Raw genomic sequence first — 144,179 nt, 5'->3', positions numbered from 1 at the left:
AAGTATGAAGAAGGAAAACTATTGTATTCATTTCATGACTTTACGCCTCTTACCTTCAGATATCATTACTAGATGACCAATGGTGGCCAGAGGAAAGTTGCTACCTCCCATTATCTCTGCACAAATAGCTTTTCATCTAACTAAAATTTGAGGCGTTTATGTAAAAGTTCGATTACAGAAACTAATCTGTTCTGGGTCGCCTGACTCAAATGCTTTAACATTGTCATCGTCCATGTCAACAGAAGGTGCAGTGTAGGTGATGTCTCCAGTTACAATTCCTTGGACGTCGCTTTGAAGAGCTACAAAAACCCCTATGTTTTAAAAGCAATAAAATAAACGATTGCGTATAAGAATTACAGTAATAGAATAGTAAACATACCGTGCAAATTTCTTTCATCAGCGTGATATCAGTTCTTTCATTTCGGGCTATTTCTCCCTTCTCAGAGAGCTTCTCGCAAAAAGACATTCTAACATTATCAGCTGCTTATTCCAGCGACTATCGTTAAACTGGCTCATTTATCTGACAAGATCATTCCGAATAACACTTTTCTTTACGTAAGTGCCGCGTGCTTTCGCCGCAATCAAAAGACCAGAAACTTATGGACAATTGACGCATATATACCCTGCATTACAATTATTTCCTAGCTCTGTATTTGACGTATGGCAGGAACAATTCAATCGTTAATATATCGCGCAGTGCAACGACAATCTTGGTACCTTTATCAGTCATGTGCTGCATGTCTTTCAAAGTACTGTGGTGGATACCAAGAGACATGAATCGTACAAACAGTTCTCTTAGAATGTTACCGCCCGTTTATGGTTCATCTGAAAACTGAGTTGTAAACAAAATGCGAGATCAGAGAGTGCAGTCAATAAAACAGGTGACAGTACATGTCAGATAATTGTTTCTTCTCTCGCTGGATGTCCACATTTCTGTAGTTGCTGAGTATTCACCTTCTGTTATATCAGCAATTACCTCAGAGATAATTATATGTCCTAGTGTTTTAGCACTTCTTGCCATGTGCCTCAACACAGTTGTGGGGTGATATACAATGGCCTTTGCAGTGTCAACTAACGTCTGAACGAGATCCATAAGACCTTCATCTCTCATAGTTCCATACGACCTTACATCTCGTGCACACATAGCCATGCATATATCGACAGTTATCTCCTGGGCAGGTTTAGGAAGTCGTTTCTCCTCCACATAAGACCCTTGTTTATTATACACAAAGGGAATGGGAGAAATGTGCGAAGTGCCATTTGGCCCTTCAGCATGAGAGTAAATTCCATCGAACTGCGAAATGAACGCTTTTCCTAACGCAATCCACAATAGGCTTTAACACGGTCCAAACTGAACTTTTAAGATTGGCTTCAGGCTGTGTGGTTCTCTGCTCACCACTTGTTAGTTTTTCTTTTACATCCCTTTTTCTTGATGTGCTCCTTCTTCTGGAAACCATAATAGTTTCGCTCATTTTGTGCGTTACGACAAAAATGAAGAAATCCCTCCACTCCACTAAACACTGCTCTACTCAGCGCTCGTAGTCCGTAGCTTTCAACTGTGGTCAGTACTACCAACAGCCCGTAGGCCACATCACGCCAGTGCTTGCTCACGTCACTGGTGCAGTGACGTCACGGGTTCGTTCATTGTGGAGCAGTGAGGCCGCGGCGCGTGGGCTGCGTCTCCATGCACAAGTCTGCTGAGCCCATGGCATACAGGTGCTTTCGCAACAGCACTGCTCGACGTCAGAGACTCGCTTGGCCGAGACTTCTGCAGTCCAGTGCAGCTCGCGGACCAGGCCTCTGTGCACGACTCTACATCGTGCGGTCCGTCGGACTTCGATAGGGCTCCCCCGGTTGAACCGCCAGCGCGAGGCAAAGCACGCACAGCTGACATGGCTGCGCTCCTGGACGGGCCACGCCTCGATGCCCACCTCTGGTGCAACTTGCATAACCAGAGCTCGCTCTCAGTCCGTTGTCAACGACCGACTGACACCATACAAGCCAACTGCGATGTCACTCCAGCAATGGCTGCATCAATTCCCACGGACAGACCCGTCCCTTAACTGACTTACCCTCTTATCCACAGAAAAATGATACCTCTCAATTTTTAAGTTACTGTATCTTGTACAAATATCTCCCGTGCCAATGAAAATGATTTGTCAAACTGTTCATTTAAAACATGTCAAATTGTGTATTGTTTTTTCTTGTGTGCACTAATCTTTTTAGTTTTGTTGTACTTACGATTTTAATGACTACTTCTGTTACGGCCAGTGTCATAATCAATTGTATCGTAGGCAAGTGTAAGACAACATGAAAATTTTTCTTTCTTTATGTTTATGAAATGTGTGTGTAGTAGAGAGTCCACAAATGTTAATCAGTATATGTAATACTTTCTATAATAATAAAGAACAGAGTAGCTTTCACATTTTTTCTGCAATTAGCACGGAGATGCCTTCCTGTTTTGTGTCGTCCTTTCTTCTTCAGCTTTTGCTATGTAAGCATCTATCTTGTTATCTCGTAAGATCCATGGATATATTTAGGTCTATTTAAATTAATACCTTTCAGATGTATTAATTTAAAAACTAACCATATCTCTTTGTATTAATGTCTTTATCAGCTTTGTGTACACCTATTCGTGAAAGAAATGCAAAACTGCTGACGTGGAGTCAGTCTGCCATTGATGTGATCCAAATACTGATTAACAATTTATCAGATCTTTTATGGTGCACCTACGAACCTGCAGTTTTTCAGAAACGATGTTGGATACTCGATTAACTATATAGCATAATGCGAAGGACCAATCGCGTTATGCAATTGCCTTATGAAAATTACATTGGAACCACATCTGTAACTTTGTGTTTCTCTCTTACACCAACCTGGAGTAATAAGAAATCACAACATGAATAAAAAAGCACTGCTCGGTTAATTTCAATTGACATTACTGAGCTGAATACCTGCTGGTAAGTGGTAGGTGATCACGACTATTTTCTTTACATTCTCTATCTTCCTTTCAGTTTCTCAAGCAGGCAAGTTAACAGTTACAGCTCACAACTTCCACTCGCTCATCCACCTTCCAGAGGTTGCTGCTATTGTAGCTTATACAGTGGTCACTCCACGTGTGGTTACAGTTTAACGTCATACCAGAGACATTTCTGTTTACAACAACAAAAGAATACAAGATCTGCTACCTCAGTTCGTTGCATTGGCTAATAGTGTGAGATACATGGCTTTTCTCATAGGAGAATGAGCAGCGCCGTTAGTTTAGAGCAATATAGAAACGTCTTGTGCAATGTCAACAGCCGAGGGTGCTGAATCACACGAGACCTACCTTTCTCAAGAGTTTTCACAGTAAAGAACTAGAAAATTGTGGACAAGAAGCCTACTTCTCCCACCCGCCCCCTTCCCCAGTGTTGCTGTTGTGGTGTTCAGTCTGAAGACTGATGCAGCTGCCCAAGCTAGTCTATTCTGTAAAAGCCTTTTAAGCGCTGCACAGCTAATGCAATGTGCATCAGTTTGAACTTGCTACCTGTATTCGAGACTTTGTCTCCCTCTACAATTTTAACACCCCCCTCCCTCTCCAACATCTACATATTCACATTTCTCTCCATTAGCAAATTGACAATTCCTTGGTGCCTCAGGATATGCCCTATGAAACGAAGTGTGCCATACGTTTCTTGTTTTCCCCAGTTCGACTCAATATCTTCATATCAGTTATTCGATCTGCAGCGCCACCACTAATTTTCGGCGCTACTGATTAATACTGTGATTGTGGTATCGATAGCTACGATGCTACGGAGTAGGTGGAAGTTCCTAAGTGGGCACTACGACAGACAACGATGACAGCACCCTCTAGCCGGTGCTGTGGAGGTCTACTAGCTCCATGACAGATTCTGCCTATTTTGTTCAAGAACAGATGGCCAGGAAGCTTCGCTTGCTATTGAGATATGTACTTCTTATGATGGGTCTAAGGCTTCCCACCTCTGTGCAAAGTTATGTATTGTAGTGTTGCGGAATAGTAACGAGTTTGAAACGTGGAATATGGTCAAAGTTTCGTTGCCTATGCCAAGTGCCAGAGGCAGTAAGTTAGCCAAGAGGTAAGAGGATTGCACATATATCGGAATGTGTCGTCACTCAGGGCCAGTGGCCAGTTACACACAACAGGCGAGAGAGAATTGCTTAGCATGCGGGTTTGTGTTAGACGGAGATTTTTGTAGAGTGCAAGACAGAGGCATAGCGTCAGGTGTACTGTATTTAACAACTTTGCGTAAGTCTGCCGTAACAACACATAACGCTGGCCAGAGTGACCGAGCAGTTCTAGGCGCTACAGTCTGGAACTGCGCGACTGCTATGGTCACAGTTTCGAATCCTGCCTCGGGCATGGATGTGTGTGGTGTCCTTAGGTTAGTTAGATTTAAGTAGTTCTAAGTTCTAGGGGACTGATGACCACAGCAGCTAAGTCCCATAGTGCTCAGAGCCATTTGAGCTACAACAGGTAACTCCATCGCAAGAACACCTACGGGGCGAGTACGACAGATGAATCAGCAGTACAAGTGGAACGAATGCATTCATTACAAACGAGCATGACGTCAGGACGTCGCTCGTGCTTCCTTTAAATACACCAGCTTTGATAGCAACAAGGCACTCGCAGTTAGACTTGCAGTTAGATGTTACTGGGTCATTGCTTAGTGCTCAGCTCAGTGATCGACGTGTTAATCTTTATTACGGAGATGTTGCAGTAAGGGCGGCCCATCCAGCAGCAGACGTGAGGGGACAGTACCAGCTCTGGTCCTCTCTGCTGCCAGTGTCAATCATTTACCCTGGATTAGCAGACATCGCAGTAGACTTGCTCGCCGCCAATGCTGACCACATCAGTGAGCCATCATCGAAATCATGTGGGGTCTAGGCCCTGTGCATCTGCTGTCACAACTGGGTGAGCCGACGATGCTGGGAGACTGCAGCCTGTTCTGCCCGTCCACCGTGGACGAGCCACCAGGTGGAGCAGGGAAGAAGACGGGGTGGGAGAGAGTACACTCTGCACTACGAGGACGCCTCTCGTGCCGACAGCGCCAGGACTCCAACCCGAAGCCCCCTACGTGCAGCAGCTTGCTGTCCGCAGCCGAGCCGGCCGGCCAGCTGGGCGCCACCAGCCTCGCGCGGCCGAAGTACGAAGTAGGGACATTCCTTCGCAACGTCACAGCATGCGGCGCTGTGCTAGCAAGACTGTGTGGCCCGGAGCTGGTGACATTGCTATGAGTCAAAAATGGTTCAAATGGCTCTGAGCAATATGGGACTTAACATCTATGGTCATCAATCCCCTAGAACTTAGAACTACTTAAACCTAACTAACCTAAGGACATTACACAACACCCAGTCATCACGAGGCAGAGAAAATCCCTGACCCAGCCGGGAATCGAACCCGGGAACCCGGGTGCGGGAAGCGAGAACGCTACCGCACGTGCTATGAGTCAGCGAGGACTCGGGAAGGTCGTTGGTATCACCAAGCCACATTGTACTCGGCAGAATTAAAGGTGTTATGAATTAATAATGTTTCTTTGGCGTTTCTGACGCGTCCACAGTCATTTCCTAGTATCCCGACAACTGGAGGGGTCACCGCTCGGCCATACAGTCCAACGTAGACGACCGGGACCGCCTACAGATTTGGTGTCAGGAGGGGTGTCAGAGGTCCTCGCATCTACTGCCTACAGATTTGGTGTTAAAAGTCCTTGCACCCACCGCCTACGGATTTGGTGTAGTGGTAAGTGCTCAAGGCGATTTTTGTTAATAACTATGGATGCACGTTCTTTGTTGGGAGTGCACTTTGTGAGACCTACTGAAACCCCAGATGAATCTAAGTTTAAGGGCAACAGTTGGGAAACGTACTTGGTACCAGTCAGATATACTGTGTGTAATTTAACGGGGCATGGGGAGCCATGCACGAAGTTTGTACCAGTAGAATGTTCAATTTGTAAACGGTTTGGTCACACAGCGAACAATTGTGGACAGTGTTGCTGGGCAATAACAAGGCGGAAGGATTGATTTTGTTTAGTTGTGCATTTTGAGTCTTGTTTGTCTTCGTGTGTGTAGTGCTCAACTGTGACAAAGGAGTTGAGTAGCTGGTGTTGTTATTGTTCTGAGGAGTAAATTCATTATAGAGTAAGTTGTTGGCAATTTGCAGAAATCATGTCAGAAACAAGATCCGTTAGTACTGATGTGAGTATAGCTGCTCTGACGGAGCAAGTCTCAAAATTCTTAGAAGAGAATGCGCAGCATAAGTTACGTCATGTAGAATTAATGACGCAAATGGAGACCTTGCGTTCGGCGCAAGAGTCGCAAACGGGTTCAAGTGAGTGCAAGTGAGCAGCAGTGTCCAACCTTGCAATATATCCTTCAGTAGCTAACCTGATCACGCCTTTCTCGGGTAAAACAGCAGAGGTTGTCACAGCGTTCGTTAATGATGTTTTGGCAACAGCTGCAATGAGCAATTGGTCGGACGCAACTATGTTACGTATATCAAATTTTCGACTTGCATGGGAAGCCAAGACGTTCGTGATGTACCATGAGACGCAGACGCTTAGTAAGGCGAGCACGTTTGAAGAATTGGCAGATGGGTTACGACAAAGATATCGTAAGCAGAATAGTGCAAGATTTTTTAGGGCGAAGTTAGGTAATTTGACACAGAAGGTCAATGAGACAGTGGAGTCTTTTTCAGATAGGATACGGAAAATTAATTCGCAGACCAATGAATTATCGGGTAATCCTGATGCGGATCATGTATTACTATGAGAGGCAGAAAACAGGGCCCTCGATGTATTCCTCAGGGGAATTCCTGCCGGATTTTCTTGTAGGGTTAGGATGGAGAATCCTGGGGATATAGCTGCAGCACTGCGTATGGCAACGCACCTGCAGGAGATAGACATTGCAACAAGGGTTCGCAATGATAAACGCATCTTTGCGTCGGAGAGGAATTGTTACCGTTGTGGGATGAAAGGTCACATGAGGACTCAATGCAGACAGCCGCAGTGCTATGTTTGTAAACGCTACTGTGACAAGGCGAATGAGTGTCGTAGTAAGCAGAATGGTAACGGAATAAACAGGAAAAAGAGTTAAACGGGAACGGGAGTGTTTCGTCCGTCGGAAGACATTCCCGGTAAGCAGAAGTACCGTGAAAACTAGTACAGAGACGGATTGTTGCTTGATGGTTGTTGTAAGGAATAACAGATGTAAGTTTTTGATCGATACAGGGGCACATGTATCTGTTGCTAGTCTAGACCTCGTGGGTAGGAGAAGACTAGATACTCCTAGGTATAGATTACGTGGAGTAGGGAATAATGAGTTGCAATCATTGGGTACAACACAGCTGGTTTTTAAGATTGGAACTGTAGAGTTCGGAAAGCATATGGAAGTGTTGCCAACTGTGGGATAAGGGTATTCTGTGATTCTCGGACTGGACTTCCTCGATAAACACCATGCCAAAATTAATCTTTCACAGCGTACAGTTGAACTTAGTGGAAACTTGTTTTGAATGGGTATAACAGCTGTAAATGTTTCTACGTCGCGAGGTGCATCCGTTGCTAAGATATGACCTATTGAGCCGCGTACAAGGGCAAAAAGATGATTACGCATGTCAAAGTGCCTTCGGGTACAGGGAAGTTAGTTTGGTTGTCAGTATGTACCGAAGTACCACAGCAGAGACTATGTGTGGTGGAGCCACTGCAGAGCAATGAAGCATTGGATAAAATGCATTGTTTTATTAGGAGGAGCGGTGCGCACGTAACGGATATAAATGAGGAACTGATGATTCCGGTCAGTGTAGATAATTTTGGGGCAGATGAAGTGGATCTCTCAAAGGGTTTAGTAGTAGCAAGTTTGGAAATACTCGACGATGAGGATACAGGTGAATCCCAAGGTGATTATAACATCAAGCAAACCGTCAAGGCATCTGTACTACGTGATAAGATTCGTCATTTGGAGAATGGTAATCGGAGAGCTATGGAAGCTTTGTTATTAGAGTATTTAGATTTGTTTAATTTGGAAGGTCCATCACCAGCAACTCCTATTACACAGCACCATACACCGACTGGCGATAGTCCGCCGGTCTATAGAAAACCATACAGGATAGCGAAACACCTACAACCACTAGTGGAAGAATTTATTAATCAACTGCTAAGGGACGGTATTATAGAGAACAGTGAAAGCCCGTGGTCTGCCAACATAGTGGTAGTTCCTAAGAAGTCATTGGACGGTACTAAGAAGTATAGGTTTTGTTGTGACTATCGTTTTTTGAACACACGAACTGTAACAGATGCGTATCCAATACCGAACATCACGGAAACATTGGACAACCTAGGTCGGTGTAACTATTTTTCGACGCTAGATCTAAAGAGTGGGTACCCTCAGATAGAAGTAAGTCCCAAGGATAGACCGAAGACGACCTTTACAACAAGCCTTGGTTACTTTCAGTGTAACATAATGCCATTTGGGTTGAAAAACACTCCTGCTACTTTCCAGCGTCTGTTAGATGGTGTGCTTCGGGGACTGAAACCGAAGATTGTTATGGTATTCCTCGATGATATTGTTACTTTTTCGCGTAATATAGAAGAGCATGTGGAACGACTGAACGAAGTATTTAGTAGGCTAAGAGAGGCAAATCTTACGCTTAATGTAAAGAAATGTCAGTTTTTCCCAGACGCAAGTGAGTTATCTTGGGCATATTATCAGTCAGGATGGGGTAAGAACGGATCCTCGTCTAACGTCGGCTGTGCGTGGTTTCCCAGTACCACAGACCATTAGACAAGTTCAGCAATATGTCGGTTTATGTAATTACTACAGACGATATGTAAAGGGGTTCGCGAAAATTGCACATCCATTAACGAGATTGTTAAAGAAAGGTGTTAAGTTTAAATGGAGAGCACAGTGTCAGGAGGCATTCGAGAAACTCAGATACTAATGGCAGACCCGTGCTGATACTTCCTGATTACGAACAAGAGTTCATACTATCTTGTGATGCCAGTAATATTCCTGCAGGTGTTATTCTTTCTCAGAAGGTTAATGGACAGGATCATCCAGTGGCTTATGCTTCCAGGCAACTGAATAAGGCAGAGAAGAATTATTCAACTACAGAGAAAGAAATGTTAGCAGTGATTTACGTTATCTCGTATTTTCGCTGTTATTTATATGGGCGTAAGTTCAAGGCGATTACAGATCACGCAGCATTGAAGTGGTTGTTGGGGTTGAAAGGTTCTTCAAGTCGTTTAACTAGATGGGCATTGAAACTAAGTGAATTTGACTACGAGGTAATTCACAAACCAGGGGTAAAACTTACGAATGCAGATGCACTTAGTAGAAAAACAGCAGCTGTACAAGTTGTGGGCAAAAGTGAGAAGGAGTGGATAAAGGCGCAAGCTACTGACAGAGAGTGTCAATTGTCCGAACGCAACCGCAGTTTGAAATGCAGGATGGGTTGCTTTGCAGGAAGACAAAGTGCGGACTACGCGTCGTAGTACCGGAGTCGCTGAGGAAAGAAGTGTTGAAACAAGGGTACGACCATGTATTGTCGGGTCATGGTGGTAAAAGAACGACTGATAGACGGGTAGCTGAAAGGTTTTGGTGGAAGACACGTCGCAATGATGTAGAACAGTATGTGCAGAGAGCAGATTTAAGTCATCAGAAAATTCAGTCACAGAGACTACCTGAAGCGGATCGTCCGTTCGCATTCATTGGATTAGACGTAATCGGAACATTTAACAAGACCCAAGCGGGTAATCGATACGTATTAAGAATATTAGATCATTTTTACCGATACCTGGTAATGGTAGCTATTCCAGATCGGAAGGCAAGCACTGTTCGGAAGCCTTAATATATAACTGGTTGCTGAAGTATGGTGTGCCTGATACTGTAATTACAGATCAGGGTAGTAACTTTATGTCGGAGCTGATGAAGCAGTTATGCCGTTTATTGAAAGTTAAGAAATTGCTGTCAAGCCCATTTCATCCTCAGTCGAATGGACAAACAGAATGGGTTCATAGGACGTTAGTTAAGATGATTAGTTATTACGTAAATTCAGAACACGTGGATTGGGACGTGTATTTAAATCTGTTGACAGGCGCATATAACGCGAAAGTTCATACAGGAACGGGGCTCTCTCCGTATGAGGTAAGTTATGGTCGGAAAATGCCATCACCATTTGATGTGCTCAAACCTCAGGTAGGTTCACAGGATGAGTCAGTGAAGAATTTCGCCAAGAAATTGAGAAAGTTTTGGCAAAGAGTACGGCGTGCTAACACTAAAGCTTTGGAGAAACAAGAGAGTATTGGGCAAAGAACAGGTAAACTGCCGCAATACAGAATTGGTCAATGGGTATTGTTGGCTAATCCTTATGTTCCGAAGGGTAAAACGAAGAAGTTTTTGACTAGATATTCTGGACCGTATCAGGTAAATGAAATAGTGTCTCCCGTGAACGTAAATTTGCAGTTACCAACCAAGTCGTCAGTAGTTAATGTGAGTAGGATTAAACCGTTAAAGGGCGCAGTGGATGCGTTACCGCAGATTCCTCCAGCAGTAACAAAGGGTGTGAGGGTACCGAAGCTAAAAAAACAGCAGAGGAACGTTCCTGCCGCACGTAGGTCTAGTGATAAGTAGATTAAATGTCCTCCAGGAGGAACATGTCGTATATATTGTTATTAGGTAATAGGGTATGTGTAGTTTTTACTTGTCATTTGTGTGTTTTAGACGTGGCAAAGAAGGGAGCGATTGACATGGCTTCCTTTTCCTTCAGGTGCCATGCCAGGATGTGGCCCGGGAAATTTTCGTCAGTCTGGTACTGCTACACTGTTGCAGAGGAGAGGTGGTGCAGGTGCAACCACTGGATAAGGTAATTTTGTTTGCAAGACAATTAGATGTGGTATTGTCAAGCCGCAGGTAGACAATTGTGTTCACGTATAATATATGGGGAGTGAGGAATGACGTATGGACACTACAGGATAGGTTTACGGCACTACAGGTGGCCACGGAGAAAGAGGGGTTGTTTCAAGACGTACGGAACGAGTATCAGGAATTGAAGCTCTTATACGAAAAGCTGAGAAGGCAGTTGCAACAAGTAACAGAAGTGGGCCCGCAAACGCTCGTTCGCAGGAAACGAGCGTGGTTGGATGCAGGGGGAAAATTGCTGAAAACATTGTTTGGAACCACGGACGAGGAAGATATAAGGAGCTTAAATAGTATGGTGGGGAGGTGCAGGAGTTGGCGGAGGAGACAAAATCGAAAGTGGATTGGCACACGACACGTATAGGTAACATGCAGCAGGGGATATTGAATGTCACTAGAACAGTACGGGAGTTGACGTCAGACCTGGAACGGTATGCAGCAAAGACCAGGAAAGTGTTGAATGGGTATATAGTGCGGTAGCGTTCTCGCTTCCCACGCTCGGGTTCCCGGGTTCGATTCCCGGCGGGGTCAGGGATTTTCTCTGCCTCGTGATGGCTGGGTGCTGTGTGATGTCCTTAGGTTAGTTAGGTTTAAGTAGTTCTAAGTTCTAGGGGACTGATGACCATAGATGGTAAGTCCCATAGTGCTCAGAGCCATTTGAACCAATGGGGATATAGAGGCTATACAGACGAGATTGATCCGAATAGACGGGAAAATACAAGTAGCACCTTTATTGAGGGCATTGGCAGACAGGGTGGATGATGCACGTGTCGAATTGGAAGCGTTATATGAAACTATGTATCACGCAGTGCATGGGCAATTGAGTGCCACTTTGTTAGGTCCAGATCACGTGCTGAAGGCGTTGCTGAAAGTGCAGAAAGAATTCTCGGAAGGAGTGCGTCATGTCGTGCCTCCGGCGAAGCGGAATTTACCGTTACTCTATCGCATGTCTAAACTGAGAGTAATTACAGATCAGACGAGTATACACGTAGAAGTGCAAATACCAGTGATGGGTATCAATTCGCAGTACCAGTGTTATACAGTACACCCGTATCCAATTAGATGGGGTGCACTTGGGAAGTGGGTGCAAGTGCAAACTCGGGAAGTATTGTTAGTGTCAAGACGGAGGAGTGCTCATGTGGTAATGTCTACGGAAGATTTGACAGACTGTTTCAGGGGAAGTGTTTTTATTTGTGCAGCAAAGGAGGTGGCAACCCACAATCATTCGTGTCAGATGCAGTTGTTCTTGGGGAATATGAGAACCTTAGAATGCGAAAAGAAGGTCTTACTTCCGAGACCGAAATTTCAGAAAGTTGGGGAATATTGGATTTACTCTGTGTTCGAACTAGAGATCGTAGTTGTCACTTGTTACAGAAATGGTAGATTTACAGATATATCAAAGCTTGACTTGCAGGGCAATGGGTTTTTGATTAATGGCACTGGATGTAAAATAGTGGGGAAGCATTTTCACCTACCAGCTACTTTCATGGGTACAACAATGATTAACGTGACACAGCCTATCTTGAAATATCCAGAGGAACTGCCACACTTATTGCCTCGCCAGAATCTAACGTTTATAAAGAGTCCTTGGATCCTACTTTACCACAATCTTTAGATAGCCTGATTATCTCAGAAAAAGAGCAGATCTCAGTTAATCAACTACTGCAGCACGTGCAGCAATATCGGGAGAAACGTAAGCAAAACACAATCATATTTCGTGTCTCAATGACGCGCATAATATTAGATCTAGCGCTTTTTTGCGCAACTTACTTTTGTATACGGAAAAAGATGTCTCGTTCTGAAATAACAACCGTACATCAAATACCGATGGGATGGATTGGGAATAGTGGAACGTAATATAAATTGATAAGCAATGATAACATTGGAATCAGTATTGAGTGTAAATAGATTATTAGCGGGTAAGAAAAGTTTGACAGTGTTGAAGGAGTAGTTGTAAGATACCTGTAGAGTATAAGGAAGTATGGCGTGCACAATCAGTAAGTCCACAATTATAAAATTCGGGACGAATTTTGTTAAAGGAAGGGGATGTGTAGTTTCACGGAATAGTAAAGAGTTGGAAACGTGGAATATTGTCAAAGTTTCGTTGCCTATGCCGAGAGCCAGAGGCAGTAAGTTAGCCAAGAGGTAAGGGGATTGCACATTTATTGGAATGTGTCGTCACTCAGGGCCAGTGGCCGGTTACACACAAGAGGTGAGAGAGAATGCGGGTTTCTGTAAGACGGAGACTTTGTAGAGCGCCTGACAGAGGTATAGCGTCAGCTGTACTGCATTTCACAACTTCGTGTAAGTCTACCGCAACAACATGTAACTCTGTCGCAAGAAAACCTAAGGGGCGAGTACGACAGATGAATCAGCAATATAAGTGGAAAGAATGTGTTCATTACAAACGAGCATGACGTCAGGACGTCGCTCGTGCTTTCTTTAAATACGTCAGCTTTGATAACAACAAGGCACTCGCAGTTAGACTTGCAGTTAGATGTGTAATGGGTTGCTGCGTAGCGCTCAGCTCGGTGATCGACATGTATTAAGTAGATTTTGCAGTAAGGGTGGCCCAACCAGCAGCAGACGTGAGGGGACAGTACCGGCTCTGGTCCTCTCTGCTGCCACTGTCAACCATCAACCCAGGATTAGCAGACATCACGGCAGACTGGCTCGCAGCCAATGCTGACCACGTCAGTGAGCCGTCGTCGAGATCGTGCGGGGCCTAGACCCTGTGCATCCACCTTCACAACCAGGTGAGCGATGACGCTGGGGGACTGCAGCCCATTCCGCCTGTCCACCGTGGACGAGCCACCAGGAGGAGCAGGGAAGAAGACGGGGTGGGATAGAGTACACTCTGCACTACGAGAACGCCTCTCGTGTGAACAGTGCCGGGACTCCAACCCAGAGCTTCCTATGCGCAGCAGCTTGATGTCCGCAGCCGATCCGGCCGGCCAGCCGAGTGCCACCATCCACGCGTGGCCAAAGTACGAAATAAGGACATTCCTTCGCAACATCACAGCACGCGGCGCTGCGCTATCAAGACTGTGCGGCCCAGAGCTGGTGTCATTGCTATGAATCAGTGAGGACTCGGGAAGGTCGTTGATATCACCAAGCCACATTGTACTTGGCAGGAATAAAGGTGTTATGAATTAATAATGTTTCTTTGGCGTTTCTGACGCGTCCACAGTCATTTCCCAGCATCGTGACTGTGGTGTCACCGCCAGACACCACACTTGCTAGGTGGTAGCCTTTAAATCGGCCGCGGTCCGTTAGTATACGTCGGACCCGCGTGTCGCCACTATCAATGATTGCAGACTGAGCGCCGCCACACGGCAGGTCTAGAGAGACTTCGTAGCACTCGCCCCAGTTGTACAATCGACTTTGCTATCGATGGTTCACTGACAAAATACCCTCTCATATGCCGAGACGATAGTTCAGCAAAGCCTTCAGCTACGTCATTTGCTACGACCTAGCAAGGCGCCTTATCAGTTACTGTTGATATTGTGAATCATGTACCGTCCACACCTACGTTCACCATTAATGGATTAAAGTTAAGTATTCCAACAGCTACGTCCTTTTTTCTAAATTCTAATTTACTTGTCCTGTTCCAGACCGCACGCCAGCCTGCGTGAGCTAAAACGCGTGCCTTTCGGTCTCCTCTAGTAACCCGGTGATGGCTCTCCTGCCAACCAAAACACTTACAACTGGAGGGGTCACCGCTCGGCCATCCAGTGCACCATAGGGGACTTGGACCACCGGGGCGCCTACAGTATTCAGTTAATATTGTGATATAGTAAAACCATTTCGAAGAGCAGTACTGAGAGATTTTCACCTTTTCCTGCTCCTACTCACTTCCTTCATTCGGCCAACCTTTCACTCTACAGGAGCAGACCCACCTGCCGCCTTCAGGGCGGGATACAAAACTTCTCGACGAACTGCGATTAAAATTTTTTTTCCCCTCTCCTCTCATTTCGTTTTTTCCTCGGTACTGCTTTAGCCTTTTTGTGATATCCCCGTCTGGCAGAGTGACTGTATGTTAGTGTTCCCACCATTCGCTATAAGAATTTCATTTGTGTAAACCACGGCTTCGCCACAGGAACAGGCTTCACTGTCCCATCTTGTACGTTTTCAGGCTCAGCAAATGGCGCAGCTGCTTGCTGCCTTAAATGGACTGCTCACACTACAAACTGCAGCTACTTCTGTACCGACGCCGTGGCCAACGGCGCCGCTATTTCGTGCCTTCAACCCTGACGTTGAAAGTTGGCCAGAATACATCACACAACTAGAGGCACACTTCGCAGCTTACAACATACCAGGTACAGAGCTGCTTACTTTTTTCAATGTCAACGCGGGTTTTGTGTTGTACTGTGTGCCCGTGAAATTGTTTCCCACCACCCCCCACTTTCGTGATAGTGTAAATGTGGTAGCTGCACGCTACAAATTCTTTCGCCTCCAGCGGCTCTACTCGGTCGAATAAAGCTTGGATAGCGGGCCTTCAGAGACTAACTTCTGATTGTGACTTCCATGGCTCATGTGGACGCCCATGTGCGGATGAAATCATTAGAGGCGCTATTGCGCAGAATGTAGCGGATCACATTGCAGGAAGTAGACTTGCTGGACAGACAAGATACATTAGACATGGCTACTTCCACGTTCCCCCGGGTGTGTGTACTGCTAGCGCGGCACAACACGTGCCCTCCCACCCGCCAGCACGGCCAGCCACGCCGCGCCACTCGCGCGCAAGTATACAAATTTCAAACCAGGTACCCACAAAGAAACTGAAATCATGTCCGACTGCTTTCGTGCCCGCCCACGGGACAGTTGCCAATCCCGCCAAGCTCTGTGTTATTTTTGTAATAAGAAAGGACTTGTGCAAGCTGTGTGTAGTAAGACAAACTCTAATTCACCAATTGTCTCCCGTTCGTGTGACTCACGTGGGCGTCACCGCAACGGCAACCGCCATAATCATGATTCACATCAGCCTATGGATGTTAATGCCATTTAATCAAAGCCTTCTGCTTCAAATGCTTCGACAGATCGTCGTATGAATCTAGTTTTGCCAGACACTTCCTCTCGCATTGAGCGCGATGCGAGGAAACTTTTTGTGACGGCTCATTAGTGTTCGTTCTGTTCGCATGCAGCTGGACACTGGTGCATCAGTTTCTTTACTGAACAAATCGACGTATGACTTACATTACTCACTCCCGCTTTATCGTTCACATTCCACGCTGGTTGCACTTACTGGACAGGAAATCTCAGTGCTTGGCGTGTGTAGTTTGCTAGCCACATATGGTGCCACGACCCCTACAGTGCCTTTCCGTGTGCTCTGCTCTAGTGATTCTACGAACATTTTCGGCATGCGCGCATTTGAACTTTTAGGCCTCGCTATTCAGGAAAATGTACTTTGCATCAAGGCTATTGACCATGCAGACAATGTTGCCGCACTAAGCGATGATTTTGCTGAACTCTTTTCTGATGGTCTACGATTTGCCACAGATTTTTCGGCCCATGTTGCAGTTAAAGGAACTGAAATGCCTATTTTCCGGGATGGACGCCCGGTACTGCACGCCCTGCGCGACGCCGTAGCTTCTGAACTTAAGCATTTGCAAGACATTGGTGTCATTGAACCTGTTTCTGCTTCACCATGGGCTACTCCTATAGTGTGTCTGAAGAAACCAAACGGTTCTCTTCGTATTTGTCCTGACCTTAAGTCTACAGTAAACCCCCAGACAGTGGTAGCTACATTTCCCTTACTGCGTGCTGAAGACATTTTTGATAGCTTGATGCGGGAAAATTCTTTCCCACGATTGACTTGCGGGACACATACTTTCAGATTCCGCTCGACGAACAGTCGCAGCGCCATTTTGTGATCAACACCCACAGTGGATTGTTCAAGTTTCACAGCCTTCCGTTCGGTTGTGCTTCAGCTTCCAGCTATTTTTCGGTCTTATTTGCAGCAGTTGTGGACCACTGTCCCTGGTTGCTCAAATTATCTGGACGATATAGTGGTATGAGGTCGCATCCCTGACGAACATTTGCCGAATTTGCGTGCCTTATTTATTGTACTTTTGCAGGCAGGACAAAAGTGTAACAGAGGTAAGTGCAATTTTTTTGAAACTGATATTCAGTATTTAGAACATATGATTAACGAACAGGGTATCCACCCATTGCCCTCACATCTCAGTGCAACTAGAGACTTGCCACCACCCAGGAACTTGAAAGAACTTCAGTCTGTGCTGGGCAAAATTTCATATTATATTCGGTTTATACCAAATGCAGCGGAGATTGCAGCGCCTTTGCATCGCCTTCGGCGTAAGAACGTTCCTTTTGTTTGGTCTTCGGAATGTGACGCTGTTTTCTACAATCTCAAATATGCTTTGTTGAGTAACCGCTATTTGATTCCTTTCGATCCCTCCAAACCAGTTGTTTTGGCTGTGGATGCATCTTCTCACAGCATCAGAGCAGTTTTCTCACAACGCATTAAATTTGTCGATCGCCCGATAGCTTTTGCGTCTAAGTTGCTCAATTGTGCCCAGCAAAACTATTCTCAAATCGGGAAAGAAGCTTTAGCTATTATCTATGGTGTGAGAAAGTTTCATGATTTCTTTGTACGGTCCCAAGTTCTATTTGGTCACCGACCATAAGCCTTTGACGTTGTTGCTCCACCCGTCAAAGCCAGTTCTGGCCCGTACTGCACAAAAGTTGCTAGGTTGGTCTTTGTTTTTCTCTAGCTACAATTACGAAATTTTGTTTCAGCCCACAGCCCAGTATGGCAATGCTGATGCTTTGTCTCGTCTGCCTATCGGTCCTGACGAAGTGTTTGATTCTTCCGAATTGTCATGCATGTTTATTGATTCACAAGATAAGGAATTAGCTGATGGTTTTGCAGTGAATTTTCGTCGCATTGCTTCCACGCCAGCCACTTATGCTTCTCTGCAGATTCTTTTGCAGTATATCCATACTCAATGACCTCCATCTGCCATGCAGGTTCGTGATCGACTTGTTCGACGTTACTTTGCGCAAAGTCCCAAACTGTCTATACACCACAGCGTTATCTTGTTACGAACTGACAATGATCAGTCTTGTGTGGTTGTACCTCATTCGTTGCAGTCGGAAATTCTCCACTTGCTGCACGCTGATCATTGGGGTATAGTGCGGATGAAGCAATTAGCGCGTCGTCACTGCACTTGGGTTGTGATTGATAAACATATTGAGAATTTGCTTGCTAACTGTCGCTCTTGCGTGGAGCATCAATCTGCTCACCGCCAGCGCTTCTTTGTGTGGCCGACTCCTACTGCGCCTGGGCAGGGCGTTCATATTTGATTTGCGGGTCATTTCAGGGACACCCGCTGGTTGATAGTCATTGATGCGTACAGCAACTTTCCTTTTGTTGTACCTGTGTCTTCTACTACATCTGCCAGTACTATTTGGCGTTTGGCGTCTATTTTGTGCACTGAGGGCTTTCCTGAAGTTATTGTCTCCATCAATGGCCCCAAATTCGTATCGTCAGATTTTGAAGCGTCCTGGGCTGCTAATGGCATTCGCCATCTGACCTCAGCCCTGTTCCACCGCTAGTCAAATGGCAAGGCTGATCGCTTAGTGCGCACGTTTAAGTCGCAGATAAGCAAATTGCGCGCCACACACTGTCACAAGCACACGCTCTGGACTTTCCTTGCTTCATATTGCTCGCAGCCGCTCGGCACCCGTTCCGCAGCGGAATTGCTACACGGCCGCGCCCATCAGTAGCTCCAGCAGCTATTGCACCCGCTGCCGCGCGCTTCGCTGCTTCGCCTCGTTGTGGCTTGGCGCCGCATGGTTTAGTGTTCTATCGCGTTTTCTATGGCAGGCAGCGCTGGGAGCAGGGACCCATCCTTCGACCACTTGGCGGCGCCTTATTTGTCATTTCTGGTCCCTACAGCACTGACAAGCGACACCGCAATCAGATCCGTTTGTGCCATCCTCGGTTTTCTGCTGTTGGTTGTTTTCTGGCAGAATTGGAGGCTTCACGGATTCCGCCGCCTCAGCCCACTACCCCACCGACGGCGCCTCCGCTGCTCGCGCCCCCGCCGCGTTCGCGCATGCCGTTGTCTCCGTCGCCGCTGCCGGTCCAGTCACCTGCACCGGACGGACGCCTCTGGCCGTCGCCACACCCCTGGCCGTCGCCGTCGCCGCGTACCTCCACGGTGCCGGAACCGATGGACGCTGAGGCTGCTGTCACGCCACCGCCGTCGTCGCCCATAGAGGTCGATGCTCTGCCTCCTCATCCGAGCATACCTAGAGGCGGTGCGCGGCCTGGGCAGGTTTTCCACGGGGCGTTTTCCTCGCCAACTCGCGAGCAATTCGGGACCACGGGTGGACAGCACACCCCGGCAGTACCGCTGTCTGCTGCGCTCCCCTGGGTCCCTCCAACCGTCGTCGGAAGCCCTACTCAACGACGGTATGTCGTTACAGGGGGGAGGGATGTGCTATCGATAGCTACGATACCACTTCGTAGGTGAAAGTTCTGAAGTTTTTATTACAACAGACACCGACGACAGCGCCCTCTAGCTAGTGTTGTAGAGGTCTACGAGCTCTGTGACAGATTCTGCCCGGTTTTATCAAGAGCAGACGGCCAGAAGACTTTGATTGCTATTGAGACTATGTACTACTTACGATGGGTCTAAGGCTTCACATCTCAGTGAAACGTTATGTATTAAGTTAATATTGTGATATACAAAAACCATTTCTAAGAACAGTACCGTGAGATTTTCATCTTTTTCTGCTCGTATTCACTTCCTTCATTTGGCCAACCTTTCACTTTACAGGAGCATCCCCATGTGCTGCCTTCCAGGTGGGACACAAAAGTGATATTGCCATAGATGTTGAAAAAGACTTTGTTAGTGAGCCAGCTCAGAACCGGTCAAACACCATTACGTCAGATGCAGCAATGCCACTGGCAGATTCCTATATTGTGTTCCAGGAAAGGGGCTGGCACTGCCATAACGAAGACAAAATTGGTTCAAATGGCACTGAGCACTATAGGACTAAACTTCTGAGGTCATCAGTCCCTTAGAACTTAGAACTACTTAAACGTAACTAACCTAAGGACATCAAACACATCCATTCCCGAGGCGTGATTCGAACCTGTGACCGTAGTGGTCACGCGGTTCCAGACTGAAGCGCCTAGAACCTCTCGGCCATTCTGGCCGGCCATAACGAAGACACAGCAGAAAGGCGTTTGTAGGCCAGTTACTACACATCCAATCAACAGACTTTTTAGCCGGCCGCGGTGGCCGTGCGGTTCTAGCGCTGCAGTCCGGAACCGCGGGACTGCTATGGTCGCAGGTTCGAATCCTGCCTCGGGCATGGGTGTGTGTGATGTCCTTAGGTTAGTTAGGTTTAAGTAGTTCTAAGTTCTAGGGGACTTATGACCTAAGATGTTGACCCCCATAGCGCTCCGAGCCATTTGAACCATTTGAACAGACAGCTTATGTTCTACATGGCTCCGAGCTGTTATTTGCAGAGCAAGAACGCTCTGTCCCAACATAAATTACAATTATATTCAGTCAAAGGTGTCTCATTCTGGTAGCTACTATTTACGAGGAGAGGTGTAAACCGCTCCTCGAGGCGACATGATGCTACAAGTAGCCACCACGAGATTTGGCCTCCACCAACTGTGGGCCCCTGCTTCTGGTTTTAAGATCAGTGCTGTGGCTCAGCATCTTCCAGCCAGTGGACCATCTTCGGGCCAACCAACAGGTGCAAACAGCCTTCCGCCATTGAAGGCAGTCGCTTGAGGCCATGGACACTTGTTGCATCAGTTCCTTAACACTCGCTGTCTTCAGCACACGTTATGGAGGATGTTGCACCACAGAATGTTCGAGTTTGTTCTTCAGTAAAATGTATAACTAATAGTGAAGTATTTATGAGCAGCCATCTATCATCATCCTGACAACAGTCTACCACCTCAATTCAGACCTCCACACGCACATCTACATGGATACTCTGCAAATCACATTTAAGTGCCTGGCAGAGGGTTCACCGAACCACCTTCACAGTTCTCTATTATTCCAATCCCGTATAGCGTGTGGAAAGAATGAACACCTATATCTTTGCGTACGAGCTCTGATTTCCCTTATATTATCGTGGTGTCTTCTTTCCCTATGTTGGTTGGTGTCAACAAAATGTTTTCGCATTCGGAGGAGAGAGTTGATGATTGGAATTTCGTGAGAAGATTGCAACACAACGAAAAACGCCTTTATTTTAATGATTTCCAGCCCAAACCCTGTATCATTTCGGTCACACTCTCTCCCATATTTCGTGATAATTCAAAACGTGCTGCCTATCTTTGAACTTTTTCGATGTACTCCGTCAGTCCTATCTGGTAAGGATCCCACACTGTGCAGCGGTATTCTAAAAGAGGACAGACAAGCGTAGTATCCTCTCGTAGCGTAGTGTCCTCCTTAGTAGCTTTGTTGCACTTTTTAAGTGTCCTGCCAATAAAACGCAGCCTTTCCTTAGCCTTCCCCACAACATTTTCTATGTGGTCATTCCGATTAGAGTTGTTCGTAATTGTAATACCTAGGTATTTATTTCAATATACGGCTTTTAGATTAGACTGATTTATCGTGTAACCGAAGTTTTAAGAGTTCCTTTTAGCACTCATGGGGATGACCTCTCACTTTTCGTTGTTTAGGGTCAACTGTCACATTTCGCACCATTCAGAAATTTTTTCTAAATTGTTTTGGATTTTGTTTTGATGTTCTGATGGCTTTATTAGTTGAAATGGCTCTGAGCACTATGGGACTCAACTGCTGTGGTCATAAGTCCCCTAGAACTTAGAACTACTTAAACCTAACTAACCTAAGGACAGCACACAACACCCAGCCATCACGAGGCAGAGAAAATCCCTGACCCCGCCGGGAATCGAACCCGGGAACCCGGGCGTGGGAAGCGAGAACGCTACCGCACGACCACGAGATGCGGGCTGGCTTTATTAGTTGATAAACTACAGTGTCATCTGCAAACAACCGAAGACGGCTGCTCAGACTCTCTCCCAAATCGTTTATATAGGTAAGGAACAGCAAAGGGCCTATAGCACTACCTTGGGGAACGCCTCAAATCACTTCTGTATTACTCGATGACTCTCCGTCAGTTACTACGAACTGCGACCTCTCTGACAGGAAGTCGCAAATCCAGTCACATAACTGCGGCGATATTCCATAAGCACGCAATTTCCCTACGAGCAGCTTGTGTGGTACAGTGTCAAAAGCTTTCCGGATATCCAGGAATACGGAATCGATCTGAAATCCCTTGTCAATATCACTCAGCGCTTCGTATGAATAAAGAGCTAGTTGTGTTTCGCAGGGACGATGTTTCCAAAACCAGTGTTGACTGTGTGTCAATAGACCGTTTCCTTCGAGGTAATTCACACTTTTCTTACACAATATATTTTCTGAAATCCTGCTGCATATCGACGTTAACGATATGGGCCTGTAATTTAGTGGATTACTCCTACTACATTTCTTGAATATTGGTTGCTTTTATTAAGTGATTTGAGTTGCTTCACTACTTAGAGGATATTTACTTCTACGTTACGCATGATGGCAGCTGTTCTCGATTCGAATTTTGGGATATTTACTTCGTCTTCTTTTGTGAAAGCATTTCGGAAGGCTGTGTTTAGTAACTCTGCTTTGGCAGCACTGTCTTCGATAGTAATTCCATAGTTATCGCGCAGAGAAGGCATTGATTGTTTCTTGCCGCTAACTTACTTCACATACGACAAGAATCGTTTTGGATTTTCTGCCAGGTTTCGGGACAAAGTTTCGTTGTCGAAACTGTTATAGGCTTCTCGGATTGAACTCCGCGCTAAATTTCGAGCTCCTGTGAAGGATCGCCAATCTTGGGGATTTTGCGTCTGTTTAAATTTTGCATGTTTGTTTCGTTGTTCGTGCAACAGTGTTCTAACCCGTTTTGTATACCAAGGAGGATCAGCTCCGTTATTTGTTTGTTTATTTGGTATAAATCTCTCAATTTCTACCGATACTATTTCTTTGAATTTAAGACACATCTGGCCTACACTCATATTATTAATTTGGAATGAGTGGAGATTGTCTCTCAGGTAGGCGTCAAGTAAATTTTAATCTGCTTTTTTGAATAGGAATATTTTTCGCTCATTTTTCCACGATTTGGGGATTACAATATTCAGTCTCACTACGACCACCCTGTGTTCAGTAATCCTTACATCGATATTGATGCTCGTTATTAACTCAGGATTATTTGTTGCTAAGAGGTAAAGTGTGTTTTCACAACCGTTTACTATTCGCGTGAGCTCATGAACTAACTGCTCCAAACAATTTTCAGAGAATGCGTTTAGCAAAATTTCGGATGATATTGTACTTGCGGAATTAAACATGTGTTTTCGCCAACATATCGAGGGTAAATTAAAGTCACCACCAACTATTATCTATGAGTCGGGTACGTGTTTGAAATCAAACTCAAGTTTTCTTTGAACCTTTCAGCAACTGTATCATCTGAACTGGGAGGCCAGTAAAAGGATCCCATTACTATTTTATTCCGGTTGCCAACAATGACCTCTGCCCAGACTAACTAACAGGAAGTATCTACTTCTATTTCGCGACAAGTTAAACTACTTCTGAGAATCTTTTTGGAACACCGCTAGGTTCAAAAAAGGCTCTGAGATCTATGGGACTTAACATCAGAGGTTATCAGTCCCTTAGAACTTAGAACTACTAAAACCTAACTAACCTAAGGACATCACACTCACACATGCCCGAGGCTGGATTTGAACCTGCGACCGTAGTGGTCTCGCATTTCCAGACTGAAATACCTAGAACGACTCGGCCACCGCGGGCAGCACACCGTTAGGTCCTTCGCAAAAATTTCGGCTGAGCTTATATACGACTTTAGACAGATTTTAGTGCCTATAACGATCAGTGCTTTCTATTAGCTCTAGGAGCTGTGGTACTTTCCCAACACAACTATGACAATTTACTACTGTTATACCAATGGTTCCTGTATCTACGATCTTCCTGTGTTCAGCTCTGTACCAGAGGTCCGCAATCGGTCCGGTAGACTATACTGCAAATGGTGAGCTCTGCTTTCATCTTGCAAGGAAGACTGGCAGCCTTTACCACTTCTGTTAGGCGCTAGAAAACAGAGAGAATCTCTTCTGATCGAAAGTGACACACATCATTGGTACCGACGTGTGCAACCACACGCAATTGGCTCCACCCTGTGCTCTTCGTGGCATCCAGGACGACCTTTTCCAAATCTGGAATGACTCCACCCGGTATGCACACGGAATGCACATTGGTTTTCTTACCCTCCTTGTCAGCAAGGTCCTAAGGGTCCCCTTAACGCGCCTAACGTTGGAGCTTCCAACTACCAATAATCCCACTTACTGTGATTGCCCGGATCTTGCAGGTTGAGTGGTATCCTCTGAAACAGGACAGGTGACAGCATCCGGCTCAGCAACAGCGTCTGCCACAGACAGCACCTGGAACCAGACAAACCCGGGAGGCCTTACGTGCCTCTTTGGAAGTCTTCTGCCGCATGCTTCGCCCTGGGGCGACCTCTACATTTTACATACCGTGAAAAGTTCATTCATCAGCGTGATATCAGTAGCTTCATTTCGAGCTATTTCTCCCTTCTCAGAGAGCTTCTTGCACAAAGACATTCTAACATTGTCAGCTGCTTATTCCAGGGAGTATCGTTAGAATGGCTCAGTGATCTATCAAGAGCGGGAAGGTTGAAGGAAGATAGAGAGTGTAAAGAAAATAGTGATCACCTACCACTTACCAGCAGGTAGTCAGCTCAGTATTGTCAATTGAAATTAACTGAGCAGTGCTTATTGATTCCTGTTGTGATTTCCTTTTACTCCAGGTTTGTGTTCGAGAAAACCCCAAAGTTAGAGATGTGGCACCAATGTTATTTTCATAAGGCAAGTGCATAACGCGGTCGGTCTATCGAATTATGTTGCATCGTTAATAGAGTCGGACTTCGTTTCATAATTATTGTAGGTCCTTTGGTTCACCATAAAAGATCTGATTAATTACTAATCAGTATTTGGATCACACTAATGGCGGACGGGCTCCACGTCAGCAGTTTGAAATTGGTCAAATGGCTCTAAGTACTATGGGACTGAGGTCATCAGCCCCTAGAACTCAGAACTACTTAAAGCTAACTAACCTAAGGACATCACACACATCCATGCCCGAGGCAGGATTCGAACTTGCGACTGTAGCAATCGCACGGTCCCGGACTGAAGCGCCTAGAACCGCTCGGCCACCGCGTCCGGCCTCAGCAGTTTTGCATTTCTTTCACGAATAGGTGTATACAAAGCTGATAAAGACATTAACACAAAGAGATATGTTTAGTTTGTTAAATTAATACATCTGAAATGTATTAACTTAAATATACTAAAATAGGGGGGCGTTTGAAAAGTCTGTGAAAAGTCCGAGTGGTGCCACCACCGGCGGCTATCGAGGTCATGTTTGGTTAGTAGCATCTTTGGAAAGATCGCACACCACGTTTCAGTCATATTGGTCTATTTCTTTGTGTTTGGCATTCGTGTCAGTCAAGGAAGTCGAGTGACTGTCAAAAAATGGACGAAAAAGAATTTCCTATGGTGATTAAACATTACTTTATGAAAGGCAAAACGCCTCAGGAGACTAATGAGAAGCTTGATTAACATTGTGTTGATTCTGCGCCTTCGCTTAGATCAGTTTATAAGTGATTTCACAATTTTAGGAGTGGCCATATGGGCACAAGTGATACTGAACATTCTGGATGCCCTGTGGAGTTTACGACTCCAGGAGTCATTGATAAAATCCATGATATATTGATGGATGATAGAACAGTTATGGTGCGTGAGACTGCTAGTGCCATGGGCGTCTCGAATGAACGGGTATAAAATATTTTGCATGAACATTTGGACAGGACAAAGCTATCTGCAAGATGTGTTCCGCGATTGCTAAGCTTGACCAAAAACGGAATAGTGTGTAATGTTGCAAGGATGGTTTGCAGCTGTTCAGAAGGATTCGCAGGACTTTGAGCGTCGTTTCGTTACTGTGGATGAAACGTGGATACGTTACTATACTCCTGAGACCAAACAACAATGTAAACAATTGGTTACCAAGGGAGAATCTGCATGAAAAAAGGCGAAGATCATTCCTTCGCCCAGAAAGGTTATGACGACTGTTTTTCGGGATTCGCCAGGGATAATCCTCATCGACTATATGGAAAAGGGGAAAACTATTACAGGTGAATATTATTCATTTTTATAGGACCGTTCTTTCCCATCATGACAATGCACCAGGACAAACCTAAGCAGTTCTGGTGGCCAAATTAATGGGAATATGATTCCATCTCATTTACCATAACACACTATTCTCCAGACATGGCTCCCTTGGACTACTATTTGTTCCCCAATTTGAAGAAATGTCTGGCGAGGCAAAGATTTTATTCAAACGAGGAGGTGATTGCAGCAACAATTAGCTATATTGCAGACTTAGACAATTCCTATTATTCGGAAGGGATCAACAAATTAGAACAGCTTTGGACGAAGTGCGTAAGTCTAAAAGGAGACTATGTCGAAATATAAAAGGTTTACCCCAAAGATGTAAGCAGTTTTTATTCTTTCACTGTCTTTTCAAACGCCCCTCGTATATTCATGGTACTTAAGAGCTAACAAGATGGATGTATACACAGCGAAAGCTGAAGAACATAGGACGATACGAAACAGAAAGACATCTCCTAGCCAATCACAGATACAATATGAAAGCTTCTCTGTTCTTCATTGTCGTAAAAAGTATTACATGCACTTATTAACATTTGTGGACTTTCTGGGACAAACATATTTCATAAACATAAAGAAAGAAAAATTTTCTTGCTGTCTTACATTTTCCTGCAATATATTTGACTACGATACTGCCTGTTACATGAGTAGTCATTCAAGTCGTGTACAACAAGGTTAAGTCAGTTCAGGGATGTGTCTGTCTGTGGGAATTGATTCAGCCACTGCTGGAGTGACGTCGTAGTTGGCTTGTATGATGTCAATCGGACGGTGACAACCGACTGAGAATGAGCTCTGGTTGTGCACTTTGCAGCAGAGGTGGGAATCTAAGCACGTCCCGTCCAGGAGTGTAGCCGTCACAGCCGTGCGAGCCTTGCCTAGCGCAGCTGGTTTAGCTGGGGCAGTCGCATGGAGGTCCGACGCGCCGCACGGTGCAGAGTCATGCAGCCGCACTGGGCTACAGCAGTCTCTGGCCGAACGAGTCCCTGACGTCACCCCAAGGGCCGAGCAGTGCTGTTGCGAAACAACTTGTATGCCACAGGCTAAGAAGCAGATTCGTGTATGGAGACGCAGCCCACGGGTCGCGACCTCACTGCTCCGCACTGAGCGAGGCTGTGACGTCACTGTATCAGTGACGTGCGCAAGCGCTGGCGTGCTGCGGCCTACGAGCTGTTGGTAGCGCTGACGGCAGCTGTGAGCTAGGGCTGTGACCGGTGAGTAGAGCAGAGTTTAGTTCAAATGTTCAAATGTGTGTGAAATCTTATGTGGCTTAACTACTAAGATCATCAGACCAAACACCATTTCGTCCGATGCAGATTCCCATATTGTGCTCCAGGAATGTGGGTGACACCGCCGTAACGACGACACAGCAGAAAGGCGTTATTAGGCCAGTTACTACACATCCAATCAACAGACTTCTTTTGGTCTACATGGTTGCAAGCTGTGATTTGCGAAGCAAGACCGCTCTGTCTCAACATGAATTACCGTTACTTTCAGTCAAAGCTGTCTCAGTCTGGTAGCTACTATTTACGAGAAGACGTGTATTCCACTCCTCGAGGCGACGTGATGCTCACGCAACCACCTCGAGATGTGGCCTCTACTACCTGTGGGCCCCTGTTGCTGGTTTTATGGTTAGTTGTGTGGGACTAGCATCTTCCAGCCAGTGGGGCAACTACCAGGTGCCGCCAGCTTTCCGCTATAGAGGGCAGTCGTTTGAGACCACGGCCACCTGTTGCATCAGTTCCTCAACACTCACTGTCTTCAGCACACACTATGGAGGACGTTGCACCACAAAATGTTCTAGTTCGTTCTTCAGTAAAATGTATGACCAACAGTGAAGTTTTTATGAATAGCCACAGATCATCAACCCGACAACAGTCCACCACCTCAACTCCGACCTCCACATGTAGAGGTCACCCATCCTGAACCTCTACATTTTGATGTCAGAAGTGTGTGTCACCTGTAAATTTCTGTGAAAGAGGTACATTTCCAGCAACAGTGTGCAGCGGGTAACTGCACTGACTGTTTTATTTTTTTTTCCCTGCGAGTATCACGCCACGTCACTGCAACTTTTCAGTTCCGTTTTGATGTTTGACATGTGTCAAGTAAACTCAGACTGTGTTTTGAGGATGTGTAAATTTGAGCGTTATTTTTGCCTATCATCAATGAGTGGGGCTCATTGTCTTGAGGTGTATAATGTGTTAACCATGCATAGCTTCTTAGGAGGTGAAGGTGATTTTTGTCGAGAAGTCGGAGTTTTGTTGTAGTTTTCGTCGTTTTTAATGGGCAATGTATTTCATTTTGAGCAATAAATGTGGCTCACTACGTTTTAGCACATGATGTATTAGTCATGAGTAGCCGCTCAAGTAGGGAAGTTAAGTAACTGTAAGTGTTAGGATAGAATTAGATTAAGTGTCCTTGTAGTCATACTGTTTTGTTCTCCTCGTTTGTTGCTTGCATGGTTGGTGGCGGGATCCCCTGGCGGAGAAGTTGCGAATTTCTGCAGCCTGGACCAGATGTGCAGGTTAGTGCATGTGCCGATGATTTTGGTGTCTTGCAGAGTGCAACTGCTGACAGTAATTTTGTTGTAGATACATAGGAGGTGACAAAGAAAGCTATCAATAAGGCTGACAGTCTTGAAGATGTTTTTGGTACTGAAATGTGAGTGTAGAAATGAATGTGCGCAATGAAAAATATTGAAAGCCAATATAAAGATTTTGCCCTGTCTGGCTACCATGTGAAGCTGATCTTAGGATCTCTTAACGGTGATATTATTTCCTCCTTCTTGCTCTTCAACATATAAATTACAACATAAAAATAAATGAATGATTAAGGGAACTAGTAACTACTAAATTATAAATGTTGTTTCTACTTATACATTTATTGTAGATTAAAACACCTTTATTTATTACAAATGTTTATATGTCGATGTGCAATGGACATTAAGAGATACAAACTCCAGCCACAAAAAAAAAACTCATTAGACACCAGGACGGCAGAAGGCAGTCCTCTGACTAGTGTAATCTAATACTACCTTCTTCTTTCTGTATTCTACAGACAAGAAATGCGAACTCCACCCACAAGGATGGAATTCAGATAAAGACTCAGCATGAGTACAGACAGGAGAAGTGCTCTCAATCACTGAACGCTGCGTACTCAACGACGATTTCCTATCCGGAGACGAAGTCCAGAGTCGTATAAGTTAGCAACACCTTCGGTCACCTAAACCAACTTTCCATTGCCTTGTGCAATATATCATGCAAATTAAGCATTAGTGATTTCGACCGCATTTGTCCTTTAATGATAAACGAACCCTGCAACAGTATATCACTGGTGACAGCTTCCCCCAGCTTCAACATTATCCTCCTGGGTTCCACCGCTCAGCATCGAAAGTCAGTTTCGGCATGGTGCTTGATGAAAAAGTCTAGCCCTGGGATTGCACAGCAGCCTTCGCCTGCATCACGCATTACACTGCAAGTGTTGTCACTTTTGTAAATCTCCTGATCCACTGGCACAAGCCTTGTCGGCCCGATCATAAACCTTACAAACACATTTACTCCTACATTCTGAGGAGACAGTGCAGTCAAATATGGTGCCCAATCTGCGGACTTTGTAAATACTAAATGCGTCTGTACCACTTCAGTACCCAAAACATCTGCAATATAATCAGCCTTATTGATAGCTTTCTGTGTCACCTCCTAAGTATCAACAACAATATTACTGTCGGTAGTTGCACTCTGCAAGACACAAAGATCATCGGCACATGCACCTCCCTCTACATCTGGTCCCGGCTTCAGAAATTCGCAACCTCTCCGCCAGGGTATACCTCACTAATTATGCAAACAACAAACGCGGAGAACAAAACAGTACGTCTGTAACACTCCCGTCTGCTACTGCTGTAACATAACCTTAAAGTAGGAGGCAGGTTGTGAAATATAACTATCTAGTTAAAACAATTATGGTATAAAGCAACAGAGCAGTGTTATCCTCTGAGAGGAATTTTGTTGTGTTGACCGAGTTGTACTTAATGGGGGTGGCTTATCGGAAATGAAAATCAGAATTACGTAAATATTTGAACAGTAACAAACAAAATTTTTGTTTATCTGCACTGTTTAACGCATAGAGAAAACGGTCACCAGCCTAATTAGGTAAGAGAATGATTAACATTTTTGTTCAAGAAAATAGTTATTAGTAACTTTAACGGATAAACACAACCTATACTTTGTCACACGTGAGTGCAATGAACTCTGACACATACATATGTTTACGGTAAGGATGAAGCTAACAGCTAGAGCAGCACAAACTATTTGCAAAAATATAACAGAGACCGAAACACACTATTACTTTCAGGGCTTGTTCAAACTGAATAGTCTTTATAACATTACTATTAACATTCACTGCAGGATCATAAACTGGACATAGGTTAAGTCTCTCTCAGTTAAATACTTTAATATTTAAAATGAAAGTTAATTGGAATCCACTAACAGGTTGCTTCTCACTATCTTTTGAATAAAGAAATTATGGTTTTGATAAATAGTGGTCTTCCCATTACTTGATACCTAGCATTAGCACAATAGACAAACCGTGAATCCTGTTATACTATTAATATGTACTTCCAATACACAAGAGAGACAAACACTTAGCAATCATGAACAAATAATTTTCTACTATTGCAGTTTTCCACATTTACTACAGTGAAACACAATGTTGACAAATTTGCAAGAAACTGACTCACCTTTTAAAATTTACTACATGTAGCACTATGATAATTAACTAAGCAAAACTTTATAAGCCTCAATTTTAAGAACTTTAATTTACAAAAGAAACAGCAAATTGTCTTTATTACCACAGTCTTCTACTTTCAAGTAAATGATTAAATAGGTGACTTTGATACTTCACAAAACTACATTTACTGCCTACCACAATTTCACTAAATCCACAATAAATCTGAATATTCCCTTCTCATCAAAGATCAAACAACATTATGTAATTAACTGTCTAACTTTGAGGCTTTCATTTTTTCCACAAAATACGACACTCGGTAGTCATAGTTCAGATGGAGAGGAACCTGAGAGGTGATGTGATAGGGAAAAAATCAAGGTAGGTACATAAATTCATTTATAAGTTACATTATATTTGTGCACACTAAATCACCCAGTAAGCTGATCTTTCACTGTACATTATTATAGCATTCCGTTACAGTGATTGCGTAATTTAATTAACAATGTTGTTTTGTGGAATCAATGATATGAATTTTTCATCTTAGGCCGTGAATTTGTTTTCTATTTGTTCTTTGAGTTTTTTTTCTTTATTTTTTTCTAGAACTATAATTTTTATTTTGGGTATTTATTATTTAGTAATTGATTATAGAGTTTTTGTTGAATGAGAACTTTTTAATTTAAATGGTTCTATGGTTGTTATGACTTTAATTTTGGATTGAATGTCTCTTATTTATATTTCTTTTGTTATGTATATTTTTACTTTGGTTATTTATTATAGAGAGGATTATATGTCGGGAGAAAAAAATATAAATCGTTTGATTATTATTGTTTTAATATTTATTCTTTCTATAGGTTTTTTAACTATAATTCCTAATTTGATTAGAATTTTTAAATAATATAATAAATATATTTTATATAATTATGTAAATTAATGTAATATGGTATTAATATAAAATTAACTTTATATTAAGTTAACTTAAATATTAATTAGTTAAAAAATCTAATTATAGAAAATTTATTAAATTATATTATTATAATTAATATAATTATTTATATTAATATAAAATTTTATATTTAATAATATTGATTATATTTACTATATCCAATTATAATAATATTTAAAATTAATTTACATATTATTATATAATTTATAATATAATAACCTATTTTAAGCTAAAAACATAAGTAGCTATAATACTAGGAAAATAAATGTACTAAAATAATCATTTAATAATTATAAAATAACATTATAGGTATTTAAATTTAATTAAATGTAATATATTAATATAAATTGTTTATTATATATAATATATATTCAAATTATCCTAACCGAGATAAATTAATTAGAAATAAACAAAATAATACATAACAAAAATTTTTAAAAAAATTTTAATTTATATATTAAATATAAATGAAGTGCCTGACTAAAGGGTTACCTTGAAAGGGTAAATCAAGTAAAAAAAATTACCTTCATTAAAAATTACATAAGACAGAAATAAACTACCTCCTTTAGAATCAAAAACTAATGTGCATCATACACCTTAATGTAAAAAGGTAAGCTAAACAAGCTAATGGGTTCATACCCCATTTATAGAGGTATCAATCTTCTCCTTTTTAATGACCAACAACTCTACAAAACTTCTCTTCCTATCAACATTAATGATAGGAACGATCCTGTCCATTTCATCAAACTCCTGATTTGGGGTTTGAATAGGACTTGAGATCAACTTACTTTCATTTATTCTGCTCCTAACAAGAAATAAAAATATAATAATAAATGAATCATCAATTAAATATTTTATTGTCCAAGCAATAGCACTGACAATACTATTATTTCCAATTTTGCTGATTCAAATAAAGTATCCAATAGGATGAGATACAGAATTTATTCCATCAATAATAATTAGATCTAGATTATTATTAAAGATCGGGGCTGCACCCTTTCATTTCTGATTTCCAGAAGTAATAGGAGCTTCAAGATGAAATAACTGTTTAACACTAATAACATGACAAAAAATTGCCCCAATAATGGTATTATCTTATTGTATTCAACTAAGAACTTTCATTTGAACAATTATCATTCTAAGAATTATTATTGGGGCAATAGGTGGTTTAAATCAAACATCTCTACGACAACTTCTAGCATATTCCTCAATTAGACATTTAGGGTGAATAATCAGATCCCTAACAGTTAGAGAAATCATTTGAGAACTATACTTTATTATTTACTCACTATTAAGATTAATTATGGTCTTATTATTTAAGCAAATAAATCTATTTTTTGTAAACCAAATTTATTCAGCCAGAAATATAAAAACTGAAATTAAATTCATAATATTTTTATCTCTTTCATCCATGCCTTGAATGTCTAGCAAAATGAATTGTAATACAATCATTGATAGAATATAACATAACAACTATTATGACAATTATGGTTGTATTAACTACAATTACACTTTATTATTATATACGTATTAGATTCTCAGCCCTAATTATGTCATACACAGAAAATTCATGATCTATAAAAATAAAGTCTCAAAAATCAAGAATTATTCTTCTTATAACAGTAATAATTTCAACAATAGGATTAATCTCAACATCAACCTTAATCTCATTATACTAAGGACTTAAGTTAACCAAACTAATAACCTTCAAAGTTATAATTACAAGAATAATCTTTTAGGCCTTAGTGAAATTTTACACCTCTAGAATTGCAGTCTAGAATCATAAATGAATATAAGGCCTAAAGCATGGTAAGAGAGAAACATCTCATAAGCAGATTTACAGTCTACCACCTTAAATTCAGCCATCTTACCACAAAAATGATTATTCTCAACAAACCATAAGGATATTGGTACTTTATACTTCTTATTTGGAGCACGAGCAGGAATAGTAGGAACATGAATAAGAATACTTATTCATGCTGAACTTGGTCAACCAGGATCTCTAATTGGAGATGACCAAATTTATAATGTCATTATTACAGCCCACACATTTGTAATAATTTTTTTTATAGTAATACCTATTATAATTGGTGGATTTCGTAATTGACTCATACCATTACTAATTAGTGCACCAGATATAGCGTTCCCACGAATAAATAATATAAGTTTTTGATTACTACCGCCTTCACTAACCCTTCTTCTCACATCTTCTATAGTAGATAACGGTGCTGGTACAGGATGAACAGTTTACCCTCCTCTTGCAGGAGCTATCGCACATGGGGGGCATCTGTAGACCTAGCTATTTTTTCACTTCACTTAGCAGTTGTATCATCTACTCTTGGTGCAGTAAACTTCATTACAACAGCAATTAATATACGATCAGAAAGTATAACTCTAGATCAAACACCTTTATTTGTCTGATCTGTAGCTATTACAGCCCTTATCCTCCTTTTCTCGCTTCCAGTATTAGCAGGGGCTATTACTATACTATTAACAGATCGAAATTTAAATACATCATTCTATGACCTTGCAGGAGGGGGTGACCCAATTCTATATCAACACCTATTCTGATTCTTTGGACACCCAGAAGTTTACATTTTAATTCTGCCAGGATTTGCAATTATTTCTCACATTGTATGTCAAGAAAGAAGAAAAATTGAATCATTTGGAACATTAGGTATAATTTATGCTATATTATCAATTGGACTAATGGGATTTATTGTATGAGCACATCACATATTCACAGTAGGAATAGATGTTGACACACGAGCATACTTTACATCAGCAACAATAATTATTGCTGTACCTACAGGAATTAAGGTATTCAGATGATTAGCTATACTATATGGAACTAAATTCAAATTCAATCCACCGCTATTATGAGCTTTAGGATTTATTTTTCTATTCACAATTGGTGGATTAACAGGATTAGTATTAGCAAATTCATCACTTGACATCGTATTACATGATACATATTATGTAGTAGCTCACTTGCATTATGTGTTATCCATAGGAGTAGTATTCGCAATCATAGGAGGTGTTATTCAATGATACCCATTATTTATAGGATTAACTATAAATAATACATGATTAAAAATCCAATTTGCAATTATATTTATTGGAGTAAACTTAACATTCTTCCCTCAACACTTCCTAGGACTAGCAGGAATACCACGACGATATTCAGACTATACAGATGCATATACATCATGAAATGTAGTATCAAGAATTGGGTCTACAATTTCTATTGTAGGAATCATTATATTCATTGTAATTATATGAGAAAGAATGGTTACAAACCGGGCAATCGTATTTAGAGCTAATATAAGATCAACAGAATGACTACAAAAGAATCCACCTGCAGAACACAGTTACTCAGAACTACCATTAATTTCTAGATTCTAATATGGCAGATTAGTGCAGTAGATTTAAGCTCTACAAATAAAGGTTTGACCTTTTATTAGAAAAATTCATTAATGGCAACATGATCAAATTTATCCCTTCAAGATGGAGCTTTACCATTAATGGAGCAACTATCATTCTTCCATGACATACTATGGCCGTATTATTATTAATTACAGTAATTGTAGGTTATGCCCTAAGTTACATATTATTCATTGCCTATACAAACCGAAATACACTTCACGGACATTTAATTGAAACAATCTGAACAGCACTACCAGCAATTACACTAATTTTTATTGCACTCCCATCATTTTGACTACTATATTTACTTGATGATTCAGTAGACGCAATAATCACAATTAAAACAATTGGACGAGAATGATACTGAAGATATGAATATTCTAACTTTATAGATGTGGAATTCGACACTTATATAACAACAGAACAAGACCTAGAAAACGACGGATTTCGACTGCTAGATGTAGATAACCGAACAATTCTACCAATAAATACGGAAGTACGAGTATTAAAAAGAGCATCAGACGTTCTACACTCATGAGCAGTACCTGCATTAGGGGTTAAAACTGACGCAACGCCGGGCCGACTAAACCAAGGAACATTTACAATAAACCGACCTGGACTGTTCTTTGGACAATGCTCAGAAATTTGTGGAGCAAACCACAGATTCATACCAATTGTAATTGAAAGAACTTCAGTAAACTTATTTATCAAGTGATTATCTGAGATAATCTAAGGAGTTAGTTAAAATATATAACATTAGAGTGGCAATCTAAAATACCTAAATAATTAGTACACCTTGAAATACATCAGATGACTGAAAGTATGTAATGGTCCCTTAAACCAAAAAATTGTAAATTAACGACTACTTCTGATGGGGAAATTTAATCCAAATCCCTCAAATATCCCCTCTCATATGATCCTTCCTATTTATTATATTTTCGACTGCATTAATTTTATTTAATCATATAAACTTTTTCTCATTTAAACCAAATCTTATTAAAAGAGCAACAAAAGAACAATTGATATAAAGAACTTGAATTGAAAATGATAACAAACTTATTTTCAACATTTTAACCATCAACTAATATCTTCAATTTATCATTAAATTGATCTAGAACATTCTTAGGATTATTATTAATCCCATCAATATTTTGACTTACACCATCATGAATTAATATTATTTGAAATAAACTGAACTTAATCTTACACAATGAATTTAAAACACTACTAGGACCAAAATCATTTAATGGAACAACATTCATCTTCATTTCAATCTTTATTATAATACTATTTAATAATTTCGTAGGATTATTCCCCTACATCTTTACTAGAACAAGACATTTAGCATTAACATTTGCAATCGCTCTACCTATATGATTAACATTTATGTTATTTCGATGAATTAATCATACCAATCACATATTTACACACCTTGTCCCCCAAGGAACACCACCTGCATTAACATCATTTATAGTATTAATTGAAACAATTAGAAATGTCATTCGACCAGGTCCGCTAGCAGTACGACTAGCAGCATATATAATTGCAAGACACTTACTATTAACATTACTAGGAAATACAGGACCATCTATAGCATTAAACTTAATTTCACTATTAATTATTGGACAAATACTTCTGTTAATTCCAGAATCAGCAGTAGCAATAATTCAAGCCTATGTTTTCTCAATTTTAAGAACTTTATATTCAAGAGAAGTATACTAAACTTATGTTAACAACTCACTCAAACCACCCATTCCACTTAGTAGATTACAGACCTTGACCATTAACAGGAGCAATTGGAGCAATATTTCTAGTATCAGGATTAGCAAAATGATTTCACCTATTTAACATTAACTTATTTATAATCGGATTTGGAATTACCCTAATCACTATAATGCAATGATGATGAGATGTAGTACGAGAAGGAACATGCCAAGGACTACATACGGGATTTGTATCAATTGGATCACGATGAGGAATAATTTTATATATTGCATCAGAAGTACTATTCTTTGTTTCATTTTTCTGAGCATTTTTTAGAAGAAGACTAGCACCCACTATTGAACTAGGGATATTATGATCCCCAATAGGAATTCAACCTTTTAATCCTATACAAATTCCATTACTTAATACAGCTATTCTTTTAGCATCAGGAGTAACAGTAACATGAGCACATCATAGTTTAATAGAATCTAATCATACTCAAGCATTACAAGGACTATTCTTCACAGTACTACTAGGACTATACTTCACTATACCTCAAGCATACGAATATTGAGAAGCACCCTTCACCATTGCAGACGCAGTTTATGGATCAACATTCTTTGTTGCAACAGGATTCCATGGTCTACATGTAATTATCGGAACAATTTTCTTATCAACATGTCTACTTCGACATTAAATAAACCAATTCTCACCGAGACACCACTTTGGATTTGAAGCAGCAGCATGAAACTGACACTTTGTAGACGTAGTATGATTATTCTTATACATTTCTATTTATTGATGAGGTAGATAATTGTTTTTCTAGTATAAATAGTATATTTGACTTCCAATCAAAAAGCTTGATATATATCAAGAAAAACAATCCTAATTTTATCTACAAGAATTTTTATTAGATTTATTATTCCAATGACTGTTATAATCCTTGCAACAACATTATCAAAAAAATTAATTAATGACCAAGAAAAAAGATCACCATTTGAGTGTGTATTTGACCCAAAAAGATCAGCACGAATACCATTCTCACTTCGATTCTTCTTAATTGCAGTAATTTTCTTAATTTTTGATGTAGAAATCGCACTAATCCTCCCAATTGTAATTATTTTTAAAACTTCAGACATTATAATCTGAACAGTATCAACAATATTTTTTATTATAGTATTATTAGGTGGACTATACCATGAATGAAATCAAGGAGCCTTACAATGAGCAGAATAAAGGGTTGTAGTTAATCATAACATTTGGGTTGCATTAAAAAAGTATTGATATAATCAATCAACCTTAAATAGAATAAGAAGCGAAGTATTGCAGTCAGTTTCGACCTGGAAGGTTGGTAAATAAAATACCCTTATTCTTATTAATTGAAGCCAAAAAGAGGCATATTACTGTTAATAATATAATTGAACTATAGAGTTCCAATTAAGGAAATGTAAAGCCAATATCAAAGCTGCTAACTTTTTATATTAGCGGTTAAACTCCGTTAACATTTCTAAAATTTATATCGTTTATATAAAACATTACATTTTCACTGTAAAAATAATATATGTATATTTATAAATACCTAAAAGTAAAAATACTTCCTTAACATTTCAGTGTCACGCTCTAATTATAAGCTATTTAAGTAAACGAAAAATAATACCACCAAAATAAATATTTAAAAAATAGAAGTTAAAAGATAAATCTTAAAATTAGAATCATATCAACCTTGTATATAACTAATTAAATAAATAAATAGTCTATACAAACCTTGACCACCAAATAATTCACCTCAACCATAATCAAATGATTTAGATGAATAATAACCCAATTTTAAAGGAAAATATCTAATAAACTTAGTCGAAATAAAAGGTATAAACCACATAGAACCAGCAAATCTGACAAAAGAAAGTATACTTAAAGAAAATAAATTGTGAGGAAATCAAAATTAGAAAAAAGATAACCCAAATAAGCACCCAAAACAACTACAGTAATAGTTAAAAACTTTAAATAATAAGACAAGGCAATCACACGAGGAACAGGAAAAATTAACCAAGACAAAAGACTACCACCAAAAACAGCAACAAACAATAAACCAATTATACCAAAAGAAATATAATAACCCTTATCATCAAAAGAAAATCTAGAATAAAAATTACTATCACCAGATATTGAATAATAAAAAATACGAAAAGAATAAGAAGCAGTTAAACCAGTAGAAAAGAAATAAAGAAAAAAAATCAAACAATTAATTCATCTTAAACAAACCATTTCAAGAATTAAATCCTTTGAATAAAAACCTGCTAAAAATGGTATACCACACAAAGACAAACTAGAAACATTAAAACCAACTGAAGTTAAAGGCACAAAATTAACAATTGGACCTATAAAACGAATATCCTGAGAATCCTTTAAATTATGAAATATTGAACCTGCACACATAAACAATAAAGCCTTAAATAAAGCATGAGCTAATAAATGAAAAAATGCAAGTTTTGGATAACCCATAGCCAAAATTCTTATTATTAAACCAAGTTGTCTTAAAGTAGAAAGAGCAATAATTTTCTTCAAATCAAATTCAAAATTTGCTCCCAAACCAGCCATAAACATAGTTATACAACCAATTAAAAGTAAGAATCAACCACAATTATAAGTATCTAATATTGGTCTGAAACGAATTAATAAATAAACCCCAGCAGTAACAAGAGTAGAAGAAAGAACCAAAGCAGAAACAGGAGTAGGGGCAGCCATAGCAGCAGGAAGTCAAGAAGAAAAGGGAATTTGAGCTCTTTTTTTTTATTATTATGAATTTGGGCAGCTATGGACCGCATACAACTTAAGACTTATGGTGTTTCTTTTCCTTCCGTTCTTCCCAGTACTTCTTCATTTTCTCGCCAACTGCTCGTCTCTGCTCATCTGTCCACACTCTCTTGGGTCGAGGTTTTGGCGCATCTTCTTCATAGTTTGCGTTTTCTATAAGTAGCCTGAAGTTATTCCTGTCACGTATTATTTCTTCTGTAGCACATATTTTGTTGGCGTCTTTCTTTACTGCTTCTATCCATCCTACGGTGTTTTTCAGCTTACTAACGTAATTAAAAATTTTCTTTGTAATTCGTGTTTCATCCATTCTTTTTAAATGTCCATAAAATTTTAGCCGTCTCTTCCTCGTTGTATCTGTGATCTTTTCTGTATTTTTGTATAGGTCTTCATTTCTCCTTTTAATCCACCTATTTTCCTTGTTTTTCTCAGGACCTAGAATTTTACTTAATATTTTTCTCTCTCTCTTTTCTAGTTCTCTTAATTCGCCTTTCTTATTCAATGTTAGGCACTCTGATCCATATGTTGCTTGTGTCCTAATAACTGAATTATAATGTTTAATCTTTGCTTGTATGGATCTTGATTTCTTATTGTAGTAGTTTTGTGTTAATTTATATGCATATTCCAACTTTTTTATTCTTTCTTTATTTGTTGTGTTATCCAGTCCATTGGCTTGGATCCACTCCCCCAGGTATTTGAATCTATCAACTCTTTTAATTTTTCCATACTTTGTTTTCATAAACTTTTCTGTATTATGTTTCTGTTCTATATACTCGGTTTTTTCGTAGGATATTTTTAGCCCAGTCTTTTCAGCAATCTCGTGTAACATATCAAGCATAACTGTTGCGTCTGTTCGGTTTTCAGTTATCAATGCCATATCATCTGCAAAGGCTAAACATTTTACTTCAAGTTTGTTCTTTCCTTGGGCCATGCTTATACCCTTTGTGCCTCTGTTTTTTAATGTGTTTTCCATGTTTTTACTACTTTATCTAAAACCAAGTTAAAGAGAATTGGGGACAGTCCGTCACCTTGTCGAACTCCTGTTTTGATTTTGAATGGTTCAGAAATTTCGCCTTGAAACTTAATTCTTGATGTTGTATCTGTGAGCGTTTGTTCAACAAGTCTTCTGGTGTTTTCATCTATCCCTGATTCATAAAGTATCTGGAATAGTGTTTGTCTGTCAACTGAGTCGTAGGCCTTCTTGAAGTCTACGAAAGTAACTACTGTATTTTTATTTTGTATAGCTCTCACTCTCAAAATTGTTTTTAAATTAAGAATCTGTTCTGCACATGATCTACCTTTTCTAAATCCTGCTTGATAATCTCTTATATTAGGTCCTGCTTGTTCCTCTATTCTATTTAAAAGTGCTTTAGAAAGTATTTTGTATGTCACTGGTAACAAGGATATGCCCCTGTAATTGTTGGTGTCTGTTTAATCTCCTTTTTTATGGAGAGGGCGGATCAATGCTTGTTTCCAGTCACTGGGTATGATTCCTTTTGTCCAAATGTGTTTAATTACTTTGTGAATTTTCTGACATGCGGATAAGCCCCCTAGTTCCCACATTTCTGCCACTATCCCATCCTCACCTGGTGCTTTGTTATTCTTCAATGCTTTGATAATCTTTTCTATTTCTTCTACTGTAGGTGGTTCCGACGGTGGATTTTCATGTTGTGGTTTTGGAAATTGTAACCTGTCATTAGGCTCCTCACAATTTAATAGATTTTCAAAGTATTCAGCTAAGATTTGGCAGTTCTCTTTATTGCTTAAAACCATTTTTCCATTTTTATCTTTAAAATGTAAACTTGGTGACTGGAATCCTGTTAAAACTTCTCTGAAAGTCTTATAGAAGTCTCTAGTGTTGTTCCTTTTGAAATCAGAATCCATTTCTTCTAATCTGTCTTTGTCATATTTTCTTTTGACTGATCTGATGATTTTTGCTATCTTTTTCCTTTCTTCCTTAAACTCTTCCCAGTATTCGTGTTTCTTATTGCTGTTCCATTTTTTCCATGCCTTTAGTCGAGTGTCAATTGCTTCATCACACAGCTCATTCCACCATCTGTGTTTTGGTATTCTTCGTGGCTGTCCCATTTCTTCAACTGACTCTATCATTGTTTCTTTAATTTCTTCCCAATTATCCATTTTTCTTGTGTTTAGTATATGACAGAATTTGTCCTGCTTTTGCAGGAGAAATTTAGTGTTTACTCTTGGAAATCTTCTTGGTTTTGGTTTAGGTTTGTTTGGTTGGAACATGGTCTTTATTTCTGTCAGATAATGATCTGAGTCTATGTTTAGGCCCTTCCTCACTCTGACATCCAAGATTTCCTTGTAGTTGCGAGTTGTTATTGCCACATGGTCCAACTGATATTCACCTTGATTTGGATTAGGTGATACCCACGTTTTTTTCTTTCTTGCAAGTTTCCTGAAACTGTCGACATGAATTTTAGATTAAACTGTCTACAAAAATCTATAAGTCTTTCCCCATTTCTATTGGTTCTTGCATGTGCTGGATAATCTCCAACTACTGATTTAAATTTTATTTCTTAGCCAACTTGTGCATTGAAGTCTCCCACTAAAATTTCTATATGTTCTTTTGGTAATATGGATGTTTCGTGTTCAAGCATTTCCCAGAAATCTTCCACTTTGTCAACATTTGTTCTGTTATGTTGGTTAATAGGTGCATGTGCACTTATAATAGTGTTGCGTTTATTGCCTGACTTGAACGTCAGAAATGAAATTCGTTCTGATAGGGAGCTAAAATTAGTTATTGATTCCGTAAGTTGCTGTTTGACCATAAATGCGGTCGCTAATATAGTCGTATTATTGGAATTTTTAATGGCTGGTTTTCCTTTGTAGATCCTGTATCCACCTGATTCAAATGCATTTTCATCCAGATACCTTGTTTCTTGAAGAGCTAATATAAGTATGTTGCGTTGATTGAGAGCGTCTGTTAGGTGTTTTAGTTTTCCAACTTTCATAAGTGTGTTGATATTCAGATTCCCCAGTAGATGTTTTTTCTTGGGTCTTATCTTTGAAGAAGTACTCGGAAGCTCCGACTCTTCCTTACATGATGTTCTAGGCTATCGAGAATCCAAAGGCCTAGTTGCACCGCCATGAAAAGCGATGGAAGATTGGTTACTTCCTGGAGTGGTTTCCATTTTGAAATTTACCATCATGTCTTAGGCTAAAATTTGGTTTGGGGAAAGGTAGTTGAACATTTCGATGATAAAAATTCAAGCATTTAGCTTAGAATTATAAGTGAGGCCGCCACTAACATGTGGGACAGACGTCTTTTGCAGCCGCCCACTGTGGGAACAGACGCTACAGTGTGGTGCTTTTATATAAAAGCCTGCCTCTTCCGCCAGTTCCGCCGTTCTGATGATCTTCATCTCCGCCTTCACTGCCATTGAGGTCTTCACCGTTTCCCTGGCTAGGGACCCTAATGAGGTACTATCACCCGGGCCAGGTGAACCAAGGTTTTATAACGAGGTGTTACTCCTCCCCCTCCTCCTTTTTCAACTGGGCTTGGGACCGGCTTTGGCGGAGCTCTTTTAGTTATAGCTGCTAAAACAATTAATATAGTAATAAGCTTTATTTCAAAAGAATTAGAAATAAAATCATAATAATAAATATAATTTCAACCACCAAAATTCAATATTCAAGCAATAGAAATTAAAATAGCAACATCACCAATACGATTAGAAAGTGCAGTTAACATACCTGCACTATAAGATTTCACATTTTGATAATAAATAACTAAACAATAAGAAACTAAACCTAAACCATCCCATCCCAATAAAATTCTAATCAAATTGGGACTGATAATTAAAATGCCTATGGAAAGAATAAATATTAAAACAATAATAATAAAACGATTTATATTTTTTTCTCCTGACATATAATCCTCTCTATAATAAATAACCAAAGAAGAAATATACATAACAAAAGACATAAAAATAAGAGACATTCAATCCAAAATTAAAGTCATAACAACCATAGAACAATTTTAATTAAAAAGTTCTCATACAACAAAAACTCTATAATCAATTATTAAATAATAAATACCCAAAATAAAAATTATAGTTCTAGAAAAAAATAAAGACAAAAACTCAAAGAAAAATAGAAAACAAATTCATGGCCTAAGATGAAAAATTCATATCATTGATTCCACAATACAACATTTTTAATTAAAATACTTAAGCAACTTAAACAAAAAAAATACGCTCCCTTTAAACAAAGTATATTTAAAGGCAATCAATGTAAAAGTAAAAGATGATATTCACGAAAATAACCAAGAGAACAAGTATAAACACCAGAATAATAATTACCATCCTGAGGAAAACATATATAAATTATAAACAGCTCTAAAAAAAGACAAAAAAATGAAAGCAAAAAATCTAAAAGAAGATCAAGATATAATTCTATTTAATAATCTAAGTTCACCTACCAAATTTAAAGAAGGAGGAGCAGCTATATTAGAAGATCTCAAAAGGAATCATCATAAAGCCATTCTTGGTATCAAATTAATATACCCTTATTAATTAATAATCTTCATCTACCTAAACGCTCATAAATAATATTACATAAACAAAATAAACAAGAAGAACACAAACCATGACCAACCATTAAAGAAAGAGAACCCATACAACCTCATCAATTCATAGTTATCAATCCTCCAATAACCACTCTTATACGAGCAACAGAAGAATATGCAATTAAAGACTTTAAATCAACCTGACGAAAACAAATAAATCTAACAATAACCCTACCAGATAAACCTAAAGACAATCAAAAATAATTACACTTTAAACCCAAGTAAGAAATAACCTTCATAACACGAAAAATACCGTAACCACCTAACTTTAATAAAACACCAGCAAGAATCATTCTACCTGAAATAGGGGCCTCAACATGGGCCTTAGGAAGCCACAAATGAACCAAAAATATCGGCATCTTAACTAAAAAAGCAAGAATTATAAACACATAAAATATAAAATAATAAGAACCAAAATCAACCAATAAAGGAAAATATAAAGTATTAGAAAAATCATAAACCTTAAATAACACTAATAATAAAGGCAATCTAGCAACCAGAGTATAAAAAATTAAATAAACACCAGCCTGCAACCGTTCAGGTTGATAGCCTCAACCCAAAATCAAAAGTAAAGTAGGAACCAATCTAGCCTCAAAAAATATATAAAAGGAAAGAAGACTCAATCTAGCAAACGAACAATAAAGCATAATCATTAAAATTAAGACTATAAAGACAAAAAAATTAGAATGATAAGAACTTAAATAAACTGAACCTTTAGCAGTAATTATTAAGGAACAAATTCAAAAACTAAGCAGAATCAAACTAAAAGAAAAATAATCAATACCAAAATAATATCTAATCATATTCAAATCTGCATATGAATAAACACAAATCATAAAAACAAAACTAGACAGAAACATTAAAGAATAAACCAACCATCAACAATTATTGACCAAACAAAGAGGGATCAAAAAACTAGTTATAAATAAATACTTTAACATAAAGATAAACCAAAAGAATTAAAAAAATCATTCCCATGAGAACGAATTATTGAAACTAAAATAGAAAGACCTAAAGCAGCTTCACAAACAGAAAAAACCAAAAAAATAACAGGAAAAAAATAATCATAATCAAACTCAATAAGAAAAACAATAACCAATATAAATAAAGAAAGAACAATATATTCTAATCTCAAAAAAACCATTAATAAATGCTTACGTTTAGAAGAAAAAACATAAACACCTGCAAAATAAATCAATAAAGAAGTAAAGACAGAGAATATAAACATTAGTTTTAATAGTTTAAAAATAACGCCGGTCTTGTAAACCGGATATAAGTCCAGCCCCCACTTTTAAAACTTCAGAGGTGGAAAAGCTTTCCAGTATCGGTCCCCAAAACCGATATTTTTAATAAACTAACCCCTGAAATGATCAAAATAATAATTATATCGCTACCAAACGTAATAAATATTAATTTTATTAAATTTAGACACCCAATATCAATAATGCTTTTCATTATCCTACAAACTTTTCTAGTTAGACTAATAACAGGAACTATAATGGAAAGATATTGATTATCATATATTTTATTTTTAACGTTTCTTGGTGGTATATAAGTTCTATTTATTTATATTACGAGAATTGCATCAAACGAAATATTTCGACCTAAATCAATTACGATAATTATTACCTTAACAATATGAATATTTATCATATCAACATTAATTATTTTAGATATAACAATATTTATAGACTTTTTCAAAAATACTGAAACTATAAATATTGATAATTCAATCAATTATCAAGAAATAACAATATCTTTAGAAAAACTAAATAATAGACCAACATTCATTATCACAATAATAATAATAATTTATTTATTTTTAGCACTATTAGCAGTTGTTAAAATCACCAACATTAACCAGGGGCCTATTCGTAAAATAAGATAATTTACTAATGAATTAACCCTTACGATTGAGACATCCTTTAATTAAAATCATTAATAACTCTTTAGTTGATTTACCAGCACCAACAAATATTTCATTTTGATGGAATTTTGGTCCCTACTAGGGGTATGTTTGGTAATTCAAATTGTAACTGGACTATTTTTAGCTATACATTATACATCAAATATTGAAATAGCATTTAGTAGTGTAGTTCACATCTGCCAAGACGTAAATAATGGCTGAATTATTCGAACCTTACATGCAAATGGAGCTTCTATATTTTTTATTTGTATTTATTTACATGTCGGACGAGGAATTTACTATGGATCTTACATATACATACACACCTGAATAATTGGTACAGTAATCCTATTCTTAGTTATAGCAACTGCATTTATAGGATACGTTTTACCTTGAGGTCAAATATCATTCTGAGGTGCGACAGTAATTACTAATTTATTATCAGCAATTCCGTATTTAGGAACGGATTTAGTTCAATGAGTATGAGGAGGGTTTGCTGTTGATAATGCAACATTAAATCGATACTTTACATTCCATTTTGTACCACCGTTTATTATTGCTGCAATGGCAGCAATTCATTTATTCTTCCTCCACCAAACAGGGTCTAATAACCCCTTAGGCCTAAATGGAGATATTGAAAAAATCCCATTTCACCCATACTTTACTTTCAAGGACTCTATTACATTTGTATTAATACTATCATTATTAATTATACTGTGCTTGATTAATCCTTACCTCCTGGGAGATCCAGATAATTTTGTACCTACAACCCGTTAGTAACCCCCATCCATATTCAACCAGAATGATATTTCTTATTTGCATACGCAATTCTATGATCAATCCCTGATAAACTAGGAGGTGTTATTGCATTTTTCTTATCAATTAGAATCTTATTAATTTTACCATTTTATAATAAAACACCATTCCGAGGTATTCAATTCTATCCTATCTATCAGATTTTATTCTGAATTATAGTAGTTGTTGTATGCTTATTAACATGAATTGGAAAACGACCTGTTGAAGAACCTTACGTTATAACAGGACAAATCTTAACAAATATCTACTTTACATACTTCTTAATTAATGTACATATTGCAAACACATGAGATAAACTAATTAAGGAATAATAAGTTAATTAGCTTAGGAAAAGCATATGTTTTGAAAACATAAAACTAGAAGTTTAACTCTTCTATTAACTTTTCTTAAAAAATTTCACTAAATAAATGAAATAAATAAAATCTTTAAACGAACAAAGAAAATAAAAAAATTTAAAGATAATGGCAAAAAACTTTTTCAAGCTAAGTACATTAACTTATCATATCGAAAACGTGGTAATGTCCCACGAACTCAAATAAAACCAAAGGGCGTAACAGCAAGCTTAATATAAAATATAAAAGAATAAAAGTCACCACCTAAAAAAATTAAAGCTAATAATATTCTTATAAAAACAATTCTAGTATACCCAGCTAAAAAAATTAAAGTAAAACCACCTGCACCATATTCAATATTAAAACCTGAAACTAACTCAGATTCACCTTCGGCAAAGTCAAAAGGAGTACGGTTAGTCTCAGCTAAACAAGAAGCAAAACAAGCTAAAGCTAAAAGAAAAGAAATAATAATAAATCAACAATAAAGCTGATAATTTATAAAATCAAACATGTTAAAACTACCAATTAAAATAATTAAAGATAATAAAATTAAAGCCAAACTAACTTCGTATGAAATTGTTTGAGCAACAGAACGAAGAGAACCTAGTAAAGAATAATTTGAATTAGAAGACCAACCAGCAATTATAACAGTATAAACACCTAATCTAGTACAACATAAAAAAACAAAAATCCATAAGAAAAAGAACACATATATGTTAAGTAAGGGAAAATCACTCAAACAGCCAAGGAACTTTTAAATTAAAAACAGGAGAAACTAATAAATTAAATAACTAGATATAATAGGAATTAATCTACATAAATGAATTCTAAATTCAACACATTAATCTGTCAAAATAGTAATTTAATTAGTATTAATAAATAAAATAAAAAATATTTCAACCATATGGTCCTTTCGTACTAATATGAATTAATAATCTTAGGATAGAAACCGACCTGGCTCACGCTGGTCTGAACTCAGATCATGTAAGAATTTAAAGGTCGAACAGACCTAATTACTGGGCTACTGCACCCAAAATTTTTCTTAATCCAACATCGAGGTCGCAATCTGCTTTGTCGATATGAGCTCTCAAAAACAATTACGCTGTTATCCCTAAGGTAACTTAATCTTATGATCATAAATTATGGATCAAAATAACAAACATAAATAAAGGATATAATAATGAAGAGTTTATTTTTTCTTCATGTCACCCCAACAAAACATCATCATTAAATATAGAAAGACAAACAAAAAACTATATAAAAATTAAATGTTAAGCTCTATAGGGTCTTCTCATCCTAAAGAAAAATTTAAGCCTTTTGACTCAAAAGTTAAATTCAAAAATTTATTAAGAGACAGTTGATTTCTCATCAAGCCATTCATTACAGCCACTAATTAAGACACTAATGATTATGCTACCTTTGCACGGTCAAAATACCGCGGCTCTTTAAAAATCTGCTCAGTGAGCAGGCCAGACCTCAAAGTATTTTCAAGAGGACATGTTTTTCATAAACAGGCAGAAATCAATTTTGCCTAGTTCCTTATAATAAATTCACAAGGTAAAAATTATATACAAATAAATATACTAATTCTATCATTATTACAAAAATTTTACAATTAAATTTATAATCTTAATAAAATACCTAAAATAATTATAAAATCAAAAATAAAAATAATGAACTAAAACGTAATCTTAGAGATAGCTGGTTTAAAGCTTACTATTATATTTTATAAAACATATTATAGGTTATTAACTTCAAAGCTTATCCCTTAAAAAATTAATAAGTTAATATTTATACCTAAAAAATTAAATAAAAACAATTAACTTCAAAAAATTAAATTTTTTCTCAAGAAACTAGATATCTTGGGAAACGATTAACATCTCATTTCTATAAATAATTTAATAATAACTATGATACATTAACTATAAATTATTTATAAATCAACCCAAATCGAGACAAGTAAAGTAAATACTAAAATTTTGATAAACCTTGATACAAAAGGTACAATAAATAAAATCTACTTTTAAAAATTTAAAATAATATTTCATAAAACAACTACATTACCAATAAACTATAATCTAAAAAATCAACTCTACAAAATATACTCTGACAAAATTCGACAAAATTTTTTTTATTAAATAATTAAATAAACAAAAAATAAATACAATAAAATAAATAATCAAGATATACTGATTTGCACAGAAAAATTTTCAGTGTAAATGAAACACTTTACTAATAAGTTATATCTTGAAACTCTTCCTAGATACACTTTCCAGTACACCTACTATGTTACGACTTATCCCATCTAAATTGAAGCTAAATTAAAATAATAAAATAGAATAATCAATAATGAGAGCGACGGGCGATGTGTACACACCTCAGAGCCAATATCAGTTAAATTAAATAAATTAAATTACTATCAAATCCACCTTCATTAATAGTATTTCACCATCAAATCCGTTATAAACAAAAATCTATTGTAACCCACCTCCTCTTAACTATAAGCTGCACCTTGACCTGAAATATTTTATAATTATAAATCTTGAGAATTATAATTCTAAAAAGATTCTCTGATAATGGAGATATACAAACAAATAAATTAAGTAGAGTAAATCATGTATGATCAATCACGGGGTAGGTTCCTCTGAATGGAATGAGATACCGCCAAATTCTTTGTGTTTAAAGACCTTAACTAATGGAACCCTGGTAAATATAATTAACATTTAAAATAATAGGGTATCTAATCCTAGTTTATTATTCAAATTTCACAGATTCATAAAAAGAGCTATAAATAAATTTTAACATTTCACCTTACAAATTTATATTTACACCCTAAAAATATAAACAACTGTTTTAACCAATAATATTCACTTGTATCAATCGTACAACCGTGGCTGCTGGCACGAATTATGCCGATACTAAATCAATTGCTAAATCCAAAATCACTTGATAATTAAATCAATTTACTGCAAAATAGAACATTTAGTTTAACAAAACTTACATATAATAAAAAGAAAAAGTGAATAAATAAGCAAGAATAAAACTTTTGGAAACAAAATAAGAAATTTAAAAATTAAAATAATAAGAAAAAATAAAAGATTCAAATATTTAAAGAAAAAAAAGAAAAAAACACAAAAATGACAAAAAAAAGAAACGCACCCTCAAATGACCACAACAACTTCTCTATTATATATAATAAAGATTAATATGGAACATGTATACCAATAAATGTATTATATTCTTTTTTATTTAATCTTTCTTTTCACTAATAATAAAGAAAGATTAAATAATATAATAAATATATTTATATAATTATGTAAATTAATGTAATATGGTATTAATATAAAATTAACTTTATATTAAGTTAACTTAAATATTAATTAGTTAAATAACCTAAGTATAGAAAATATATTAAATTATATTATTAAAATTAATGTAATTGTTTATATTAATATAAAATTTTATATTTAATTTTATTGATTATATTTATTATATCCAATTATAATAATATTTAATATTAATTTACATATTATTATATAATTTATAATTTAATAACCTATTTGAAACTAAAACATAAGTAGCTATAATCCTAGGTAAATAAATGTATTAAAATAAACATTTAATAATTATAAAATAACATTATAGGTATTTAAATTTAATTAAATGTAATATATTAATATAAATTGTTTATAATATATAATATATATGCAAATTATCCTAACCGAGATAAATTAATTAGAAATAACCAAAATAATAAATAAACAAATTTTTAAAAAAAAAATTTAATTTATATATTACATATAAATGAAGTGCCTGACTAAAGGGTTACCTTGATAGGGTAAATCAAGTAAATGAAATTACCTTCATTAAAACTTACATAAGACAGATTTAAACTACCTCCTTTAGTATCAAAAACTAACGTGCATCATACACCTTAATGTAAAAAGGTAAGCTAAACAAGCTAATGGGTTCATACCCCATTTATAGAGGTATCAATCCTCTCCTTTTTAATGACCAATAACTCTACAAAACTTCTCTTCCTATCAACATTAATGATAGGAACGATCCTGTCCATTTCATCAAACTCCTGATTTGGGGTTTGAATAGGACTCCTAACAAGAAATAAAAATATAATAATAAATGAATCATCAATTAAATATTTTATTGTCCAAGCAATAGCATCGACAATACTATTATTTTCAATTTTGCTGATTCAAATAAAGTATCCAATAGGATGAGATACAGAATTTATTCCATCAATAATAATTAGATCTAGATTATTATTAAAGATCGGGGCTGCACCCTTTCATTTCTGATTTCCAGAAGTAATAGGAGCTTCAAGATGAAATAACTGTTTAACACTGTTTAACATGGCAAAAAATTGCCCCAATAATGGTATTATCTTATTGTATTCAACTAAGAACTTTCATTTGAACAATTATCATTCTAAGAATTATTATTGGGGCAATAGGTGGTTTAAATCAAACATCTCTACGACAACTTCTAGCATATTCCTCAATTAGACATTTAGGGTGAATAATCAGATCCCTAACAGTTAGAGAAAACATTTGAGAACTATACTTTATTATTTACTCACTATTAAGATTAATTATGGTCTTATTATTTAAGCAAATAAATCTATTTTTTATAAACCAAATTTATTCAGCCGGAAATATAAAAACTGAAATTAAATTCATAATATTTTTATCTCTTTTATCCCTAGGTGGTTTACCACCATTCCTTGGATTTCTATCAAAATGAATTGTAATACAATCATTGATAGAAAATAACATAACAACTATTATGACAATTATGGTTTTTTAACTACAATTACACTTTATTATTATATAAGTATTAGATTCTCAGCCCTAATTATGTCATACACAGAAAATTCATGATCTATAAAAATAAAGTCTCAAAAATCAAGAATTATTCTTCCTATAACAGTAATTATTTCAACAATAGGATTAATCACAACATCAACCTTAATCTCATTATACTAAGGACTTAACTTAATCAAACTAATAACCTTCAAAGTTATAATTAAAAGAATAATCTTTTAGGCCTTAGTAAAATTTTACACCTCTAGAATTGCAGTCTAGAATCATAATTGAATATAAGGCCTAAGCATGGTAAGAGAGAAACATCTCATAAGTAGATTTACAGTCTACCACCTTAAATTCAGCAATCTTACCGCAAAAATGATTATTCTCAACAAACCATAAGGATATTGGTACTTTATACTTCTTATTTGGAGCATGAGCAGGAATAGTAGGAACATCAATAAGAATACTTATTCGTGCTGAACTTGGTCAACCAAGATCTCTAATTGGAGATGACCAAATTTATAATGTCATTATTACAGCCCACGCATTTGTAATAATTTTTTTTATAGTAATTCCTATTATAATTGGTGGATTTGGTAATTGACTCATACCATAAATAATTGGTGCACCAGATATAGCGTTCCCACGAATAAATAATATAAGTTTTTGATTACTACCACCTTCACTAACTCTTCTTCTTACATCTTCTATAGTAGATAACAGTGCTGGTACAGGATGAACAGTTTACCCTCCTCTTGCAGGAGCTATCGCACATGGGGGGGCATCTGTAGACCTAGCTATTTTTTCACTTCGCTTAGCTGGTGTATCATCTATTCTTGGTGCAGTAAACTTCATTACAACAGCAATTAATATACGATCAGAAAGTATAACTCTAGATCAAAAACCTTTATTTGTCTGATCTGTAGCTATTACAGCCCTTATCCTCCTTTTCTCGCTTCCAGTATTAGCAGGGGCTATTACTATACTATTAACAGATCGAAATTTAAATATATCGTTCTTTGACCCTGCAGGAGGGGGTGACCCAACTCTATATCAACACCTATTCTGATTCTTTGGACACCCAGAAGTTTACATTTTAATTCTGCCAGGATTTGGAATTATTTCTCACATTGTATGTCAAGAAAGAGGAAAAATTGAATCATTTGGAGCCTTAGGTATAATTTATGCTATTTTGTCAATTGGACTAATAGGATTTATTGTATGAGCACATCACATATTCACAGAAGGAATAGATGTTGACACACGAGCATACTTTACATCAGCAACAATAATTATTGCTGTACGTACAGGAATTAAGGTATTCAGATGATTAGCTACACTATATGGAACTAAATTCAAATTCAATACACCGCTATTATGAGCTTTAGGATTTATTTTTCTATTCGCAATTGGTGGATTAACAGGATTAGTATTAGCAAATTCATCACTTGACATCGTGTTACATGATGCATATTATGTAGTTGCTCACTTCCATTATGTGTTATCCATAGGAGCAGTATTCGCAATCATAGGAGGTGTTATTCAATGATACCCATTATTTACAGGATTAACTGTAATTAATACATGATTAAAAATCCAATTTACAATTATATTTATTGGAGTAAACTTAACATTCTTCCCTCAACACTTCCTAGGACTAGCAGGAATACCACAACGATATTCAGACTATCCAGATGCATATACATCATGAAATGTAGTATCAAGTATTGGGTCTACAATTTCTATTGTAGGAATCATTATATTCATTGTAATTATATGAGAAAGAATGGTTGCAAACCGGGCTATCATATTTAGAGCTAATATAAGAAGATCAACAGAATGACTACAAAATAATCCACCTGCAGAACACAGTTACTCAGAACTACCATTAATTTCTAGATTCTAATATGGCAGATTAGTGCAGTAGATTTAACTCTACAAATAAAGATCTGACCTTTTATTAGAAAAATTCATTAATGGCAACATGATCAAATTTATCCCTTCAAGATGGAGCTTCACCATTAATGGAGCAACTATCATCCTTCCATGATCATACTATGGTCGTATTATTATTAATTACAGTAATTGTAGGTTATGCCCTAAGTTACATATTATTCATTGCCTATACAAACCGAAACATACTTCACGGACATTTAATTGAAACAATCTGAACAGCACTACCAGCAATTACACTAATTTTTATTACACTCCCATCATTACGACTACTTTATTTACTTGATGATTCAGTAGACGCAATAATCACAATTAAAACAATTGGCGACAATGATACTGAAGATATGAATATTCTGACTTTATAGATGTGGAATTCGACACTTATATAACAACAGAACAAGACCTAGAAAACGATGGATTTCGACTTCTAGATGTAGATAACCGAACAATTCTACCAATAAATACGGAAGTACGAGTATTAACAAGAGCATCAGACATTCTACACTCATGAGCAGTACCTGCATTAGGGGTTAAAATTGACGCAACGCCGGGCCGACTAAACCAAGAAACATTTACAATAAACCGACCTGGACTGTTCTTTGGACAATGCTCAGATATTTGTGGAGCAAACCACAGATTCACACCAATTGTAATTGATAGAACTTCAGTAAACTTATTTATCAAGTGATTATCTAAGATAATCTAAGGAGTTAGTTAAAATATATAACATTCGAGTGTCAATCTAAAATAACTAAATAATTAGTACACCTTGAAATACGTCAGATGACTGAAAGTAAGTAATGGTCTCTTAAACCAAAAAATAGTAAATTAACGACTACTTCTGATGGGGAAATTTAATCCAAATCCCTCAAATAAATCCTCTCATATGATTCTGCCTATTTATTATATTTTCGACTACATTAATTTTATTTAATTAAATAAACATTTTCTTATTTAAACCAAATCTTATTAAAAGGGCACAAAAAAGAACAATTGATATAAAGAACTTGAATTGAAAATGATAACAAACTTGTTTTCAACATTTGATTCATCAACTAATATCTTCTATTTATCATTAAATTGAACTAGAACATTCCTAGGATTAATATTAATCCCATCAATATTTTGACTTACACCATCACGAATTAATATTATTTGAAATAAACTAAACTTAACCTTACACAATGAATTTAAAACACTACTAGGACCAAAATCATTTAATGGAACAACATTCAACTTCATTTCAATCTTTATTATGATACTATTTAATAATTTCATAGGATTATTCCCCTACATCTTTACTAGAACAAGACATTTAGCATTAACATTTGCAATCGCTCTACCTATAAGATTAAGATTTATGTTATTTGGATGAATTAATCATACCAATCACATATTTACACACCTTGTCCCCCAAGGAACACCACCTGCATTAATATCATTTATAGTATTAATTGAAACAATTAGAAATGGCATTCACCCAGGTACGCTAGCAGTACGACTAGCAGCAAATATATTGGCAGGACACTTACTATTAACATTACTAGGAAATACAGGACCATCTATAGCAATAAACTTAATTTCACTATTAATTATTGGACAAATACTTCTGTTAATTCTAGAATCAGCAGTAGCAATAATTCAAGCCTATGTTTTCTCAATTTTAAGAACTTTATATTGTAGAGAAGTATACTAAACTTATGTTAACAACTCACTCAAACCACCCATTCCACTTAGTAGATTACAGACCTTGACCATTAACAGGAGCAATTGGAGCAATAGTTCTAGTATCAGGATTAGCAAAATGATTTCACCTATTTAACATTAACTTACTTATAATCGGATTTGGAATTACCCTAATAACTTAATCCAATGATGACGAGATGTAGTACAAGAAGGAACATACCATTTGAGAGCTCATATCGACAAAGCAGATTGCGACCTCGATGTTGGATTAAGAAAAATTTTCGGTGCAGTAGCCCAGTAATTAGGTCTGTTCGACCTTTAAATTCTTACATGATCTGAGTTCAGACAGGCGTGAGCCAGGTCGGTTTGTATCCTAAGATTATTAATTCATATTAGTACGAAAGGACCATATGGTTGAAATATTTTTTATTTTATTGATTAATACTAATTAAATTACTATTTTGACAGATTAATGTGTTGAATTTAGAATTCATTTATGTAGATTTTTTCTACAAATAGTATTGATACTTTATGATTTATTTATGTTTATTTTGAATTTTCCGTTATTAGTTATTTGTGTTTTAATTATTGTTGCTTTTTTAACTTTATTAGAGCGTAAGGTTTTAGGTTACATTCAAATACGAAAGGGTCCAAATAAGGTAGGTTTTGTTGGAATTCCTCAACCCTTTAGTGATGCTATCAAGTTAATTTGTAAGGAGCAGCCAATTCCCATTATATCTAATTATTTACTTTATTACTTTTCTCCTGTGTTTAATTTAATAATTTCCTTGGCTGTTTGAGTGATTTTCCCTTTCTTAACTTATATGTGTTCTTTTCCTTATGGATTTTTGGTTTTTTTATGTTGTACTAGATTAGGTGTTTTTACTGTTATAATTGCTGGTTGGTCTTCTTATTCAAATTATTCTTTACTAGGTTCTCTTCGTTCTGTTGCTCAAACAATTTCATACAAAGTTAGTTTGGCTTTAATTTTATTATCTTTAATTATTTTAATTGGTAGTTTTAACATGTTTGATTTTATAAATTATCAGCTTTATTGTTGATTTATTATTATTTCTTTTCCTTTAGCTTTAGCTTGTTTTGCTTCTTGTTTAGCTGAGACTAACCATACTCCTTTTGACTTTGCCGAAGGTGAATCTGAGTTAGTTTCAGGTTTTAATATTGAATATGGTGCAGGTGGTTTTACTTTAATTTTTTAGCTGAGTATACTAGAATTATTTTTATAAGAATATTATTAGCTTTAATTTTTTTAGGTGATGACTTTTGTTCTTGTATATTTTTTATTAAGCTTGCTGTTATGTCCTTTGGTTTTATTTGAGTTCGTGGGACATTACCACGTTTTCGTTACGATAAGTTAATGTACTTAGCTTGAAAAAGTTTTTTGCAATTATCTTTAAATTTTTTTATATTCTTTGTTCGTCTAAAGGTTTTATTTATTTCATTTATTTAGTGAAATTTTTTAAGAAAAGTTAATAGAAGAGTTAAACTTCTAGTTTTATGTTTTCAAAACATATGCTTTTCCTAAGCTAATTAACTTATTATTCCTTAATTAGTTTCTCTCATGCGTTTGCAATATGTACATTAATTAAGAAGTATGTAAAGTAGATAATTGTTAAGATTTGTCCTGTTATAATGTAAGGTTCTTCAACAGGTCGTTTTCCAATTTATGTTAATAAGCATACAACAACTACTATAATTCAGAAGAAAATCTGATTGATAGGATAGAATTGAATACCTCGGAATGCTGTTTTATTATAAAATGGTAAAATTAATAAGATTCTAATTGATAAGAATAATGCAATAACACCTCCTAGTTTATTAGGGATTGATCGTAGAATTGTGTATGCAAATAAGAAATATCATTCTGGTTGAATATGGACGGGGGTTACTAACGGGTTGGCAGGTACAAAATTATCTGGATCTCCCAGGAGGTAAGGATTAAGCAAGCACAGTATAATTAATAATTATGTTATTAATACAAATGTAATAGAGTCCTTGAAAGTAAAGTATGGGTGAAATGGGATTTTTTCAATATCTCCATTTAGGAGATATTGAAAAAACCCTCCTCATACTCATTGAACTAATTCTGTTCCTAAATACGGAATTGCTGATAATAAATAAGTAATTACTGTCGCACCTCAGAATGATATTTGACCTCAAGGTAAAATGTATCCTATAAATGCAGTTGCTATAACTAAGAATAGGATTACTGTACCAATTATTCAGGTGTGTATGTATATGTAAGATCCATAGTAAAATCCTCGTCCGACATGTAAATAAATACAAATAAAAAATGTAGAAGCTCCATTTGCATGTAAGGTTCGAATAATTCAGCCATTATTTACGTCTCGGCAGATGTGAACTACACTACTAAATGCTATTTCAATATTTGATGTATAATGTATAGCTAAAAATAGTCCAGTTACAATTTGAATTACCAAACATAACCCTAGTAGGAACCCAAAATTCCATCAAAATGAAATATTTGTTGGTGCAGGTAAATCAACCAAAGAGTTATTAATGATTTTAATTAAAGGATGTCTCAATCATAAGGGTTTATTCTTTATTAAATTATCTTATTTTACGAATAGGCCCCTGGTTAATGTTGGTGATTTTAACAACTGCTAATAGTGCTAAAAATAAAGAAATTATTATTATTATTGTGATAATGAATGTTGGTCTATTATATAGTTTTTCTAAAGATATTGTTATTTCTTGATAATTGATTGAATTATCAATATTTATAGTTTCAGTATTTTTGAAAAAGTCTATAAATATTGTTATATCTAAAATAATTAATGTTGATATGATAAATATTCATATTGTTAAGGTAATAATTATCGTAATTGATTTAGGTTGAAATATTTCGTTTGATGCAATTCTCGTAATATAAATAAATAGAACTAATATACCACCAAGAAACGTTAAAAATAAAATATATGAAAAACAATATCTTTCCATTATTGTTCCTCTTATTAGACCAACTAGAAAAGTTTGTAGGATAATGAAAAGCATTATTGATATTGGGTGTCTAAATTTAATAAAATTAATATTTATTACGTTTGATAGCGATATAATTATTATTTTGATCGTTTCAGGGGTTAGTTTACTAAAAATATCCGTTTTGGGGACCGATGTTGGAAAGCTTTTCCACCTCTGAAGTTTTAAAAGTGGGGGCTGGACGTATTTCCGGTTTACAAGACCGGCGTTTTTTTTAAACTATTAAAACTAATGTTTATATTCTCTGTCTTTACTTCTTTATTGATTTATTTTGCTGGTATTTATGTTTTTTCTTTTAAATGTAAGTATTTATTAATGGTTCTTTTGAGATTAGAATATATTGTTCTTTCTTTATTTATATTGGTTATTGTTTTTCTTATTGAGTTTGATTATGATAATTTTTTTCCTGTTATTTTTTTGGTTTTTTCTGTTTGTGAAGCTGCTTTAGGTCTTTCTATTTTAGTTTCAATAATTCGTTCTCATGGGAATGATTTTTTTAATTCTTTTGGTTTATCTTTATGTTAAAGTATTTATTTATAACTAGTTTTTTGATCCCTCTTTGTTTGGTCAATAATTGTGGATGGTTGGTTCATTCTTTAATGTTTCTGTCTAGTTTTGTTTTTATGATTTGTGTTTATTCATATGCATATTTGAATAAGATTAGATATTATTTTGGTATTGATTATTTTTCTTTTAGTTTGATTCTGCTTAGTTTTTGAATTTGTTCCTTAATAATTACTGCTAGAGGTTCGGTTTATTTAAGTTCTTATCATTCTAATTTTTTTGTCTTTATAGTCTTAATTTTAATGATTATGCTTTATTGTTCATTTGCTAGATTGAGTCTTCTTTCCTTTTATATATTTTTTGAGGCTAGATTGGTTCCTACTTTACTTTTGATTTTGGGTTGAGGCTATCAACCTGAACGGTTGCAGGCTGGTGTTTATTTAATTTTTTATACTCTGGTTGCTAGATTGCCTTTATTATTAGTGTTATTTAAGGTTTATGATTTTTCTAATACTTTATATTTTCCTTTATTGGTTGATTTTGGTTCTTATTATTTTATATTTTATGTGTTTATAATTCTTGCTTTTTTAGTTAAGATGCCGATATTTTTGGTTCATTTGTGGCTTCCTAAGGCCCATGTTGAGGCCCCTATTTCAGGTAGAATGATTCTTGCTGGTGTTTTATTAAAGTTAGGTGGTTACGGTATTTTTCGTGTTATGAAGGTTATTTCTTACTTGGGTTTAAAGCTTAATTATTTTTGATTGTATTTAGGTTTATCTGGTGGGGTTATTGTTAGATTTATTTGTTTTCGTCAGGTTGATTTAAAGTCTTTAATTGCATATTCTTCTGTTGCTCATATAAGAATGGCTATTGGAGGATTGATAACTATGAATTGATGAGGTTGTATGGGTTCTCTTTCTTTAATGGTTGGTCATGGTTTGTGTTCTTCTGGTTTATTTTGTTTATCTAATATTATTTATGAGCATTTAGGTAGATGAAGATTTATAATTAACAAGGGTATAATTTATTTGATACCAAGAATGGCTTTATGATGATTCCTTTTGAGATCTTCTAATATAGCTGCTCCTCCTTCTTTAAATTTAGTAGGTGAACTTAGATTACTAAATAGAATTATATCTTGATCTCCTTTTAAATATTTTGCTTTAATTTATTTGTCTTTTTTTAGAGCTGTTTATACTTTATATATGTATTCTTATTCTCAGCATGGTAATTATTATTCTGGTATTTATACTTGTTCTCTTGGTTATTTTCGTGAATATCATCTTTTAATTTTACATTGATTGCCTTTAAATATTCTTTGTTTAAAGGGAGAGTATTTTTTTGTTTAGGTTGCTTGATTATTTTAATTAAAAATGTTGTTTTGTGGAGTCAATGATATGAATTTTTCATCGTAGGCCGTGAATTTGTTTTCTATTTGTTCTTTGAGTTTTTTTTCTTTATTTTTTCTACAACTATAATTTTTATTTTGGGTATTTATTATTTAATAAATGATTATAGAGTTTTTGTTGAATGAGAACTTTTTCATTTAAATGGTTCTATGGTTGTTATGGCTTTAATTTTGGATTGAATGTCTCTTATTTTTATGTCTTTTGTTATGTATATTTCTTCTTTGGTTATTTATTATAACGAGGATTATATGTCGGGAGAAAAAAATATATATCGTTTTATTATTATTGTTTTAATATTTACTCTTTCTATAGGTTTTTTAATTATCAGTCCTAATTTGATTAGAATTTTATTGGGATGGGATGGTTTAGGTTTAGTTTCTTATTGTTTAGTTATTAATTATCAAAATGTGATATCTTATAGTGCGGGTATGTGAACTGCACTTTCTAGTCGTATTGGTGATGTTGCTATTTTAATTTCTGTTGCTTGAATATTGAATTTTGGTGGTTGAAATTATATTTATAATTATGATTTTATTTCTAATTCTTTCGAAATAAAGCTTATTACTATATTATTTGTTTTAGCAGCTATAACTAAAAGAGCTCAAATTCCCTTTTCTTCTTGACTTCCTGCTGCTATGGCTGCCCCTACTCCTGTTTCTGCTTTGGTTCATTCTTCTACTCTTGTTACTGCTGGGGTTTATTTATTAATTCGTTTCAGACCAATATTATATACTTATAATTGTGGTTGATTCTTACTTTTAATTGGTTGTATAACTATGTTTATGGCTGGTTTGGGAGCAAATTTTGAATTTGATTTGAAGAAAATTATTGCTCTTTCTACTTTAAGACAACTTGGTTTAATAATAAGAATTTTGGCTATGGGTTATCCAAAACTTGCATTTTTTCATTTATTAGCTCATTCTTTATTTAAGGCTTTATTGTTTATGTGTGCAGGTTCAATAATTCATCATTTAAAGGATTCTCAGGATATTCGTTTTATAGGTTCAATTGTTAATTTTATGCCTTTAACTTCAGTTTGTTTTAATGTTTCTAGTTTGTCTTTGTGTGGTATACCATATTTAGCAGGTTTTTATTCAAAGGATTTAAATCTTGAAATGGTTTGTTTAAGATGAATTAATTGTTAGATTTTTTTCTTTATTTCTTTTCTACTGGTTTAACTGCTTCTTATTCTTTTCGTCTTTTTTATTATTCAATATCTGGCGATAATTATTTTTATTCTAGATTTTCTTTTGATGATAAGGGTTATTATATTTCTTTTGGTATAATTGGTTTATTGTTTGTTGCTGTTTTTGGTGGTAGTCTTTTGTCTTGGTTAATTTTTCCTGTTCCTCGTGTGATTGCCTTGCCTTATTATTTAAAGTTTTTAACTATTACTGTAGTTGTTTTGGGTGTTTATTTGGATTATCTTATTTCTAATTTTGATTTTTCTCAAAATTTATTTTCCTTAAGTATACTTTCTTTTGTCAGATTTGCTGGTTCTATGTGGTTTATACCTTTTATTTCGACTAAGTTTATTAGATATTTTCCTTTAAAATTGGGTTATTATTCATCTAAATCATTTGATTATGGTTGAGGTGAATTATTTGGTTGTCAAGGTTTGTATAGACTATTTATTTATTTAATTAGTTATATATAAGGTTGATATGATTCTAATTTTAAGATTTATCTTTTAACTTTTATTTTTTGAATATTTATTTTGGTGGTATTATTTTTCGTTTACTTAAATAGCTTATAATTAGAGCGTGACACTGAAGATGTTAAGGAAGTATTTTTACTTTTAGGTATTTATAAATATACATATAATATTTTTACAGTGAAAATGTAATGTTTTATTTAAACTATATAAATTTTAGAAATGTTAACGGAGTTTCACCGCGAATATAAAAAGTTAGCAGCTTTCATATTGGCTTTACATTTCCTTAATTGGAACTTTATAGTTCAATTATATTATTAACAGTAATACGCCTGTTTTTGGCTTCAATTAATAAGAACAAGGGTATTTTATTTACCAACCTTCCAGGTCGAAACTGACTGAAATACTTCGCTTCTTATTCTATTTAAGGTTGACTGATTATATCAATACTTTTTGAATGCAACCCAAATGTTATGTTTAACTACAACCCTTTATTCTGCTCACTGTAAGGCTCCTTGATATCATTCATGGTATTGTCCACCTAATAATACTATAATAAAAAATATTGTTGATACTGTTCAGAATATAATATCTGAAGTTTTAAAAATAATTACAATTGGGAGGATTAGTGTGATTTCTACATCAAAAATTAAGAAATTTACTGCAATTAAGAAGAATCGAAGTGAGAATGGTATTCGTGCTGATCTTTTTGGGTCAAATCCTCACTCAAATGGTGATCTCTTTTCTCGGTTGTTAATTAATTTTTTTGATAATGTTGTTGCAAGTATTATAACAATTATTGGAATAATAAATCTAATAAAAAGTCTTGTAGATTAAATTAGGATTGTTTTTCTTGATTTATATCAAGCTTTTTGATTGGAAGTCAAATGTACTATTTATACTAGAAAAACAATTATCTACCTCATCAATGAATATAAATGTATAAGAATAATCATACTACATCTACAAAGTGTCAGTATCATGCTGCTGCTTCAAATCCAAAGTGGTGTCTTGGTGAGAATTGGTTTATTGAATGTCGAAGTAGACATGTTGATAAGAAAATTGTTCTGATAATTACATGTAGACCATGGAATCCTGTTGCAACAAAGAATGTTGATCCATAAACTGCGTCTGCAATGGTGAAGGGTGCTTCTCAATATTCGTATGCTTGAAGTACAGTGAAGTATAGTCCTAGTAGTACTGTGAAGAATAGTCCTTTTAATGCTTGAGTATGATTAGATTCTATTAAACTATGATGTGCTCATGTTACTGTTACTCCTGATGCTAAAAGAATAGCCATATTAAGTAATGGAATTTGTATAGGATTAAAAGGTTGAATTCCTATTGGGGGTCATAATATCCCTAGTTCAATAGTGGGTGCTAGTCTTCATCTACAAAATGCTCAGAAAAATGAAACAAAGAATAGTACTTCTGTTGCAATAAATAAAATTATTCCTCATCGTAATCCAATTGATACAAATCCCGTATGTAGTCCTTCGTATGTTCCTTCTCGTACTACATCTCGTCATCATTGGATTATAGTTATTAGGGTAATTCCAAATCCGATTATAAATAAGTTAATGTTAAATAGGTGAAATCATTTTGCTAATCCTGATACTAGAACCATTGCTCCAATTGCTCCTGTTAATGGTCAAGGTCTGTAATCTACTAAGTGGAATGGGTGGTTTGAGAGAGTTGTTAACATAAGTTTATTATTCTTCTCTAGAATATAAAGTTCTTAAAATTGGGAAAACATAGGCTTGAATTATTGCTACTGCTGATTCTAGAATTAACAGAAGTATTTGTCCAATAATTAATAGTGAAATTAAGTTTATTGCTATAGATGGTCCTGTATTTCCTAGTAATGTTAATAGCAAGTGTCCTGCAAATATATTTGCTGCTAGTCGTACTGCTAGCATACCTGGTCGAATGACATTTCTAATTGTTTCAATTAATAATATAAATGATATTAATGCAGGTGGTGTTCCTTGGGGGACAAGGTGTGTAAATATGTGATTGGTATGATTAATTCATCCAAATAACATAAATCTTAATTATATAGGTAGAGCGATTGCAAATGTTAATGCTAAATGTCTTGTTCTAGTAAAGATTGAATGGTCTCTGTTGGATTCCTTTCATGTTTGATTTCTTAAATCTGTTGTCATTTATGGAATAAATTCCTCTTCTAAATTTACTGTGGCGTTTCTGACTATCTGGGAGGAGACTGAGTAGTGGAACGTGTTACCTTTACACGTAAACAAGAACGATCTGTCACACTACTACAATTTAAAACACAGTTTATATGTAATTCATGTCACACAGTCTCATACGGAACCCACATCCGCTTTCTGTTACATACTGTATATGATAAGATACTGTCATCCCCCTTCCCTTCTGTGTGAGAGGATGAATGATCAAATGTGTTTGTAGTTGCATGATTGAGGGTAGCAGACAAGGCTGTCTGCTAGAGAACAGTAGGACCAACGTCGGAACAGGTAGCTATGCTTTCTTAAAGCAGAGAGGTTTCTATCCTTAGTATGGTTCTATCCATCTGTTGTCATGTTGGTATAGGAAGCTGCCCCTCTGGCCCCTTCCGTTTTGTCTTTGTGAGCCACCCTCAGGAAGCACGCTCGGTAGTAGGCAGTGGCTGTGGGACCATGGCGAGCGTCTGAAGTGGTAAGATCTCCGGCTAAGCGCGTGTCTGCTAAGTCCATAGGACAATGGATTTGTTAAGTTCAGCCTAACTGAAAATTTAATCATCTTTATTTCGGGTTTAGCTCTAAAATATCTAAGGTTATCTTAAATTGCAGCGTAGTGTAATTCTCGTGTGAAGTTCAGATTATTTTGGGGTAGTTGCTTTGTCATTACTTTGTGAGTAAAGTGGAACCACGTGTTGATCAGTAACTCTAATTAAGATCAATATTAAATACGAATGCTTGTGTGATTATAACGTCTCGTCTTGACAATATTTTCAATATAGCAACTTTTCTTCATGTTCAACCCATGTGGGGTGTACTTTGCGAGACCAGTACCACGTGCTTATATAACTGTTTGACCCGTCAGGTTAACAGTAAGACGTTAATAACCAGTTCGAGGTTTTTCTTTTGTAATTTGCTTTTCGATCTAATTTATTTTAATTATCAAAATTATTGTGGAGTTATACGCTTTGTGTAAACCAAGTTGACCACGTGAATCATGTGGTGTAATCATCAAAGTAGCCCTCAGCTATTCTTTTCGGGAAGATTTCACAAAGAGTTAATATGAATTTAGTATACCAGTGTGTGGTAATTACATGACGGACAGGATTGTGTTACAGACGTAATTTCTTTGGGTGAAAACTGAATCTGTTGGTTGTGGTTAATTTCTTCTTGCTTATGTTTCAACGTTCTTTGGGTGTTGTTTTGTGAATGCAGGGTTGTATGCAGTCTCCCAATCTTGGCTCCATATTTGATGTGTTCCGTAAGATTAAAATCTCACATTTTTACAATCCTTAAACAAGGCACCAGCTCAGTTATAACTCACGTATAATATGCTGAAATTTCAATGAACGATCTTAAAATAAATTTCCAAATATAAACTGATTTCTTTCTTTTTATTTAAATTCTCCTTTTTATATATAGATATATTACCGGTTGTTGTATGACTGTAAAAGATTATAATCAATGTTAGTCTGATTGGTAATGTGGTAAACCTAGACTAGTTACCTGGTGAAACAGTTGCGCAGTAATTCACGGTTAACTTCTCCCCAGACAGCTCACAGCTTTTAACCCGCTTTTATTCTACTATTAGCACCCGATTTCGGCATAGCAAATTCATGTAGCAATATTACACATGGCGACCCTGTTCTGTGATTCCACTAGACTCTGGAATCTCTGAGACGTAAGATTGCAAGCGTTGTATAATCTTAATTTTTTTTCCCTACAGCGCTCAAACAACTTCTGCGTTGTTTCTGAGGAGACTTTCTAAAGATTCACTGCGTTGTTGAGCGGCGTTGTGTTGTTTGTCTTGTTGTTTTGTTTTCTATATTTGTGTGTTTTATATGTGTGTGTGGTTTTTTTTTCTCGCTTGTAAATTCCACTGTTTCGATCAAAGATAAAAATTTGTTTTACGTGTGAAAAAGTGAGTAATAGGTTGGGTACCTTTCGTGTAACTGTTGAAATTTTTGGGGGATACATTTACTGTGATTAGTGTGTTGCGTACTTGGTATAAATTGAACTAATGCAGACACGTAACCAAACTAAAAGTAAGCGGTCCGACAACTTAAGCAACATGGACCAAGGGGATAATTTGATTTCGAATGTTAACGCGTCGGGCGGTTCCGAAAATGCAATGGGAAATACTTCAGACGAAATGCAGAACAGCACGAACGGGCTCACATCAGAGCCACAAACTAATTTGCCTCCTACTAACCAAAACGATTTGGCAGAACTCATGAAAGCCTTATTGCAACAAAATGAAGAAAACGCACAGAAATCTGAAAAATCGATCCGCGAGCTAGGGGAACAAATGACGCATAAATCTGAAAAATTGATTCGAGAGCTAGGCGAACAAATAGACGAAAAACTAATCCAGCAGACAAATAAAGTCGACAAGTCGATGCAGAGAGTGTCCGATGATATCTCACAAAGAATAAACAATCTGGCAAGTGAAATAAAAAGTGATATTTTGAAACAATTAGGCCGTACATTTGAACAAATCGAAGATCGTCTGCGAACCTTAGAACAGAGCAAGCGGAGTCGCGATGCCGAATCTAAGGAAAGCGAAAAACGGTTACTTAGGAATTTCCAAGGGCTGAGGGAAGAATGCCAAAGGGAACATCAGCAGGTACTCTCGAGGGTCCAAGAGGCAGAAACGCATTGTCCCACGTCCGTTAGCAACACAATAGCGGACAACAGTTTAGCGATCCACGCGTTGGAACAGCAAGTAGAACAATTGAAGCAGACTGGGGCGGAGGACAAGAGACAAATAGATGATAAGATTGCGGCATTAGCGGACATTGTAGGCACGATGAAGCTGACGGAAAGCGAGAACAATACTACACCGGTAGCGGCCGCAGAGACCGAAGAAGTGCGTTCGCTTCTGAGATTTCAGAAAGGACAATTCGAAGTGAACAGGCAACACAAGGCTGTAACAGGCGAATTACAAGAACGCGTGGCGCATCTGGAAAACCACATGGCGTGTGATTCCGAACTCGCCAATAGCACTAAAAATAGCCGTACGAACAGTGCAGAGAGGGACTCCGGCCACGAGGGAGATTTTGACGACAGGGAAGAATGTAATTTGAGGGGCAGACATGAGAAAAATAGAAACATTCAAGGGCCTCGACAGGAGGAAATGCGGGGATTTGATTTCAAACATTTCATTATAGTAAGAAAGTTTGAGATATTCCGAAATTCGCAAAAAGGAATACATCCACGTGCATGGCTCGAGCAATTTGAGTTTTGTCTTCCCCCGACTGGGCAAGTTCACACAAGATAGAATATATGTGTGGCTATACGGAAGGCGAACCGGCGAGTCGCATGAGGTCGGCAGCGCGTCACTGCAACTCCACTCGGGAGTTTCGACAAGCCTTTCTCTCCGCCTATTGGTCGGAAGCGGCACAAGACAGGGTCAAACATGGCATAATTATGCTGCCAAATTTGAACCAGTCTGGTTTCGGCAGCCCTGCACGCCTATTCGACCACATGCTGCAGGCAAATCAATTTTTATACGACCCATACGGGCCTGCGGAACTAATTAGGATATGCATCACCAAATTGCCGATGCACTTGCGGCACGTCATTCTTGCGGGACGATGCAAAGAGGACGTGGAAACGTTTAAAACACTTCTCCAAGAGTTGGAATATAATACAGCAGAATGCCCGCCTAATCAGGCACAAAGTTATTACGGGGCACAGCAGCGCGACCGCAGTCGTGGCCGTATTACTGATCAACGGCGTGACTGGTCGTCGCGACGCGAACGAAACAATAATCGGGACCGGCCGTATAGAAACTGGGGTAACAGTCGCGAACACAGGTGGAACAACAGAAATGATCGAGGACGTGGACAGAATCGTGAATGGAACAGTTACGGCAACCAGAATCGATATCACGGTGAACACGTTGGGAATAGGACTGTAGGCGGAGCACCTCATGATGTTGAAATTCGGCCGGCCAATCCTAGACATAATCCAGCAAATGAAAATGAACAAAACCGACAATGATAAATGATCAGCGCAGAAGGCGCCCAATCGGAACAAATGAGTGACATGGCAAATGAGTAGAAAGGACAGTGAGAAGTAGAGAGGACGGTGAGGAGAAAGAATTGATTAGTTTAAATTTGTGACATGCATTTTGAATAATATGTTGGTAAAAATTAATGATAAAGATGTTTGTATGTGATTGATTGAAGTGATGTTTTAATTTTTTTTCTTTCCTTGTGCAATTAGGATTTAGTTTGATTCAAACGTGAAGATAAAAGGTTTCTTTGTGAACGAGTGAAATGCTGTTTTTTTTTGTGTGTGTAAATTGAAAAGAGCCGCTCCTGAGAGAAGCAAGATCTGTGTTGAATTAATGCAAAACTCAGGGGAATATCCGATCTGTGGGTATTATGGGTCTGGCAAACCCAGGTCCCCAGCTGTTAGTAGCCTTGTTTCCCATTTTCTGCTTTCAGTGCTACTATCTATCTATTACTATTCTATATCTGTCAGTATAAATGAGGATCTCTTACTATAGTATGCGTGCTGTATGAATATTTTAAGATAGGAGAACTCTGAGAAAGGAATGAGTATGTTTGGAATCTTGAAAACAGGATGCGATAATACGATTGTTTAACCATTGGCTTCCCAATATGCGATGATATGTTAATATTGATGATATATGTCCTTTTTGTTCTTTATAGCTGAGTACGTAAAGTGCTGTCTGTGGATTTCGTAAGTATATTGATTCCCTTCAAGGTGAAAGAAGAATTGTGGTTTGTGTAATTTACGTGGCCCTGAAATATTATTGTGGTAGTCAAATACGAGCAGTTTTTCAGCAAATGGAGAATGGAACGGAAATATGGATCCTTTCGATAGTCTTGATTGATGTTGAGCCAGAGCCTGAAAACTTATTCTGCGTTAATACTTGTCCCAGAAAAGCGACGTTTATGTGTTTTGCTGATGCTGTGAGCATTACAGCTTACTGTTTTCGCTGGTGCGGGATGCACTGCAGCGTATATGATTTGTACTGAGGAAATTTCCCTCTTGAAGGTAGAGGAAGATTAAATAAATTTGATTATGGGACCGAAGGAAGGCTTGGTGTAAGGTAATAAGGATGAAGCAAAACATTTGTCATTTAAACTACAGGAGGATTCGGATCTTTTGTGTCTGGTGTAAGTTCAATATGTTAAGATGAAACTGTTTTACAGAATAGAGGAGACCACAATTTTGCCATTCATGAGATATGAATCCGGAAAAACCACCACAGGCGAAATAACTGATTTGGAAGCGAAAGGTAACTTAGAGAACGAACGAAATCGCAGCAAAATGGGTAAGAAAATGTAATATAAACTGTAAAAAAAAAAATAAAAATTAACCTTCTCAGAGTCATCTGCGTGATTAATTCTAGTGATAACGTAATTTTAGATGAAATTTTCTTACTGTTTTATGTGTGAATATATGAGTATGATAAATGTATAATTGCGAGTCTCTTTTCAGGTGTGCGAACTGGTATAAATGTTTTGGTGTGTAAATAACCATTGTTCTTTTTACTGTGTATGTTTAAGGAAAGTTTCTCCATAATTATCATGTGACAAGACGTATGCCGCGAGCGTCAAGAAGAGGACGAATTAGAACAATGTTGTAGTGGAATATACAGGGTGTTGAAATAGCATTCAAGTAGCTTATTGGCTTAACTAGTAGTGGATAGAAGTAGAATATTGAGTAATGCATGTTTATGGGTAGTTAGTTCGTAGAATAGACAACAGGTGTGCATGTATGTGTGTGTAAATAACATGTGAACCCTATGCTGCCCTGACCTATACTTGCACAAGGCATAATCCTATTCATTTTAGTGAATTAATAAGTAGCATTGGATTTTTTAAAACATAAGTGAACCACATTAGTGATGTGGATTAAAATATTATATTGTCAGTTCATTTAATTTTTTATTTTTTTACATTGTAAAGTCATTTCACTTTTATTTTTTTTACATTGTCAAGTCATTTAAATTTTATTTTATATTGTCGATTCATCTAATTATTTTTATAAAAAAAAATTAAGTCTCACTTTGTTCTTAAAAATTGTGAAAGACAATACTAAGTGGTATTATGTATGACATTGTGTAATCACATAAGGATGATGAAAAATTTCTGTGAATGCAGTTGAGAACGTGAAAGCGAACCGGCAAAACTCTTCAGAGACAGCGGGAGCAGCCGGACTAGTTGTAAACTGGTGGGTTTCCCAGCAGGACACGCTGTCAGCCAGCCCACTTCGGGAGCGCGGCCGACAACAAAAGAAGGTATGCGGCAAACACTTTCCCTTGTACCTGGAGCTAATGGGCGGCCGCCCCGGGCGACCCTTCCTCGAGGCGATGACCTGAGATGGGCGAGCGGTCCACCGCGCGGAAATCCATCTGCTGGCAACGCACCACACGCACGCGACCGTGACGAGACGGCCGCGGAGAAACAACACAAGGGGCGTGGAGCCTTTTGACAGGTACTGTCCAGAGAAACTTGCAGACGTCAACGACGCCTATCGACATTTTCTGACGGATGCCTACTGTCAAGCGACAGTAAATCATGGTTCGATGTTCTCTGGTCGCTAAGGGTGGCACAAAAGAAGAGCCATTAAGTGTCATCCTTGCCCAGGAATATCAAACCGGCGAGTCAATTGAGGACAACTCAAGAATGTAACAACACAAAGGGCGTGGAGCCTTTTGACACATACTGTCCAGAGAAACTGGCAGACTTCAACGACGCCTATCAACATCTCCTGACGAATGCCCACTGTCAAGCGACAGTAAATCATGGTTCGATGTTCTCTGGTCGCTAAGGGTGGCACAAAAGAAGAGCCATTAAGAGTCATCCTTGCCCAGGAATATCAAACCAGCGAGTCAATTGAGGATAACTCAAGAATGTAACAACACAAAGGGCGTGGAGCCTTTTGACACATACTGTCCAGAGAAACTGGCAGACTTCAACGACGCCTATCAACATCTCCTGACGGATGCCCACTGTCAAGCGACAGTAAATCATGGTTCGATGTTCTCTGATCGCTAAGGGTGGCACAAAAGAAGAGCCATTAAGTGTCATCCTTGCCCAGGAATATCAACCTGGCGTGTCAATCGAGGATACCGCACGAATTTGACAACACAAACATGGAACCAAATCGAGATGTACGTGACTCAGACCACCAAGAGAAACTTCATGAGAGGGCAGAGACGGCGGGATTGCACGCAACAGATGGACAAAAATCCCTACTGACAGCTGCGGCGACGCACTCCCTTCCCCTCCCCTTATATTGTGCCTCGGAACAGTGGAACTAGTGAGTGTATCAGTGAACAGTGATTATACGGTTCTTAGTTCAATGCATATACGTGTGTTTCTGTCACAGAAACTTTGACTCGTGTGTTTTGCAGGGATTCGATTTATTGGTGTTTACTAGACTGACTCTTGTATTTTGCAGGTGTTCTATTTAATAATTCTTTTTTAGACTTTGACTCTTGTATTTTGCAGGTGTTCTATTTATTATTTTTTTTAGACTTTGACTCTTGTATTTTGCAAGGTGTTTTATTTATTGGTGTTTTTTTTAGATGTTGACTAGTGTACTGTTTTATTGATCAATGTTTGTTCTTGTGTGATGTATTAGATTTGTGTTATTTTGTTTTGTAAATTCATTCATGTGGCATTGCATAGTTTATCAGTCAGATTGCTATTCATTCTCATTGGACTGTGATCGATTAGCCTTTGCATGGGGCATATTTAGTGTGAGGAACCCCTTCTACATCTACATCTACATTGATACTCCGCAAGCCACCCAACGGTGTGTGGCGGAGGGCACTTTATGTGCCACTGTCATTACCTCCCTTTCCTGTTCCAGTCGCGTATGGTTCGCGGGAAGAACGACTGTCTGAAAGCCTCCGTGCGCGCTCTAATCTCTCTAATTTTACATTCGTGATCACCTCGGGAGGTATAAGTAGGGGGAAGCAATATATTCGATACCTCATCCAGAAACGCACCCTCTCGAAACCTGGCGAGCAAGCTACAACGCGATGCAGAGCGCCTCTCTTGCAGAGTCTGCCACTTGAGTTTATTAAACATCTCCGTAACGCTATCACGGTTACCAAATAACCCTGTGACGAAACGCGACGCTCTTCTTTGGATCTTCTCTATCTCCTCCGTCAGACCGATCTGGTACGGATCCCACACTGATGAGCAATACTCAAGTATAGGTCGAACGAGTGTTTAGTAAGCCACCTCCTTTGTTGATGGACTACATTTTCTAAGCACTCTCCCAATGAATCTCAACCTGGTACCCGCCTTACCAACAATTAATTTTATATGATCATTCCACTTCAAATCGTTCCGCACGCATACTCCCAGATATTTTACAGAAGTAACTACTACCAGTGTTTGTTCCGCTATCATATAATCATACAATAAAGGATCCTTCTTTCTATGTATTCGCAATACATTACATTTGTCTATGTTAAGGGTCAGTTGCCACTCCCTGCACCAAGTGCCTATCCGCTGCAGATCTTCCTGCATTTCGCTACAATTTTCTAATGCTGCAACTTCTCTGTATACTACAGCATCATCCGCGAAAAGCCGCATGGAACTTCCGACACTATCTACTAAGACATTTATATATATTGTGAAAAGCAATGGTCCCATAACACTCCCCTGTGGCACGCCAGAGGTTACTTTAACGTCTGTAGACGTCTCTCCATTGATAACAACATGCTGTGTTCTGTTTGCTAAAAACTCTTCAATCCAGCCACACAGCTACCCTTAAGGGTAACAATCACATAATTATTGAAGTTTCAGTATAATGACACAGTGCTCATTGTTTGCTAGCTAATTGAAATATAGGAGAGTGATTAAATTGTGCCACATACTTATTTTAATTCTGCAAATTACTAGTTTTATACGATACAGAATTTTTTTGCGATAACAACTTTGTAAAACATGTTTTTTCTCTTATCATTTTTTTTGCTTTTGCGGATTGTGCATTGTAATGTTCTGCTTTATAATACCGATGTTATTTGATGTTCTTTTTTTAATTGCTGTGGCATTTTGCTATTTTCATAAATTTTACTTGTTAATAAACAGTCATAAATTTGCCTGTGATCAGTTGGCTCTTGCAATGAGCAAATACTGGTGAACTCCATAAGGGTAACAACCAGAAATTGTTTTCATATTAATGACACAGGAACCATTGTTTTTACTTGCTGACCGAATTAGGTCTACACTATCTTTTAAATAAGTGTCACAGATTGTGTTCTTTTTTTTCTGTTTGAAATTAGTAGATTTTAAAGATTTGTTGAAATTATTGTGGTTTAGCAAGTAGCTGGTGACCTTTTGCCTTTTCTTTACACTTTTGGTTTAAGTAGGGTGTGAGAAGCCTGCTTGGGAATGTCCTAGCATGGCCACAAAATTCCCTGCACAGTCTTTTCCCGGAGCGTTGGGGTTATGAAAGGTCTCTGTTGGATTCCTTTCATGTTTGATTTCTTAAATCTGTTGTCATTTACGGAATAAATTCCTCTTCTAAATTTACTGTGGCGTTTCTGACTATCTGGGAGGAGACTGAGTAGTGGAACGTGTTACCTTTACACGTAAACAAGAACGATCTGTCACACTACTACACTTTAAAACACAGTTTATATGTAATTCATGTCACACAGTCTCATACGGAACCTACATCCGCTTTCTGTTACATACTGTATATGATAAGATACTGTCATCCCCCTTCCCTTCTGTGTGAGAGGATGAATGATCAAATGTGTTTGTAGTTGCATGCTTGAGGGTAGCAGACAAGGCTGTCTGCTAGAGAACAGTAGGACCAACGTCGGAACAGGTAGCTACGCTTTCTTAAAGCAGAGAGGTTTCTATCCTTAGTATGGTTCTGTCCGTCCGTTGTCATGTTGGTATAGGAAGCTGCCCCTCTGGCCCCTTCCGTTTTGTCTTTGTGAGTCACCCTCAGGAAGCACGCTCGGTAGTAGGCAGTTGCTGTGGGACCGTGGCGAGCGTCTGAAGTGGTAAGATCTCCGGCTAAGCGCGTGTCTGCTAAGTCCATAGGACAATGGATTTGTTAAGTTCAGCCTAACTGAAAATTTAATCATCTTTATTTCGGGTTTAGCTCTAAAATATCTAAGGTTATCTTAAATTGCAGCGTAGTGTAATTCTCGTGTGAAGTTCAGATTATTTTGGGGTAGTTGCTTTGTCATTACTTTGTGAGTAAAGTGGAACCACGTGTTGATCAGTAACTCTAACTAAGATCAATCTTAAATGCGAATGCTTGTGTGATTATAACGTCTCGTCTTGACAATATTTTCAATATAGCAACTTTTCTTTATGTTCAACCCACGTGGGGTGTACTTTGCGAGACCAGTACCATGTGCTTATATAACTGTTTGACCCGTCAGGTTAACAGTAAGACGTTAATAACCAGTTCGTGGTTTTTCTTTTGTAATTTGCTTTTCGATCTAATTTATTTTAATTATCAAAATTATTGTGGAGTTATACGCTTTGTGTAAACCAAGTTGACCACGTGAAGCATGTGGTGTAATCATCAAAGTAGCCCTCAGCTATTCTTTTCGGGAAGATTTCACAAAGAGTTACTATGAATTTAGTAGACCAGTGTGTGGTAATTACATGACGGACAGGATTGTGTTACGGACGTAATTTCTTTGGGTGAAAACTGAATCTGTTGGTTGTGGTTAATTTCTTCTTGCTTATGTTTCAACGTTCTTTGGGTGTTGTTTTGTGAATGCAGGGTTGTATGCAGTCTCCCAATCTTGGCTCCATATTTGATGTGTTCCGTAAGATTAAAATCTCACATTTTTACAATCCTTAAACAAGGCACCAGCTCAGTTATAACTCACATATAATATGCTGAAATTTCAATGAACAATCTTAAAATAAATTTCCAAATATAAACTGATTTCTTTCTTTTTATTTAAATTCTCCTTTTTATATATAGATATATTACCGGTTGTTGTATGACTATAAAAGATTATAATCAATGTTAGTCTGATTGGTAATGTGGTAAACCTAGACTAGTTACCTGGTGCAACAGTTGCGTAGTAATTCATGGTTAACTTCTCCCCAGACAGCTCACAGCTTTTAACCCGCTTTTATTCTACTATTAGCACCCGATTTCGGCATAGCAAATTCATGTAGCAATATTACAAGATGTAGGTGAATAATCCTATGAAATTATTAAATAGTATTATAATAAATTTTGAAATGAAGATGAATGTTGTTCCATTGAGTGGGGATATTTGAGGGATTTGGATTAAATTTCCCCATCAGAAGTAGTCGTTAATTTACTATTTTTTGGTTTAAGAGACCATTACTTACTTTCATTCATCTGATGTATTTCAAGGTGTACTAATTATTTAGTTATTTGAGATTGACACTCTAATATTATATATTTTAACTAACTCCTTAGATTATCTTAGATAATCACTTGATAAATACACTCCTGGAAATTGAAATAAGAACACCGTGAATTCATTGTCCCAGGAAGGGGAAACTTTATTGACACATTCCTGGGGTCAGATACATCACATGATCACACTGACATAACCACAGGCACATAGACACAGGCAACAGAGCATGCACAATGTCTGCACTAGTACAGTGTATATCCTCCTTTCGCAGCAATGCAGGCTGCTATTCTCCCATGGAGACGATCGTAGAGATGCTGGATGTAGTCCTGTGGAACGGCTTGCCATGCCATTTCCACCTGGCGCCTCAGTTGGACCAGCGTTCATGCTGGACGTGCAGACCGCGTGAGACGACGCTTCATCCAGTCCCAAACATGCTCAATGGGGGACAGATCCGGAGATCTTGCTGGCCAGGGTAGTTGCCTTATACCTTCTAGAACACGTTGGGTGGCACGGGATACATGCGGACGTGCATTGTCCTGTTGGAACAGCAAGTTCCCTTGCCAGTCTAGGAATGGTAGAACGATGGGTTCAATGACGGTTTGGATGTACCGTGCACTATTCAGTGTCCCCTCAACGATCACCAGTGGTGTACGGCCAGTGCAGGAGATCGCTCCCCACCCCATTATGCCGGGTGTTGGCCCTGTGTGCCTCGGTCATATGCAGTCCTGATTGTGGCGCTCACCTGCACGGCGCCAAACACGCATACGACCATCATTTGCACCAAGGCAGAAGCGACTGTCATCGCTGAAGACGACACGTCTCCATTCGTCCCTCCATTCACGCCTGTCGCGACACCACTGGAGGCGGGCTGCACGATGTTGGGGCGTGAGCGGAAGGCGGCCTAACGGTGTGCAGGACCGTAGCCCAGCTTCATGGAGACGGTTGCGAATGGTCCTCGCCGATACCCCAGGAGCAACAGTGTCCCTAATTTGCCGGGACGTGGCGGTGCGGTCCCCTATGGCACTGCGTAGGATCCTACGGTCTTGGCGTGCATCCGTGCGTCGCTGCGGTCCGGTCCCAGGTCGACGGGCACGTGCACCTTCCGCCGACCACTGGCGACAACATCGATGTACTGTGGAGACCTCACGCCCCACATGTTGAGCAATTCGGCGGTATGTCCACCCGGCTGCCCGCATGCCCACTATACTCCCTCGCTCAAAGTCCGTCAACTGCACATACGGTTCACGTCCACGCTGTCGCGGCATGCTACCAGTGTTAAAGACTGCGATGGAGCTCCGTATGCCACGGCAAACTGGCTGACACTGACGGTGGCGGTGCACAAATGCTGCACAGCTAGCGCCATTCGACGGCCAACACCGCGGTTCCTGGAGTGTCCGCTGCGCCGTGCGTGTGATCATTGCTTGTACAGCCCTCTCGCAGTGTCCGGAGCAAGTATGGTGGGTCTGACACACCGGTGTCAATGTGTTCTTTTTTCCATTTCCAGGAGTGTAAGTTTACTGAAGTTCTTTCAATTACAATTGGTATGAATCTGTGGTTTGCTCCACAAATTTCTGAGCATTGTCCAAAGAATAGTCCAGGTCGGTTTATTGTAAATGTTCCTTGGTTTAGTCGGCCCGGCGTTGCGTCAATTTTAACCCCTAATGCAGGTACTGCTCATGAGTGTAGAACGTCTGATGCTCTTGTTAATACTCGTACTTCCGTATTTATTGGTAGAATTGTTCGGTTATCTACATCTAGAAGTGGAAATCCGTCGTTTTCTAGGTCTTGTTCTGTTGTTATATAAGTGTCGAATTCCACATCTATAAAGTCAGAATATTCATATCTTCAGTATCATTGTCGTCCAATTGTTTTAATCGTAATTATTGCGTCTGCTGAATCATCAAGTAAATATAGTAGTCGTAATGATGGGAGTGCAATAAAAATCAGTGTAATTGCTGGTAGTGCTGTTCAGATTGTTTCAATTAAATGTCCGTGAAGTATGTTTCGGTTTGTATAGGCAATGAATAATATGTAACTTAGGGCATAACCTACAATTACTGTAATTAATAATAATACGACCATAGTATGATCATGGAAGAATGATAGTTGCTCCATTAATGGTGAAGCTCCATCTTGAAGGGATAAATTTGATCATGTTGCCATTAATGAATTTTTCTAATAAAAGGTCAAACCTTTATTTGTACAGCTTAAATCTACTGCACTAATCTGCCATATTAGAATCTAGAAATTAATGGTAGTTCTGAGTAACTGTGTTCTGCAGGTGGATTATTTTGTAGTCATTCTGTTGATCTTCTTATATTAGCTCTAAATATGATTGCCCAGTTTGTAACCATTCTTTCTCATATAATTACAATGAATATAATGATTCCTACAATAGAAATTGTAGACCCAATTCTTGATACTACATTTCATGATGTATATGCATCTGGATAGTCTGAATATCGTTGTGGTATTCCTGCTAGTCCTAGGAAGTGTTGAGGGAAGAATGTTAAGTTTACTCCAATAAATATAATTGTAAATTGGATTTTAATCATGTATTATTTATAGTTAATCCTGTAAATAATGGGTAGCATGGAATAACACCTCCTATGATTGCGAATACTGCTCCTATGGATAACACATAATGGAAGTGAGCTACTACATAATATGTATCATGTAATACGATGTCAAGTGATGAATTTGCTAATACTAATCCTGTTAATCCACCAATTGTGAATAGAAAAATAAATCCTAAAGCTCATAATAGCGGTGGATTGAATTTGAATTTAGATCCATATATTGTAGCTAATCATCTGAATACCTTAATTCCAGTAGGTACAGTAACAATTATTGTTGCTGATGTAAAGTATGCTCGTGTGTCAACATCTATTCCTACTGTGAATATGTGATGTGCTCATACAATAAATCCTATTAGTCCAATTGATAATATAGCATAAATTATACCTAATGTTCCAAATGATTCAATTTTTCCTCTTTCTTGACATACAATGTGAGAAATAATTCCAAATCCTGGCAGAATTAAAATGTTAACTTCAGGGTGTCCAAAGAATCAGAATAGGTGTTGATATAGAATTGGGTCACCCCCTCCTCCAGGGTCAAAGAATGATGTATTTAAATTTCGATCTGTTAATAGTATAGTAATAGCCCCTGCTAATACTGGAAGCGATAAAAGGTGGAGAAGGGCTGTAATAGCTACAGATCAGACAAGTAAAGGTGTTTGATCTAGAGTTATACTTTCTGATCGTATATTAATTGCTGTTGTAATGAAGTTTACTGCACCAAGAATAGATGATACACCTGCTAAGTGAAGTGAAAAAATAGCTAGGTCTACAGATGCCCCCCCATGTGCGATAGCTCCTGCAAGAGGAGGGTAAACTGTTCATCCTGTACCAGCACCGTTATCTACTATAGAAGATGTAGGAAGAAGAGTTAGTGAAGGCGGTAGTAATCAAAAACTTATATTATTTATTCGTGGGAACGCTATATCTGGTGCACCAATTATTAATGGTACGAGTCAATTACCAAATCCACCAATTATAATAGGTATTACTATAAAAAAAATTATTACAAATGCGTGGGCTCTAATAATGACATTATAAATTTGGTCATCTCCAATTAGAGATCCTGGTTGACCAAGTTCAGCACGAATAAATATTCTTATAGATGTTCCTACTATTCCTGCTCATGCTCCAAATAAGAAGTATGAAGTACCAATATCCTTATGGTTTGTTGAGAATAATCATTTTTGCAGTAAGATGGCTGACTTTAAGGTGGTAGACTGTAAATCTACTTATGAGATGTTTCTCTCTTACCATGCTTTAGGCCTTATATTCAATTATGATTCTACACTGCAATTCTAGAGGTGTAAAATTTTACTAAGGCCTAAAAGATTATTCTTTTAATTATAACTTTGAAGGTTATTAGTGTGGTTAACTTAAGTCCTTAGTATAATGAGATTAAGGTTGTTGTTGAAATTAATCCTATTGTTGAAATTATTACTGTTATAGAAAGAATAATTCTTGATTTTTGAGACTTTATTTTTATAGATCATGAATTTTCTGTGTATGACATAATTAGGGCTGAGAATCTAATACGTATATAATAATAAAGTGTAATTGTAGTTAATACAACCACAATTGTCATAATAGTTGTTATGTTATTTTCTATCAATGATTGTATTACAATTCATTTTGGTAAAAATCCAAGGAATGGTGGTAAACCACCTAGGGATAAAAGAGATAAAAATATTATGAATTTAATTTCAGTGTTTATATTTCTGGCTGAATAAATTTGGTTTATAAGAAATAGATTTATTTACTTTAATAATAAGACCATAATTAATCTTAATAGTGAGTAAATAATAAAGTATAGTTCTCAAATGTTTTCTCTAACTGTTAGGGATCTGATTATTCACCCAAAATGTCTAATTGAGGAATATGCTCGAAGTTGTCGTAGAGATGTTTGATTTAAACCACATATTTCCCCAATAATAATTCTTAGAATGATAATTGTTCAAATGAAAGTTCTTAGTTGAATACAATAAGATAATACTATTATTGGGGCAATTTTTTGTCATGTTATTAGTGTTAAACAGTTATTTCATCTTAAAGCTCCTATTACTTCTGGAAATCAGAAATGAAAGGGTGCAGCCCCGATCTTTAATAATAGTCTAGATCTAATTATTATTGTTGGAATAAATTCTGTTTCTCATCCTATTGGATACTTTATTTGAATCAGCAAAATTGAAAATAATAGTATTGTCGATGCTATTGCTTGGACAATAAAATATTTAATAGGTGATTCAATTATTATTATATTTTCATTTCTTGTTAGGAGCGGAATAAATGAAAGTAAGTTGATCTCAAGTCCTACTCAAACCCCAAATCAAGAGTTTGATGAAATGGATAGGATCGTTCCTATCATTAATGTTGATAGGAAGAGAAGTTTTATAGAGTTGTTGGTCATTAAGAAGGAGAGGATTGATACCTCTATAAATGGGGTATGAACCCATTAGCTTGTTTAGCTTACCTTTTTACATTAAGGTGAATGATGGACGTTAGTTTTTGATACTAAAGGAGGTAGTTTAATTCTGTCTTATGTAATTTTTTATGAAGGTAATTTTATTTACTTGATTTACCCTATCAAGGTAACCCTTTAGTCAGGCACTTCATTTATATTTAATATATAAATTAAAATTTTTTTTTTAAATTTGTTTATGTACTATTTTGGTTATTTCTAATTAATTTATCTCGGTTAGGATAATTTGAATATATATTATATATAAAAAATAATTTATATTAATATATTACATTTAATTAAATTTAAATACCTATAATGTTATTTTATAATTATTAAATTATTATTTTAATACATTTATTTACCAGGGATTATAGCTACTTATGTTTTTAGCTTAAAATAGGTTATTATATTATAAATTATATAATAATATGTAAATTAATATTAAATATTATTATAAATGGAAATAATAAATATAATCAATATTATTAAATAAAAAATTTTATGTTAATATAAATATTTATATTACTTATAATAATATAACTTAATATATTTTCTATAACTAGATTATTTAACTAATTAATATTTAAGTTAACTTAATATAAAGTTAATTTTATATTAATACCATATTACATTAATTTACATAAATACAAAATATATTTATGATATTATTTATTCTTCCTTTATTATTAGTGAAAAGAAAGAAAGAATATAATACATGTTACATATTAATCTTTATTTATATATAATAGAGAAGTTGTTGTGGTCATTCGAGGGTGTGTATCTTTTTTTTTGTCTTTTTTTTTGTTTTTTTCTTTTTTTCCTTTAAATATTTGAATCTTTTATTTTTTCTTATTTTTATAAATTTTAAATTTCTTATTTTGTTTCCAAAAGTTTTATTCTTGCTTATTTATTCACCTTTTCTTTGTATTATATGTAAGTTTCGTTAAACTAAATGTTATATTTTGCAGTAATTTGATTTAATTATCAAGTGATTTTGGATTTAGCAATTGATTTAGTATCGGCATAATTCGTGCCAGCAGCCGAGGTTATACGATTGATACAAGTGAATATTATTGGTTAAACTAGTTGTTTATATTTTTAGGGTTAAAATATAAATTTGTAAGGTGAAATGTTAAAATTTATTTATAGCTCTTTTTATGAATCTGTGAAATTTGAATAATAAACTAGGATTAGATACCCTATTATTTTAAATGTTAATTATATTTACCAGGGTTCCATTAGTTAAGGTCTTTAAACACAAAGAATTTGGCGGTATCTCATTCCATTCAGAGGAACCTACCCCGTGATTGATCATACATGATTTACTCTACTTAATTTATTTGTTTGTATATCTCCATTATCAGAGAATCTTTTTAGAATTATAATTCTCAAGATTTATAATTATAAAATATTTCAGGTCAAGGTGCTGCTTATAGTTAAGAGGAGGTGGGTTACAATAGATTTTTGTTCATAACGGATTTGATGGTGAAATACTATTAATGAAGGTGGATTTGATAGTAATTTAATTTATTTAATTTAACTGATATTGGCTCTGAGGTATGTACACATCGCCCATCGCTCTCATTATTGATTATTCAATTTTATTATTTTAATTTAGCTTCAATTTAGATGAGATAAGTCGTAACATAGTAGGTGTACTGGAAAGTGTATCTAGGAAGAGTTTCAAGATATAACTTATTAGTAAAGTGTTTCATTTACACTGAAAATTTTTCTGTGCAAATCAGGATATCTTAATTATTTATTTTATTATATTTATTTTTTGTTTATTTAATTATATAATAAAAATAATTTTGTCAAATTTTGTCTTGGTATATTTTGTAGAATTGATTTTTTAGATTATAGTTTAATGGTAATATAATTGTTTTATGAAATATTATTTTAAATTATTAAAAGTAGATTTTATTTATTGTACCTCTTGTATCAGGGTTCATCAAAATTTTAGTATTTACTTTACTTGTCTCGATATGGGTTGATTCATAAATAATTTATAGTTAATGTATCATAATTATTATTAAATTATTTATAGAAATGAGATGTTAATCGTTTCCCAAGATATCTAGTTTCTTAAGAAAAAATTTTATTTTTTGAAGTTAATTGTTTTTATTTAATTTTTTAGGTATTAATATTAACTTATTTATTCTTTAAGGGATAAGCTTTGAAGTTAATAACATATAATTTGTTGTATAAAATGTAATAGTAAGCTTTCATCCAGCTATCTCTAAGATTACGTTTTAGTTCCTTATTTTTAATTTTGATTTTATAATTATTTTAGGTTTTTTATTAAGATTATCAATTTAATTTTAAAATTTTTGAAATAATGATAGAATTATTATATTTATTTGTATATAATTTTTACCTTATGAATTTATTATAAGGAACTAGGCAAAATTGATTTCCGCCTGTATATCAAAAACATGTCCTCTTGAAAATACTTTGAGGTCTGGCCTGCTCACTGAGCAGATTTTTAAAGAGCCGCGGTAATTTGACTGTGCAAAGGTAGCATAATCATTAGTCTCTTAATTAGTAGCTGGAATGAATGGCTTGACGAGAAATCAACTGTCTCTTAATAAATTTTTGAATTTAACTTTTGAGTCAAATGGCTTAAATTTTTCTTTAGGACGAGAATAACCTATAGAGCTAAATATTTTATTTTTATATAGCTTTTTGTTTGTCTTTCTATATTAAATGATGATGTTTTGTTGAGGTGACATGAAGAATAAATAAACTCTTCATTATTATATCATTTATTTATGTTTGTTGTTTTGATCCATAATTTATTATCATAAGATTAAGTTACCTTAGGGATAACAGCGTAATTGTTTTTGAGAGCTCATATCGACAAAGCAGATTGCGACCTCGATGTTGGATTAAGAAAAATTTTGGGTGCAGTAGCCCAGTAATTAGGTCTGTTCGACCTTTAAATTCTTACATGATCTGAGTTCAGTCCGGCGTGAGCCACGTCGGTTTCTATCCTAAGATTATTAATTCATATTAGCACAAAAGGACCATATGGTTGAAATATTTTTTATTTAATTGATTTATACTAATTAAATTACTATTTTGACAGATTAATGTGTTGAATTTAGAATTCATTTATGTAGATTTTTTCTTCAAATAGTATTGATACTTTATGATTTATTTATGTTTATTTTGAATTTTCTTTTATTAGTTATTTGTGATTTAATTAGTGTTGCTTTTTTAACTTTATTAGAGCATAAGGTTTTAGGTTAGATTCAAATTCGAAAGGGTCCAAATAAGTTAGGTTTTGTTGGAATTCCTCAACCCTTTAGTGATGCTATCAAGTTAAATTGTAAGGAGCAGCCAATTCCTATTATATCTAATAATTTACTTTATTACTTTTCTCCTGTTTTTAATTTAATAATTTCCAAGGCTGTTTGAGTGATTTTCCCTTACTTAACTTATATGTGTTCTTTTTCTTATGGATTTTTGTTTTTTTTTATGTTGTACTAGATTAGGTGTTTGTACTGTTATAATTGCTGGTTGGTCTTCTAATTCAAATTATTCTTTACTAGGTTCTCTTCGTTCTGTTGCTCAAACAATTTCACACGAAGTTAGTTTGGCTTTAATTTTATTTTCTTTTATTGTTTTAATTGGTAGTTTTAACATGTTTGAATTTATAAATTATCAGCTTTATTGTTGATTTATTATTATTTCTTTTCCTTTAGCTTTAGCTTCTTTTGCTTCTTGTTTAGCTGAGACTAACTGTACTCCTTTTGACTTTGCCGAAGGTGAATCTGAGTTAGTTTCAGGTTTTAATATTGAATATGGTGCAGGTGGTTTTACTTTAATTTTTTAGCTGAGTATACTTGAATTGTTTTTATAAGAATATTATTAGCTTTAACTTTTTTAGGTGGTGACTTTTATTCTTTTATATTTTTTATTAAGCTTGCTGTTATGTCCTTTGGTTTTATTTGAGTTCGTGGGACATTACCACGTTTTCGTTATGATAAGTTAATGTACTTAGCTTGAAAAAGTTTTTTGCCATTATCTTTAAATATTTTTATTTTCTTTGTTGGTTTAAAGATTTTATTTATTTCATTTATTTAGTGAAATTTTTAAAGAAAAGTTAATAGAAGAGTTAAACTTCTAGTTTTATGTTGTCAAAACATATGCTTTTCCTAAGCTAATTAACTTATTATTCCTTAATTAGTTTATCTCATGCGTTTGCAACATGTACATTAATTAAGAAGTATGTAAAGTAGATAATTGTTAAGATTTGTCCTGTTATAATGTAAGGTCCTTCAACAGGTCGTTTTCCAATTCATGTTAATAAGCATACAACAACTACTATAATTCGGAATAAAATCTGATTGATAGGATAGAATTGAATACCTCGGAATGGTGTTTTATTATAAAATGGTAAAATTATTAAGATTTTAATTGATAAGCATAATGCAATAACACCTGCTAGTTTATTAGGGATTGATCGTAGAATTGCATATGCAAATAAGAAATATCATTCTGGTTGAATATGGACGGGGGTTACTAACGGGTCGGCAGGTACAAAATTTTCTGGATCTCCCAGGAGGTAAGGATTAATCAAGCACAGTATAATTAATTATGATGTTATTAATACAAATGTAATAGAGTCCTTGAAAGTAAAGTATGGGTGAAATGGGATTTTTTCAATATCTCCATTTAGGCCTAAGGGGTTATTAGAACCTGTTTGGTGGAGGAAGAATAAATGAATTGCTGCCATTGCAGCAATAATAAACGGTAGTAGAAAATGGAATGTAAAGAATCGATTTAATGTTACATTATCAACAGCAAACCCTCCTCATACTCATTGAACGAAATCAGTTCCTAAATACGGAATTGCTGAAAATAAATTAGTAATTACTGTCGCACCTCAGAATGATATTTGACTTCAAGGTAAAACGTATCCTATAAATGCAGTTGCTATAACTAAGAATAGGATTACTGTACCAATTATTCAGGTGTGTATGTATATGTAAGATCCATAGTAAATTCCTCGTCCGACATGTAAATAAATACAAATAAAAAATATAGAAGATCCATTTGCATGTAAGGTTCGAATAATTCAGCCTTATTTACATCTCGGCAGATGTGAACTACACTACTAAATGCTATTTCAATATTTGATGTATAATGTATAGCTAAAAATAGTCCAGTTACAATTTGAATTACCAAACATAACCCTAGTAGGGACCCAAAATTCCATTACAATGAAATATTTTTTGGTGCAGGTAAATCAACTAAAGAGTTATTAATGATTTTAATTAAAGGATGTCTCAATCGTAAGGGTTTATTCATTATTAAATTATCTTATTTTACGAATAGGCCCCTGGTTAATGTTGATGATTTTAACAACTGCTAATAGTGCTAAAAATAAATAAATTATTATTATTATTGTGAAAATGAATGTTGGTCTATTATATAGCTTTTCTAAAGATATTGTTATTTTTTTATAATTGATTGAATTATCAATATTTATAGTTTCAGTATTTTTGAAAAAGTCTATAAATATTGTTATATCTAAAATAATTAATGTTGATATGGTAAATATTCATATTGTTAAGGTAATAATTATCGTCATTGATTTAGGTTGAAATATTTCGTTTGACGCAATTCTCGTAATATAAATAAATAGATCTAATATACCACGAAGAAACGTTAAAAATAAAATATATGATAATCAATATCTTTCCATTATTGTTCCTGTTATTAGTCCAACTAGAAACGTTTGTAAGATAATGAAAAGCATTATTGATATTGGGTGTCTTAATTTAATAAAATTAATATTTATTACGTTTGATAGCGATATAATTATTATTTTGATCATTTCAGGGGTTAGTTTATTAAAAATATCGGTTTTGGGAACCGATGATGGAAAGCTTTTCCACCTCTGGAGTTTTAAAAGTGGGGGCTGGACTTATTTCCGGTTTACAAGACTGGCATTATTTGTAAACTATTAAAACTAATGTTTATATTCTCTGCCTTTACTTCTTTATTGATTTATTTTGCTGGTGTTTATGTTTTTTCTTCTAAACGTAAGCATTTATTAATGGTTCTTTTGAGATTAGAATATATTGTTCTTTCTTTATTTATATTGGTTATTGTTTTTCTTATTGAGTTTGATTATGAGTATTTTTTTCCTGTTATTTTTTGGTTTTTTCTATTTGTGAATTTGCTTTAGGTCTTTCTATTTTGGTTTGAATAATTCGTTCTCATGGGAATGATTTTTTTAATTCTTTTGCTTTATCTTTATGTTAAAGTATTTATTTATAACTAGTTTTTTGATCCCTCTTTGTTTGGTCAATAATTGTTGATGGTTGGTTCATTCTTTAATGTTTCTGTCTAGTTTTGTTTTTATGATTTGTTTTTATTCATATGCAGATTTGAATATGATTAGATATTATTTAGGTATTGGTTATTTTTCTTTTAGTTTGAGTCTGCTTAGTTTTTGAATTTGTTCCGTAATAATTACTGCTAGAGGTTCAGTTTATTTAAGTTCTTATCATTCTAATTTTTTTGTCTTTATAGTCTTAATTTTAATGATTATGCTATATTGTTCGTTTGCTAGATACAGTCTTCTTTCATTTTATATTTTTTTTGAGGCTAGATTGGTTCCTACTTTACTTTTGATTTTGGGTTGAGGCTATCAACCTGAACGGTTGCAGGTTGGTGTTTATTTAATTTTTTATACTCTGGTTGCTAGATTGCCTTTATTATTAGTGTTATTTAAGGTTTATGATTTTTCTAAAACTTTATATTTTCCTTTATTGGTTGATTTTGGTTCTTATTATTTTATATTTTATGTGTTTATAATTCTTGCTTTTTAGTTAAGATGCCGATATTTTTGGTTCATTTGTGGCTTCCTAAGGAGTCGTGTGAAGTTAGCACCCCTTTTTCGAGAAATATACATTTTCTTCAGAGTTCTTGATAGATATGGCATAGTTCTAGAGTTCTTTGTACAAAATTTCAATAGTTCTGCAGAATTTAGCGAAGAAAACCACAATATTCGAAAAAATTTTCGTATCGAAAACGTTCTTTGGCAATTTCCGCAAAATGTAAATAAGTACAAGAGTTCTGAGCACAGTTCTGAATAGAGCTCCAAGAGTTCTTTCGAAAATCCAAGTAACATTTTTTTGTGGAGCTAATAGTTTACGCGATAATTGCATTTTAATGAGAAAATCTTTTCACTTACTGTGAAGTTGGCACCCTTTTTTTCAGAAATATATATTTTTTTCAGAGTTCTTGATAGATATGGCATAGTTCTAGAGTTCTTTGTACAAAATTTCAATAGTTCTGCAGAATTTAGCGACGAAAACAATATTCGAAAAAATTTTCGTATCGAAAATATTCTTTGTCAATTTTCGGAAATTGTAAGTAAGTACAACAGTTCTGAGCACAGTTCTGAACAGAACTCTAAGAGTTCTATCGAAAACCCAAGTAACATTTTTTTGCGCAGCTAATAGTTTACGAGATAATTGCAATTTAAGGAGAAAATCTTTTCACTTACTGTGAAGTTGGCACCCTTTTTTTCACAAATGTATACTTTTTTCAGATTTCTTGATAGATATGCCATAGTTCTAGAGTTCTTTGTACAAAATTTCAATAGTTCTACAGAATTTAGCGACGAAAACAATATTCGAAAAAATTTTCGTATCGAAAACATTCTTCGTCAATTTTCGCAAATTGTAAATAAGTACAACAGTTCTGAGCACAGTTCTGAACAGAACTCCAAGAGTTCTATCGAAAACCCAAGTAACATTTTTTTGTGCAGCTAACAGCTTACGAGATAATTGCAATTTAAGGAGAAAATCTTTTCACTTACTGTGAAGTTGGCACCCTTTTTTTTAGAAATGTATATTTCTTTCACAGTTCTTGACAGGTATGCCATAGTTCTAGAGTTCTTTGTACAAAATTGCAATAGTTCTGCAGAATTTAGCGAAGAAAACAACTATATTCGAAAAATGTTTCTATCGAAAACATTTTTTGTCAATTTTCGCAAAAATTAAACTTGTACAACAGTTCTGAGGACAGTTCTGAACAGAACCCCAAGAGCTCTATCGAAAATCCTAATAACATTTTTCTATGGCGATAATAGTTTGTGATAAATTGATTTAATGTGGGACACACTTTCTCTACATAAAATATAAATATATTCGTACAACAGTTCTGATGACAGTTCTGGACACCACGTGAAGAGTTCTATCGAAATTCCTAGTAGAATTTTTTAGTGCAGGAAATAGTTTAAGAGGTAATTGCAACTTAATTAAGAACCCCATAAGAGCTCCTACTGTGAAGCTGGCACCCTTTTTTTCAGAAATATATTTTTTTTCAGAGTTCTTGATAGATAAGTCATAGTTATAGAGTTCTCTGTACAAAATTTCAATAGTTATGCAGAATTTAGCGAAGAAAACGACATTGTATAACATAGCTGATTCAGGAACCCTTTCCTTCTGATACAATTCTTACTGTTGCCACAATAAATCACTTGTGCATAGATTCCAACGGTACTGATCATTACAAAAATACAACCATTGACCAGCGGCGCACATTTCTTGCAGCGTTGTACAAAGCATTCGGCTTATCCGCTGTGAAAATACCACGCTTAACGCTATTTTAAAATTTACGGTGGATGGTTCCCGTTTATCTACAATGTCAGCATCTATCGAATTATCTTTATGCAAACGTGATGCTGGATCACACACGTCCCCTTTTTAGGTAAGGAGAAAACTAGAGTTCAGTCTTGTGGAAGCCAAAAAAGGAAATGTGAGCATCCCTTCTTTTACTGATAGCAAACTTTAGAGAAATCTCCACGCTTGTTTTTCTTCATCATGCCAACAAAAGAAAAATTCTCCCTTCATAGCTCTATTATCATTCCAGTACTAGTAAACCAGTTGTCCGCTTTCACATTTCGACCTGACTGATATATAGGTTTACACAGTCACAGAACAACATCAAAATGTTTATTGCTCAGTTGGTAAATCCTTCTGGTTGCAACACAGCGTATATTTCCAAATTGTACAGGTAAAATACTTAAGAATCCACACTTAAGAATCCATACTCGTTTGTTTTGATTGATACATATTGGCGAAAACTGTACCTTCCACAGAATCCTTCCAGCTTCTTGTCTACTGTAACATTTTCTCCAAGGGTGTAAGATTTGTGGTGGTTGCGTACAAACACAGTAAATATTTCCCGAATAGCTGTTAGCTTGTCTAATTGTCTCCTTTCATCACGAATAGCGCGACTGTAAAATCTAAGGCTCTCCAGAATAAATTTGAAACGTTTTATGTTCATTTGCGAGGTGAAATTTTTCAATGCCATCGCCATCAGTTCCACACAGATCTTCCAGGCTTTATCTGTTACTTTTGTTAACAACAATTAAAAACAAGAGACTCATGAAGGCTTTCAATTCAATATCATCTATTGATTTTACCCCTCTCTCACGTTGAAATGAGGCTTTGATGCTCTCAAAATTCTGATTGGAATACAAAACTACAATAGACAAATATCGTTATCTATGAGGTAATTACAGCATCACAAATGCTGCTTTGGCTGCACCTATTGGTACAGGTAAATTTCGAATAATATTATGCTCTTCGAACAATAAGCTTTGGATTTCTTCAACACTATCTAGTACTTCCCACTTACAATAATAAAATTTCTATAAAATAACGCAGCCACGCGCAGTGTATTGATCTGAAATTTGACGTTCAGACAGCGGACACTGACTATTAAACAGTTCAAACAGAATTTAAGTGCAGTTTACATTCTGGATTAGCTTTGTACTACTTACTACGGTGATAAACAAATAAATTAATCGCTGAAATGAAATATGAAAGGGCACAGTGGATAAAAACGAGCAATCGGCTCATATCTCATCAAGAGAGCATTAGCGTCGATACTGAATCATACAACAATGAAAGGCACACATGAAGTGTATACTTTTAGAATCAGGAAGAACCAGATGAATTTTATTACGTAAAACAGTAATTGTTTTGGGCTCTCATGACATCCAGGACCCACTAACAGCTACAAATATGCCCAGGACCCACATGGATGACAGTTATGTGGCAACATCACCAGCCGCTAGGATACATAAAAACATGTGCTGTGCGTAACGAATAAATTTGAAATTGCTGTCGTTAATATTGTTGCAAACATTTGTTCTACTTAGAAAGGAAGTGTGGAAGTTTGATGAGTTACACTACAGAGAGAGTTAAAAGTCTTTACAATGTATAGAAATGTAAGTATTTTTACTGAATATATCGTACAAACGAACTAAGTAGTATGTTTAAATCCTAATTCAATACATGACTGATAGAGGTGTTATAATGTTGAGGGGATACAGTATTAAAGTTAATAAGAAGTTCGAAATTTGTAAATAAGAACCTCGTTTATTTGGTCCTCAGTAATCCGGATTTCCTGTTTATCCGGATTCATATTTGTGTCCCTTGGTATTTTTCTCTTTTTTTCTTATAACACGAAGATGTGTAGTCGGTGAGGTACATAGGCTGCTTATCACTAGGCCGGTAATTTAGTCTAGTACTGAGTGATAAGGAACTCGGAGTGTGGAAATGACATTGTTTCTCAAGTATTGTACATTAATATAACGGTGTATTGATGCCCATCAAGTAAGTTGCATAGTAACCACGCCAACAGCACTCCACCACAGCTCATTGTACCTCTGGTGCGATTCTCGACAGGTGTGACACCATCTGGTTAGTGGCGCGTGTGAATGTATCTGCTCTCTCAGCCATCTGTTTGTTTTGCACTGACGAGCCTTCTCTCCTTGAATCATCTAAGCGTGCACATCCCACGCTTCCACCTACAGTTACTACAGTCAGTCTTAAGAAGGTGTACTGGCATTTGTATAGTGCTGAACATTTAGACTTTTTGTATTTAGTAGAATATACATCCGGGTTTTCGATTTTCGGTTTTCCAAAATAAAAGTGAGAATTTACGATCGTACTCATAGCTGTACTTCCAGCAGTACTTTAACTCCTGCGTTCCCAATTTCGTAGAAGTTGTCCTACGAAAACTGCAGAAGAAGCACTCCTGGACGAAAGGATATTGTGACGATATTCTTTCGTCACAGCCTGGGGTTAGAGACCCGGTCCAGCACACAGTTTTTATCTGCCAGTAAGTTTCACATCGGCGCCCACCCACTGCAGAGTGAACACATAATCAATTTCATAATCTACTGGCACCATAAAAATGTTATGAGGGTTTGTAAAAGAACTCTTTCGGTGCTATCCAGGACTGTCAGCATAAGGGTTGTGCCAGTTTATTATAATGTAGACCAAGTGGGTCTCTCGAAAATGCTATTATCTCATTAACTGTTATCCCCACAAAAAATGTTATTACAGTTGTCGGTAGAACTCTTAGGGTCGTATTAAGAAATGCCATCAGATCTTTTGTACGAATTTATTACTTTTACATGACAAAAGTGAGTCCCACATTAATTATCTCATATAATGTCATCGTCACAAATAATGTTATTATAGTTTTTGGTAGAACTCTGTGGGTGATATTCAGAACTGTCATCAGAACTATTCTACGAATTTTGCTATATTAGATGAAGTGAGTATCAGATTAAAACAATTATTGTATAAACTATTATCGCCACAAAAATGTTCTTATCATTTTCAATGCAACTCTTCCGGTGCTATCCAGAACTGCCAACAGAACTGTTATACAAATTTATTTTTTCCAAACTGACAAATAATATTTACCATACCAAAATTTTGCCGAGTTAATGTTTTCTTCCCGAAATTCTGTAGAACTATTCGTGTTTTGAGCAGGGAAATCTAGAACTATTGCATATAAATCAAGAACTGTGAAAAAAATTTATATTTATCGTAAAAGGGGTTCCAACTTCACGGGAAATGCTCATAAGCATTCCTTAATAAAGGCAGTTACTACGTAAACAATTACCTGCACAGAATATGTTACTAGTATTTTCGATAGAACTCTTACAATGCTATCCAGAGCTGGCATCAGAGCATACGAACAGACAAATTTTTTTTTTAGTAAGAGTGCCCCACAATTAATCAATTACCATACAAATTATTATAACCACAAAAAATGTTATTATGATTATCGATAGAAGTCTTGAGGTGTTAACCAGAACTGTTCATCAAAACTGTTGAACGAATTTACTTTTTCTGTGGAGAAAGTGGGTCTAACATCAACGCAGTTACCGTATAAAGTACCATCCCAACAAAAAGATATTATTAGGATTTTCGATAGAGCTCATGGTGTTCTGTTCAGAACTGTTGTACGAATTTACTTTTTGCGAAAATTGACAAAGAATGTATTCGATAAGAAAAATTTTTCGAGTATTGTTGTTTTTCTCGCTAAATTCTGCAGGACTATTCCAATTTTGTACAAATAACTCTAGAACTATGATATTTCTATCAAGAACTCTGAAAAAATATATCTTTCTGAAGAAAAGGGTTCCAGCTTCACAGTAAGTGAAGAGATTCCCTCCTTAAATTGCAATTATCTCGTAACGTGTTAGCTGCACAAAAAATTGTAATTAGGATATTCGATAGAACTATTGGGGTTCTGTCCAGAACTGTCATCAGAACTGTTGTACGAATATATTTCTATTTTCCGTAAAGAAAGTGTGTCCCATATTAAATCAATTTATCTCAAACCGTTATCGCCATAGAAAAATGTTGTTGGGATTTTCGATAGAGCTCTTCGGTTTCTGTTCAGAACTGTCCTCAGAACTGTTTTACAAGTTTAATTTTTGCGAAAATTTACAAAAAATGTTTTCGATACGAAAAATTTTTCGAATATTGTTTTCGTCGCTAAATTCTGCAGAACTATTGAAATTTTGTACAAAGAACTCTAGATCTATGGCATATCTATCAAGAACTCTGAAAATAATATACATTTGTGAAAAAAAGGGTGCCAACTTCACAGTAAGTGGAAAGATTTTCTCCTTAAATTGCAATTATCTCGTAAACTATTAGCTGCACAAAAAAATGTTACTTGGGGTTTCGATAGAACTCTTGGAGTTCTGTTCAGAACTGTGGTCAGAACTGTTGTACTTATTTACAATTTGCGAAAATTGACGAAGAGTGTTCTCGATACGAAAATTTTTTCTAATATTGTTTTCGTCGCTAAATTCTGCAGAACTATTGAAATTTTGTACAAAGAACTCTAGAACTATGGCATATCTATCAAGAAATCTGAAAAAAGTATACATTTGAGAAAAAAAGGGTGCCAACTTCACAGTAAGTGAAAAGATTTTCTCCTTAAATTGCATTTTTTCTCGTAAACTATTAGCTGCACAAAAAAATGTTACTTGGGTTTTCGATAGAACTCTTGGAGCTCTGTTCAGAACTGTGCTCAGAACTGTTGTACTTATTTACAATTTGCGAAAATTGACGAAGAATATTTTCGATACGAAAATTTAGTCGAATATTGTTTTCGTCGCTAAATTCTGCAGAACTATTGAAATTTTGTACAAAGAACTCTAGAACTATGCCATATCTATCAAGAACTCTGAAAAAAATATATATTTCTGAAAAAAAGGGTGCCAACATCACAGTAAGTGAAAAGATTTTCTCCTTAAATTGCATTTTTTCTCGTAAACTATTAGCTGCACAAAAAAATGTTACTTGGATTTTCGAAAGAACTCTTGGAGCTCTGTTCAGAACTGTGCTCAGAACTCTTGTACTTATTTACATTTTGCGGAAATTGCCAAAGAACATTTTCAATACGAAAATTTTTCCGGGTGTTGTTGTTTTCGTCACTAAATTCTGCAGAACTATTGAAATTTTGTACAAAGAACTCTAGAACTATGGCATATCTATCAAGAAATCTGAAAAAAGTATACATTTGTGAAAAAAAGGGTGCCAGCTTCACAGTAGGAGCTCTTATGGAATTCTTAATTAAGTTGCAATTACCTCTTAAACTATTACCTGCACAAAAAAATTTCACAAGGATTTTCGATAGAACTCTTCACGTGGTGTCCAGAACTGTCATCAGAACTGTTGTATGAATATATTTATATTTTCCGTAAAGAAAGTGTGTCCCATATTAAATCAATTTATCTCAAACCATTATCGCCATAGAAAAATGTTGTTGAGATTTTCGATAGAGCTCTTAGGGTTCTGTTCAGAACTGTCCTCAGAATTGTTGTACAAGTTTAATTTTTGCGAAAATTGACAAAAAATGTTTTCGATACGAAAATTTTTTCGAATTTTGTTGTTTTCTTCGCTAAATTCTGCAGAACTATTGAAATTTTGTACAAAGAACTCTAGAACTATGCCATATCTATCAAGAACTCTGAAAAAAATATATATTTCTGAAAAAAAGGGTGCCAACTTCACAGTAAGTGAAAAGATTTTCTCATTAAAATGCAATTATCTCGTAAACTATTAGCTGCACAAAAAAATGTTACTTGGATTTTCGAAAGAACTCTTGGACTTCTGTTCAGAACTGTGCTCAGAACTCTTGTACTTATTTACATTTTGCGGAAAGTGCCAAAGAACATTTTAGATACGAAAATTTTTTCGAGTATTGTTGTTTTCGTCGCTAAATTCTGCAGAACTATTGAAATTTTGTACAAAGAACTCTAGAATTATGCTACATCAATCAAGAACTGTGAAAAAAATGTATATTTCTCGAAAAAGGGGTGCTAACTTTACACGACTTTCCTAAGGCCCATGTTGAGGCCCCTATTTCAGGTAGAATGATTCTTGCTGGTGTTTTATTAAAGTTAGGTGGTTACGGTATTTTTCGTATTATGAAGCTTATTTCTTATTTGGGTTTAAAGTTTAATTATTTTTGATTGTCTTTAGGTTTATCTGGTGGGGTTATCGTTAGATTTATTTGTTTTCGTCAGGTTGATTTAAAGTCTTTAATTGCATATTCTTCTGTTGCTCATATAAGATGGTTATTGGAGGATTGATAACTATGAATTGATGAGGGTGTATGGGTTCTCTTTCTTTAATGATTGGCCATGGTTTGTGTTCTTCTGGTTTATTTTGTTTATCTAATATTATTTACGAGCGTTTAGGTAGACGATGATTATTAATTAACAAGGGTACAATTAATTTGATACCAAGAATGGCTTTATGATGATTCCATTTGAGATCTTCTTATATAGCTGCTCCTCCTTTTTTAAATTTGGTAGGTGAAGTTAGATTATTAAATAGAATTATATCTTGATCTTCTTTTAGATTTTTTGGTTCAATTTTTTGTCTTTTTTTAGAGCTGTTTATACTTTATATATGTATTCTTATTCTCAGCATGGTAATTGTTATTCTGGTGTTTATACTTGTTCTCTTGGTTATTTTCGTGAATCTCATCTTTTAGTTTTACATTGATTGCCTTTAAATATTCTTTGTTTAAAGGGAGAATATTTTTTTTGTTTAGGTTGCTTAAGTATTTTAATTAAAAATGTTGTTTTGTGGAATCAATGATATTAATTTTTCATCTTACGCCGTGAATTTGTTTTCTATTTGTTCTTTGAGTTTTTTTCTTTATTTTTTTCTACAACTATAACTTTTATTTTGGGTATTTATTATTTAATAATTGACTATAGAGTTTTTGTTGAATGAGAACTTTTCAATTTAAATTGTTCTATGGTTGTTATGACTTTAATTTTGGTTTGAATGTCTCTTATTTTTATGTCTTTTGTTATGTATATTTCTTCTTTGGTTATTTATTATAGAGAGGATTATATGTCGGGAGAAAAAATATAAATCGTTTTATTATTATTGTTTTAATATTTATTCTTTCTATAGGTTTTTTAATTATCAGTCCTAATTTCATTAGAATTTTATTGGGATGGGATGGTTTAGGTTTAGTTTCTTATTGTTTAGTTATTTATTATCAAAATGTGAAATCTTATAGAGCGGGTATGTTAACTGCACTTTCTAATCATATTGATGATGTTGCTATTTTAATTTCTATTGCTTGGATATTGAGTTTTGGTGGTTGAAATTATATTTATTATTATGATTTTATTTCTAATTCTTTTGAAATAAAGCCTATTACTATATTAATTGTTTTAGCAGCTATAACTAAATGAGTTCAAATTCCCTTTTCTTCTTGACTTCCTGCTGCTATGGCTGCCCCTACTCCTGTTTCTGCTTTGGTTCATTCTTCTACTCTTGTTACTGCTGGGGTTTATTTATAAATTCGTTTCAGACCAATATTAGATACTTATAATTGTGGTTCTTACTTTTAATTGGTTGTTTAACTATGTTCATGGCGGGTTATTATTATTGGGTTATTATTCATCTAAATCATTTGAGTATGGTTGAGGTGAATATTTGGTGGTCAAGGTTTGTATAGACTATTTATTTATTTAATTATTTATATACAAGGTTGATATGATTCTAATTTTAAGATTTATCTTATAACTTTTATTTTTTGAATATTTATTTTGGTGGTTTTATTTCAAGAAAATTATTGCTCTTCCTACTTTAAGACAACTTGGTTTAATAATAAGAATTTTGGCTATGGTCGAAACTGACTTCAATACTTCGCTTCTTATTCTATTTAAGGTTGATTGATTATATCAATACTTTTTTAATGCAACCCAAATGTTATGTTTAACTACAACCCTTTATTCTGCTCATTGTAAGGCTCCTTGATTTCATTCATGGTATAGTCCACCTAATAGTACTATAATAAAAAATATTGTTGATGCTGTTCAGATTATAATGTCTGAAGTTTTAAAAATAATTACAATTGGGAGGATTAGTGCGATTTCTACATCAAAAATTAAGAAAATTACTGCAATTGAGAAGAATCGAAATGAGAATGGTATTCGTGCTGATATTTTTGGGTCAAATCCACACTCAAATGGTGATCTTTTTTCTCGGTCATTAATTAATTTTTTTGATAATGTTGTTGCAAGGATTATTTCAATTATTAGAATAATAGATCTAATAAAGATTCTTGTAGATAAAATTAGGATTGTTTTTCTTGATTTATATCAAGCTTTTTGATTGGAAGTCAAATGTACTAATTATACTAGAAAAACAATTATCTACCTCATCAATAAATAGAAATGTATAAGAATAATCATACTACGTCTACAAAGTGTCAGTATCATGCTGCTGCTTCAAAACCAAAGTGGTGTGTTGGTGAGAATTGGTTCATTGAATGTCGAAGTAGACATGTTGATAAGAAAATTGTTCCGATAATTACATGTAGACGTTGGAATCCTGTTGCAACAAAGAATGTTGATCCATAAACTGCGTCTGCAATGGTGAAGGGTGCTTCTCAATATTCGTATGCTTGAAGTATAGTGAAGTATAGTCCTAGTAGTACTGTGAAGAATTGTCCTTGTAATGCTTGAGTAAGATTAGATTCTATTAAACTATGATGTGCTCATGTTACTGTTACTCCTGATGCTATAAGAATATCTGTATTAAATAATGGAATTTGTATAGGATTAAAAGGTTGAATTCCTATTGGGGGTCATAATATCCCTAGTTCAATAGTGGGTGCTAGTCTTCTTCTAAAAAATGCTCAGAAAAATGAAACAAAGAATAGTACCTCTGATGCAATAAATAAAATTATTCCTCATCGTAATCCAATTGATACAAATCCCGTATGTAGTCCTTGGTATGTTCCTTCTCGTACTACATCTCGTCATCATTGGATTATAGTTATTAGGGTAATTCCAAATCCGATTATAAATAAGTTAATGTTAAATAGGTGAAATCATTTTGCTAATCCTGATACTAGAACTATTGCTCCAATTGCTCCTGTTAATGGTCAAGGTCTGTAATCTACTAAGTGGAATGGGTGGTTTGAGTGAGGTGTTAACATAAGTTTAGTATACTTCTCTAGAGTATAAATTTCTTAAAATTGAGAAAACATAGGCTTGAATTATTGCTACTGCTGATTCTAGAATTAACAGAAGTATTTGTCCAATAATTAATAGTGAAATTAAGTTTATTGCTATAGATGGTCCTGTATTTCCTAGTAATGTTAATAGTAAGTGTCCTGCAATTATATTTGCTGCTAGTCGTACTGCTAGCGTACCTGGTCGAATGACATTTCTAATTGTTTCAATTAATACTATAAATGATATTAATGCAGGTGGTGTTCCTTGGGGACAAGGTGTGTAAATATGTGATTGGTATGATTAATTCATTCAAATAACATAAATCTTAATCACATTGGTAGAGCGATTGCAAATGTTAATGCTAAATGACTTGTTCTAGTAAAGATGTAGGGGAATAATGCTATGAAATTATTAAATAGTATTATAATAAAAATTGAAATGAAGATGAATGTTGTTCTATTAAATGATTTTGGTCCTAGTAGTGTTTTAAATTCATTGTGTAAGGTTAAGTTTACTTTATTTCAAATAATATTAATTCGTGATGGTGTAAGTCAAAATATTGATGGGATTAATAATAATCCTAAGAATGTTCTAGTTCAATTTAATGATAAATTGAAGATATTAGTTGATGGATCAAATGTTCAAAATATGTTTGTTATCATTTTCAATTCAAGTTCTTTATATCAATTGTTCTTTTTTCTGCTCATTTAATAAGATTTGGTTTAAATGAGAAAAAGTTTATTTGATTAAATAAAATTAATGTAGTCGAAAATATAATAAATTGGGAGAATCATATGAGAGGGGATATTTGAGGGATTTGGATTAAATTTCCCCATCAGAAGTAGTCGTTAATTTACAATTTTTTGGTTTAAGAGACCATTACGTACTTTCGGTCATCTGATGTATTTCAAGGTGTACTAATTATTTAGTTATATTAGATTGACACTCTAATGTTATATACTTTAACTAATAGTACCCTGGTAAATATAATTAACATTTGACATAATAGGGTATCTAATCCTAGTTTATTATTCAAATGTCATGGATTCATAAAAAGAGCTATAAATGAATTTTAACATTTCACCTTACAAATTTATATTTTAACCCTAAAAATATGAACAACTGTATTAACCAATAATATTCACTTGTATCAATCGTATAACCGCGGTTGCTGGCACGAATTATGCCGATATATATCAATTGCTAAATCCAAAATCACTTGATAATTAAATCAAATTACTGCAAATAGAACATTTAGTTTAACAAAACTTACATCTAATACAAAGAAAAAGTGAATAAATAAGCAAATATAAAACTTTTGGAAACAAAATAAGAAATTTAAAAATTTATAAAAATAAGAAAAAATAAAAGATTCAAATATTTAAAGAAAAAAAATGAAAAAACACAAAAAATGACAAAAAAAGGAACGCACCCTCGAATGACCACAACTACTTCTCTATTATATGTAAATAAAGATAAATATGGAACGTGTATACCACTAAATGTATTATATTCTTTCTTATTTAATCTTTCTTTTCACTATCAATGAAGAAGGAGTAAATAATATAATAAATATATTTTGTATAATTATGTAAATTAATGCAATATGGTATTAATATAAAATTAACTTTATATTAAGTTAACTTAAATATTAATTAGTTACATAATCTAATTATAGAAAATATATTAAATTATATTAATATAATTAATATAATTATTTATATAAACATAAAATTTTATATTTAATAATATTGATTATATTTATTATATCCAATTATAATAATATTTAATATTAATTTACATGTTATTATATAATTTATAATATAATAACCTATTTTAAGGTAAAAACATAAGTAGCTTTAATCCTAGGTAAATAAATGTATTAAAATAATCATTTAATAATTATAAAATAACGTTATAGGCATTTAAATTTAATTAAATGTAATATATTAATATAAATTATTTATTAAATATAATATATATTGAAATTATCCTAACTGAGATAAATTAATCAGAAGTAACCAAAATAATATATAAACATAATTCAAAAAAAAATTTTAATTTATATATTATATATAAAAGAAGTGCCTGACTAAAGGGTTACCCTGATAGGGTAAATCAAGTAAATAAAATTACCTTCATTAAAAATTACATAAGACAGAATTAAACTACCTCCTTTAGTATCAAAAACTAACATGCATCATACACCTTAATGTATAAAGGTAAGCTAAACAAGCTAATGGGTTCATACCCCATTTATAGAGGTATCAATCCTCTCCTTTTTAATGACCAACAACTCTACAAAACTTCTCTTCCTATCAACATTAATGATAGGAACGATCCTATCCATATCATCAAACTCTTGATTTGGGGTTTGAATAGGACTTGAGATCAACTTACTTTCATTTATTCCACTCCTAACAAGAATTAAAAATATAATAATAAATGAATCATCAATTAAATATTTTATTGTCCAAGCAATAGCATCGACAATAATATTATTTTCAATTTTGGTGATTTAAATAAAGTATCCAATAGGATGAGAAACAGAATTTATTCAATCAATAATAATTAGATCTAGACTATTATTAAAGATCGGGGCTGCACCCTTTCATTTCTCATTTCCAGAAGTAATAGGAGCTTTCAGATGAAATAACTGTTTAACACTAATAACATGACAAAAAATTGCCCCAATAATGGTATTATCTTATTGTATTCAACTAAGAACTTTCATTTGAACAATTATCATTCTAAGAATTATTATTGGGGAAATATGTGGTTTAAATCAAACATCTCTACGACAACTTCGAGCATATTCCTCAATTAGACATTTTGGGTGAATAATCAGATCCCTAACAGTTAGAGAAAACATTTGAGAACTATAGTTTATTATTTACTCACTATTAAGATTAATTATGGTCTTATTATTTAATCAAATAAATCAATTTCTTATAAACCAAATTTATTGAGCCAGAAATATAAAAACTGAAATTAAATTCATAATATTTTTATCTCTTTTATCCCTAGGTGGTTTACCACCATTCCTTGGATTTTTACCAAAATGAATTGTAATACAGTCATTGATAGAAAATAACATAACAACTATTATGACAATTATGGTTGTATTAACTACAATTACACTTTATTATTATATACGTATTAGATTCTCAGCCCTCATTATGTCATACACAGAAAATTCAAGATCTATAAAAATAAAGTCTCAAAAATCAAGAATTATTCTTCCTATAACAGTAATAATTTCAACATAGGATTAATCTCATCATCAACCTTAATCTCATTATACTAAGGACTTAAGTTAACCACACTAATAACCTTCAAAGTTATAATTAAAAGAATAATTTTTTAGGCCTTAGTAAAATTTTACACCTCTAGAATTGTAGTGTAGAATCATAATTGAATATAAGGCCTTAAGCATGGTAAGAGAGAAACATCTCATAAGTAGATTTACAGTCTAGCACCTTAAATTCAGCCATCTGACCGCAAAAATGATTATTCTCAACAAACCATAAGGTTATTGGTACTTTATACTTCTTATATGGAGCATGAGCAGGAATAGTAGGAACATCAATAAGAATACTTATTCGTGCTGAACTTGGTCAACCAGGATCTCTAATTGGAGATGACCAAAATTATAATGTCATTATTACAGCCCACGCATTTGTAATAATTTTTTTTATAGTAATACCTATTATAATTGGTGGATTTGGTAATTGACTAGTACCATTAATAATTGGTGCACCAGATATAGCGTTCCCACGAATAAATAATATAAGTTTTTGATTACTACTGCCTTCACTAACCCTTCTTCTTACATCTTCTATAGTAGATAATGGTGGTGGTACAGGATGAACAGTTTACCCTCCTCTTGCAGGAGCTATCGCACATGAGGGGGCATCTGTAGACCTAGCTATTTTTTCACTTCACTTAGCAGGTGTATCATCTATTCTTGGTGCAGTATACTTCATTACAACAGCAATTAATATACGATCAAAAAGTATAACTCTAGATCAAACACCTTTATTTGTCTGATCTGTAGCTATTACAGGCCTTCTCCTCCTTTTATCGCTTCCAGTATTAGCAGGGGCTATTACTATACTATTAACAGATCGAAATTTAAATACATCATTCTTTGACCCTGCAGGAGGGGGTGACCCAATTCTATCAACACCTATTCTGATTCTTTGGACACCCAGAAGTTTACATTTTAATTCTGCCAGGATTTGGAATTATTTCTCACATTGTATGTCAAGAAAGAGGAAAAATTGAATCATTTGAAACATTAGGTATAATTTATGCTATATTATCAATTGGACTAATGGGATTTATTGTATGAGCACATCACATATTCACAGTAGGAATAGATGTTGACACACGAGCATACTTTACATCAGCAACAATAATTATTGCTGTACCTACAGGAATTAAGGTATTCAGATGATTAGCTACACTATATGGATCTAAATTCAAATTCAGTCCCCCGCTATTATGAGCTTTAGCATTTATTTTTCTATTCACAATTGGTGGATTAACAGGATTAGTATTAGCAAATTCATCACTTGACATCATATTACATTATACATATTATGTAGTAGCTCACTGCCATTATGTGTTATCCATAGGAGCAGTATTTGCAATCATAGGAGGTGTTATTCAATGATACCCATTATTTACAGGATTAACTATAAATAACACATGATTAAAAATCCAATTTACAATTATATTTATTGGAGTAAACTTAACATTCGTCCCTCAACACTTCCTAGGACTAGCAGGAATACCACGACGATATTCAGACTATCCAGATGCATATACATCATGAAATGTAGTATCAAGAATTGGGTCTACAATTTCTATTGTAGGAATCATTATATTCATTGTAATTATATGAGAAAGAATGGTTACAAACCGGGCAATCATATTTAGAGCTAATATAAGAAGATCAACAGAATGACTACAAAATAATCCACCTGCAGAACACAGTTACTCAGAACTACCATTAATTTCTAGATTCTAATATGGCAGATTAGTGCAGTAGATTTAAGCTGTACAAATAAAGGTTTGACCTTTTATTAGAAAAATTCATTAATGGCAACATGATCAAATTTATCCCTTCAAGATGGAGCTTCACCATTAATGGAGCAACTATCATTCTTCCATGATCATACTATGGTCGTATTATTATTAATTACAGTAATTGTAGGTTATGCCCTAAGTTACATATTATTCATTGCCTATACAAACCGAAACATACTTCATGGACATTTAATTGAAACAATCTGAACAGCACTACCAGCAATTACTCTAATTTTTATTGCACTCCCATCATTATGACTACTATATTTACTTGATGATTCAGTAGACGCAATAATCACAATTAACACAATTGAACGACAATGATACTGAAGATATGAATATTCTGTCTTTATAGATGTGGAATTCGACACTTATATAACAACAGAACAAGACCTAGGAAACGACGGTTTTCGACTTCTATATGTAGATAACCGAACAATTCTACCAATAAATACGGAAGTACGAGTATTAACAAGAGCATCAGACGTTCTACACTCATGAGCAGTACCTGCTTTAGGGGTTAAAATTGACGCAACGCCGGGCCGACTAAACCAAGGAACATTTACAATAAAGCGACCAGGACTGTTCTTTGGACAATGCTCAGAAATTTGTGGAGCAAACCACAGATTCATACCAAATGTAATTGAAAGAACTTCAGTAAACTTATTTATCAAATGATTATCTAAGATAATCTAAGGAGTTAGTTAAAATATATAACATTAGAGTGTCAATCTAAAATAACTAAATAATTAGTACACCTTGAAATACATCAGATGACTGAAAGTAAGTAATGGTCTCTTAAACCATAAAATAGTAAATTAACGACTACTTCTGATGGGGAAATTTAATCCAAATCCCTCAAATATCCCCTCTCAATTGATTCTTCCTATTTATTATATTTTCGACTACATTAATTTTATTTAATCAAATAAACTTTTTCTCATTTAAACCAAATCTAATTAAAAGAGCAGGAAAAAGAAGAATTGATATAAAGGACTTGAATTGAAAATGATAACAAAATAATTTTCAACATTTGATCCATCAACTAATATCTTCAATTTATCATTAAATTGAACTAGAACATTCTTAGGATTATTATTAATCTCATCAATATTTTGACTTACACCATCACGAATTAATATTATTTGAAATAAAGTAAACTTACCCTTACACAATGAATTTAAAACACTACTAGGACCAAAATCATTTAATGGAACAACATTCATCTTCATTTCAATCTTTATTATTATACTATTTAATAATTTCATAGCATTATTCCCCTACATGTTTACTAGAACAAGACATTTAGCATTAGCATTTGCAATCGCTCTACCTATATGATTAAGATTTATGTTATTTGGATGAATTAATCATACCAATCACATATTTACACACCTTGTCCCCCAAGGAACACCACCTGCATTAATATCATTTATAGTATTAATGGAAACAATTAGAAATGTCATTCGACCAGGTACACTAGCCGTACGACTAGCAGCAAATATAATTGCAGGACACTTACTATTAACAGTACTAGGAAATACAGGACCATCTATAGCAATAACCTTAATGTCACTATTAATTATTGGACAAATACTTCTGTTAATTCTAGAATCAGCAGTAGCAATAATTCAAGCCTATGTTTTCTCAATTTTTAGAACTTTATATTCTAAAGAAGTATACTAAACTTATGTTAACAACTCACTCAAGCCACCCATTCCACTTAGTACACTACAAACCTTGACCATTAACAGAAGCAATTGGAGCAATAGTATTGTATCAGGAGTAGCAAAATGAATTCACCTATTTAACATTAACTTATTTATAATCGGATTTGGAATTACCCTAATAACTATAATTCAATTATGAGGAGATGTAGTACGAGAAGGAACATACCAAGGACTACATATGGGATTTGAATCAATTGGATTACGATGAGGAATAATTTTATTTATTGCATCAGAAGTACTATTCTTTGTTTCATTTTTCTGAGCATTTTTTAGAAGAAGACTAGCACCCACTATTGAACTAGGGATCTTATGACCCCCAATAGGAAATCAACCTTTTAATCCTATACAAATTCCATTACTTAATACAGCTATTCTTTTAGCATCAGGAGTAACAGTAACATGAGCACATCACAGTTTAATAGAATCTAATCATACTCAAGCATTACAAGGACTATTCTTCAAAGTACTACTAGGACTATACTTCACTATACTTCAAGCATACGAATATTGAGAAGCACCCTTCACCATTGCAAACGCAGTTTATCGATCAACATTCTTTGTTGCAACAGGATTCCATGGTCTACATGTAATTATCAGAACAGTTTTCTTATCAACATGTCTACTTCGACATTCAATAAACCACTTCTCACCAAGACACCACTTTGGATTTGAAGCAGCAGCATGATACTGACACTTTGTAGACATAGTATGATTATTCTTATACATTTCTATTTATTGATGAGGTAGATGATTGTTTTTCTAGTATAAATAGCACATTTGACTTCCAATCAAAAAGCTTGATATAAATCTAGAAAAACAATCCTAATTTTATCTACAAGAATTTATATTAGATTTATTATTCCAATAATTGTTATAATCCTTGCAACAACATTATCAAAAAAATTAATTAATGACCGAGAAAAAAGATCACCATTTGAGTGTGGATTTGACCGAAAAAGATCAGCACGAATACCATTATCACTTCGATTCTTCTTAATTGCAGTAATTTTCTTAATTTTTGATGTTGAAATCGCACTAATCCTCCCAATTGTAATTATTTTTAAAACTTCAGACATTATAATCTGAACAGTATCAACAATATTTTTTATTATAGTATTATTAGGTGGACTATACCTTGAATGAAATCAAGGAGCCTTACAATGAGCAGAATAAAGGGTTGTAGTTAAACATAAGTTTATTTTTATTAATTGAAGCCAAAAAGAGGCGTATTACTGTTAATAATATAATTGAACTGTAAAGTTCCAATTAAGGAAATGTAAAGCCAATATCAAAGCTGCTAACTTTTTATATTAGCGGTTAAACTCCGTTTACATTTCTAAACTTTATATAGTTTAAATAAAACATTACATTTTCACTGTAAAAATAATATATGTATATTTATAAATACCTAAAGGTAAAAATACCTCCTTAACATCTTCAGTGTCACGCTCTAATTATAAGCTATTTAAGTAAACGAAAAATAGTACCACCAAAATAAATATTAAAATAATAAAAGTTAAAAGATACATCTTAAAATTAGAATCATATCAACCTTGTATATAACTAATTAAATAAATAAATAGTCTATACAAACCTTGACCACCAAATAATTCACCTCAACCATAATCAAATGATTTAGATGTACAATAACCCAATTTTAAAGGAAAATATCTAATAAACTTAGTCGAAATAAAAGGTATAAACCACATAGAACCAGCAAATCTGACAAAAGAAAGTACACTTAAAGAAAATAAATTTTGAGAAAAATCAAAATTAGAAATAAGCACCCAAAACAACTACAGTAATAGTTAAAAACTTTAAATAATAAGGCAAGGCAATCACATGAGGAACAGGAAAAATTAACCAAGACAAAAGACTACTATCAAAAACTGCAACAAACAATAAACCAATTATACCAAAAGAAATATAATAACCCTTATCATCAAAAGAAAATGTAGAATAAAAATTATTATCACCAGATATTGAATAATAAAAAAGACGAAAAGAATAAGAAGCAGTTAAACCAGTAGAAAAGAAATAAAGAAAAAAAATCAAACAATTAATTCATCTTAATCAAACCATTTCAAGAATTAAATCCATTGACTAAAAACCTGCTAAAAATGGTATACCACACAAAGACAAACTAGAAACATTAAAACAAACTGAAGTTAAAGGCATAAAATTAACAATTGAACCTGTAAAACGAATATCCTGAAAATCCTTTAAATTATGAATTATTGAACCTGCACACATAAACAATAAAGCCTTAAATAAAGCATGAGCTAATAAATGAAAAAATGCAAGTTTTGGATAACCCATAGCCAAAATTCTTATTATTAAACCAAGTTGTCTTAAAGTAGAAAGAGCAATAATTTTCTTTAAATCAAATTCAAAATTTGCTCCCAAACCAGCCATAAACATAGTTATACAACCAATTAAAAGTAAGAATCAACCACAATTATAAGTATCTAATATTGGTCTGAAACTAATTAATAAATGAATCCCATCAGTAACAAGAGTAGAAGAATGAACCAAAGCAGAAACAGGAGTAGGGGCAGCCATAGCAGCAGGAAGTCAAGAAGTAACAGGGAATTTGAGCTCTTTTAGTTATAGCTGCTAAAACAATTAATATAGTAATTAGCTTTATTTCAATAGAATTAGAAATAAAATCATAATTATAAATATAATTTCAACCACCAAAATTCAATATTCAAGCAACAGAAATTAAAATAGCAACATCACCAATACGACTGGAAAGTGCAGTTCACATACCCGCACTATAAGATCTCACATTTTGATAATAAATAACTAAACAATAAGAAACTAAACCTAAACCATCCCATCCCAATAAAATTCTAATCAAATTAGGACTGATAATTAAAAAACCTATAGAAAGAATAAATATTAAAACAATAATAATAAAACGATTTATATTTTTTTCTCCCGACATATAATCCTCTCTATAATAAATAACCAAAGAAGAAATATACATAACAAAAGACATAAATATAAGAGAAATTCAATCCAAAATTAAAGTCATAACAACCATAGAACCATTTAAATTAAAAAGTTCTCATTCAACAAAAACTCTATAATCAATTATTAAATATTAAAAACCCAAAATAAAAATTATAGTTCTAGAAAAAAATAAAGAAACAATCTCAAAGAACAAATAGAAAACCAATTCATGGCCTAAGATGAAAACTTCATATCACTGACTCCACAAAACAACATTTTTAATTAAAATAATCAAGCAACCTTAACAAAAAAAATACTCTCCGTTTAAACAAAGAATATTTAAAAGCAATCAATGTAAAAGTAAAGGATGATATTCACGAAAATAACCAAGAGAACAAGTATAAACACCAGAATAATAATTACCATGCTGAGGAAAACATATATAAATTATAAACAGCTCTAAAAAAAGACAAAAAAATTAAAGCAAAATATCTAAAAGAAGATCAAGATATATTTCTATTTAATAATCTAAGTTCACCTACCAAATTTAAAGAAGGAGGAGCAGCTATATTAGAAGATCTCAAAAGGAATCATCATAAAGCCATTCTTGGTATCAAATTAATTATACCCTTGTTAAATAATAATCTTCGTCTACCTAAACGCTCATAAATAATATTAGATAAACAAAATAAACCAGAAGAACACTAACCATGATGAACCATTAAAGAAAGAGAACCCATACAACCTCATCAATTCATTGTTATCAATCCTACAATAACCATTCCTATATGAGCAACAGAAGAATATGCAATTAAAGACTTTAAATCAACCTGACGAAAACAAATAAATCTAACAATAACCCCACCAGATAAACCTAAAGACTATCAAAAATAATTAAACTTTAAACCCAAATAAGAAATAACCTTCATAACACGAAAAATACCGTAACCACCTAACTTTAATAATACACCAGCAAGAATCATTCTACCTGAAATAGGGGCCTCAACATGGGCCTTAGGAAGCCACAAATGAACCAAAAATATCGGCATCTTAACTAAAAAAGCAAGAATTATAAACACATTAAATATAAAATAATAAGAACCAAAATCAACCAATAAAGGAAAATATAAAGTATTAGAAAAATAATAAACCTTAAATACACTAATAATAAAGGCAATCTAGCAAGCAGAGTATAAAAAATTAAATAAACACCAGCTTGCAACCGTTCAGGTTGATAGCCTCAACCCAAAATCAAAAGTAAAGTAGGAAGCAATCTAGCATCAAAAAAAAAAATAAAGAGAAAGAAGACTCAATCTAGCAAACGAACAATAAAGCATAATCATTAAAATTAAGACTATAAAGACAAAAAAATTAGAATGATAAGAACTTAAATAAACTGAACCTCTAGCAGTAATTATTAAGGAACAAATTCAAAAACTAAGCAGAATCAAAGTAAAAGAAAAAAATCAATACCAAAATAATATCTAGTCATATTCAAATCTGCATATGAATAAACACAAATCATAAAAACAAAACTTGACAGAAACATTAAAGAATGAACCAACCATCAACAATTATTGACCAAACAAAGAGGGATCAAAAAAATAGTTATAAATAAATACTTTAACATAAAGATAAACCAAAACAATTAAAAAAATCATTCCCATGAGAACGAATTATTGAAACTAAAACAGAAAGACCTAATTCACCTTCACAAACAGAAAAAACCAAAAAATAACAGGAAAAAAATAATCATAATCAAACTCAATGAGAAAAACAATAACCAATATAAATAAAGAAAGAACAATATATTCTAATCTCAAAAGAACCATTAATAAATGCTTACATTTAGAATAAAATACATAAACACCAGCAACATAAATCAATAAAGAAGTAAACACAGAGAACATAAACATTAGTTTAAAAGTTTAAAAAAAAACGATGGTCTTGTAAACCGGAAATAAGTCCAGCCCCCACTTTTAAAACTTCAGAGGTGGAAAAGCTTTCCATCGTCGGTCCGCAAAACCGATATTTTTAATAAACTAACCCCTGAAATGATCAAAATAATAATTATATCGCTATCAAACGTAATAAATATTAATTTTATTAAATTAAGACACCCAATATCAATAATCCTTTCCATTATCCTACAAACTTTTCTAGTTGGACTAATAACAGGAACAATAATGGAAAGATATTGATTATCATATATTTTATTTTTAACGTTTCTTGGTGGTATATTAGTTCTATTTATTTATATTACGAGAATTTCATCAAACGAAATATTTCAACCTAAATCAATTACGATAATTATTACCTTAACAATATGAATATTTATCATATCAACATTATTTATTTTAGATATAACATTTATAGACTTTTTCAAAAATACTGAAACTATAAATATTGATAATTCAATCAATTATCAAGAAATAACAATATCTTTAGAAAAACTATATAATAGACCAACATTCATTATCACAATAATAATGATAATATATTTATTTTTAGTACTACTAGAAGTTGTTAAAATCACAAACATTAACCAGGGGCCTATTCGTTAAATAAGACAATTTACTAATGAATAAACCCTTTCGATTGAGACATCCTTTAATTAAAATCATTAATAACTCTTGAGTTGATTTACCTGCACCAACAAATATTTCATTTTGATGGACTTTTGGGTCCCTACTAGGGTTATGTTTGGTAATTCAAATTGTAACTGGACTATTTTTAGCTATACATTATACATCAAATATTGAAAGAGCATTTAGTAGTGTAGTTCACATCTGCCGAGACATAAATAATGGCTGAATTATTCGAACCTTACATGCAAATGGAGCTTCTATATTTTTTATTTGTATTTATTTACATGTCGGACGAGGAATTTACTATGGATCTTACATTTACATACACACCTGAATAATTGGTACAGTAATCCTTTTCTTAGTTATAGCAACTGCATTTATAGGATACATTTTACCTTGAGGTCAAATATCATTTTGAGGTAAATATTATTGGTTAAAACAGTTGTTTATATTTTTAGGGTTAAAATATTAATTTGTAAGGTGAAATGTTAAAATTTATTTATAGCTCTTTTTATGAATCCGTGAAATTTGAATAATAAACTAGGATTAGATACCCTATTATTTTAAATGTTAATTATATTTACCAGGGTACTATTAGTTAAGGTCTTTAAACCCAAAGAATTTGGCGGTATCTCATTCCATTCAGAGGAACCTACCCCGTGATTGATAATACACGATTTACTCTACTTAATTTATTTGTTTGTATATCTCCGTTATCAGAGAATCTTTTTAGAGTTATAATTCTCAAGATTTATATTTATAAAATATTTCAGGTCAAGGTGCAGCTTATAGTTAAGAGGAGGTGAGTTACAATAGATTTTTGTTTATAACGGATTTGATGGTGAAATACTATTAATGAAGGTGGATTTGATAGTAATTTAATTTATTTAATTTAACTGATATCGCCTCAGAGATGTGTACACATCGCCCGTCGCTCTCATTATTGATTATTCTATTTTATTATTTTAATTTAGCTTCAATTTAGATGAGATAAGTCGTAACATAGTAGATGTACTGGAAAGTGTATCTAGGAAGAGTTTCAAGATATAACTTATTAGTAAAGTGTTTCATATACACTGAAAATTTTTCTGTGCATATCAGGATATGTTGATTATTTATTTTATTATATTTATTTTTTTTATTTAATTATTTAATAAAAATAATTTTGTCGAATTTTGTCTTAGTATATTTTGTAGAATTGATTTTTTAGATTACAGTTTATTGGTAATGTAATTGTTTTATGAAATATTATTTTAAATTTTTAAAAGTAAATTTTTTTATTGTACCTTTTGTATCAGGGTTTATCAAAATTTTAGTATTTACTTTACTTGTCTCGATTTGGGTTGATTTATAAATAATTTATAGTTAATGTATCATAATTATTATTAAATTATTTATAGAAATGAGATGTTAATCGTTTCCCAAGATATCTAATTTCTTAAGAAAATATTTAATTTTTTGAAGTTATTTGTTTTTATTTAATTTTTTAGTTATAAATATTAACTTATTTATTCTTTAAGGGATAAGTTTTGAAGTTAATAACCTATAATTTGTATTATAAAATATAATAGTAAGCTTTAAACCAGCTATCTCTAAGATTACATTTTAGTTTATTATTTTTATTTTTGATTTTATTATTATTTTAGGTCTTTTATTAAGATTATAAATTTAATTTTAAAATTTTTGTAATAATGATAGAATTAGTATATTTATTTGTATATAATTTCCACCTGTTTATCAAAGACATGTCCTCTTGAAAATACTTTGAAGTGTGGCCTGCTCACTGAGCAGATTTTTAAAGAGCCGCGGTATTTTGACCGTGCAAAGGTAGCATAATCATTAGTCTCTTAATTAGTGGCTGGAATGAATGGCTTGACGAGAAATCAACTGTCTCTTAATAAATTTTTGAATTTAACTTTTGAGTCAAAAGGCTTAAATTTTTCTTTAGGACGAGAAGACCCTATAGAGCTTAACATTTTATTTTTATATAGTTTTTTGTTTGTCTTTCTATATTTAATGATTTTTTGTTGGGGTGACATGAAGAATAAATAAACTCTTCATTATTTTATCATTTATTTATGTTTGTTGTTTTGATCCATAATTTATGATCATAAGATTAAGTTACCTTAGGGATAACAGCGTAATTGTTTGTCAGAGCTCATATCGACAAAGCAGATTGCGACCTCGATGTTAGATTAAGAAAAATTTTGGGTGCAGTAGCCCAGTAATTAGGTCTGTTCGACCTTTAAATTCTTACATGATCTGAGTTCAGACCGGCGTGAGCCAGGTCGGTTTCTATCCGAAGATTATTCATTCTTATTAGTATGAAAGGACCATATGGTTGAAATATTTTTCATTTTATTGATTAATACTAATTAAATTACTAATTTTGACAGATTAATGTGTTCAATTTAGAATTCATTTATGTAGATTTTTTCTACAAATGGTATTGATACTTTATGATTTATTTATGTTTATTTTGAATTTTCTTTTATTAGTTATTTGTGTTTTAATTAGTGTTGCTTTTTTAACTTTATTAGGGCATAAGGTTTTAGGTAACATGCAAATTCGAAAGGGTCCAAGTAAGGTAGGTTTTGTTGGAATTCCTCAACCCTTTAGTGAAGCTATCAAGTTAACTTGTAAGGAGCAGCCAATTTCTTTTATATCTAATTATTTACTTTATTACTTTTCTCCTGTTTTTAATTTAATAATTTCCTTGGCTGTTTGAGTGATTTTTCCTTTCTTAACTTATATGTGTTCTTTTTCTTATGGATTTTTGTTTTTTTTATGTTGTACTAGATTAGGTGTTTATACTGTTGTAATTGCTGGTTGGTCTTCTAATTCAAATTATTCTTTACTAGGTTCTCTTCGTTCTGTTGCTCAAACAATTTCATACGAAGTTAGTTTGGCTTTAATTTTATTATCTTTAATTATTTTAATTGGTAGTTTTAACATGTTTGATTTTATAAATTATCAGCTTTATTGTTGATTTATTATTATTTCTTTTCCTTTTGCTTTAGCTTGTTTTGCTTCTTGTTTAGCTGAGACTAACCGTACTCCTTTTGACTTTGCCGAAGGTGAGTCTGAGTTAGTTTCAGGTTTTAATATTGAATATGGTGCAGGTGGTTTTACTTTAATTTTTTTAGCTGAGTATACTTGAATTGTTTTTATAAGATTATTATTAGCTTTAATTTTTTTAGGTGGTGACTTTTATTCTTTTATATTTTTTATTAAGCTTGCTGTTATGTCCTTTGGTTTTATTTGAGTTCGTGGGACATTACCACGTTTTCGTTATGATAAGTTAATGTACTTAGCTTGAAAAAGTTTTTTGCCATTACCTTAAATTTTTTAAATTTCTTTGTTGGTGTAAAGATTTTATTTATTTCATTTATTTAGTGAAATTTTTTAAGAAAAGTTAATAGAAAAGTTAAACTTCTAGTTTTATGTTTTCAAAACATATGCTTTTCCTAAGCTAATTAACTTTTTATTCCTTAATTAGTTTACCTCATGCGTTTGCAACATGTACATTAATTAAGAAGTATGTAAAGTAGATAATTGTTAAGATTTGTCCTGTTATAATGTAAGGATCTTCAACAGGTCGTTTTCCAATTCATGTTAATAAGCATACAACTACTACTATAATTCAGAATAAAATCTGATTGATAGGATAGAATTGAATACCTCGGAATGGTGTTTTATTATAAAATGGTAAAATTATTAAGATTCTAATTGATAAGAATAATGCAATAACACCTCCTAGTTTATTAGGGATTGATCGTAGAATTGCATATGCAAATAAGAAATATCATTCTGGGTGAATATGGACGGGGGCTACTAATGGGTTGGCAGGTACAAAATTATCTGGATCTCCCAGGAGGTAAGGATTAATCAAGCACAGTATAATTAATAATGATGTTATTAATACAAATGTAATAGAGTCCTTGAAAGTAAAGTATGGGTGAAATGGGATTTTTTCAATATCTATATTTAGGCCTAAGGGGTTATTAGACCCTGTTTGGTGGAGGAAGAATAAATGAATTGCTGCCATTGCAGCAATAATAAACGGTAGTACAAAATGGAATGTAAAGAATCGATTTAATGTTGCATTATCAACAGCAAATCCTTCTCATACTCATTGAACTAAATCTGTTCCTAAATACGGAATTGCTGATAATAAATTAGTAATTACTGTCACACCTCAGAATGATATTTGACCTCAAGATTAAACGTATCCTATAAATGCAGTTGCTGTAACTAAGAATAAGATTACTGTACCAATTATTCAGGTGTGTATGTATAAGTAAGATCCATAGTAAATTCCTCGTCCGACATGTAAATAAATACAAATAAAAAATATAGAAGCTCCATTTGCATGTAAGGTTCGAATAATTCAGCCATTATTTACGTCTCGGCAGATGTGAACTACACTACTAAATGCTATTTCAATATTTGATGTAAAAATAGTCCAGTTACAATTTGAATTACCAAACATAACCCTAGTAGGGACCCAAAATTCCATGAAAATGAAATATTTGTTGGTGCAGGTAAATCAACTAAAGAGTTATTAATGATTTTAATTAAAGGATGTCTCAATCGTAAGGGTTTATTCATTAGTAAATTATCTTATTTTACAAATAGGCCCATGGTTAATGTTGGTGATTTTAACAACCGCTAATAGTGCTAAAAACAAATAAATTATTACTATTATTGTGATAATGAATGTTGGTCTATTATATAGTTTTTTTAAGATATTGTTATTTCTTGATAATTGATTGAATTATCAATATTTATAGTTTCAGTATTTTTGAAAAAGTCTGTAAATATTGTTATATCTAAAATAATTAATGTTGATAAGATAAATATTCATATTGTTAAGGTAATAATTATCGTAATTGATTTAGGTTGAAATATTTCGTTTGATGCAATTCTCGTAATATAAATAAATAGAACTAATATACCACCAAGAAACGTTAAAAATAAAATATATGATAATCAATATCTTTCCATTATTGTTCCGGTTATTAGTCCAACTAGAAAAGTTTGTAGGATAAAGAAAAGCATTATTGATATTGGGTGTCTTAATTTAATAAAATTAATATTTATTACGTTTGATAGCGATATAATTATTATTTTGATCATTTCAGGGGTTAGTTTATTAAAAATATCGTTTTTGGGGACCGATGATGGAAAGCTTTTCCACCTCTGAAGTTTTAAAAGTGGGGGCTGGACTTATTTTCGGTTTACAAGACCGGCGATCTTTTTAAACTATTAAAACTAATGTTTATAATCACTGTCTTTACTTCTTTATTGATTTATTTTGCTATTGTTTATGTTTTTTCTTCTAAACGTAAGCATTTATTAATGGTTCTTTTGAGATTAGAATATATTGTTCTTTCTTTATTTATATTGGTTATTGTTTTTCTTATTGAGTTTGATTATGATTATTTTTTTCCTGTTATTTTTTGTTTTTTTCTGTTTGTGAAGGTGCTTTAGGTCTTTCTATTTTAGTTTCAACAATTCGATCTCATGGGAATGATTTTTTTAAATTCTTTTGGTTTATCTTTATGTTAAAGTATTTATTTATAACTATTTTTTTGATCCCTCTTTGTTTGGTCAATAATTGTTGATGGTTGGTTCATTCTTTAATGTTTCTGTCTAGTTTTGTTTTTATGATTTGTGTTTATTCATATGCAGATTTGAATATGACTAGATATTATTTTGGTATTGATTATTTTTCTTTTACTTTGATTCTGCTTAGTTTTTGAATTTGTTCCTTAATAATTACTGCTAGAGGTTCAGTTTATTTAAGTTCTTATCATTCTCATTTTTTTGTCTTTATAGTCTTAATTTAAATGATTATGCTTTATGGTTTGTTTACTAGATTGAGTCTTCTTTCTTTTTATATTTTTTTTTAGGCTAGATTGGTTCCTACTTTACTTTTGATTTTGGGTTGAGGCTATCAACTTGAACGGTTGCAGGCTGGTGTTTATTTAATTTTTTATACTCTGGTTGCTAGATTGCCTTTATTATTAGTGTTATTTAAGGTTTATGATTTTTCCAATACTTTATATTTTCCTTTATTGGTTGATTTTGGTTCTTATTATTTTATATTTTATGTGTTTATAATTCTTGCTTTTTTAGTTAAGATGCCGATATTTTTGGTTCATTTGTGGCTTCCTAAGGCCCATGTTGAGGCTCCTATATCAGGTAGAATGATTCTTGCTGGTGTTTTATTAAAGTTAGGTGGTTACGGTATTTTTCGTTTTATGAAGGTTATTTCTTATTTGGGTTTCAAGTTTAATTTTTTTTCATTGTCTTTAGGTTTATCTGGTGGGGTTATTGTTAGATTTATTTGTTTCCGTCAGGTTGATTTAAAGTCTTTAATTGCATATTCTTCTGTTGCTCATATAAGAATGGTTATTGGAGGATTGATAACTATGAATTGATGAGGTTGTATGGGTTCTCTTTCTTTAATGGTTGGTCATGGTTTGTGTTCTTCTGGTTTATTTGGTTATCTAATATTATTTATGAGTGTTTAGGTAGACGAACATTATTAATTAACAAGGGTATAATTAATTTGATACCAAGAATGGCTTTAGGATGATTCCTTTTGAGATCTTCTAATATAGCTGCTCCTCCTTTTTCATATTTGGTAGGTGAAGTTAGATTATTAAATAGAATTATATCTTGATCTTCTTTTAGATTTTTTGCTTACATTTTTTTTGTCTTTTTTTAGAGCTGTTTATACTTTATATATGTATTCTTATTCTCAGCATGGTAATGATTATTCTGGTGTTTATACTTGTTCTCTTGGTTATTTTCGTGAATATCATCTTACACTTTTACATTGATTGCCTTTAAATATTCTTTGTTTAAAGGGAGAGTATTTTTTTTGTTTAGGTTGCTTAAGTATTTTAATTAAAAATGTTGTCTTGTGGAATCAATGAGATGAATTTTTCATCTTAGACTGTGAATTTGTTTTCTATTTGTTCTTTGAGGTTTTCTCTTTATTTTTTCTACAACTATAATTTTTATTTTGGGTGTTTATTATTTAATAATTGATTATAGAGTTTTTGTTGAATGAGAACTTTTTAATTTAAATGGTTCTATGGTTGTTATGACTTCAATTTTGGATTGAATGTCTCTTTTTTTATGTCTTTTGTTATGTATATTTCTTCTTTTGTTATTTATTATAGAGAGGATTATATGTCGGGAGAAAAAATATAAATCGTTTTATTATTATTGTTTTAATATTTATTCTTTCTATAGGTTTTTTAATTATCAGTCCTAATTTGATTCGAATTTTATTGGGATGGGATGGTTTAGGTTTAGTTTCTTATTGTTTAGTTATTTATTATCAAAATGTGAATTGTTATAGTGTGGGTATGTTAACTGCACTTTCTAATCGTATTGGTGATGTTGCTATTTTAATTTCTATTGCTTGAATATTGAATTTTGGTGGTTGAAATTATATTTATTATTATGATTATATTTCTAATTCTTTTGAAATAAAGCTTATTACTATATTAATTGTTTTAGCAGCTATAACTAAAAGAGCTCAAATTCTCTTTTCTTCTTGACTTCCTGCTGCTATGGCTGTCCCTACTCCTGTTTCTGCTTTGGTTCATTCTTCTACTCTTGTTACTGCTGGGGTTTATTTATTAATTCGTTTCAGACCAATATTAGATACTTATCATTGCGGTTGATTCTTACTTTTAATTGGTTGTATAACTATGTTTATGGCTGGTTTGGGAGCAAATTTTGAATTTGATTTGAAGAAAATTATTGCTCTTTCTACTTTAAGACAACTTGGTTTAATAATAAGAATTTTGGTTTATGGGTTATCCAAAACTTGCATTTTTTCATTTATTAGCTCATGCTTTATTTCAGGCTTTATTGTTTAAGTGTGCAGGTTCAATAATTCATAATTTAAAGGATTCTCAGGATATTCGTTTTATAGGTTCAATTGTTAATTTTATGCCTTTAACTTCAATTTGTTTTAATGTTTCTAGTTTTTCTTTGTGTGGTATATTATTTTTAGCAGGTTTTTATTCAAAGGATTTAATTCTTGAAATGGTTTGTTTAAGATGAATTAATTGTTTGATTTTTTTTCTTTATTTCTTTTCTACTGGTTTAACGGCTTCTTATTCTTTTCGTCTTTTTTATTATTCAATATCTGGTGATAATAACTTTTATTCAAGATTTTCTTTTGATGATAAGGGTTGTTATATTTCTTTTGGTATAATTGGTTTATTGTTTGTTGCTGTTTTTAGTGGTAGTCTTTTGTCTTGGTTAATTTTTTCCTGTTCCTCATGTAATTGCCTTGCCTTATTATTTAAAGTTTTTAACTATTACTGTAGTTGTTTTGGGTGCTTATTTGGGTTATCTTATTTCTAATTTTGTTTTTTCTCAAAATTTTTTTTCTTTAAGTAAACTTTCTTTTGTCAGATTTGCTGGTTCTATGTGGTTTATACCTTTTATTTCGACTAAGTTTATTAGATAGTTTCCTTTAAAATTGGGTTATTATTCATCTAAATCATTTGATTATGGTTGAGGTGAATTATTTGGTGGTCAAGGTTTGTATAGACTATTTATTTATTTAATTAGGTATATATAAGGTTCATATGATTCTAATTTTAAGATTTATCTTTTAACTTTTATTTTTTGAATATTTATTTTGGTGGTATTATTTTTCGTTTATTAAAATAGCTTATAATTAGAGCGTGACACTGAAGATGTTAAGGAAGTATTTTTACTTTTAGGTATTTATAAATATACATATATTATTTTTACAGTGAAAATGTAATGTTTTATATAAACGATATAAATTTTAGAAATGTTAATGAAGTTTAACCGCTAATATAAAAAGTTAGCAGCTTTCATATTGGCTTTACATTTCCTTAATTGGAACTTTATAGTTCAATTATATTATTAACAGTAATACACCTCTTTTCGGCTTCAATTAATTAGAATAAGGGTATTTTATTTACCAACCTTCCAGGTCGAAACTGACTGCAATACTTCGCTTCTTATTCTATTTAAGGTTGATTGATTATATCAATACTTTTTGAATGCAACCCAAATGTTATGTTTAACTACAACCCTTTATTCTGCTCATTGTAAGGCTCCTTGATTTCATTCATGGTATAGTCCACCTAATAATAGTATAATAAAAAATATTGTTGATACTGTTCAGATTATAATGTCTGAAGTTTTAAAAATAATTACAATTGGGAGGATTAGTGCGATTTCTACATCAAAAATTAAGAAAATTACTGCAATTAAGAAGAATCGAAGTGAGAATGGTATTTGTGCTGACCTTTTTTGGTGAAATCCACACTCAAATGGTGATCTTTTTTCTCGGTCATTAATTAATTTTTTTGATAATGTTGTTGCAAGGATTATAACAATTATTTTAATAATAAATATAATAAAAATTCTTGTAGATAAAATTAGGATTGTTTTTCTTGATATATATCAAGCTTTTTGATTGGAAGTCAAATGTACTATTTATACTAGAAAAACAATCATCTACCTCATCTTCTAACAATTTCCGGGTATGCAGCCAGATCCCGTCGACATTCTGCCACGATAATTCGGCCCAGAGACGTCCGGCCATCATCAGGTGAGTACACAACTACTGAAGAGCCCAGGTGCAGTCGCGGTATTTATGCCGAATCTCGCGCATGTGAAATGTACTGGCATCCCACAGCGCATGTGTCAGGTGTTGACATGCGCAGCATAGCCGAGTTGTACGTGCTGCCCTCGGTGGTGGAAATAAACTATAACTTCGCTCCTACACCTGCCTCACTGCCTTTAACGGATTTCATCAGTTCCATTGAGGAAGCCATTAGACGTCTCCCTGTGGATTCTGCAGACGAAATTCGACGTGAATCTTACCGAACGTTGTTGAAATGTGCGCCACAACGGAGTAACATCTCGCCAGCTGAAAGAGCTGCTCTCCGCAGCCTGAGAGAAAATACTAGCACAGTCGTACTGTCTGCGGATAAGCGTAACGCCACAGTTCTTCTGACAAGGGAAGCCTACAACGAGAAGATATATTGTCAGCTAAATGATTCTACGTACCGTAGAATTGAAAAGGACCCAACAAGTCGAATATCAAGGAATCTGTCGTCGAAAATAGGCCGATTACTGACGAAAAATAAATTCAAGGTTATCTTCTGTCCACCAGCAAAGAACCGGGCCCTGGTTGGATCCGTTAAAGACGATTTACAACTGAAGAAGGCAGGTGTCTACAAAATTCCCTGTGAATGTGGCGCTGCATATATTGGCCAGACGACAAGAACTGTCCATGAACGATGTATACAACATGAAAGATACACCCATCTGGGGCAACCGTCAAAATCGGCAGTAGCAGAGCACTGTGTTTCTTTGGGACAATCAATGGAATACAATGTAACAAAAATTTTATCCCCGGTTTCCGGTTTTTGGGATTCCGTAATCAAGGAATCAGTGGAAATACGTCTTGCCAATAATCTTATAAATCGAGACAACGGCTTTCAGCTGGATAAAAATTGGAATCCTGTTATTAAAATTATACAATCACAGCGGAATCGACAGTGTCATTCGATACTCAATGACTAGATGAACCTTTATTTCCACCACCGATGGCAGCACGTACAACTCGGCTATGCTGCCCATGTCAACACCTGACGCATGCACTGTAATATGCCAGTACATTTAACATGCGCGAGATTCGGCATAAATACCGCGACTGCACCTGGGCTCTTCAGTAGTTGTGTACTCACCTGATGATAACCGGACGTCTCTGGGCCGAAATATCGTAGCAGATTGTCGACGGGATCTGGCTGCATACCCGGAAATTATTAGAAGAAGAAATACGCTGGGAAAATTTCAGAAGTCATATCTACCTCATCAATAAATAGAAATGTATAAGAATAATCATACTACGTCTACAAAGTGTCAGTATCATGCTGCTGCTTCAAATCCAAAGTGGTGTCTTGGTGGGAATTGGTTTATTGAATGTCGAAGTAGACATGTTGATAAGAAAATTGTTCCGATAATTACATGTAGACCATGGAATCCTGTTGCAACAAAGAATGTTGATCCATAAACTGCATCTGCAATGGTGAAGGGTGCTTCTCAATATTCGTATGCTTGAAGTATACTGAAGTATAGTCCTAGTAGTACTGTGAAGTATAGTCCTTGTAATGCTTGAGTATGATTAGATTCTATTAAACTATGATGTGCTCATGTTACTGTTACTCCTGATGCTAAAAGAGTAGCTGTATTAAGTAATGGAATTTGTATAGGATTAAAAGGTTGAATTCCTATTGGGGGTCATAATATCCCAAGTTCAATAGTGGGTGCTAGTCTTCTTCTAAAAAATGCTCAGAAAAATGAAACAAAGAATAGTACTTCTGATGGAATAAATAAAATTATTCCTCATCGTAATCCAATTGATACAAATCCCGTATGTAGTCCTTGGTATGCTCCTTCTCGTACTACATCTCGTCATCATTGGATTATAGTTATTAGGGTAATTCCAAATCCGATTATAAATAAGTTAATGTTAAATAGGTGAAATCATTTTGCTAATCCTGATACTAGAACTATTGCTCCAATTGCTCCTGTTAATGGTAAAGGTCTGTAATCTACTAAGTGGAATGGGTGGTTTGAGTGAGTTGTTAACATAAGTTTAGTATACTTCACTAGAATATAAAGTTCTTAAAATTGAGAAAACATAGGCTTGAATTATTGCTACTGCTGATTCTAGAATTAACAGAAGTATGTGTCCAATAATTAATAGTGAAATTAAGTTTATTGCTATAGATGGTCCTGTATTTCCCAGTAATGTTAATAGTAAGTGTCCTGCAATTAAATTTGCTGCTAGTCGCACTGCTAGTGTACCTGGTCGAATGACATTTCTAATTGTTTCAATTAATACTATAAATGATATTAATGCAGGTGGTGTTCCTTGGGGGACAAGGTGTGTAAATATGTGATTGGTATGATTAATTCATCCAAATAACATAAATCTTAATCATATAGGTCGACCGATTGCAAATGTTAATGCTAAATGTCTTGTTCTAGTAAAGATGTAGGGGAATAATCCTATGAAATTATTAAATAGTATTATAATAAAGATTGAAATGAAGATGAATGTTGTTCCATTAAATGATTTTGGTCCTAGTAGTGTTTTAAATTCATTGTGTAAGGTTAAGTTTAGTTTATTTCAAATAATATTAATTCGTGATGGTGTAAGTCAAAATATTGATGGGATTAATAATAATCCTAAGAATGTTCTAGTTCAATTTAATGATAAATTGAAGATATTAGTTGATGGATCAAATGTTCAAAATATGTTTGTTATCATTTTCAATTCAAGTTCTTTATATCAATTGTTCTTTTTTCTGCTCATTTAATAAGATTTGGTTTAAATGAGAAAAAGTTTATATGATTAAATAAAATTAATGTAGTCGAAAATATAATAAATAGGGAGAATCATATGAGAGGGGATATTTGAGGGATTTGGATTAAATTTCCCCATCAGAAGTAGTCGTTAATTTACTATTTTTTGGTTTAAGAGACCATTACGTACTTTCCGTCATCTGATGTATTTCAAGGTGTACTAATTATTTAGTTATATTAGATTGACACTCTAATGTTATATATTTTAACTAATAGTACCCTGGTAAATATAATTAACATTTGAAATAATAGGGTATCTAATCCTAGTTTATTATTCAAATTTCACGGATTCATAAAAAGAGCTATAAATGAATTTTAACATTTCACCTTACAAATTTATATTTTACCCCTAAAAATATGAACAACTGTATTAACCAATAATATTCACTTGTATCAATCGTATAACTGCGGTTGCTGGCACGAATTATGCCGATATATATCAATTGCTAAATCCAAAATCACTTGATAATTAAATCAAATTACTGCAAATAGAACATTTAGTTTAACAAAACTTACATATAATACAAAGAAAAAGTAAATAAATAAGCAAATATAAAACTTTTGGAAACAAAATAAGAAATTTAAAAATTTATAAAAATAAGAAAAAATAAAAGATTCAAATATTTAAAGAAAAAAATGAAAAAACACAAAAAATGACAAAAAAAAGGAACGCACCCTCGAATGACCACAACTACTTCTCTATTATATGTAAATAAAGATAAATATGGAACGTGTATACCACTAAATGTATTATATTCTTTCTTATTAAATCTTTCTTTTCACTAATAATAAAGAAGGGGTAAATAATATAATAAATATATTTTGTATAATTATGTAAATTAATGCAATATGGTATTAATATAAAATTAACTTTATATTAAGTTAACTTAAATATTAATTAGTTTCATAATCTAATTATAGAAAATATATTAAATTATATTATTATAATTAATATAATTATTTATATAAACATAAAATTTTATATTTAATAATATTGATTATATTTATTATATCCAATTATAATAATATTTAATATTAATTTACATATTATTATATAATTTATAATATAATAACCTATTTTAAGGTAAAAACATAAGTAGCTTTAATCCTAGGTAAATAAATGTATTAAAATAATCATTTAATATTTATAAAATAACGTTATAGGCATTTAAATTTAATCAAATGTAATATATTAAGATAAATTATTTATTATATATAATATATATTGAAATTACCCTAACCGAGATAAATTAATTAGAAGTAACCAAAATAATACATAAACAAAATTCAAAAAAAAATTTTAATTTATATATTATATATAAATGAAGTGCCTGACTAAAGGGTTACCCTGATAGGGTAAATCAAGTAAATAAAATTACCTTCATTAAAAATTACATAAGACAGAATTAAACTACCTCCTTTAGTATCAAAAACTAACATGCATCAGACACCTTAATGTAAAAAGGTAAGCTAAACAAGCTAATGGGTTCATACCCCATTTATAGAGGTATCAATCCTCTCCTTTTTAATGACCAACAACTCTACAAAACTTCTCTTCCTATCAACATTAATGATAGGAACGATCCTATCCATTTCATCAAACTCTTGATTTGGGGTTTGAATAGGACTTGAGACCAACTTACTTTCATTTATTCCACTCCTAACAAGAAATAAAAATATAATAATAAATGAATCATCAATTAAATATTTTATTGTCCAAGCAATAGCATCGACAATAATATTATTTTCAATTTTGGTGATTCAAATAAAGTATCCAATAGGATGTGAAACAGAATTTATTCCATCAATAATAATTAGATGTAGACTATTATTAAAGATCGGGGCTGCACCCTTTCATTTCTGATTTCCAGAAGTAATAGGAGCTTTAAGATGAAATAACTGTTTAACACTAATAACATGACAAAAAATTGCCCCAATAATGGCATTATCTTATTGTATTCAACTAAGAACTTTCATTTGAACAATTATCATTCTAAGAATTATTATTGGGGCAATTGATGGTTTAAATCAAACATCTCTACGACAACTTCTAGCATATTCCTCAATTAGACATTTAGGGTGAATAATCAGATCCCTAACAGTTAGAGAAAACATTTGAGAACTATAGTTTATTATTTACTCACTATTAAGATTAATTATGGTCTTATTATTAAAGCAAATAAATCTATTTCTTATAAACCAAATTTATTGAGCCAGAAATATAAAAACTGAAATTAAATTCATAATATTTTTATCTCTTTTATCCCTAGGTGGTTTACCACCATTCCTTGGATTTTTACCAAAATGAATTGTAATACAATCATTGATAGAAAATAACATAACAACTATTATGACAATTATGGTTGTATTAACTACAATTACACTTTATTATTATATACGTATTAGATTCTCAGCCCTCATTATGTCATACACAGAAAATTCATGATCTATATAAATAAAGTCTCAAAAATCAAGAATTATTCATCCTATAACAGTAATATTTTCAACAATAGGATTAATCTCATCATCAACCTTAAACTCATTATACTAAGGACTTAAGTTAACCACACTAATAACCTTCAAAGTTATAATTAAAAGAATAATTGTTTAGCCCTTAGTAAAATTTTACACCTCTAGAATTGCAGTGTAGAATCATAATTGAATATAAGGCCTTAAGCATGGTAAGAGAGAAACATCTCATAAATAGATTTACAGTCTACCACCTTAAATTCAGCCATCTGACTGCAAAAATGATTATTCTCAACAAACCATAAGGATATTGGTACTTTATACTTCTTATATGGAGCATGAACAGGGATAGTAGGAACATCAATAAGAATACTTATTCGTGCTGAACTTGGTCAACCAGGATCTCTAATTGGAGATGACCAAAATTATAATGTCATTATTACAGCCCATGCATTTGTAATAATTTTTTTTATAGTAATACCTATTATAATTGGTGGATTTGGTAATTGACTAGTACCATTAATAATTGGTGCACCAGATATAGCGTTCCCACGAATAAATAATATAAGTTTTTGATTAATACTGCCTTCACTAACCCTTCTTCTTACATCTTCTATAGTAGATAATGGTGGTGGTACAGGATGAACAGTTTACCCTCCTCTTGCAGGAGCTATCGCACATGAGGGGGCATCTGTAGACCTAGCTATTTTTTCACTTCACTTAGCAGGTGTATCATCTATTCTTGGTGCAGTATACTTCATTACAACAGCAATTAATATACGATCAAAAAGTATAACTCTAGATCAAACACCTTTATTTGTCTGATCTGTAGCTATTACAGGCCTTCTCCTCCTTTTATCGCTTCCAGTATTAGCAGGGGCTATTACTATACTATTAACAGATCGAAATTTAAATACATCATTCTTTGACCCTGCAGGAGGGGGTGACCCAATTCTATCAACACCTATTCTGATTCTTTGGACACCCAGAAGTTTACATTTTAATTCTGCCAGGATTTGGAATTATTTCTCACATTGTATGTCAAGAAAGAGGAAAAATTGAATCATTTGGAACATTAGGTATAATTTATGCTATATTATCAATTGGACTAATGGGATTTATTTTATGAGCACATCACATATTCACAGTAGGAATAGATGTTGACACACGAGCATACTTTACATCAGCAACAATAATTATTGCTGTACCTACAGGAATTAAGGTATTCAGATGATTAGCTACACTATATGGATCTAAATTCAAATTCAGTCCCCCGCTATTATGAGCTTCAGCATTTATTTTTCTATTCACAATTGGTGGATTAACAGGATTAGTATTTGCAAATTCATCACTTGACATCATATTACATTATACATATAATGTAGTAGCTCACTTCCATTATGTGTTATCCATAGGAGCAGTATTTGCAATCATAGGAGGTGTTATTCAATGATACCCATTATTTACAGGATTAACTATAAATAATACATGATTAAAAATCCAATTTACAATTATATTTATTGGAGTAAACTTAACATTCTTCCCTCAACACTTCCTAGGACCAGCAGGAATACCACGACGATATTCAGACTATCCAGATACATATACATCATGAAATGTAGTATCAAGAATTGGGTCTACAATTTCTATTGTAGGAATCATTATATTCATTGTAATTATATGAGAAAGAATGGTTACAAACCGGGCAATCATATTTAGAGCTAAAATAAGAAGATCAACAGAATGACTACAAAATAATCCACCTGCAGAACACAGTTACTCAGAACTACCATTAATTTCTAGATTCTAATATGGCAGATTAGTGCAGTAGATATAAGCTCTACAAATAAAGGTTTGACCTTTTATTAGAAAAATTCATTAATGGCAACATGATCAAATTTATCCTTTTAAGATGGAGCTTCACCATTAATGGAGCAACTATCATTCTTCCATGATCATACTATGGTCGTATTATTATTAATTACAGTAATTGTAGGTTATGCCCTAAGTTACATATTATTCATTGCCTATACAAACCGAAACATACTTCATGGACATTTAATTGAAACAATCTGAACAGCACTACCAGCAATTACTCTAATTTTTATTGCACTCCCATCATTATGACTACTATATTTACTTGATTATTCAGTAGACGCAATAATCACAACTAACACAATTGGACGACAATGATACTGAAGATATGAATATTCTGTCTTTATAGATGTGGAATTCGACACTTATATAACAACAGAACAAGACCTAGAAAACGACGGTTTTCGACTTCTAGATGTAGATAACCGAACAATTCTACCAATAAATACGGAGGTACGAGTATTAACAAGAGCATCAGACGTTCTACACTCATGAGCAGTACCTGCATTAGGGGTTAAAATTGACGCAACGCCGGGCCGACTAAACCAAGGAACATTTACAATAAACCGACCAGGACTGTTCTTTGGACAATGCTCAGAAATTTGTGGAGCAAACCACAGATTCATACCAATTGTAATTGAAAGAACTTCAGTAAACTTATTTATCAAATGATTATCTAAGATAATCTAAGGAGTTAGTTAAAATATATAACATTAGAGTGTAAACCTAAAATAACTAAATAATTAGTACACCTTGAAATACATCAGATGACTGAAAGTAAGTAATGGTCTCTTACACCATAAAATAGTAAATTAACGACTACTTCTGATGGGGAAATTTAATCCAAATCCCTCAAATATCCCCTCTCATTTGATTCTTCCTTTTTATTATATTTTCGATACATTAATTTTATTTAATCAAATAAACTTTTTCTCATTTAAACCAAATCTTATTAAAAGAGCAGGAAAAAGAAGAATTGATATAAAGAACTTGAATTGAAAATGATAACAAAATAATTTTCAACATTTGATCCATCAACTAATATCTTCAATTTATCATTAAATTGAACTAGAACATTCTTAGGATTATTATTAATCTCATCAATATTTTGACTTACACCATCACGAATTAATATTATTTGAAATAAACTAAACTTAACCTTACACAATGAATTTAAAACACTACTAGGACCAAAATCATTTAATGGAACAACATTCATCTTCATTTCAATTTTTATTATTATACTATTTAATAATTTCATAGCATTATTCCCCTACATGTTTACTAGAACAAGACATTTAGCATTAGAATTTGCAATCGCTCGACCTATATGATTAAGATTTATGTTATTTGGATGAATTAATCATACCAATCACATATTTACACACCTTGTCCCCCAAGGAACACCACCTGCATTAATATCATTTATGGTATTAATGGAAACAATTAGAAATGTCATTCGACCAGGTACACTAGCCGTACAACTAGCAGCAAATATAATTGCAGGACACTTACTATTAACAGTACTAGGAAATACAGGACCATGTATAGCAATAACCTTAATGTCACTATTAATTATTGGACAAATACTTCTGTTAATTCTAGAATCAGCAGTAGCAATAATTCAAGCCTATGTTTTCTCAATTTTTAGAACTTTATATTCTAAAGAAGTATACTAAACTTATGTTAACAACTCACTCATGCCACAAATTCCACTTAGTACATTACAAACCTAGACCATTAACAGAAGCAATTGGAGCAATAGTATTGTATCAGGAGTAGCAAAATGAATTCACCTATTTAACATTAACTTATTTATAATCGGATTTGGAATTACCCTAATAACTATAATTCAATTATGAGGAGATGTAGTACGAGAAGGAACATACCAAGGACTACATATGGGATTTGTATCAATTGGATTACGATGAGGAATAATTTTATTTATTGCATCAGAAGTACTATTCTTTGTTTCATTTTTCTGAGCATTTTTTAGAAGAAGACTAGCACGCACTATTGAACTAGGGATATTATGACCCCCAATAGGAATTCAACCTTTTAATCCTATACAAATTCCATTACTTAATACAGCTATTCTTTTAGCATCAGGAGTAACAGTAACATGAGCACATCACAGTTTAATAGAATCTAATCATAGTCAAGCATTACAAGGACTATTCTTCAAAGTACTACTAGGACTATACTTCACTATACTTCAAGCATACGAATATTGAGAAGCACCCTTCACCATTGCAAACGCAGTTTATCGATCAACATTCTTTGTTGCAACAGGATTCCATGGTCTACATGTAATTATCAGAACAATTTTCTTATCAACATGTCTACTTCGACATTCAATAAACCACTTCTCACCAAGACACCACTTTGGATTTGAAGCAGCAGCATGATACTGACACTTTGTAGACATAGTATGATTATTCTTATACATTTCTATTTATTGATGAGGTAGATGATTGTTTTTCTAGTATAAATAGCACATTTGACTTCCAATCAAAAAGCTTGATATAAATCTAGAAAAACCATCCTAATTTTATCTACAAGAATTTTTATTAGATTTATTATTCCAATAATTGTTATAATCCTTGCAACAACATTATCAAAAAAATTAATTAATGACCGAGAAAAAAGATCAACATTTGAGTGTGGATTTGACCGAAAAAGATCAGCACGAATACCATTATCACTTCGATTCTTCTTAATTGCAGTAATTTTCTTAATTTTTGATGTAGAAATCGCACTAATCCTCCCAATTGTAATTATTTTTAAAACTTCAGACATTATAATCTGAACAGTATCAACAATATTTTTTATTATAGTATTATTAGGTGGACTATACCATGAATGAAATCAAGGAGCCTTACAATGAGCAGAATAAGGGGTTGTTGTTAAACATAAGTTTATTTTTATTAATTGAAGCCAAAAAGAGGCGTATTACTGTTAATAATATAATTGAACTGTAAAGTTCCAATTAAGGAAATGTAAAGCCAATATCAAAGCTGCTAACTTTTTATATTAGCGGTTAAACTCCGTTAACATTTCTAAAATTTATATAGTTTAAATAAAACATTACATTTTCACTGTAAAAATAATATATGTATATTTATAAATACCTTAAAGTAAAAATACCTCCTTAACATCTTCAGTGTCACGCTCTAATTATAAGCTATTTAAGTAAACGAAAAATAGTACCACCAAATTAAATATTAAAATAATAAAAGTTAAAAGATACATCTTAAAATTAGAATCATATCAACCTTGTATATAACTAATTAAATAAATAAATAGTCTATACAAACCTTGACCACCAAATAATTCACCTCAACCATAATCAAATGATTTAGATGAACAATAACCCAATTTTAAAGGAAAATATCTAATAAACTTAGTCGAAATAAAAGGTATAAACCACATAGAACCAACAAATCTGACAAAAGAAAGTACACTTAAAGAAAATAAATTTTGAGAAAAATCAAAATTAGAAATAAGCACCCAAAACTACTACAGTAATAGTTAAAAACTTTAAATAATAAGGCAAGGCAATCACATGAGGAACAGGAAAAATTAACCAAGACAAAAGACTACTATCAAAAACTGCAACAAACAATAAACCAATTATACCAAAAGAAATATAATAACCCTTATCATCAAATGAAAATGTAGAATAAAAATTATTATCACCAGATATTGAATAATAAAAAAGACGAAAAGAATAAGAAGCCGTTAAACCAGTAGAAAAGAAATAAAGAAAAAAATCAAACAATTAATTCATTTTAAACAAACCATTTCTAGAATTAAATCCTTTGAATAAAAACCTGCTAAAAATGGTTTACCACACAAAGACAAACTAGAAACATTAAAACAAACTGAGTTAAAGGCATAAAATTAACAATTGAACCTATAAAACGAATATCCTGAGAATCCTTTAAATTATGAATTATTGAACCTGCACACATAAACAATAAAGCCTGAAATAAAGCATGAGCTAATAAATGAAAAAATGCAAGTTTTGGATAACTCATAGCCAAAATTCGTATTATTAAACCAAGTTGTCTTAAAGTAGAAAGAGCAATAATTTTCTTTAAATCAAATTCAAAATTTGCTCCCAAACCAGCCATAAACATAGTTATACAACCAATTAAAAGTAAGAATCAACCACAATTATAAGTATCTAATATTGGTCTGAAACAAATTAATAAATGAATCCCATCAGTAACAAGAGTAGAAGAGTGAACCAAAGCAGAAACAGGAGTAGGGGCAGCCATAGCAGCAGGAAGTCAAGAAGTAAAAGGGAATTTGAGCTCTTTTAGTTATAGCTGCTAAAACAATTAATATAGTAATTAGCTTTATTTCAAAAGAATTAGAAATAAAATCATAATTATAAATATAATTTCAACCACCAAAATTCAATATTCAAGTAACAGAAATTAAAATAGCAACATCACCAATACGACTAGAAAGTGCAGTTCACATACCCGCACTATAAGATCTCACATTTTGATAATAAATAACTAAACAATAAGAAACTAAACCTAAACCATCCCATCCCAATAAAATTCTAATCAAATTACGACTGATAATTAAAAAACCTATAGAAAGAATAAATATTAAAACAATAATAATAAAACGATTTATATTTTTTTCTCCCGACATATAATCCTCTCTATAATAAATAACCAAAGAAGAAATATACATAACAAAAGACATAAAAATAAGAGACATTCAATCCAAAATTAAAGTCATAACAACCATAGAACCATTTAAATTAAAAAGTTCTCATTCAACAAAAACTCTATAATCAATTATTAAATAATAAAAACCCAAAATAAAAATTATAGTTCTAGAAAAAAATAAAGAAAAAAACTCAAAGAACAAATAGAAAACCAATTCATGGCCTAAGATGAAAACTTCATATCATTGACTCCACAAAACAACATTCTTAATTAAAATAATCAAGCAACCTTAATAAAAAAAATACTCTCCGTTTAAACAAAGAATATTTAAAAGCAATCAATGTAAAAGTAAAGGATGATATTCACGAAAATAACCAAGAGAACAAGTATAAACATCAGAATAATAATTACCATGCTGAGGAAAACATATATAAATTATAAACAGCTCTAAAAAAAGACAAAAAAATTAAAGCAAAATATCTAAAAGAAGATCAAGATATAATTCTATTTAATAATCTAAGTTCACCTACCAAATTTAAAGAAGGAGGAGCAGCTATATTAGAAGATCTCAAAAGGAATCATCATAAAGCCATTCTTGGTATCAAATTAATTATACCCTTGTTAATTAATAATCTTCGTCTACCTAAACGCTCATAAATAATATTAGATAAACAAAATAAACCAGAAGAACACTAACCATGATGAACCATTAAAGAAAGAGAACCCATACAACCTCATCAATTCATTGTTATCAATCCTCCAATAACCATTCCTATATGAGCAACAGAAGAATATGCAATTAAAGACTTTAAATCAACCTGACGAAAACAAATCAATGTAACAATAACCCCACCAGATAAACCTAAAGACTATCAAAAATAATTAAACTTTAAACCCAAATAAGAAATAACCTTCATAACACGAAAAATACCGTAACCACCTAACTTTAATAATACACCAGCAAGAATCATTCTACCTGAAATAGGGGCCTCAACATGGGCCTTAGGAAGCCACAAATGAACCAAAATTTCGGCATCTTAACTAAAAAAGCAAGAATTATAAACACATAAAATATAAAATAATAAGAACCAAAATCAACCAATAAAGGAAAATATAAAGTATTAGAAAAATAATAAACCTTAAATACACTAATAATAAAGGCAATCTAGCAAGCAGAGTATAAAAAATTAAATAAACACCAGCCTGCAACCGTTCAGGTTGATAGCCTCAACCCAAAATCAAAAGTAAAGTAGGAAGCAATCTAGCATCAAAAAAAACATAAAGAGAAAGAAGACTCAATCTAGCAAACGAACAATAAAGCATAATCATTAAAATTAAGACTATAAAGACAAAAAAATTAGAATGATAAGATCTTAAATAAACTGAACCTCTAGCAGTAATTATTAAGGAACAAATTAAAAAACTAAGCAGAATCAAAGTAAAAGAAAAAAATCAATACCAAAATAATATCTAGTCATATTCAAATCTGCATATGAATAAACACACATCATAAAAACAAAACTTGACAGAAACATTAAAGAATGAACCAACCATCAACAATTATTGACCAAACAAAAAGGGATCAAAAAAATAGTTATAAATAAATACTTTAACATAAAGATAAACCAAAAGAATTAAAAAAATGATTCCCATGAGAACGAATTATTGAAACTAAAACAGAAAGACCTAATTCACCTTCACAAACAGAAAAAACCAAAAAATAACGGGAAAAAAATATCATAATCAAACTCAATGAGAAAAACAATAACCAATATAAATAAAGAAAGAACAATTTATTCTAATCTCAAAAGAACCATTAATAAATGCTTACATTTAGAATAAAATACATAAACACCAGCAACATAAATCAATAAAGAAGTAAACACAGAGAACATAAACATTAGTTTAAAAGTTTAAAAAAAACGATGGTCTTGTAAACCGGAAATAAGTCCAGCCCCCACTTTTAAAACTTCAGAGGTGGAAAAGCTTACCATCGTCGGTCCGCAAAACCGATATTTTTAATAAACTAACCCCTGAAATGATGAAAATAATAATTATATCGCTATCAAACGTAATAAATATTAATTTTATTAAATTAAGACACCCAATATCAATAATGCTTTCCATTATCCTACAAACTTTTCTAGTTGGACTAATAACAGGAACAATAATGGAAAGATATTGATTATCATATATTTTATTTTTAACGTTTCTTGGTGGTATATTAATTCTATTTATTTATATTACGAGAATTTCATCAAACGAAATATTTCAACCTTAATCAATTACGATAATTATTACCTTAACAATATGAATATTTATCATATCAACATTATTTATTTTAGATATAACAACATTTATAGACTTTTTCAAAATTACTGAAACTATAAATATTGATAATTCAATCAATTATCAAGAAATAACAATATCTTTAGAAAAACTATATAATAGACCAACATTCATTATCACAATAATAATGATAATATATTTATTTTTAGTACTACTAGAAGTTGTTAAAATCACAAACATTAACCAGGGGCCTATTCGTTAAATAAGACAATTTACTAATGAATAAACCCTTTCGATTGAGACATCCTTTAATTAAAATCATTAATAACTCTTGAGTTGATTTACCTGCACCAACAAATATTTCATTTTGATGGACTTTTGGGTCCCTACTAGGGTTATGTTTGGTAATTCAAATTGTAACTGGACTATTTTTAGCTATACATTATACATCAAATATTGAAAGAGCATTTAGTAGTGTAGTTCACATCTGCCGAGACATAAATAATGGCTGAATTATTCGAACCTTACATGCAAATGGAGCTTCTATATTTTTTATTTGTATTTATTTACATGTCGGACGAGGAATTTACTATGGATCTTACATTTACATACACACCTGAATAATTGGTACAGTAATCCTTTTCTTAGTTATAGCAACTGCATTTATAGGATACATTTTACCTTGAGGTCAAATATCATTTTGAGGTAAATATTATTGGTTAAAACAGTTGTTTATATTTTTAGGGTTAAAATATTAAGTTGTAAGGTGAAATGTTAAAATTTATTTATAGCTCTTTTTATGAATCCGTGAAATTTGAATAATAAACTAGGATTAGATACCCTATTATTTTAAATGTTAATTATATTTACCAGGGTACTATTAGTTAAGGTCTTTAAACCCAAAGAATTTGGCGGTATCTCATTCCATTCAGAGGAACCTACCCCGTGATTGATAATACACGATTTACTCTACTTAATTTATTTGTTTGTATATCTCCGTTATCAGAGAATCTTTTTAGAGTTATAATTCTCAAGATTTATATTTATAAAATATTTCAGGTCAAGGTGCAGCTTATAGTTAAGTGGAGGTGGGTTACAATAGATTTTTGTTTATAACGGATTTGATGGTGAAATACTATTAATGAAGGTGGATTTGATAGTAATTTCATTTATTTAATTTAACTGATATTGCCTCTGAGATGTGTACACATCGCCTGTCGCTCTCATTATTGATTATTCTATTTTATTATTTTAATTTAGCTTCAATTTAGATGAGATAAGTCGTAACATAGTAGATGTACTGGAAAGTGTATCTAGGAAGAGTTTCAAGATATAACTTATTAGTAAAGTGTTTCATTTACACTGTAAATTTTTCTGTGCAAATCAGGATATGTTGATTATTTATTTTATTATATTTATTTTTTTTATTTAATTATTTAATAAAAATAATTTTGTCGAATTTTGTCTTAGTATATTTTGTAGAATTGATTTTTTAGATTACAGTTTATTGGTAATGTAATTGTTTTATGAAATATTATTTTAAATTTTTAAAAGTAAATTTTTTTATTGTACCTTTTGTATCAGGGTTTATCAAAATTTTAGTATTTACTTTACTTGTCTCGATTTGGGTTGATTTATAAATAATTTATAGTTAATGTATCATAATTATTATTAAATTATTTAAAGAAATGAGATGTTAATCGTTTCCCAAGATATCTAGTTTCTTAAGAAAATATTTAATTTTTTGAAGTTATTTGTTTTTATTTAATTTTTTTGGTATAAATATTAACTTATTTATTCTTTAAGGGATAAGTTTTGAAGTTAATAACCTATAATTTGTATTATAAAATATAATAGTAAGCTTTAAACCAGCTATCTCTAAGATTACATTTTAGATTATTATTTTTATTTTTGATTTTATTATTATTTTAGGTCTTTTATTAAGATTATAAATTTAATTTTAAAATTTTTGTAATAATGATAGAATTAGTATATTTATTTGTATATAATTTCCGCCTGTTTATCAAAGACATGTCCTCTTGAAAACACTTTGAAGTGTGGCCTGCTCACTGAGCAGATTTTTAAAGAGCCGCGGTATTTTGACCGTGCAAAGGTAGCATAATCATTAGTCTCTTAATTAGTGGCTGGAATGAATGGCTTGACGAGAAATCAACTGTCTCTTAATAAATTTTTGAATTTAAGTTTTGAGTCAAAAGGCTTAAAATTTTCTTTAGGACGAGAAGACCCTATAGAGCTTAACATTTTATTTTTATATAGTTTTTTGTTTGTCTTTCTATATTTAATGATTTTTTTGTTGGGGTGACATGAAGAATAAATAAACTCTTCATTATTTTATCATTTATTTATGTTTGTTGTTTTGATCCATAATTTATGATCATAAGATTAAGTTACCTTAGGGATAACAGCGTAATTGTTTGTCAGAGCTCATATCGACAAAGCAGATTGCGACCTCGATGTTAGATTAAGAAAAATTTTGGGTGCAGTAGCCCAGTAATTAGGTCTGTTCGACCTTTAAATTCTTACATGATCTGAGTTCAGACCGGCGTGAGCCAGGTCGGTTTCTATCCGAAGATTATTAATTCTTATTAGTATGAAAGGACCATATGGTTGAAATATTTTTCATTTTATTGATTAATACCAATTAAATTACTATTTTGACCGATTAATGTGTTCAATTTAGAATTCATTTATGTAGATTTTTTCTACAAATGGTATTGATACTTTATGATTTATTTATGTTTATTTTGAATTTTCTTTTATTAGTTATTTGTGTTTTAATTAGTGTTGCTTTTTTAACTTTATTAGAGCATAAGGTTTTAGGTAACATTCAAATTCGAAAGGGTCCAAATAAGGTAGGTTTTGTTGGAATTCCTCTACCCTTTAGTGAAGCTATCAAGTTAATTTGTAAGGAGCAGCCAATTCCTATTATATCTAATTATTTACTTTATTACTTTTCTCCTGTTTTTAATTTAATAATTTCCTAGGCTGTTTGAGTGATTTTCCCTTACTTAAATTATATGTGTTCTTTTTCTTATGGATTTTTGTTTTTTTTATGTTGTACTAGATTAGGTGTTTATACTGTTGTAATTGCTGGTTGGTCTTCTAATTCAAATTATTCTTTACTAGGTTCTCTTCGTTCTGTTGCTCAAACAATTTCATACGAAGTTAGTTTGGCTTTAATTTTATTATCTTTAATTATTTTAATTGGTAGTTTTAACATGTTTGATTTTATAAAATATCAGCTTTATTGTTGATTTATTATTATTTCTTTTCCTTTTGCTTTAGCTTGTTTTGCTTCTTGTTTAGCTGAGACTAACCGCACTCCTTTTGACTTTGCCGAAGGTGAATCTGAGTTAGTTTCAGGTTTTAATATTGAATATGGTGCAGGTGGTTTTACTTTAATTTTTTTAGCTGAGTATACTAGAATTGTTTTTATAAGAATATTATTAGCTTTAATTTTTTTAGGTGGTGACTTTTATTCTTTTATATTTTTTATTAAGCTTGCTGTTATGTCCTTTGGTTTTATTTGAGTTCGTGGGACATTACCACGTTTTCGTTATGATAAGTTAATGTACTTAGCTTGAAAAAGTTTTTTGCCATTACCATAAATTTTTTAAATTTCTTTGTTGGTTTAAAGATTTTATTTATTTCATTTATTTAGTGAAATTTTTTAAGAAAAGTTAATAGAAGAGTTAAACTTCTAGTTTTATGTTTTCAAAACATATACTTTTCCTAAGCTAATTAACTTATTATTCCTTAATTAGTTTACCTCATGCGTTTGCAACATGTACATTAATTAAGATGTATGTAAAGTAGATAATTGTTAAGATTTGTCCTGTTATAATGTAAGGTTCTTCAACAGGTCGTTTTCCAATTCATGTTAATAAGCATACAACAACTACTATAATTCAGAATAAAATCTGATTGATAGGATAGAATTGAATACCTCGGAATGGTGTTTTATTATAAAATGGTAAAATTATTAAGATTCTAATTGATAAGAATAATGCAATAATACCTCCTAGTTTATTAGGGATTGATCGTAGAATTGCATATGCAAATAAGAAATATCATTCTGGGTGAATATGGACGGGGGTTACTAATGGGTTGGCAGGTACAAAATTATCTGGATCTCCCAGGAGGTAAGGATTAATCAAGCACAGTATAATTAATAATGATGTTATTAATACAAATGTAATAGAGTCCTTGAAAGTAAAGTATGGGTGAAATGGGATTTTTTCAATATCTCCATTTAGGCCTAAGGGGTTATTAGACCCTGTTTGGTGGAGGAAGAATAAATGAATTGCTGCCATTGCAGCAACAATAAACGGTAGTACAAAATGGAATGTAAAGAATCGATTTAATGTTGCATTATCAACAGCAAACCCTTCTCATACTCATTGACCTAAATCTGTTCCTAAATACGGAATTGCTGACAATAAATTAGTAATTACTGTCGCACCTCAGAATGATATTTGACCTCAAGGTAAAACGTATCCTATAAATGCAGTTGCCATAACTAAGAATAAGATTACTGTACCAATTATTCAGCTGTGTATGTATAAGTAAGATCCATAGTAAATTCCTCGTCCGACATGTAAATAAATACAAATAAAAAATATAGAAGCTCCATTTGCATGTAAGGTTCGAATAATTCAGCCATTATTTACGTCTCGGCAGATGTGAACTACACTACTAAATGCTATTTCAATATTTGATGTAAAAATAGTCCAGTTACAATTTGAATTACCAAACATAACCCTAGTAGGGACCCAAAATTCCATGAAAATGAAATATTTGTTGGTGCAGGTAAATCAACTAAAGAGTTATTAATGATTTTAATTAAAGGATGTCTCAATCGTAAGGGTTTATTCATTAGTAAATTATCTTATTTTACAAATAGGCCCATGGTTAATGTTGGTGATTTTAACAACCGCTAATAGTGCTAAAAATAAATAAATTATTACTATTATTGTGATAATGAATGTTGGTCTATTATATAGTTTTTTTATGATATTCTTATTTCTTGATAATTGATTGAATTATCAATATTTATAGTTTCAGTATTTTTGAAAAAGTCTGTAAATATTGTTATATCTAAAATAATTAATGTTGATATGATAAATATTCATATTGTTAAGGTAATAATTATCGTAATTGAATTAGGTTGAAATATTTCGTTTGATGCAATTCTCGTAATATAAATAAATAGAACTAATATACCACCAAGAAACGTTAAAAATAAAATATATGATAATCAATATCTTTCCATTATTGTTCCGGTTATTAGTCCAACTAGAAAAGTTTGTAGGATAATGAAAAGCATTATTTATATTGGGTGTCTTAATTTAATAAAATTAATATTTATCACGTTTGATAGCGATATAATTATTATTTTGATCATTTCAGGGGTTAGTTTATTAAAAATATCGTTTTTGGGGACCGATGATGGAAAGCTTTTCCACCTCTGAAGTTTTAAAAGTGGGGGCTGGACTTATTTTCGGTTTACAAGACCGGCGTTCTTTTTAAACTATTAAAACTAATGTTTATAATCACTGTCTTTACTTCTTTATTGATTTATTTTGCTGTTGTTTATGTTTTTTCTTCTAAATGTAAGCATTGATTAATGGTTCTTTTGAGATTAGAATATATTGTTCTTTCTTTATTTATATTGGTTATTGTTTTTCTTATTGAGTTTGATTATGAATATTTTTTTCCTGTTATTTTTTGGTTTTTTCTGTTTGTGAAGGTGCTTTAGGTCTTTCTATTTTAGTTTCAACAATTCGTTCTCATGGGAATGATTTTTTAAATTCTTTAGGTTTATCTTTATGTTAAAGTATTTATTTATAACTATTTTTTGATCCCTCTTTGTTTGGTCAATAATTGTTGATGGTTGGTTCAATCTTTAATGTTTCTGTCTAGTTTTGTTTTTATGATTTGTGTTTATTCATATGCAGATTTGAATATGACTAGATATTATTTTGGTATTGATTATTTTTCTTTTACTTTGATTCTGCTTAGTTTTTGAATTTGTTCCTTAATAATTACTGCTAGAGGTTCAGTTTATTTAAGTTCTTATCATTCTAATTTTTTTGTCTTTATAGTCTTAATTTTAATGATTATTCTTTATGGTTCGTTTACTAGATTGAGTCTTCTATCTTTTTATATTTTTTTTAGGCTAGATTGGTTCCTACTTTACTTTTGATTTTGGGTTGAGGCTATCAACTTGAACGGTTGCAGGCTGGTGTTTATTTAATTTTTTATACTCTGGTTGCTAGATTGCCTTTATTATTAGTGTTATTTAAGGTTTATGATTTTTCTAATACTTTATATTTTCCTTTATTGGTTGATTTTGGTTCTTATTATTTTATATTTTATGTGTTTATAATTCTTGCTTTTTTAGTTAAGATGCCGATATTTTTGGTTCATTTGTGGCTTCCTAAGGCCCATGTTGAGGCTCCTATTTCAGGTAGAATGATTCTTGCTGGTGTTTTATTAAGGTTAGGTGGTTACGGTATTTTTCGTTTTATGAAGGTTATTTCTTATTTGGGTTTCAAGTTTAATTTTTTTTCATTGTCTTTAGGTTTATCTGGTGGGGTTATTGTTAGATTTATTTGTTTCCGTCAGGTTGATTTAAAGTCTTTAATTGCATATTCTTCTGTTGCTCATATAAGAATGGTTATTGGAGGATTGATAACTATGAATTGATGAGTTTGTATGGGTTCTCTTTCTTTAATGGTTGGTCATGGTTTGTGTTCTTCTGGTTTATTTGGTTATCTAATATTATTTATGAGTGTTTAGGTAGACGAACATTATTAATTAACAAGGGTATAATTAATTTGATACCAAGAATGGCTCTAGGATGATTCCTTTTGAGATCTACTAATATAGCTGCTCCTCCTTTTTCATATTTGGTAGGTGAAGTTAGATTATTAAATAGAATTATATCTTGATCTTCTTTTAGATTTTTTGCTTTGATTTTTTTGTCTTTTTTTAGAGCTGTTTATACTTTATATATGTATTCTTATTCTCAGCATGGTAATTATTATTCTGGTGTTTATACTTGTTCTCTTGGTTATTTTCGTGAATATCATCTTTCACTTTTACATTGATTGCCTTTAAATATTCTTTGTTTAAAGGGAGAGTATTTTTTTGTTTAGGTTGCTTAAGTATTTTAATTAAAAATGTTGTCTTGTGGAATCAATGAGATGAATTTGTTTTCTATTTGTTCTTTGAGTTTTTTTCTTTATTTTTTCTACAACTATAATTTTTATTTTGGGTGTTTATTATTTAATAATTGATTATAGAGTTTTTGTTGAATGAGAACTTTTTAATTTAAATGGTTCTATGGTTGTTTTGACTTCAATTTTGGATTGAATGTCTCTTATTTTTATGTCTTTTGTTATGTATATTCCTTCTTTGGTTATTTATTATAGAGAGGATTATATGTCGGGAGAAAAAATATAAATCGTTTTATTATTATTGTTTTAATATTTATTCTTTCTATAGGTTTTTTAATTATCAGTCCTAATTTGATTCGAATTTTATTGGGATGGGATGGTTTAGGTTTAGTTTCTTATTGTTTAGTTATTTATTATCAAAATGTGAATTGTTATAGTGCGGGTATGTTAACTGCACTTTCTAATCGTATTGGTGATGTTGCTATTTTAATTTCTATTGCTTGAATATTGAATTTTGGTGGTTGAAATTATATTTATTATTATGATTATATTTCTAATTCTTTTGAAATAAAGCTTATTACTATATTAATTGTTTTAGCAGCTATAACTAAAAGAGCTCAAATTCTCTTTTCTTCTTGACTTCCTGCTGCTATGGCTGTCCCTACTCCTGTTTCTGCTTTGGTTCATTCTTCTACTCTTGTTACTGCTGGGGTTTATTTATTAATTCGTTTCAGACCAATATTAGATACTTATAATTGTGGTTGATTCTTACTTTTAATTGGTTGTATAACTATGTTTATGGCTGGCTTGGGAGCAAATTTTGAATTTGATTTGAAGAAAATTATTGCTCTTTCTACTTTAAGACAACTTGGTTTAATAATAAGAATTTTGGTTTATGGGTTATCCAAAACTTGCATTTTTTCATTTATTAGCTCATGCTTTATTTCAGGCTTTATTGTTTAAGTGTGCAGGTTCAATAATTCAAAATTTAAAGGATTCTCAGGATATTCGTTTTATAGGTTCAATTGTTAATTTTATGCCTTTAACTTCAATTTGTTTTAATGTTTCTAGTTTTTCTTTGTGTGGTATACCATTTTTAGCAGGTTTTTATTCAAAGGAATTAATTCTTCAAATGGTTTGTTTAAGATGAATTAATTGTTTGATTTTTTTCTTTATTTCTTTTCTACTGGTTTAACGGCTTCTTATTCTTTTCGTCTTTTTTATTATTCAATATCTGGTGATAATAATTTTTATTCTAGATTTTCTTTTGATGATAAGGGTTATTATATTTCTTTTGGTATAATTGGTTTATTGTTTGTTGCTGTTTTTGGTGGTAGTCTTTTGTCTTGGTTAATTTTTCCTGTTCCTCATGTGATTGCCTTGCCTTATTATTTAAAGTTTTTAACTATTACTGTAGTTGTTTTGGGTGCTTATTTGGGTTATCTTATTTCTAATTTTGTTTTTTCTCAAAATTTTTTTTCTTTAAGTATACTTTTTTTGTCAGATTTGCTGGTTCTATGTGGTTTATACCCTTTATTTCGACTAAGTTTATTAGATAGTTTCCTTTAAAATTGGGTTATTATTCATCTAAATCATTTGATTATGGTTGAGGTGAATTATTTGGTGGTCAAGGTTTGTATAGACTATTTATTTATTTAATTAGGTATATATAAGGTTCATATGATTCTAATTTTAAGATTTATCTTTTAACTTTTATTTTTTGAATATTTATTTTGGTGGTATTATTTTTCGTTTATTAAAATAGCTTATAATTAGAGCGTGACACTGAAGATGTTAAGGAAGTATTTTTACTTTTAGGTATTTATAAATATACATATATTATTTTTACAGTGA

At 33.4% G+C, this 144,179-nt stretch overlaps 1 long non-coding RNA gene across 2 annotated transcripts; it reads right to left on the bottom strand.

Annotated features, from left to right (window-relative positions):
* Window positions 1-83,863: 83,863 nt before the first annotated feature.
* On the bottom strand, window positions 83,864-137,735 carry LOC126470435 (uncharacterized). Of its 2 annotated transcripts, none has more exons than XR_007586195.1 (2): window positions 137,654-137,735; window positions 83,864-84,070 (listed from the first exon to the last, which is right to left on the bottom strand). It is a non-coding gene; the product is annotated as an uncharacterized LOC126470435 (long non-coding RNA). The 2 variants fall into 2 exon arrangements; XR_007586196.1 differs by lacking the exon at window positions 137,654-137,735 and adding an exon at window positions 113,590-113,669.
* Window positions 137,736-144,179: the final 6,444 nt, after the last annotated feature.

This window comes from Schistocerca serialis, chromosome 3, assembly GCF_023864345.2.
Source record: "Schistocerca serialis cubense isolate TAMUIC-IGC-003099 chromosome 3, iqSchSeri2.2, whole genome shotgun sequence".
Lineage (NCBI taxonomy): Eukaryota > Metazoa > Arthropoda > Insecta > Orthoptera > Acrididae > Schistocerca > Schistocerca serialis.
Note: the sequence above shows the minus strand (reverse complement) of the source record. Positions and strands in the feature narration are given on the sequence as shown.